This window comes from Pleurodeles waltl, chromosome 4_2 (genome assembly GCF_031143425.1).
Source record: "Pleurodeles waltl isolate 20211129_DDA chromosome 4_2, aPleWal1.hap1.20221129, whole genome shotgun sequence".
In the NCBI taxonomy this organism is placed as follows: domain Eukaryota; kingdom Metazoa; phylum Chordata; class Amphibia; order Caudata; family Salamandridae; genus Pleurodeles; species Pleurodeles waltl.
Genome location: NC_090443.1, coordinates 537,094,443 through 537,238,621, shown reverse-complemented (window position 1 = coordinate 537,238,621; position 144,179 = coordinate 537,094,443). Strand labels below are relative to the sequence as shown.

Here is a 144,179-nt window from a genome sequence, read left to right as displayed (position 1 = left end):
TCTGCCACACAAACTATAAGAATATGCTGGGATCCACAAAATTCCTAACACCCAGTATTTCCCCACCTGTCCTGATAAAAACTCTACCCGCCTTGAGTGCCTGTACCTAGTGCCCGCATTAGGAATGGATGACCCCAGGGTCAACAGTTGTCCTCATGTAAGAACTAACATTGACTGTTGTGTGATGCATTCCTGACACGGGCATTAGGCCTACCCACACAAGTGAGGTGCCATTTGTATCGGGAGACTTGGGGGATTGCTGGGTAGAACGAAATTTGTGGCTCCTCTTAGATTCCAAAACTTTCTATCACTGAAATGTGAGGAAAATGTGTTTTTTGCCAAATTATGAGGTTTGCAAAGGTTTCTGGGTAACAGAAACTGGTGAAAGCCCCACAAGTCACTCCATTCTGAAAGCACTAGGCCTACCCACACAAGTGAGGTACCATTTTTATCAGAAGACTTGGGGGAACACAGAATAGAAGAACAAGTTTTATTGCCCCTTGTCTTTCTCTACATTTTTTCCTTCCAAATATAAAACAGTGTGTAAAAAAGAAGTCTATTTGAGAAATACCCTGTAATTCACAGGCTAGTATGGCAACCCCGGAATTCAGATATGTGCAAATAACCACTGCTTCACAACACCTTATCTTGTGCCCATTTTGGAAATACAAAGGTTTCCTTGATACCTATTTTTCACTCTTTAATATTTCACCAAATTTCACTGAATTGCTGCATGCCCGAATTGCTGTATGCCCGGTATATAATGAAAGCCCAGTGCAAGGTGCAGCTCATTTATTGGCTCTGGGTACCTAGGGTTCTTGATGAACCTACAAGCCCCATATATCCCCGCAATCAGAAGAGTCCAGCAGACGTAACGGTATGTTGCTTTAAAAAATCTGCCATAGCTGGAAAAAGTTATAGAAGAAAACGTGGACAGAAACTGCTCTTTTTCTCACCTCAATTTCAATAATTTTTTTATTTCAAGCTGTTACTTTCTGCAGGAAAACATTGAAGAAGCTACACAAATGACCCATTACTGAATTCAGAATTATGTCTACTTTTCAGAAATGTTTAGCTGTCCTCGATCCAGCATTGGTTTCACTCCCATTTCTGTCACTAACTGGAAGGAGGCTGAAAGCACAAAAAATAGTACAAATGGGGTTTGTCCCAGTAAAATGCCAAAATTGTGTTGAAAAATGTGGTTTTCGTATTAAAGTCTGCCTGTTCCTGAAAGCTGGGAAGATGGTGATTTTAGCACCCCAACCCCTTTGTTGATGCCATTTTCAGGGGGAAAAAACACATGCTTTCTTCTGCAGCCCTTTTTTCCAATTTTTCAGAAAAAAAAAATGTAGCTGTATTTTGGCAAATTTCTTGGCCTCCTCCAGGGGAACCCACAAACCTTGGGTACCGTTAGAATCTCTAGGATGTTGGAGAAAAAGGACGCAAATGTGTTGTGGATAGCTTATGTGGACAAAATGTTATGAAGGCCTAAGGGCAAACTACCACAAATAGCCAAAAAAGGGCTCACCACTGTGGAGGCTCAGCAGCTAAGGGGTTTAAAAATGTGTGTTTATTGTCTAAGTTTATTTGTAATTTTTTTTTTTACTAAGGGCCGGATTTAGAAGTTAGCGAGGGGTTACTCCATAAACATGAGGGATATCCTGTCTGCCTTATTACCAGTGCATTATATCCTATGACAATTCTAACATGGTGGGTGGGATATCTGTCACGTTTGTGACGGAACTGCCCTTTGCAAACTCTAAATCAATTGCTAAGTGTTATGTATACATCTCAAACGTAGGCATCTCTAAAGTGAAAGTGCTTTTGGAACTACTTTTGACATGCTTTGCTGCATTTTCGAAAATGCACCATTGTTTGCTTGAATAAATCTCAGTACTGGGGTTTTTTCAGGATAAAATGGCCCACTGTAATGTAAGTGCGTATCACTGGCTTTGCATATACTCAAACCCTCCCAGACAGATAAATCCCTACAGTTCTCAATTTACCCAAGCTACATTACAGGATTCAAGAGTTGAATTCTATAATTTGGGAGGAGAGAGGGGAGTGTAGGTAACCATAACGGTATCTATTTATTTTTTTAAATGTTTATATTTTTATTCATACAAACTTATAATGCTACAGTAACATAAATATTCGTTCAGATATCCTTGCATTAATGCAGTCAAGTTTTCTTTATCATATATGTTGCTTTAGTTTTCCAAGTCATTTCCAGTCAAAAAGCAACATTTCATTCATTCCATGATACCTTTGTCTTCCAAAATGGCTATGTGATCTGAAAACTTCAGCCAACATGTATTTTGTAGTACACATTTCGATAAATGCTTCTTCAGGAAATGGAATTGAAAATAATGATTAAAAATGTAGTAACCTCATTTGTGAATATTGTGAATGGCGGCTTCTACTAATGTGTCCTATTTAATCTTATTGGGAACGTCTGTTCATCACATAGATTTTTGATTCTATAACAGGGACAAGCATCCAGTAACAATTACTCTCAATCACTCCATAATGAGTGCTCCATTTCTCTAGTCTTCATACCCAGTATGTTTCCAGATATAGCATGAGGTGGCTTAACTAGTCATGGGCATCACTCTAATCATATCCCATTATTGACAGAGACCGCCCGAAATAAAAAAATCAGCATGCGGTGTGATTGAGTTTTCAATGTTTTCAAACCCTCTCTTCTTGTTACAAATTTAATCTGATTCCCTACCACTCGAAGGTCCTTTATGTTCATCAATTTGATCGAATCTAAATTAATGATATCTCAAGGCCTAGGCTTCCCTCAGTCTCACCTCTGAGTATGTGTTCTGTGCACGTTGTGTGTGTTTTTATGTCCATTGTTTGTAAAAACTTAAAATTGTGTGCAGTGTTTAAAAACTCTGACTTCCAGTGATGTCTTGTTTGTGTCAGGGAATATATAATTATGATCTATCAAAGTATGGGAATTGCCGACCCTTGCCTAAAATTTTGCTTTGAGTTCCATTGTGTGTTGTTTCTCCATTGTCGTGTAAAGCAAAAATGGTGCAAAATGAAACTCCACGTGTCCCTGTGAGCTCTTGTGTATGCCAGGGGAAGAATGGCTATAGTCCTCCAAGCTGTGGCCTTCACCCAGACAAACCATGTGGTGTGTGGTGTGTGCCGCCTGTGTATGTTGTTTGTCTGTTTTTCACCAACACCGAAAGTAATACATAGGGGGTCATTACAACATTGGCGGTATAAGGCGCTTACCGCCGTGCAGAAGACCGCCAATACACCGCCGCGGCCGCGGTAGACCGCCACAGCTATTATGACACACATCACAGAATCCGCCGAAATTCAGACACCCACGCAATACCGCCACACCAAAGGTCAGCGATAAACATGCGGAAACAAATCCTCCACCTCCACGCCAACAGAAACACGCCCATGCTATTACGACCCACGAATCCACACAGCGGTCTTTCAACCGCGGTATTCCATTGGCGGAACACACCGCCACGCTCAAAATACACACACTTCTACAAAACACCGCCACATTGGACAATTCCAAATACACACACCTGATACACATACAAACACCACTCCCACACACCCAACACAATATAACACACACACCCACATCACCCACAAACTCCTACAACCAGAATTTCTGAGAGAAGGCCAGAGAGACAGCACATAATAGACAACCCCATCACACAGAGGCACACAACACCATCACCCACGCAACATCCAAGCACAAAACACCACATACCACTACACTCACCTCACTCATCAACACATACACCACCCCACACATCACACACACCACCCCATGGCACGCCAAAGACACCCCAGCTTCTCCGAGGAGGAGCTCAGGGTCATGGTGGAGGAAATCATCTGGGTAGAGCCACAGCTATTTGGCTCACAGGTACAGCACACATCCATAGCCAGGAAGATAGAGCTATGGCAAAGAATAGTGGACAGGGTCAACGCAGTGGGACAGCACCCAAGAAATAGGGAGGACATCAGGAAGAGGTGGAACGACCTACGGGGGAAGGTGCGTTCAACGGTATCCAGGCACCACATCGCGGTACAGCGGTCTGGCGGCGGTCCCCCACCTCCTCCCCCACAACTAACAACATGGGAGGAGCAAGTCTTGACCATCTTGCATCCTGAGGGCCTCTGAGGAGTCGTTGGAGGAACGGACACTGGTAAGTCTAATCTTAACCATCATAACCTCCACCCTACCTGCATGCTATCACACACCCCCACCATCACACCCTCCCCTATCACTCCAAATCCTCACCAATCTACCCATGACACCAACCACCCATCCCAACCCCAAGACCTGCATGACATAACTAAGCATGGACACCCATCACCAAAGCATGCCCACTGCACAGACCCAGAACACCCCCCAACCATCAGCACACAAGCCCCCACACAGGAATGCCTGCACTGGGGTTCACGCACACCCAACCATTGCACACCATGAAACACACACATGCAATAATCATGTACTTATACCCCCGCAGGAACCCGAAGGAACGTCACCACACCAGAGGATCCAGACAACACCACTCCACCCCCAGAAGAGGCCCACAGTGACGACAGCAGCTCTGCCCTACTGGATCTTGATGACCAGCCCGGACCATCGTGGGCCTCAGGACAGTCGGTTCCCCTTGCCCAGCCACAGCCCAACACCGAGCTTACACCCTCTGGTAACACCAGCACAGCACCCACCCAGCGGGCCCAAACCTCCTTACCCAGGACAGGTCAATCAGCGGTGTGTCCACCACTACAGGGCACCCAGGGTAACCCACCACCCCAACAACAACAGGGACCTGGGGGCAGTGGTAGTGGGCACACGGTCCAGGGGACGGAGGCACAGGAACACAGGGGAACTGGGAGGGCTGCTGTGCGACAGAGGGAGGACAGGCCAAGGGAACCAACTCTCAACGAGGCCCTCTCCTCCATCATGGGAGCATACCACCACTCCCAGGAGACGATGGCCACGGTCCTGGACAAGTTGCAGGAGACCCTGCGTCTGCAGGAGGAACAATATTTGGGGTTCAGGGAGGAGCTCAGGACCATTGGTTCCGCCCTGGGCACCATCGTAGGGGTGCTGACGGACATTCAAAAGACCTTGAGGGACACCGTGGCACTCCAAGGGGCCCCTGACACTAGCCAGGACGATGAAATGCCCACCACCTCCGCCGGCGCTAGTGGACAGGACGCCCCGCCACAGGACCAACACACCAGCACCCCATCCCCTGCAGACGGACAACCACCACGCAAGCGGGCCCTGAGATCCAGGAACAGGACAGAGCAAGATGGCAAGACCCCCGCCAGGAAATAAGACCACCGTGATTGTCCCCCCACTGTCCCACTTTGTTACCCTGTCCATACTTAAACTGCCCCAGCTCCACTTCCTATGCCCAGATGTGCAATGTACCTGTGAGACTAATATACTGGACTCTGCAATGGACATTCCTCCATCATCACTCATCACCATTTTACAACCCCACTTAATTTTTTAGCACTTAAATAAAAACCCTTGAACACAAAAAAAAATGGAGTCAGTCTATGATTTGTAAATCTGTATTATCAATTACAGTTTCATAATGGGTTACCCATTGGAAGGCTAACATACCTATGTCACACATCACAAGCCCTTCAAGGATGCAAACAGTTGACACGTAGGTTACCACATTTGTGAAACTGAAATGGAAGGGGACAACTCAGTTAACAAATAGTGAGTGAAATGTCGGTACAGGATAGAGGTAGATGTGTGAAAGTTAATGTAATGGTAAAAATGAAAATGTTCTCACCTGTGTGTCACTGGAAATATTGCTGTATGACTGACTCCCTGTTGTCGTTTTCGTCTTCCTCAGCTTCATCCTCATCACTGTCCACGGGCTCCACAGGCTCCACAGGCTCCACAGGCTCCACAGCTGCCACAACACCGTCATCTGGATCATCCTGAAAAGGCACCTGACGTCGCAAAGCCAAATTCTGGAGCGTGGAGCAGGCGATGATGATGTCGCACGTCTTCTTCGGTGAGTAGCATAGGGATCCACCTGTCATATGGAGGCACCTGAACCTGGCCTTCAGGAGGCCGAAGGTGCGCTCGATAACCCTCCTAGTCCGCCCATGGGCCTCATTGTACCGTTCCTCTGCCCTGGTCCTGGGATTCCTCACTGGGGTCAGTAGCCATGACAGGTTGGGGTAACCAGAGTCCCCCAATAGCCATACACGGTGCCTATGGAGTTGACCCATCATATCAAGGATGCTGCTATTCCGCAGGATGTAGGCGTCATGCACACAGCCAGGGAACATAGCATTTACCTGCGAGATGTACTGGTCTGCCAAACAGACCATCTGGACATTTATCGAATGATAACTCTTCCTGTTCCTGTACACCTGTTCACTCCTGCGGGGGGACCAGAGCTACATGGGTCCCATCAATGGCACCTATGACGTTGGGGATATGTCCAAGGGCATAGAAGTCACCTTTCACTGTAGGCAAATCCTCCACCTCAGGGAAAATGATGTATCTCCTTACGTGTTTCAACAGGGCAGACAACACTCTGGACAAGACGTTGGAAAACATAGGCTGGGACATCCCTGATGCCATGGCCACTGTTGTCTGAAAAGACCCACTTGCAAGGAAATGGAGCACTGACAGCACCTGCACGTCAGGGGGGATTCCAGTCGGATGGCGGATTGGTGACATCAGGTCTGGCTCCAACTGGGTACATAGTTCCTGGATTGTGGCACGGTCAAACCTGTAGGTCACGATTAAATGTCTCTCTTCCATTGTCAACAGGTCCACCAGCGGTCGGTACACCAGAGGATTCCGCCATCTTCTCATATGTCCCAGCTGACGGTGTCTACAAAGGACAACAGCGAAGAAACAGTCACTATTCCTCCAGGTATGTACCCACAGTCACACACAAGACTACACCAGACAATAAACCCTTCCTGTATGTGTGTTGAGTGTAGGCCTCAGTATGTGTGACGCAGTTGAAAATGAATCCATGTGGGCCCCTGAAATGGCGGCTGCCTGACCTCTAAAGTGGGACAATGGGATTGTGGGGTAACAGCGCTGGCGTTGCACACCGTTGCGGTAGGCGGTCGTAGAGCGCGGCGCAATGATGCATTGGTTAACATTGGACCCTATGGGTCCCAGGAGCCAATGAACAGGTGTGCCGGCGGTGATGATGCGCCCGCCGCGGACGTCACCGCCATTTTCTATCTGTTCAATCACTAGATACCTGACCTTCGACGGGAGAGGACCTACACTGCTAGTGCTGCTGTGACCTCGGTTTGGAAGCGGCGATGGCTGCTGCGTCTGTGGAAAGGGCCCCTGCCTTCACTGCACAGGAGTTGGGGAAACTTGTGGATGGGGTCCTCCCCCAGTACATGCTACTCTACGGTCCTCCAGACCAACAGGTTAGTACAGAGGGAGCACGTTATATGGGCTAGGCCTGGGTGGAGAGGGCTGGGTGGAAGAAGGAAGGGGCCAGAGTTCATAGTACATTAATGCATGGGAATGAATGGGCCACATGGTCAGAGTAGGGAGGGGGCCACTCACATTGACGTTGCAGTTGGTAATGACTGTTCCTCTTCCCTTGTGCATGTCATGTAGGTCAGCGCCCACCAGAAGAGGGACATTTGGCGTGCCATCGCCAAGGAGGTCCAGACCCTGGGGACCCACCAGAGACAGGGCACCCACTGCCGAAAGAGATGGGAGGACATTCGCCGCTGCAGCAAGAAGACGGCGGAGGCTAAGCTGGGGCTGGCCTCCCAACGTGGGAGGGGTACCCGTCGTACCATGACCCCCCTGATGTTCCGGATCCTGGTGGTGGCCTACACGGAGTTGGATGGGCGCTTAAGGACATCACAGCAGACACAAGGGGGTGAGTACAACCTCATTCTGCAGACTTTGCGTGCAGTGGTGGTGTCTGGGTGGGGGAGGTGGGCTGTGGGTGTCCCTAGGCCAGGGCAAGTTAGGTAGGCAAGGCCCCTCCGTAATGTAGGCCATGTGGCACTCTACCCCACCTCAGAAAAGTAGCAAGTTGAGGTATAGTTGCCCCTGTGGCATCCATGTGCGCAGATTTCCACCATTGCCATGTAGGCCATATCCATGAAATTGCATGTGCAGAGGGCAGGAGCATGGCTTTGTGCATGGGGCTGCTGCGTCTGTCTTGTCCGCCAACGGTAGCGGTATGCCATGCACTAAAACTCTCTTTCTTCTGTCTCCCTCCCTTTTCCTGCTCTCCCTGTCCTTTTGTACATCAGCATCAACAGGCGGAGGTACAGTGGCACCGGAGCATGAGGGAGCTGCATCCCACATGGCCATGGAGGGCCACACCAGAGACTCTGAATGCACCAGTGGGACGGAGGGCGAGGGGAGCTTCACGTCGGCCACCGGATCACCAACCAGCGACACGGACTCGTCCGCCGATGTGAGCTCACCTGTGGTGGCAGCACCATCTGTGCGCCCCACTTCTACAGGTACAGCCACCACCCCCCCTACCAGCACCGCCCTCCCAGCAGCCCCTCAGCGTTCGCCCGTGCCCGCTCATCCAGGAGGGTGGGCATCACCTTCGCCCCAGGCACCTCAGGCCCTGCCCCAGTCACCCCTGCTGCCCTCAGTGAAGAGGCCATTGACCTCCTCAGGTCACTCACTGTTGGGCAGTCTACCATTGTGAATGCCATCCAGGGTGTAGAAAGGGAGTTGCAACACAGTAATGCATTCCTGGAGGGCATTCATTCTGGTCAGGCTGCCCTTCAGCGAACCCTGCAATCTCTGGCCTCAGCACTGATGGCAGCAATTGTCCCTGTGTCCAGCCTCCCCCCTCCAACTTCCTCCACCCAGACCCAATCTCCTGTACCCCAGCCCATCCCAAGCACACCGACAGACCAGCATGCACACAAGTCAACACACACAAGTAGCTCAAGCAAACATAGGCACCACACACACCACAGGCACTCACACAAGCATCACACCCATACAGACACAGCAACATCCAATGTCTCCACTGTGTCCCCCTCCTCCTCTTCTCCCTCCTCCCTCCCAGTCTCGTCTACACACACACCTGCATGCACCACATCTACAGGCACTAGGACTCGCACCAGGACACCCAGCACCACACGCCGCTCACCTGCACTCACCACCTCCACTGCCATTTACACATCCCCTGTGTCCTCTCCCAGTGTGTCTGTGACGCCCCCTCCCAAAGTACCCAGACGCCGGCAATCACTCACCCAACATCCATCCACCTCACGACAACCTCCAGTACCTGCACCTGCACCCAAAACAGCTAAAGTGACACCTCCTACAACCACCTCCTCTTCCTCCACTCACAGACCCCCTCCAGCTACCCATCCCAGTGTCCGTCAGAAACTCTCCCTATGTCAAATTGACCTTTTTGCCCCCACCCGCCTCTCCAATTCATCAGTCCCGTCGTAGCGCCTCAGCCAAAAAGCCTCCAGTACCAGTGGTGCGTGTTCCAGGTTTCTGGAGTGCACCGTCCATCAGGGCAGGCAGTAGGACCCGGAGCCAAGGCACTGGCAGCCCACCCCCTGTAAAGGCTCTGCAATTGGAGAGTGGACGACGGGACCGTGTCAAGACTCCTGGTGGGTCAACAAGTGAAATGGGATCGAAGGCGATTGGTGAGTCAGCTGTAACTCCAAAAAAGGTGGGGAAGGTCCAGAGGAAGTCTGCCCAGCCTGTTGTGAGTGTCACGGCAGAGAAGTGCGCCATCATTTCCGGCGGTCCAGACACAACCGCCAGCACCGTCGTCACTGGTCCAGAGACCACCGCCAGAGTCACAGCCCAGGAGGGTCCAAGTATCGTCACTGGTCCAGAGACAACCGCCGGAGTCACAGCCCAGGAGAGACCAAGTATCGTCACTGGTCAGGGGACCACCGCCGGAGTCACAGCCCAGGAGGGCCCAAGTATCATCACTGGTCCAGAGACCACCACCAGAGTCACAGCCCAGGAGGGCCCAAGTATTGTCACTGGTCCGGAGACCACAGCCGGAGTCACAGCCCAGGAGGGCCCAAGTATCGTCACTGGTCAGGAGACCACCGCCGGAGTCACAGCCCAGGAGGGCCCAAGTATCATCACTGGTCAGGAGACCACAGCCGGAGTCACAGCCCAGGAGGGCCCAAGTATCGTCACTGGTCCAGAGACCACCGCCGTAGTCACAGCCCAGCGGGGCCAGGATGCCACAGCCCCGCTGGGCAATAATGAAACGTCATGCCACACACCAATGTCCAGTATGGAAATCGTCATGCCACACACCAATGTCCAGTGTGGAAATCGTCATGCCACACACCAATGTCCAGTGTGGAAATCGTCTTTCCACACACCAATGTCCGTATCAGAACCACCATATCAAAGCACCGCTGAACAGTCCTGAACCACCATGGCAAAGCACCGCTGAACAGGGCAAAGACCGCCATGGCAAAGCACCGCTGAACAGGGCAAAGACCGCCATGGCAAAGCACCTCTGAACAGGGCAAAGACCGCCATGTCAAAGCACCGCTGAACAGTCCTGAACCACCATGGCAAAGCACCGCTGAACAGTCCTGAACCACCATGGCAAAGCACCGCTGAACAGGGCAAAGACCGCCATGTCAAAGCACCGCTGAACAGGGCAAAGACCGCCATGGCAAAGCACAGCTGAACAGGGCAAAGACCGCCATGGCAAAGCACCGCTGAACAGGGCAAAGACCGCCATGTCAAAGCACCGCTGAACAGTCCTGAACCACCATGGCAAAGCACCGCTGAACAGTCCTGAACCACCATGGCAAAGCACCGCTGAACAGGGCAAAGACCGCCATGTCAAAGCACCGCTGAACAGGGCAAAGACCGCCATGGCAAAGCACCGCTGAACAGGGCAAAGACCGCCATGACAAAGCACCGCTGAACAGGGCAAAGACCGCCATGTCAAAGCACCGCTGAACAGTCCTGAACCACCATGGCAAAGCACCGCTGAACAGTCCTGAACCACCATAGCAAAACACCGCTGAACAGGGCAAAGACCGCCATGTCAAAGCACCGCTGAACAGGGCAAAGACCGCCATGGCAAAGCACCGCTGAACATGGCAATGCACCAGGTAGGAATGAATGGCCGCCACATCAGGCATCCTTATCCCATGTGCAGCTGGGACAGTGACAGGACACTACCTTTCACGGGGAGACTCATCCAGTCTGGGCACCAGTCACCCCCCAGTACCAGTAGGGACCTGTATCAACTTGAGAGACTGTGGCTTTGCACTCCCCAGGATGGCACAGTGGGCAACCCACCCACTGTAGAGACTTGAGAGACTGTGGCTTTGCACTCCCCAGGATGGTACAGTTTTCGTCTTCCTCAGCTTCATCCTCATCACTGTCCACGGGCTCCACAGGCTCCACAGGCTCCACAGGCTCCACAGCTGCCACAACACCGTCATCTGGATCATCCTGAAAAGGCACCTGACGTCGCAAAGCCAAATTCTGGAGCGTGGAGCAGGCGATGATGATGTCGCACGTCTTCTTCGGTGAGTAGCATAGGGATCCACCTGTCATATGGAGGCACCTGAACCTGGCCTTCAGGAGGCCGAAGGTGCGCTCGATAACCCTCCTAGTCCGCCCATGGGCCTCATTGTACCGTTCCTCTGCCCTGGTCCTGGGATTCCTCACTGGGGTCAGTAGCCATGACAGGTTGGGGTAACCAGAGTCCCCCAATAGCCATACACGGTGCCTATGGAGTTGACCCATCATATCAAGGATGCTGCTATTCCGCAGGATGTAGGCGTCATGCACACAGCCAGGGAACATAGCATTTACCTGCGAGATGTACTGGTCTGCCAAACAGACCATCTGGACATTTATCGAATGATAACTCTTCCTGTTCCTGTACACCTGTTCACTCCTGCGGGGGGACCAGAGCTACATGGGTCCCATCAATGGCACCTATGACGTTGGGGATATGTCCAAGGGCATAGAAGTCACCTTTCACTGTAGGCAAATCCTCCACCTCAGGGAAAATGATGTATCTCCTTACGTGTTTCAACAGGGCAGACAACACTCTGGACAAGACGTTGGAAAACATAGGCTGGGACATCCCTGATGCCATGGCCACTGTTGTCTGAAAAGACCCACTTGCAAGGAAATGGAGCACTGACAGCACCTGCACGTCAGGGGGGATTCCAGTCGGATGGCGGATTGGTGACATCAGGTCTGGCTCCAACTGGGTACATAGTTCCTGGATTGTGGCACGGTCAAACCTGTAGGTCACGATTAAATGTCTCTCTTCCATTGTCAACAGGTCCACCAGCGGTCGGTACACCAGAGGATTCCGCCATCTTCTCATATGTCCCAGCTGACGGTGTCTACAAAGGACAACAGCGAAGAAACAGTCACTATTCCTCCAGGTATGTACCCACAGTCACACACAAGACTACACCAGACAATAAACCCTTCCTGTATGTGTGTTGAGTGTAGGCCTCAGTATGTGTGACGCAGTTGAAAATGAATCCATGTGGGCCCCTGAAATGGCGGCTGCCTGACCTCTAAAGTGGGACAATGGGATTGTGGGGTAACAGCGCTGGCGTTGCACACCGTTGCGGTAGGCGGTCGTAGAGCGCGGCGCAATGATGCATTGGTTAACATTGGACCCTATGGGTCCCAGGAGCCAATGAACAGGTGTGCCGGCGGTGATGATGCGCCCGCCGCGGACGTCACCGCCATTTTCTATCTGTTCAATCACTAGATACCTGACCTTCGACGGGAGAGGACCTACACTGCTAGTGCTGCTGTGACCTCGGTTTGGAAGCGGCGATGGCTGCTGCGTCTGTGGAAAGGGCCCCTGCCTTCACTGCACAGGAGTTGGGGAAACTTGTGGATGGGGTCCTCCCCCAGTACATGCTACTCTACGGTCCTCCAGACCAACAGGTTAGTACAGAGGGAGCACGTTATATGGGCTAGGCCTGGGTGGAGAGGGCTGGGTGGAAGAAGGAAGGGGCCAGAGTTCATAGTACATTAATGCATGGGAATGAATGGGCCACATGGTCAGAGTAGGGAGGGGGCCACTCACATTGACGTTGCAGTTGGTAATGACTGTTCCTCTTCCCTTGTGCATGTCATGTAGGTCAGCGCCCACCAGAAGAGGGACATTTGGCGTGCCATCGCCAAGGAGGTCCAGACCCTGGGGACCCACCAGAGACAGGGCACCCACTGCCGAAAGAGATGGGAGGACATTCGCCGCTGCAGCAAGAAGACGGCGGAGGCTAAGCTGGGGCTGGCCTCCCAACGTGGGAGGGGTACCCGTCGTACCATGACCCCCCTGATGTTCCGGATCCTGGTGGTGGCCTACACGGAGTTGGATGGGCGCTTAAGGACATCACAGCAGACACAAGGGGGTGAGTACAACCTCATTCTGCAGACTTTGCGTGCAGTGGTGGTGTCTGGGTGGGGGAGGTGGGCTGTGGGTGTCCCTAGGCCAGGGCAAGTTAGGTAGGCAAGGCCCCTCCGTAATGTAGGCCATGTGGCACTCTACCCCACCTCAGAAAAGTAGCAAGTTGAGGTATAGTTGCCCCTGTGGCATCCATGTGCGCAGATTTCCACCATTGCCATGTAGGCCATATCCATGAAATTGCATGTGCAGAGGGCAGGAGCATGGCTTTGTGCATGGGGCTGCTGCGTCTGTCTTGTCCGCCAACGGTAGCGGTATGCCATGCACTAAAACTCTCTTTCTTCTGTCTCCCTCCCTTTTCCTGCTCTCCCTGTCCTTTTGTACATCAGCATCAACAGGCGGAGGTACAGTGGCACCGGAGCATGAGGGAGCTGCATCCCACATGGCCATGGAGGGCCACACCAGAGACTCTGAATGCACCAGTGGGACGGAGGGCGAGGGGAGCTTCACGTCGGCCACCGGATCACCAACCAGCGACACGGACTCGTCCGCCGATGTGAGCTCACCTGTGGTGGCAGCACCATCTGTGCGCCCCACTTCTACAGGTACAGCCACCACCCCCCCTACCAGCACCGCCCTCCCAGCAGCCCCTCAGCGTTCGCCCGTGCCCGCTCATCCAGGAGGGTGGGCATCACCTTCGCCCCAGGCACCTCAGGCCCTGCCCCAGTCACCCCTGCTGCCCTCAGTGAAGAGGCCATTGACCTCCTCAGGTCACTCACTGTTGGGCAGTCTACCATTGTGAATGCCATCCAGGGTGTAGAAAGGGAGTTGCAACACAGTAATGCATTCCTGGAGGGCATTCATTCTGGTCAGGCTGCCCTTCAGCGAACCCTGCAATCTCTGGCCTCAGCACTGATGGCAGCAATTGTCCCTGTGTCCAGCCTCCCCCCTCCAACTTCCTCCACCCAGACCCAATCCCCTGTACCCCAGCCCATCCCAAGCACACCGACAGACCAGCATGCACACAAGTCAACACACACAAGTAGCTCAAGCAAACATAGGCACCACACACACCACAGGCACTCACACAAGCATCACACCCATACAGACACAGCAACATCCAATGTCTCCACTGTGTCCCCCTCCTCCTCTTCTCCCTCCTCCCTCCCAGTCTCGTCTACACACACACCTGCATGCACCACATCTACAGGCACTAGGACTCGCACCAGGACACCCAGCACCACACGCCGCTCACCTGCACTCACCACCTCCACTGCCATTTACACATCCCCTGTGTCCTCTCCCAGTGTGTCTGTGACGCCCCCTCCCAAAGTACCCAGACGCCGGCAATCACTCACCCAACATCCATCCACCTCACGACAACCTCCAGTACCTGCACCTGCACCCAAAACAGCTAAAGTGACACCTCCTACAACCACCTCCTCTTCCTCCACTCACAGACCCCCTCCAGCTACCCATCCCAGTGTCCGTCAGAAACTCTCCCTATGTCAAATTGACCTTTTTGCCCCCACCCGCCTCTCCAATTCATCAGTCCCGTCGTAGCGCCTCAGCCAAAAAGCCTCCAGTACCAGTGGTGCGTGTTCCAGGTTTCTGGAGTGCACCGTCCATCAGGGCAGGCAGTAGGACCCGGAGCCAAGGCACTGGCAGCCCACCCCCTGTAAAGGCTCTGCAATTGGAGAGTGGACGACGGGACCGTGTCAAGACTCCTGGTGGGTCAACAAGTGAAATGGGATCGAAGGCGATTGGTGAGTCAGCTGTAACTCCAAAAAAGGTGGGGAAGGTCCAGAGGAAGTCTGCCCAGCCTGTTGTGAGTGTCACGGCAGAGAAGTGCGCCATCATTTCCGGCGGTCCAGACACAACCGCCAGCACCGTCGTCACTGGTCCAGAGACCACCGCCAGAGTCACAGCCCAGGAGGGTCCAAGTATCGTCACTGGTCCAGAGACAACCGCCGGAGTCACAGCCCAGGAGAGACCAAGTATCGTCACTGGTCAGGGGACCACCGCCGGAGTCACAGCCCAGGAGGGCCCAAGTATCATCACTGGTCCAGAGACCACCACCAGAGTCACAGCCCAGGAGGGCCCAAGTATTGTCACTGGTCCGGAGACCACCGCCGGAGTCACAGCCCAGGAGGGCCCAAGTATCGTCACTGGTCAGGAGACCACCGCCGGAGTCACAGCCCAGGAGGGCCCAAGTATCATCACTGGTCAGGAGACCACAGCCGGAGTCACAGCCCAGGAGGGCCCAAGTATCGTCACTGGTCCAGAGACCACCGCCGTAGTCACAGCCCAGCGGGGCCAGGATGCCACAGCCCCGCTGGGCAATAATGAAACGTCATGCCACACACCAATGTCCAGTATGGAAATCGTCATGCCACACACCAATGTCCAGTGTGGAAATCGTCATGCCACACACCAATGTCCAGTGTGGAAATCGTCTTTCCACACACCAATGTCCGTATCAGAACCACCATATCAAAGCACCGCTGAACAGTCCTGAACCACCATGGCAAAGCACCGCTGAACAGGGCAAAGACCGCCATGGCAAAGCACCGCTGAACAGGGCAAAGACCGCCATGGCAAAGCACCTCTGAACAGGGCAAAGACCGCCATGTCAAAGCACCGCTGAACAGTCCTGAACCACCATGGCAAAGCACCGCTGAACAGTCCTGAACCACCATGGCAAAGCACCGCTGAACAGGGCAAAGACCGCCATGTCAAAGCACCGCTGAACAGGGCAAAGACCGCCATGGCAAAGCACAGCTGAACAGGGCAAAGACCGCCATGGCAAAGCACCGCTGAACAGGGCAAAGACCGCCATGTCAAAGCACCGCTGAACAGTCCTGAACCACCATGGCAAAGCACCGCTGAACAGTCCTGAACCACCATGGCAAAGCACCGCTGAACAGGGCAAAGACCGCCATGTCAAAGCACCGCTGAACAGGGCAAAGACCGCCATGGCAAAGCACCGCTGAACAGGGCAAAGACCGCCATGACAAAGCACCGCTGAACAGGGCAAAGACCGCCATGTCAAAGCACCGCTGAACAGTCCTGAACCACCATGGCAAAGCACCGCTGAACAGTCCTGAACCACCATAGCAAAACACCGCTGAACAGGGCAAAGACCGCCATGTCAAAGCACCGCTGAACAGGGCAAAGACCGCCATGGCAAAGCACCGCTGAACATGGCAATGCACCAGGTAGGAATGAATGGCCGCCACATCAGGCATCCTTATCCCATGTGCAGCTGGGACAGTGACAGGACACTACCTTTCACGGGGAGACTCATCCAGTCTGGGCACCAGTCACCCCCCAGTACCAGTAGGGACCTGTATCAACTTGAGAGACTGTGGCTTTGCACTCCCCAGGATGGCACAGTGGGCAACCCACCCACTGTAGAGACTTGAGAGACTGTGGCTTTGCACTCCCCAGGATGGTACAGTGGGCAAAACACCCACTGTAGAGACTTGAGAGACTGTGGCTTTGCACTCCCCAGGATTGAACAGTGGGCAACCCACCCACTGTAGAGACTTGAGAGACTGTGGCTTTGCGCTCCCCAGGATACATCAATGGGCATGGAGCTCCGTCGTGGATCTGGCTTTGCATTCATCTGGCTGAGTTGCCCCCCCTTCCCTTCCCCCTGAGGTGCCTGTAGTGTTTCTATCTGATGCCCCGGCAGTGTTCTCTACGATTTTGGTCAGGTATCTTTTGTGGGCCTCACCCATGCATTTTTGGACTGTTTGTGCATGGACATTGTTGTGTACATATCTGCACTACTTCTTGTATTGTATATATAATTATGAGTGATTTAGAGATATATATCTGTATATTTTTGTATGACCTGTATATTGGCCCATTACAATGTTTGACCGAAATTCGCATTGTCTTTGCATTCTTCCGGGGGGATTGTGGGTTGTTAATGTGATATTTTTGACAGCATTGGTGTGTATGTTGTATAATGCGAGGGTGGGGGTGGGGGTGTTTGGTGGGTGTCCCCCTAACTTTTGCCTCCCCCCTCCCCTGTGTCGTAGATGCAGTACTCACCGGTATCTTCTGCGCCTACGTCGCTGTTGGTCGGGAAGGAGCAGAAAGACAAGGGCAGGTAGTATTTGGAGTTCCGGGTCCATGGAGTCGTCATTCCTTGTGGGATGTGTAGAAGGTGAGCGTTTTCCCATAGCTAAAGCTGTTTCTGCCGTGTTTTTATCCACGGTGAATCCGCCCCGGAAAAGGTGGCGGATTGGCGGGTTGTAATGCATTGTCTTCCACCTGTCTGTTGGCGGTGACCGCCGCGCTGCTTGTCTGTACCGCCGTGGCGGGCGGTGTGTTAAAGTGGCTGTCTTTGTTGGCGGTTTCCGCCAGGGTCATAATTCCCTTTTTTTGTCCGTCTGACTGTTTGCGGTATTACCGCACCTTTTACACCGTCCGCCAGGGTTGTAATGACCACCATAGTGTTTGGTGCAAAATAAATTGGCATGACTGAGTGTGGTGATGTGTACATCAGGGAACAAGTGATTATGGTTCTTCAAAGAGTAAGCTTTTCTCATGCCGGCCTTGATGTTGTTCATGAACCCGAAAGTCTACATATCTCAAGGTGTAGTGTCTGTCAGAGGACTTCTCGTTTTACACAGCAAAGGTGTTGGCAGTGCTAACCTGAGGCCATGCAAATTGCAGTTGGACATTTCCTTAATGTTTGTCTTTATGTAGTCTTTATAAAATTACACTGTTACCTATTCTACTGCACGCATGTGCAAACTGCTTCTCATATGCAGCCATATTTTTGCAAACCTTATAAAAAATATATACTTATATTGACACATACACTGGAATCTCACATTTTACCTAATATCTTTAAAATGGCTGAGCAGATTACACCAAACCAAGAAAAGCCAAGGAATTACAGAATGACCTGTCGACCATTAATATTTGGCAACTATCCGTTCAGTGGTTTTGGAGTCAACAGTGCAGAACAATGTTATGGGAAAATACAATTTTACTGGATTGTGAAAATTTATTTTGTGACCCCCCCCTTTGAAACTTTTGAATTATTTGCCCAATTTGCAGCAAATATTTGAAAACGCATGGTTACCATCTTTTTAATTTTTTCTCCAAATTTGGTGCAGATTGAACAAATTGTTCTAGAGTTATTACGGAAAGAACTATTGGATACTTTATCGAGTGTGGTGTCCACCTTAACTTCAGAGGCATAACTGGGCCTCTACATTTGCAGGAATCTACTTTTCTAGGGTTCAGGGTAGCCCTTAAATACTAAATTTAAGGGCGTGTTTAGGTCTGGGGGGTTAGTAGCCAATGGCTACTAGCCCTGAGGGTGGGTACACCCTCTTTGTGCCTCCTCCCAAGGGGAGGGGGTCACAATCCTAACCCTATTGGGGGAATCCTCCATCTGCAAGATGGAGGATTTCTAAAAGTTAGAGTCACTTCAGCTCAGGACACCTTAGGGGCTGTCCTGACTGGTCAGTGACTCCTCCTTGTTTTTCTCATTATCTTCTCCGGCCTTGCCGCCAAAAGTGGGGCCTGGCCGGAGGGGGCGGGCAACTCCACTAGCTGGAGTGTCCTGCTGGGTTGGCACAAAGGAGGTGAGCCTTTGAGGCTCACCGCCAGGTGTGACAATTCCTGCATGGGGGAGGTGTTAGCATCTCCACCCAGTGCAGGCTTTGTTACTGGCCTCAGAGTGACAAAGGCACTCTCCCCATGGGGCCAGCAACATGTCTCGGTTTGTGGCAGGCTGCTAAAACTAGTCAGCCTACACAGATAGTCGGTTAAGTTTCAAGGGGCACCTCTAAGGTGCCCTCTGTGGTGTATTTTACAATAAAATGTACACTGGCATCAGTGTGCATTTATTGTGCTGAGAAGTTTGATACCAAACTTCCCAGTTTTCAGTGTAGCCATTATGGTGCTGTGGAGTTCGTGTTTGACAGACTCCCAGACCATATACTCTTATGGCTACCCTGCACTTACAATGTCTAAGGTTTTGTTTAGACACTGTAGGGGTACCATGCTCATGCACTGGTACCCTGACCTATGGTATAGTGCACCCTGCCTTAGGGCTGTAAGGCCTGCTAGAGGGGTGGCTTACCTATACTGCATAGGCAGTGAGAGGCTGGCATGGCACCCTGAGGGGAGTGCCATGTCGACTTACTCGTTTTGTCCTCACTAGCACACACAAGCTGGCAAGCAGTGTGTCTGTGCTGAGTGAGAGGTCTCCAGGGTGGCATAAGACATGCTGCAGCCCTTAGAGACCTTCCTTGGCATCAGGGCCCTTGGTACTAGAAGTACCAGTTACAAGGGACTTATCTGGATGCCAGGGTCTGCCAATTGTGGATACAAAAGTACAGGTTAGGGAAAGAACACTGGTGCTGGGGCCTGGTTAGCAGGCCTCAGCACACTTTCAATTGTAAACATAGCATCAGCAAAGGCAAAAAGTCAGGGGGCAACCATGCCAAGGAGGCATTTCCTTACACAACCCCCCCCCAAACGAAAGAGGATGAGACTAACCTTTCCCAAGAGAGTCTTCATTTTCTAAGTGGAAGAACCTGGAAAGGCCATCTGCATTGGCATGGGCAGTCCCAGGTCTGTGTTCCACTATAAAGTCCATTCCCTGTAGGGAGATGGACCACCTCAACAGTTTAGGATTTTCACCTTTCATTTGCATCAGCCATTTGAGAGGTCTGTGGTCAGTTTGAACTAGGAAGTGAGTCCCAAAGAGGTATGGTCTCAGCTTCTTCAGGGACCAAACCACAGCAAAGGCCTCCCTCTCAATGGCACTCCAACGCTGCTCCCTGGGGACTAACCTCCTGCTAATGAAAGCAACAGGCTGGTCAAGGCCATCATCATTTGTTTGGGACAAAACTGCCCCTATCCCATGTTCAGAGGCATCAGTCTGCACAATGAACTGCTTAGAATAATCTGGAGCTTTTAGAACTGGTGCTGAGCACATTGCTTGTTTCAGGGTGTCAAAGGCCTGTTGGCATTCTACAGTCCAGTTCACTTTCTTGGGCATTTTCTTGGAGGTGAGTTCAGTGAGGGCTGTCACAATGGATCCATATCCCTTCACAAACCTCCTGTAATACCCAGTCAAGCCAAGGAATGCCCTGACTTGAGTCTGGGTTTTTGGAGCTACCCAGTCCAGAATAGTCTGGATCTTGGGTTGGAGTGGCTGAACTTGGCCTCCACCTACAAGGTGTCCCAAGTAAACCACAGTTCCCTGCCCTATCTGGCATTTGGATGCCTTGATAGAGAGGCCTGCAGATTGCAGAGCCTTCAAAACCTTCTTCAGGTGGACCAGGTGATCCTGCCAGGTGGAGCTAAAGACAGCAATATCATCAAGATAAGCTGTGCTAAAGGACTCCAAGCCAGCAAGGACTTGATTCACCAACCTTTGGAAGGTGGCAGGGGCATTCTTTAAACCAAAGGGCATAACAGTAAACTGATAATGCCCATCAGGTGTGGAGAATGCTGTTTTCTCTTTTGCTCCAGGTGCCATTTTTATTTGCCAGTACCCTGCTGTCAAGTCAAAGGTACTTAAGAATTTGGCAGCACCTAATTTGTCTATGAGCTCATCAGCTCTTGGAATTGGATGAGCATCTGTCTTGGTGACAGAATTGAGCCCTCTGTAGTCCACACAAAACCTCATCTCTTTCTTTCCATCTTTGGTGTGAGGTTTGGGGACTAAGACCACTGGGCTAGCCCAGGGGCTGTCAGAGCGCTCAATTACTCCCAATTCCAGCATCTTGTGGACTTCCACCTTGATGCTTTCCTTAACATGGTCAGATTGTCTAAAGATTTTGTTCTTGACAGGCATGCTGTCTCCTGTGTCCACATCATGGGTACACAGGTGTGTCTGACCAGGGGTTAAGGAGAAGAGTTCAGGAAACTGTTGTAGGACTCTCCTACAATCAGCTTGCTGTTGGCCAGAGAGGGTGTCTGAGTAGATCACTCCATCTACTGTGCCATCTTTTGGGTCTGATGACAGAAGATCAGGGAGAGGTTCACTCTCTGCCTCCTGATCCTCATCTGTTACCATCAACAGATTGACATCAGCCCTGTCGTGGAAGAGCTTAAGGCGGTTTACATGGATCACTCTCTTGGGGCTCCTGCTTGTGCCCAGGTCCACCAGGTAGGTGACCTGACTCTTCCTTTCTAGTACTGGGTAAGGGCCACTCCATTTGTCCTGGAGTGCCCTGGGAGCCACAGGCTCCAGAACCCAGACTTTCTGCCCTGGTTGGAACTCAACCAGTGCAGCCTTTTGGTCATACCAAAACTTCTGGAGCTGTTGGCTGGCCTCAAGGTTTTTGGTTGCCTTTTCCATGTACTCTGCCATTCTAGAGCGAAGGCCAAGTACATAGTCCACTATGTCCTGTTTAGGCTCATGGAGAGGTCTCTCCCAGCCTTCTTTAACAAGGGCAAGTGGTCCCCTTACAGGATGACCAAACAGAAGTTCAAAGGGTGAGAATCCTACTCCCTTCTGTGGCACCTCTCTGTAAGCGAAAAGCAGACATGGCAAGAGGACATCCCATCTCCTTTTGAGCTTTTCTGGGAGCCCCATGATCATGCCTTTTAATGTCTTGTTGAATCTCTCAACCAAGCCATTAGTTTGTGGATGGTATGGTGTAGTGAATTTATAAGTCACTCCACACTCATTCCACATGTGCTTTAGGTATGCTGACATGAAGTTGGTACCTCTGTCAGACACCACCTCCTTAGGGAAACCCACTCTGGTAAAGATACCAATGAGGGCCTTGGCTACTGCAGGGGCAGTAGTCGACCTAAGGGGAATAGCTTCAGGATACCTGGTAGCATGATCCACTACTACCAGGATTTACATATTTCCTGAGGCTGTGGGAGGTTCCAGTGGACCAACTATGTCCACACCCACTCTTTCAAAGGGAACCCCCACCACTGGAAGTGGAATGAGGGGGGCCTTTGGATGCCCACCTGTCTTACCACTGGCTTGACAGGTGGGGCAGGAGAGGCAAAACTCCTTAACCATGTTGGACATATTGGGCCAGTAGAAGTGGTTGACTAACCTCTCCCACGTCTTGGTTTGTCCCAAATGTCCAGCAAGGGGAATGTCATGGGCCAATGTTAGGATGAACTTCCTGAACAGCTGAGGCACTACCACTCTCCTAGTGGCACCAGGTTTGGGGTCTCTGGCCTCAGTGTACAGGAGTCCATCTTCCCAATAGACCCTATGCGTTCCATTTTTCTTGCCTTTGGACTCTTCAGCAGCTTGCTGCCTAAGGCCTTCAAGAGAGGGACAGGTTTCTTGTCCCTTACACAGCTCCTCCCTTGAGGGTCCCCCTGGGCCTAAGAGCTCAACCTGATAAGGTTCAAGCTCCAAAGGCTCAGTTCCCTCAGAGGGCAGAACTTCTTCCTGAGAAGAGAGGTTCCCTTTCTTTTGCTGTGTTGTAGTTGGTTTCCCAACTGACTTTCCTGTTCTCTTGGTAGGCTGGGCCATTCTTCCAGACTCCAGCTCTACTTGTTCACCCTGTGCCTTGCACTGTGCTCTTGTTTTCACACACACCAGTTCAGGGATACCCAGCATTGCTGCATGGGTTTTTAGTTCTACCTCAGCCCATGCTGAGGACTCCAGGTCATTTCCAAGCAGACAGTCCACTGGGATATTTGAGGAGACCACCACCTGTTTCAGGCCATTGACCCCTCCCCATTCTAAAGTAACCATTGCCATGGGATGTACTTTTCTCTGATTGTCAGCGTTGGTGACTGTGTAAGTTTTTCCAGTCAGGTATTGGCCAGGGGAAACCAGTTTCTCTGTCACCATGGTGACACTGGCACCTGTATCCCTCAGGCCCTCTATTCTAGTCCCATTAATTAAGAGTTGCTGTCTGTATTTTTGCATGTTAGGCGGCCAGACAGCTAGTGTGGCCAAATCCACCCCACCCTCAGAAACTAGAATAGCTTCAGTGTGGACCCTGATTTGCTCTGGGCACACTGTTGATCCCACTTGGAGACTAGCCATACCAGTGTTACTTGGATGGGAGTTTGGAGTGGAACCTTTCTTGGGACAGGCCTTGTCTCCAGTTTGGTGTCCATGCTGTTTACAGCTATGACACCAGGCCTTTTTGGGATCAAAGTTTTTACCCTTGTACCCATTGTTTTGTGAAGAGGCTCTGGGCCCACCCTCCTGTGCAGGTTTTTGGGGGCCTGTAGAAGACTCTTTACTATTTTTAGTTTTGGCTGTCTCATCACTCTTCCCCTGGGGAGTCTTTGTGACCCCTTTCTTTTGGTCACCCCCTGTTGAAGTCTTGGACACCCTTGTCTTGACCCAATGGTCCGCCTTCTTTCCCAATTCTTGGGGAGAAATTGGTCCTAGGTCTACCAGATGCTGATGCAGTTTATCATTGAAACAATTACTCAATAGGTGTTCTTTCACAAATAAATTGTACAGCCCATCATAATTACTTACACCACTGCCTTGAATCCAACCATCTAGTGTTTTCACTGAGTAGTCAACAAAGTCAACCCAGGTCTGGCTCGAGGATTTTTGAGCCCCCCTGAACCTAATCCTGTACTCCTCAGTGGAGAATCCAAAGCCCTCAATCAGGGTACCCTTCATGAGGTCATAAGATTCTGCATCTTTTCCAGAGAGTGTGAGGAGTCTATCCCTACACTTTCCAGTGAACATTTCCCAAAGGAGAGCACCCCAGTGAGATCTGTTCACTTTTCTGGTTACACAAGCCCTCTCAAAAGCTGTGAACCATTTGGTGATGTCATCACCATCTTCATATTTTGTCACAATCCCTTTGGGGATTTTTAACATGTCAGGAGAATCTCTGACCCTATTTATATTGCTGCCACCATTGATGGGTCCTAGGCCCATCTCTTGTCTTTCCCTTTCTATGGCTAGGAGCTGTCTCTCTAAAGCCAATCTTTTGGCCATCCTGGCTAACAGGAGGTCATCTTCACTGAGAGCATCCTCAGTGATTTCAGAAATGTGGGACCCTCCTGTGAGGGACTCACTATTTCTGACTAACACAGTTGGAGACAGGACTTGAGGGGTCCTGTTCTCCCTATTTAGGACTGGAGGAGGGACATTGGCCTCCAAGTCACTAATTTCTTCCTCTGTGAGGTCATCATCAGAGGGGTTGGCTTTTTCAAACTCTGCCAACAGCTCCTGGAGCTGAATTTTGGTAGGTCTGGAGCCAATGGTTATTTTCTTTATATTACAGAGAGACCTTAGCTCCCTCATCTTAAGATGGAGGTAAGGTGTGGTGTCGAGTTCCACCACCTGCATCTCTGTATCTGACATTATTCTGCTAAGAGTTGGAATACTTTTTTAAGAATCTAAAACTGTTAGAATCTAATTCAAACTTTTAACAAACTTTTAAACTCTAAAAAGACAATGCTAAACAGGGACTTAACACACAAGGCCCTAGCAGGACTTTTAAGAATTTAGAAAACTTTCAAATTGCAAAAATGAATTTCTAATGACAATTTTGGAATTTGTCGTGTGATCAGGTATTGGCTGAGTAGTCCAGCAAATGCAAAGTCTTGTACCCCACCGCTGATCCACCAATGTAGGAAGTTGGCTCTGTATGTGCTATTTCAAAGTAAGGAATAGCATGCACAGAGTCCAAGGGTTCCCCTTAGAGGTAAGATAGTGGCAAAAAGAGATAATACTAATGCTCTATTTTGTGGTAGTGTGGTCGAGCAGTAGGCTTATCCAAGGAGTAGTGTTAAGCATTTGTTGTACATACACATAGACAATAAATGAGGTACACACACTCAGAGACAAATCCAGCCAATAGGTTTTTATATAGAAAAATATCTTTTCTTAGTTTATTTTAAGAACCACAGGTTCAAATTCTACATGTAATATCTCCTTCGAAAGGTATTGCAGGTAAGTACTTTAGGAACTTCAAATCATCAAAATTGCGTGTATACTTTTCAAGTTATTCACAAATAGCTGTTTTAAAAGTGGACACAGTGCAATTTTCACAGTTCCTAGGGGAGGTAAGTATTTGTTAGGTTAACCAGGTAAGTAAGACACTTACAGGGCTTAGTTCTTGGTCCAAGGTAGCCCACCGTTGGGGGTTCAGAGCAACCCCAAAGTCACCACACCAGCAGCTCAGGGCCGGTCAGGTGCAGAGTTCAAAGTGGTGCCCAAAACACATAGGCTAGAATGGAGAGAAGGGGGTGCCCCGGTTCCGGTCTGCTTGCAGGTAAGTACCCGCGTCTTCGGAGGGCAGACCAGGGGGGTTTTGTAGGGCACCGGGGGGGACACAAGTCCACACAGAAATTTCACCCTCAGCAGCGCGGGGCGGCCGGGTGCAGTGTAGAAACAAGCGTCGGGTTTTCAATGTTAGTCTATGAGAGATCTCGGGATCTCTTCAGCGCTGCAGGCAGGCAAGGGGGGGATTCCTCGGGGAAACCTCCACTTGGGCAAGGGAGAGGGACTCCTGGGGGTCACTTCTCCAGTGAAAGTCCGGTCCTTCAGGTCCTGGGGGCTGCGGGTGCAGGGTCTCTCCCAGGCGTCGGGACTTTAGGTTCAAAGAGTCGCGGTCAGGGGAAGCCTCGGGATTCCCTCTGCAGGCGGCGCTGTGGGGGCTCAGGGGGGACAGGTTTTGGTACTCACAGTATCAGAGTCGTCCTGGGGTCCCTCCTGAGGTGTTGGATCGCCACCAGCCGAGTCGGGGTCGCCGGGTGCAGTGTTGCAAGTCTCACGCTTCTGGCGGGGAGCTTGCAGGGTTCTTTAAAGTTGCTGGAAACAAAGTTGCAGCTTTTCTTGGAGCAGGTCCGCTGTCCTCGGGAGTTTCTTGTCTTTTCGAAGCAGGGGCAGTCCTCAGAGGATGTCGAGGTCGCTGGTCCCTTTGGAAGGCGTCGCTGGAGCAGGGTCTTTGGAAGGCAGGAGACAGGCCGGTGAGTTTCTGGAGCCAAGGCAGTTGTCGTCTTCTGGTCTTCCGCTGCAGGGGTTTTCAGCTGGGCAGTCCTTCTTCTTGTAGTTGCAGGAATCTACTTTTCTAGGGTTCAGGGTAGCCCTTAAATTTAAGGGCGTGTTTAGGTCTGGGGGGTTAGTAGCCAATGGCTACTAGCCCTGAGGGTGGGAACACCCTCTTTGTGCCTCCTCCCAAGGGGAGGGGGTCACAATCCTAACCCTATTGGGGGAATCCTCCATCTGCAAGATGGAGGATTTCTAAAAGTTAGAGTCACTTCAGCTCAGGACACCTTAGGGGCTGTCCTGACTGGTCAGTGACTCCTCCTTGTTTTTCTCATTATCTTCTCCGGCCTTGCCGCCAAAAGTGGGGCCTGGCCGGAGGGGGCGGGCAACTCCACTAGCTGGAGTGTCCTGCTGGGTTGGCACAAAGGAGGTGAGCCTTTGAGGCTCACCGCCAGGTGTGACAATTCCTGCCTGGGGGAGGTGTTAGCATCTCCACCCAGTGCAGGCGTTGTTACTGGCCTCAGAGTGACAAAGGCACTCTCCCCATGGGGCCAGCAACATGTCTCGGTTTGTGGCAGGCTGCTAAAACTAGTCAGCCTACACAGATAGTCGGTTAAGTTTCAGGGGGCACCTCTAAGGTGCCCTCTGTGGTGTATTTTACAATAAAATGTACACTGGCATCAGTGTGCATTTATTGTGCTGAGAAGTTTGATACCAAACTTCCCAGTTTTCAGTGTAGCCATTATGGTGCTGTGGAGTTCGTGTTTGACAGACTCCCAGACCATATACTCTTATGGCTACCCTGCACTTACAATGTCTAAGGTTTTGTTTAGACACTGTAGGGGTACCATGCTCATGCACTGGTACCCTCACCTATGGTATAGTGCACCCTGCCTTAGGGCTGTAAGGCCTGCTAGAGGGGTGGCTTACCTATACTGCATAGGCAGTGAGAGGCTGGCATGGCACCCTGAGGGGAGTGCCATGTCGACTTACTCGTTTTGTCCTCACTAGCACACACAAGCTGGCAAGCAGTGTGTCTGTGCTGAGTGAGAGGTCTCCAGGGTGGCATAAGACATGCTGCAGCCCTTAGAGACCTTCCTTGGCATCAGGGCCCTTGGTACTAGAAGTACCAGTTACAAGGGACTTATCTGGATGCCAGGGTCTGCCAATTGTGGATACAAAAGTACAGGTTAGGGAAAGAACACTGGTGCTGGGGCCTGGTTAGCAGGCCTCAGCACACTTTCAATTGTAAACATAGCATCAGCAAAGGCAAAAAGTCAGGGGGCAACCATGCCAAGGAGGCATTTCCTTACACTAATCATTCATAATCCATACAGTGGTTGAGAGAGAGGGACTTGTGTTTACCCACTAATTTGAGTAGGCTCTCTCACGTATGCCTGCAACCTGTAAAAGCATCACTTGGACAAAAGACGAGGGCAAGGGATTTGCCACATGCTGTCATGAGAGACAAATAACACCCCATGTGTCCATTCTCTCTATTCAGTTTTCAGCTCTAGAAGGAGGTGAAAAGAAACTGTTGTTGAGTGGCGGAGGCCTGTGTCTTCCATCAACATGGACTCTCGAGCTCCTCAACTAACATGGAATACATACAACCTGTGGCACTGAACTAAGACCGCAGAAGGGCGTGCCTGTATTTGATTGTCTCCCTTACAATTTTTTAATGCTGAATATCATCTCAATAGCACCAAATGCCACAATGTCCGGATACAAGCCTGTCCTCTGAAAACTCTTTGCACCAACAAAGAGGAAGATCTAGTTACTGGTAAAGCTCACCAAATCAACTCTGGAAGTGATGTATTACTTTTTATGTGCATGTGCTCAACAAATACTGTGGTGAGAGGAAGACAAATGTGAATGACAACTGAATAGACTAATGGATAAAGAGGGATGGCTGGAAACTCCTATGTGAATATACATACATATTTCTATGATTACATTTTTGGAAGGCAAGAGCTGGAGAGACTAGGTCGGACTCATAAGCATTAGCAAAACCAAAATATCTAGTCTTTCACAAAGCTGCAGCACCTCAAGGTGTTACTAGATGTTCCTCTTGAGTCAGATGCAGGTGCTTGCAGCAGTCGCATAGTCCATTATTAGATCCATTATTAGAGGTTCATCATTGGCCCCTCAGTCTTACAATACGAGCGATCAGAGCCCATTGAATTTCTCCTTTTGTTGACAGTTGATAATAATAATGGCTACAAGCTCAAGTTTTTTTGTTTTCAGCACTGCAACCAAGAAGAGACCTGACTTCCACATATAACTTTGCATTTTCACTTTTGTAACTGATTTGTGCTAGATTTCTATAGACTAAATAATTATGTCAGTGCAGTTGTATCATGATAACGATGATGATGATGATTATGAATAGTCATTAATGAGGAGGTTGGGTATCTCTTGTATATTATGGAACAAGGTGACTACAGCTTAACACACAAATACATTTTCTGTCACTGGTAAAGAGAAAATGCCTTTATTAACCACAACAAACTGTTCTTCGGCTTCTGGCTTGCAAATGATAAAGAGGGACGAAATAGTAAGAAATGAAGACGTGAAAAGCACAAATGTGAAACAAGTCATTATTGCTACTTTTAGTGAATGTAATTCATTTCTATGGAAGTCACCCTAATATACACAGACATTACCAGTCACTGGTAAGTACAAAGTGGCTTCAGGCAACTCAGGCCTTGTGACCATAAGATAAGGGTGTACATGGTGTGCAAGCAAAATGCAGCCACTCAGTTAACTGCTTCCATGCTAGACCTAAAAATGGCCCAGCTGCTTGGAGTCCTTCTTAGAGGACCTGAAAGTGGAGTCTGCCTGAGTTTAGATTCTTTGTTTTCACTGTATAACAGTGGTGACTACTCTGATCCTGAGAACATCTCCTGTCCAAGAGAGGTACTTCTCCATCATTGTGAGATGAGACTGAAGAATGAGAGAAGTGCTTGAGAACCTCCAAGGCAAAACACTAGATTTTTGTGGGCTGCCTATGATTTTTTTTTACTCTTCTGAAACCTGATTCCATTGTTCTCACAAGATCACGTGGCTGCTGTAGAACCCCTGCGGAGCACCAGTTGACAGGCCACTGTGCAGACTGACCATAAAGGCTGCACCACACGCATCAGCTTCTAGCGACCCACTGTCCTCGTTGACCTACTTGGAACGCTTGAACACCACATTGTGCCACCTGTTAAAGTCCCCTGAAGGTCACACGTGTGGCCTCTAACCCCCTCAGTGCTCATCACAGCCTGTGGCCCCAACCCTTTTACAATAAAACGATAATAAATGTAGTTTATTATAATTTTTTTGTAAAGGTTTGGCAGCTGCTGCTGCTGGCGGGGAGTGATGCTCCTCCGCCTTAGTGGAGGAGCAGCGCCTAGCAGTAAGGCCATTGAAATTGAAGGTATAGATTTAGTGTAAAATGAGAGTATGATGATCTTAGTAGGAGGAATGAAAGGGAGTCATCCTAGATCTTGGTTTCTTAAAGCAGGGGCAAAACACGAGGAGTATTTCTGGCCTAGAGTTTTCCCGTTGAGAGGAATGGAGATATCCCTTTGCACAAATATTTCACAGATTTAGGGAAGCGAGTCCAGGCTCTACCTAGAGTATAGAATATGGGATCAGACAGCCTCATAACATGTGGATAAATTACCTTTTCTTATAATGCTTGTTCAAAGAAGGAATTTGATGCATGATTATTTAATGAGAATCAAAATGTTTCCCAAATAATGCAGTGCTTCCAATGGGAGTATATGGTAATATGCAGATATTATGATGAGTTATATTTAAACTAAGCCTAGTCATCTTTGGTGTGTCTCCTAACATAAATGGATTTGCCTTGTTTCATATATCGTGGCAGTACTTGGTCATTTATATATGAAAGTTACCTCAGTGCCTTGCAACTTATCCATGGGCACGAGGTTAGAGAGGTTCAGGGAGCCCTGGCCGCCACCAAATATTTAGGTGGCTGAAAGCAGAGGAGGGGATCTGACAAACATCGGAGGACAGTCTCAGCTCTTGTACTTGGATACTGCTTCCTGAAAGACTAGGGGTTAGAGTGATTTACATATGTAAAGGCTGCCGGGGGTGTCAGAGCTATACAGCTATTTTAAGCAATTGGGAGTATTAGCAGAAAAAGCGGAGCACCCTTGTTTTGTTGTACCGAAAAGGGCCATATAAGTATTCTCTCTTCAATGAACCCGCTGATATGACCATAATAATTTATTGAACCTAGTGCCCAAGCCTATCAATAACAGAAATCAGAAATGGAGGCGCTAGAAACATAATTATGGGGATGGTATATATATCTCACTGCAGCCCACCCACCCTCATACAGGTGAATCATACAGGTGAGTCAGACCATCATCTCCATGCACTGGAGCATTGAAACATACAGAAAACAGAATGGGTGAATGAGCTATATAACAGAATGCTCTTTCATCTTATGAATGTATAAGAATAATCAAATTGTACTAGAAACGCAGCTTTCCTGAAGCATGTTGAGTACATGCTAACAACCTTCCACTTCTGCACCTTGCTAACTTCCACATGGACCCTTCGATGCACACGCTGACAGACTGTATCCTTTGCGCCTGGATGTGCACACCATCCTTCTCCCAATGCTCATTTCTGTGAAATTACTTAAAAGGGGAGGGGTTCTTTTGCCCCCAACCACCCAAAGCCCTGAAAAACCCCAGAGACCCTATCCCTCAGGGCCCCTATTTTAGAAGGGGAGGGGGCATGCAGCCTCACTCTATCCTAGCCTTGAAATGCCTGAAAGACTCATCCCCCAGGTCCGGCTCAATTGTTGTGTCCCAGGAAGCCCACCCCTGCAACACTGTCTTATATGACATGGATGCTCCCTCTCGATGGAAGCTGCAAAAATGCTCATGCTGGGTGATGCACACATTTTTTTTTAGCTGCGTTCTTGTAACTCTGTAGTTATAGTTAGGGTTTCTAGAGAATGAATTCATCTGAACTTTGATCGCTAATAACTTTGAACCTGTTTGACAAATTTCAACACAGCTTTCCAGACATATTCCTTTTTCTAAATTGGGGGATGATAAAAAGTTTCACACAGAGTCTTCAAGGGAGTGCAAAGAAAAAGGGTGTCCCAAAACGTGTCTGGCACCAATTAACTTTCCATAGACTTTCTACTCACACGTAGCGCAAATACGGCTGAGCGGATTTTAATTTAATTATTGCAGGAAAACAGATTATGGAATGTAGATGATCATTTTCAGCAGTACAGGTAACTAGGGTAAGTGTTTTTTGACTTATAAGGTATTTTAACTCAGTGATAGCTGGTGTTGCAGTAATTTTCCAGTATTTCGCGAATATACCGCAATACACAATGCCAAGGCATTATGTTGTTGGCTAATGACTGCCTTACAAAAGTTAAAGGCAGCTATGTTGTTACTAGGGCCACTTTCCCTGTTTTCTGGATTAGGGCCTTTGATATAGGTAAGTATTAGATTTTATCATTTTCTCATACCTATAACCATTTAATTAAAGTGGAATAGGTAAAGAGAAATTATATGCAATTTCTATATATTTTTTAAAATGTCACAGAGTACTGCGGTGAAGGCAGCCATAAGCCAATTATATACTTCCTTGCCATCAGCATGTACTGCGGTATACTGCGAAGTTACTGCGGTATACCATGGCACAATATATTACTAAGATCTTGATGTATTATTGTATTACATTAGCCTTTCGTCATGCATGATCTTGCACGGGCAATGCAACACTTAAGTCACATTTAAAAAGCAATATAAAGCAACCAGGTTTGGCCCAGTGCTGCTTGGTAAATCTGAAGAAATGCAAGTCAGCAATTGCTAGGTCACCTCAATTTTGCATGCCAGGTGGTGAGAGTCCGGTAAGGGTTTTTGTTGTCTTGGCTTTGCTATGGCAGGCATAAAATTACCCCACTACAGGATAAGAGTTTTAACAGCAATATGTGAAGACTTGGAAGTTTGGCTTATGTTTCAGGAACATTTTAACAGAGTGATGCTGTGGTCTCTGCATGTTGTTTTTGTTTAGTTGGTTCAGATCTTTTCAGATGCTGCAGGTTCAGGCGGTTTTGGTCTGTTTTGGGAAGACAGATAGTGTGTAGAAAAATAGCACACTAAGTGGATGACAGAGAGTAAAATCATTGCCTTCTTTAATTGTTTTCTGTTGCTGGTGGCACTTGCTGTGGAGGGGTAAGGAGTTAGCCAACAAAACAGTGACGTTCCACGTGGACAACAGAACGGTGGCAGATTTGGTGAATCATCAGAAGGTGAAAGACAGACATGTTCTGAGATTATTGCAAAGGTTTATGCTAGGGTGTTTAATAGATAAGATCATATTTAGAGCCAAAAATGTGCCAGGTGTGGACAATAACATTGCAAGCGCATTGTCTCATTCACAGTGGCAGAGATTCCGTGGTTCAGCCCCTGGGGAAGACCTGCAGAAAACTCAGGTACCAGAAGAAGTTTGGGACCTAGGAGAACAAGAGTTTTGGAACTGATAGAGAAGCCTATCACATTGAGCACTACAGCTTCTTACAGGCAGGCGTGGGAGGAAATTTTGAGCAGCAGTGAGGTTTGAAGAGGACAGGATGAGGGACTAGCAGCCAGGAGGGACAATGTAGTTTGTTTCACCATGAATAACATTGACAGAGGCATTTCTGCTGAAAACTGGCTGGCATATCAGGGGTGATGAATCTTATAAAATATCTAGTTGTCCATGGGACAGGTTGCTTCATAAATCTACTTGTCCTGTAAAACAATCACTTGTCCCATGTACTGCAGCAACAAATTATGGCAGCAATCTCAGTATATAAGAGCTCTGATAATAGACTCTGATCATGCCGGGCTAATACTATTGTAGGACTTGAACACTAGCAATTTCCTTATTTTGGCACATTTCAGCAGAGCTACATCCTGAGGCTGGAGATAGGGGTAAGCAATACTTCTAGGGTTGGAATGCCCTTTTGAGTCTGTGCAAACCTACTAACTTGCATGTTTTAGGGGTTTACACCAGCTCTTCTCTAATCTTTTTCCATACAGAGAAAGGTTGGAAATGTACTCCTGACAAGGGCAGAAGAAACACTTCCTCTAGGGTTGGGAAAAAGTGATTGGAGAGAAAGTGAACTTGTAAATACTCAACAGATTTTCGCATGAGCAAATTTAAACATGCATACTTGGTCATGCCAAAATACCGTCCACCAGTATTTTCTAGGAATACGATTTCCTGGTCTACTTCTGTAAATTAGTGTGAATTATTGGAAGCCATAAATCTGCACTAATGCAAGGACATATACTATGTGTGCATTTTTGTGATTCTAGATAGGGGCCCCTAATTGGTTATCCAAAACCTTTTGTTTGTATTAAAATTCTCTCTGTCTATCTATTGGTTGGCTTCACTGTGAGGGACAGCGTTCTACTCTTTCACAAGGAGCATATTGGCGCATAAAGTATCTTTGTTCAGTGCTCTGAGTTATAGTGGCTAGGTGTTATAGTGGCTAGGTGTGCTTTTTGAGACCAAAAATATTTCCCTTTTTTCCAATGTTTGTTATGATTGTGAAAGTCTAGCAACTTCCTCAACAATGAAGTTTTATAAAAATCATGTCAAAACAAGACACACACTGAAAAAAAACTAAATGCTGACCATCAATGTCAGAACTATTGGCTTTGTCAATGCTTGTTTATCTTTATGTTTTCAATACTTGTGTTGGAACTGGTTACACAGATTTATCCATCAGCAAAACGTATTTCCATATTTGCATTTTTTTGTACATTTTATTCTGAAAGCAAAGGATCACCAAACTTTCTTTCAAGCCTCTACAACTTTTTTGCATCAAACCAGAGCATACTCGGAGCATTAAACCTAGCATATTGTTAAACTTTGCAAATGTGTGTACTCATTTTTATACTGAAACCACTGTCAGCAGTGCAGTCCAAGCTTACAATTTTTTTTGGGAGTGCTCGTCCTCATAATAAATACTTTGCATTAATGAAGCATAAATACAAGTTCGAACAGCATTAACATATGGACATGAATGTTACATTAACAGCAGACAATGCTCTTCCCTGATCCATAATGTGGTGCTGTAAACTGTCAGCGAAATGGTTTGTGCTGTAGGGAGTTGGGCCTGCTTGTCCCAGGGACAAAATAAACATTGAAACGTGTTGCCCTTGGCCCCAAACAATAGGTCCTGGGTGTCAGGCTAGAGGACTGCCACACCCCTGCATATGATTCTATGGAAAATAATATCTGGTATGTGGTTATGAACCCACAGCAGGTGAGATGGGCAGGAAAATGATACATGGGTGGGCGAAAGAAAATAAGAGAGAGAGATTTCAGAGGGAAACAGTGATGATGGAGAAGCTGGTGTTAAGTCTTTCCGAGGTTTGTTTTTCCTTGTTTAAAAGGTTACTGTTCGCATTATGCATGTTGTGATTATTATTTGGGTTTTTTCGAGTATCAGAGTTGTTGCACAGGGACAAAGACGGAGGTCTAAAGGTAAAGAACTTCCTAGAATAGTCTGATAATACATTCCGATTACACCTAGCAAGTTTAAAAATGTATCAGTCAGGTAAAGGGGTGCGGAATCTGTTCAACAAAATTGGGAGGTTGGTATGCCCAGTGGAGGCTTGGCAGGATATCAGGACAGCAGAGGGAATTCTGCCTGGACTGGTTTTTTGCCATGTAGATGGGTCTAGGCTACTGGCAGTACAGGTTTTAGGGGTAATGAGGAAGGTTCTATCTAGGATGGGGTAGAGTCCCCATCTTTTTGGCACACATTCTATCAGGATTGGTGCTGTGAATGAGGTGGCCAGACTAGGGTTTTCCATGAGAGAGGTTATGAAACTGGGCAGATGGTCCTCTGTCTGTTGTTTACGCCACATCACACAATTCAAAGAGCTTTAAGGCTTTGCTACTGTGTTAATGTTTGCTCTTTCATAGCAGGTTACTAGGCGTGACTATCCATGGTGATGTTTACTATTTGGATTGTGGGCCACTCTTTCATTAGATGGGTGGAAAAGAAGCAGAGAAGCGTCCTTTTGGGAAGAATTTGGGTTTTTTATCTGATGAAATAAAGAAACAGAAAAAGAGGCCACATGTACAAAGGTTTTACACAGTCGCAAATGGCGAATTGGGCCGTTTGTGACGACTAAATAGCCTTTAGACATTTACCAACCTTATTGTTGCGGGTCACTCTGGGAGGTCTTTAGCACCACCAGGGAGGCCTTTTCCTTAGGTGTGAGAACTCAAGAACCAGATAAACTCATGTGAGTTTGTCCACAAAACTGTATTTATTCCTGTTTGTCCACTTTTTACACTCCTTAATAGCGGTCTTCTAATAGTCCTTTTTATGTTCTTATATTAGTCTCTCTCTTTATTCTGTCTCTTCTTTGATGGTCTTTTACATTATTCTCCTTCTTGTCTCTTTCAGGTGTGGCTCACAGTCACGCCACCACCATACAGGAGCATGAGAAAAGAACAGAAGACAGAGTGGCAAAAGCTAAGTGTATTATTCTGGGGATAGGTATATTTTACGCTGTCCATAATGGGGAAGTTAAGTGAGGGTCTAGTGCCAAACGTGATCACTCCGTGAGGATTCACTTAAGTTTGTGCTCATGTATAGTGTGGTTGTGAATGTGCTTCAAACATCATGGTTTTCCTTAGGAATTCAGTTCATCTCATAGTTGCCCCTTTTCCCCCTTTAACTTTTATTGTAGAGCCCCTTCCTCCCCCTCTTTTATTGTTATTCCTCACTTCCTTTTTCCCTTTTTAAACAGTGCAGTAGCAGAGCCCTAAATACGGGCACATACCTGGGCTAGCCACGTCCCTCCTGGGACGTGGCGGGCTGCTAGGTCCCGAAACTGGAGCTTGCCAATTTTGTTGGCGCTTTGTTTTCCGTCGATGCCCTCCTTGCACCTGTGTTCCACGTCCCCGTAGGCTTGGTCTGCGTCTCCTCCTCCTTCCAGGTGTTCGTGCCTCTTGGCCGACTTCTCGGCATCGTGTCCGTCTTCCACATATGCGTGCGCCTTCTCTGTACTTCTCGGCATGCCTTCTTCCGGGTTCTTGTTAGGGATGTGCTGACGTTGGCATGGGATTCCCTCTACGGCCCGATCCATTGTGTGTGCCGGCAGGGCAGATTACCCTGTTACACTGATTTTACGATTCAGTAACCAATTACCGGATCAACAAATAGGATTTGCAAGGCAGTATTAGGAAGGGGCATGTCAAGGGCATCCCATATATTGGCGAGTGCAGGGGCGTGTAGGAATGTTTTGTGAGTGCAGTTTCAAAACATTCATCTTTTACCAACCCCGTAAAGGTGGTGGTAACCCATTTGCAAATGGGAAGGGGTCCCCAAGGGAACCGTTCCTCTTTGTGAATGTGAGCACCAACATTTTTTAAGGGCAGCCAGTGGTCCCACGGACCAGTGCCTGCCCTTAAAAATTGAAAAAAAACACTCTTAATGTTTAATTTTGAAATGCAGCCTGTTTTCCTCTAAAGAAAATGGGCTGCATTTAAAAAAATGCTTTATTTAAAAAGAAATATCCCTCTGAGTGCTTGTCATTCCCAAAGGGTCGCAAATTGCAACCTGCCTCATGCATATTGATGAGGTAGGTCCCTTGTGACCCATTTGGGAATCGCGAACAGTGTCTGAGACACTGTTGTATGTCGCATTTTGTGAGTTTCTAATTGTGAGTCACGAAAAAAAGTCACAATTAGGAAGTCGCAAAACGTAGCGTTAGTACATGTGGCACAAGGACTCGATCATATACTACAACAAGAGATGCTGGTCACAGTGATGGACATGAAGCAGCCACATTAGGCACAGAGGCTTGACATGAAATTGAACATCACAACACCACGACCTATAATGACAAGAGGACAGAGATACATTTATTTATTTATTTTTGCAATTTTATATACCACGGACATTGCCCGTAGGCATTAGAGCACTTTACAACACACAGAATACAGAGTTACATTGGGTTACATTAATAGTAATTGAACTCGACGTTTATGTCAATAGATGTATACAGGAATTACCACAAGAGACAGGTACAATAATAGTGCGGAGGACGTGAATAGATAAACGAAACAGATCAGGGCACATTGGAGAAAGTAAATAAATCTGGTAAAGGGTGAATTAACCAATATGTCTGTCAAATAGGAGGAGCTTGCGGTCCTTTTTAAAGTTGCTAGGCAGATGGTTAGACGGAGTGAGTGTAGGAGGCTGGCCTGGCTTGTAGTGGGTACCAGAGGTACTTACACCTTGTGCCAGGTCCAGTTATCCCTTATTAGTGTAGAAGAGGTGTTTCTAGCAGTTTAGGCTGATAGAAGGTAGCTATGTCAAAGCAGCTTAGGTTGAACTAGGAGACATGAAAAGCTCCTACTATACCACTGGTGTCATATGCACAATATCATAAGAAAACACACTACACAGAAGTGAATATGACAATATGCCAAAAGTATGTCAGTGAGTACCCTCAGTATGAGGATAAGTTATATACACAAGATATATGTACACAAACCAAAATTATGCAGGTAATAGCAAGAAAAGTAATGCAAGCAGTGTAAAATTACAGTAGATTGAAATAGGAGCACATAGGTATTGGGGCAACACAAACCATAAACTCCAAAAGTGGAATGCAAACCACGAATGGACCCCAAACCAATGTGAGCTTGTAGAGGGTCGCTGGGACTGTAAGAAAACAGTGAGGGTTAGAAAAATAGCCCACCCCAAGTCCCTGAAAGGTAGGTGTAAAGTGCACCTACTACCCCCAGAGAGCACAGAAGTCGTGATAGGGGGATTCTGCAGGAAGAACAAACACCAGCAATGCAACAATAGTGGATTTCCGGACCTGAGTACCTGTAAGACAAGGGGACCAAGTCCAATAGTCGCGACAGTGTCGAGAGTGGGCAGGAGCTCAGGAAATGCCAGCTGAGGATGCAAGGAAGCTGCCACCTGTTGGAAGAACCATGGAGTTCTGCAAGAAAGAAGAGAGCTAGGAACTTCTTCTTTGGAGGATGGATGTCCCACGTCGCGATGAAGCTTGCAGAGGTGTTCCCACGCAGAAAGACTGTAAATAAGCCTTGCTAGCTGCAAGGGTTGCGGTAGAGGTTTTTGGGTGCTGCTGTGGCCCAGGAGGGACCAGGATGTCGCCACTTGGAAGAGGAGACAGAGGGGGCGCCCAGCAACTCAGGGAGACCTCACAGAAGCAGGCAGCACCCGCAGAAGTACCTGGACAGGCACTTGGAAGGAAAGCGAACCGGAGTCCACGCAAAGTCACAAAAGGGAGTCCCACGACGCCAGAGGACAACTCAGAAGATTGTGCACTGCAGGAAGGAGTGTCAGGGACCCAGGCTTGGGTGTGCACAAAGGAAATCCTGGAAGAGTGCGCAGGAGCCGTAGCAGCTGCACATCACGCGGTACCCAGCAATGCAGTATAGCGTGGGGAGGCAAGGACTGACCTCCAGCAAACTTGGACTGAAGAGTCACTGGACTGTGCGAGTCACTTGGACAGATTTGCTGAGTTCCAGGGACCACGCTCGTTGTGCTGAGAGGGGACCCAGAGGACCAGTGATGCAGTCTTTTGGTGCCTGCGGTTGCAGGGGGAAGATTCCATCGACCCACAGGAGATTTCTTCAGAGCTCCTGGTGCAGAGAGGAGGCAGGCTACCCCCAGAGCATGCACCACCTGGAAACAGTCGAGAAAGCCGGCAGGATGAGGCGATACAAGGTTGCTAGTAGTCATCTTGCTACTTTGTTGCGGTTTTGCAGGCGTATTGAGCAGTCAGTGGTCGATCCTTTTGTAGAAGGTGAAGAGGGAGATGCAGAGGAAATCTGGTGAGCTCTTGCATTCGTTATCTGAAGAATTCCCCAAAGCAGAGACCCTAAATAGCCAGAAAAGGAGGTTTGACTACCAAGGAAGGAGGATTGGCTACCAAGAGAGGTAAGAGCCTATCAGAAGGAACCTCTGACGTCACCTGCTGGCACTGGCCACTCAGAGCAGTCCAGTGTGCCACAAACACCTCTGTTTCCAAGATGGCAGAGGTCTGGGACACACTGGAGGAGCTCTGGGCACCTCCCCTGGGAGGTGCAGGTCAGGGGAGTGTTCACTCCCCTTTCCTTTGTCCAGTTTCGTGCCAGAGCAGGGCTGGGGGATCCCTGAACCGGTGTAGACTGGCTTATGCAGAGATGGGCACCATCTGTGCCCATCTAAGCATTTCCAGGGGCTGCGGGAGGCTACTCCTCCCCAGCCCCCACACCTATTTCCAAAGGGAGAGGGTGTTACACTCTCACTCACAGGAAGTCCTTTGTTCTGCCTTCCTTGGCCAGGGCTGCCTGGACCCCAGGAGGGCAGAAACCTGCCTGAGGGGTTGGCAGCAGCAGCAGCTGCAGTGGAGACCCCGGAAAGGCAGTTTTGCAGTACCCGGGTACTATGCTAGAGACACGGGGGATCATGGAATTGTCCCCCCAATGCCAGAATGGCATTGGGGGGACAATTCCATGATCTTAGACATGTTACATGGCCATGTTCGGAGTTACCATTGTGATGCTGTACATCCTATGTACAGTGCACGCGTGTAATGGTGTCCCCGCACTCACAAAGTCAGGGGAATTTGCCCTGAACGATGTGGGGGCACCTTGGCTATTGCCAGGGTGCCCACACACTAAGTAACTTTGCACCCAACCTTCACCAGGTGAAGGTTAGACATATAGGTGACTTATATGTTACTTAAGTGCAGTGGTAAATGGCTGTGAAATAACATGGACGTTATTTCACGCAGGCTGCAGTGGCAGGCCTGTGTAAGAATTGTCAGAGTTCCCTATGGGTGGGAAAAGAAATGCTGCAGCCCATAGGGATCTCCTGGAACCCCAATACCCTGGGTACCTCAGTACCATATACTATGGAATGATATGGGTGTACCAGTATGCCAATGTGAATTGGTTAATTTAGTCACTAGCCTGTTAGTGACAAATTTGGAAAGCAGAGAGAGCATAACCACTGAGGTTCTGGTTAGCAGAACCTCAGTGAGACAGTTAGGCATCACAGAGGGAACACATATAGGCCACAAACTTATGAGCACTGGGGTCCTGGCTCGCAGGGTCCCAGTGACACATAACAAACATACTGACAACATAGGGTTTTCACTATGAGCACTGGGCCCTGACTAGCAGGATCCCAGTGAGACAGTGAAAACACCCGGACATATACTCACAAACAGGCCAAAAGTGGGGGTAACAAGGCTAGAAAGAGGCTACTTTCTCACACAACCCCCCCCCCCAAACGAAGGACAATAAGGCTAACCTTGGCCAGTTGAGTCTTTATTGTCTAACTGGTGATAAGTGGAGAGTAGCTCTGCAATGGACTGGTTACTCCCTTTATCATCCACTATATGGTTACTTCCTAGTGGGGATGTAAACCACCCTGTTTGAAGTTTTTTAGCTAACCAACAATGTGAAGATATATTCTCAGAGTTCCTATTGTGGGTTCCAATCCCACCGCTGTCACCAATGTAGGAGGCCGGCCTGGCTTGTAGTGGGTACCAGAGGTACTCACACCTTGTGCCAGGTCCAGTTATCCCTTATTAGTGTAGAAGAGGTGTTTCTAGCAGTTTAGGCTGATAGAAGGTAGCTATGGCAAAGCAGCTTAGGCTGAACTAGGAGACATGTAAAGCTCCTAGTATACTACTGGTGTCATATGCACAATATCATAAGAAAACACAATACACAGAAGTACTAAAAATAAAGGTAGTTTATTTTTATGACAATATGCCAAAAGTATCTCAGTGAGTACCCTCAGTATGAGGATAAGTTATATACACAAGATATATGTACACAAACCAAAATTATGCACGTAATAGCAAGAAAAGTAATGCAAGCAGTGTAAAATTACAGTAGATTGCAATAGGAGCACATAGGTATAGGGGCAACATAAACCATATACTCCAAAAGTGGAATGCAAACCACAAATGGACACCAGACCTTGAGCTTGTAGAGGGTCACTGGGACTGTAAGAGAACAGTGAGGGTTAGAAAAATAGCCCACCCCAAGACCCTGGAAGGTAGGTGTAAAGTGCACCTATTACCCCCAGAGAGCACAGAAGTCGTGATAGGGGGATTCTGAGGGAAGAACAAACACCAGCAATGCAACAACAGTAGATTTCCGGACCTGAGTACCTGTAAGACAAGGGGACCAAGTCCAACAGTCGCGACAGTGTCGAGAGTGGGCAGGAGCCCATGAAATGCCGGCTGAGGGTGCAAGGAAGCTGCCACCTGTTGGAAGAAGAATGGAGTTCTGCAAGAAAGAAGAGAGCTAGGAACTTATCCTTTGGAGGATGGATGTCCCACATCGCAATGAAGCTTGCAGAGGTGTTCCCACGCAGAAAGACCACAAACAAGCCTTGCTAGCTGCAAGGGTCGCGGTAGAGGTTTTTGGGTGCTGCTGTGGCCCAGGAGGGACCAGGATGTCACCACTTGGAGGAGGAGACAGAGGGGGCGCCCAGCAACTCAGAGGACCAGAGGACAACTCAGAAGGTTTTGCACTGCAGGAAGGAGTGTCGGGGACCCAGGCTTGGCTGTGCATGAAGGAAATCCTGGAAGAGTGCACAGGAGCTGGAGCAGCTGCAAATCACGTGGTACCCAGGAATGCAGTCTAGCGTGGGGAGGCAAGGACTTACCTCCAACAAACTTGGACTGAAGAGTCACTGGACTGTGGTAGTCACTTGGACAGAGTTGCTGAGTTGAATGTGAATTGGTAAATTTAGTCACTAGCCTGTTAGTGACAAATTTGTAAAGCAGAGAGAGCATAACCACTGAGGTTCTGGTTAGCAGAACCTCAGTGAGACAGTTAGGCATCACACAGGGAACACATATAGGCCACAAACTTATGAGCACTGGGGTCCTGGCTAGCAGGGTCCCAGTGACACATAACAAACATACTGACAACATAGGGTTTTCACTATGAGCACTGGGTCCTGGCTAGCAGGATCCCATTGAGACAGTGAAAACACCCTGACATATACTCACAAACAGGCCAAAAGTGGGGGTAACAATGCTAGAAAGAGGCTACTTTCTCACAGTGAGGGAGGAAGACAATTCCAGATTCTAGTGGTGCTGCCAGGGAAGGACTGATTCATGTATAGTTCTTGCCTGAAGGTTGCGCTTCCAGGAGCAGTGATTGGATATTTCTGAAACACCTAATCTCTCCAGAGATTTTCAGGTTCTCGTTTAGATAGGAGGGTAAGGAGGAGTGCAGCGCTATGTGGGTGATGCAAGCGATTTTTAATTGGGCCCATAATTCAATGGGGAATGTTGGAGGGTTAGCAAGACAGGGTAAATGTGGTAAAATGTATTTAGACCTAAGACGAAGCGTGCTGCAGCATGTAGTGTTGCTCTCAGTGGGCCTACGTGAACTTTGGTAATGCCCGAGAGAAGGGTAATTCCATATTCTGGTCTAGAGAGAATGAGAGACTGAACCATTGTTTTGAGATCTTGTGCCAGAATCATTTGTCTGATGTCCCAAAGCTGCCTAAGTTGGTGTTGTGTGCAGTTGGCCATGGCTGCTATGTGGCTGTGGAGATTAAGACGATTGTTCAGGGTGATTTTGCAAGATCTGGCACTTGTGACAATGGCAGGGCAGCCTACGAAGGCAGGAAGGTTGCCATCCACTCTTGTACAAGAATTTTTGCTTTCAGAAGTGAGATCAAAAGGAATTCTGTTGTAGTTGGGTTGAGTTTTAATGAGTTTTAAATGGTGGTTAGACATCCAGTTTTGAATCTTTAAGAGTGTATATGAAAGCAGGGCAACATCCTCTGGGGATAACATTTTCAAGCATATATTGGGTATCGTTGGTATAGAGATGAAAGAGAATTCCAGAGTTTCTAAGAATCACACATAGAGGTTCTAGGTAGAGGTTGAAGAGGGTTGGGGAGAGGATTGAACCTTGGGGGACACCTTAGTGAACACTGTCTGGTCTTGAGAATGAGTTGCTCATTTTCACAATTTGGGAAAGGTTGAATAAATAAGAGGAAAACCAGTTGATGACCGTTCCTCCATATCCCTGTAGTTCAAGAATACAAATGAGGTCATGATGGTTGACAGTTTTGAATGTGGCAGATAAATCCAGGAGGACCAGAAGGCAGGATTTAAAGGAGTTGAGGATTCTAAGGGAATTACCAACTATTTGGGGGATTGCAGTTTTTGTACTGTGACCCTGGTGGAAACCTGACTAGAGAGCGCCTAGGAGATTGTTTGTTTGGATGTGTGAGGCTAGTTGGGACACTACACAGCTTTCAATTACTTTGCCTAAAAATGGGAGTGTGGTAGTTGTTCAGGTTCTCTGCATCGAGAGGTTGTTTTTTTAAGAGCAAAGTGATTTAACCCATTTTTAGTCTTCGGAGGAATTGACCAAGGTGATCCATATGGGGGGGTATGTGAGTGTAAAGAAATTTGCTGATAGATCCTGGAATACCATCCTGATGATGGTTTGAGGGTTTTAATTTCGAGATAGTTCATAGTAGGTCCTGCTCGGGTAAAGGAGAGAAATATGACCATGGTTGTATTGATTTGAAGAGATTTAACTGTTTCAAGGGAGTTGTTGATGGGAAGAGAAATATGTATGTAGACGGGTCTTGGAGACCGCGTCTTGCCTACCTCGGATCCGCCTCATTCCGCCGGTTCCCTCGATACGGCGTTGCGTTCCCCTAGCAACGAGGGGACTCTACGCCGCGGCAGCAGTGTCAACTTCCTGGTTACGGAAGTTGAAAAGACGACGGACGACGCTTCTAGGGGCCAGAACACCACAGAGAAGACGCCGACCGTAGGAGCAATCGCACCGGAGACAGCAAACCCGAAGACACAGGAGCCCTTCAACGGAGTGGGTGATCAGACGTTGGCGGCTGCAGCCGGAGAGACACAGAAGACGCAAGATTCCAGCCACGACCCCGGAAGGTACGGTCCTAGGGACAAGAGGGTCACGGGGAACCGCGGGTACTGGGGAAGGGAACCAGGGAGGCGGGAGAAAGGGAAAAGAGGGTCACTGAGTCACAGAAAGGGAGGGAAAAGATCAAGGAATTGTACAGACACCAAAAACCCCCACCCTTTTCACTGTGACACATCCTCACCGACCCACCCTGCTTGCTCCCTTTCCCCGTTTGAGCACAATAACAACACCCCGATCCCACAGAAGGACTTACCCGTTTCTTTCTTTCCTCCATGCTCCCGGAATCCGTATGAGAGGTCCGCACTTCCCACCGTCAGGACAGACCGAAGAAAGAACCTAAAGAAGAAAGAAGAAAATAATTAGAACGAGTAACAGGAAGAACCGAGTATAACCAGAAAATTATAAATACCGAACAAAGTGAATTCCCTGTGAAAACGAAACAGAGAATAAAAACTATACTATAAGACCCGTATACCACTTCTCCGACTGTTTCTATATACACTCGTATACACCAGCCTACCACAATGTATGTCTCTAACTTTTTTATCAAAGAAATCCACAAAGTCATTGCAACGGGCCACGGATTGCTTGGTAGCCAAAGTGATAGCAGGGTTACTAGACTGTGCAATAACCTTGAACAGGTGCTTTGGTCTATTCTTTGCGGAATTCATGAGGGCTCTAATATGGGAGGATTTAGCTCTGAGGATCAAGGGCGTCATTCTGACCTTGGCGGTAAAAGTCGCATACCGCCGGCCAGAAGACCGCCATAACACCGCCGCGGCCGCGGTAAACCGCCACGGTCATTCTGACCTGCAACTGGCAAACCGCCAAAAACCCAACATCCACAAAAGTCCGCCACACCAAAGGTCAGCGGGAAACTGGCGATGACCAAACCTCCACCGTCACGCCAACAGAAATATGCCCATACCATTCCGACCCACAAATCCCTGCAGCGGTCTTTCAACCGCGGTATTCCATTGGCGATACACACCGCCGCGGTCAAAATACACACACCTTTACAAAACACTACCACATTGGATAATTCAAAATACACACACCTGAGACACATACACACACCACTCCCACACACCCAATTAAATATAAAACACACACCCACATCACCCACAAACCCCTACGACCACAATTGCGACTGAAGGACAGAGAGAGAGAGCACAGCATAGAGTACACCATCACACAGAGGCAAATCACAACATCACCCACACAATTTCCACGCACAAAACACCATACACCACCACACTCACCACACTCTACAACACATACACCACCCCTCACCTCATCCACACCACCCCATGGCACCCCAAAGACACCCCAGGTTCTCTGACGCAGAACTCAGGTTCATGGTGAAGGAAATAGTTAGTGTAGAGCCCCAGCTCTTCGGGGCACAGGTGCAGCACACCACCATTGCCAGGAAGATGGAGCTATGGCAAACAATAGTGGACAGGGTCAACGCTGTGGGACAGCATCCACGCAATCCGGACGACATCGTTCCATGGTATCAAGGCACAACATTGCGGTGCAGAAGACTGGCGGCGGACCCCCACCTACTCCCCCAGAATTCACAGCATGGGAGGAGGAAGTCTTGCACATCCTGCATCCTGAGGGCCTCGCAGGAGTAGGCGGAGGAATGGATTCTGGTAAGTCAAATCTTCACTACTTCATTCCCCCCACCCCACCTGCATGCCAAATCATACCCCCACCCTCACCCCCACCCCCAATCATACCAACTCCTTGCAAATGGCTCACCATCACATCCCACCCATCCCAAAACCTAGCCCTGCGTGCGTCCCCAAAGCATGGACACCCATCCCCAAAGCATGCCCACTGCACACACCCATCACCCCCACAAGCCACCGTCACAAAAGCCCCCACAAGGGAATGCCAGCACTGGGTGACGCGTCCACCCACCCATTACACGAAATGCCACACACAGAAGCAATAACCATACTCTTATACCCCTGCAGGACCCGAACGCCACCACACCGCCACAGAGGGTCCAGAGATGTCCATCCCACCCCCAGAAGAGGCCCCCAGTGATGACAGCAGCTCTGTCTCCCTGGACCCTGATGACCAGCCCGGCCCATCGGGGACCTCGGGACAGTCGGTTCCCCACAGTCAGCCACAGGCTACACCAGACCTAACCCCCTCTGGGAACACCAGCACAGCTCCCACCCAGCGGGCCCATGCCTCTGTCCCCAGGACACGTCAATCAGCGGTGTGTCCACCACTACAGGGCACCCAGGTTGACCCACCACCCCAACAACAACAGGGACCTGGGGGCAGTGGTAGTGGGCACACCGTCCAGGGGACAGAGGCCCAGGGAAACAGGGCAACTGGGAGGGCTGCTGTGCGACAGGGGGGGGACAGGCCCAGGGAACAGACTCTCCAAGAGGCCCTCTCCTCCATCATGGGAGCATACCACCACTCCCAGGAGACGATGGCTACGGTACTGGCCAGGTTCCAGGAGATCCAGGTCATGCAGGAGCAACAGTACATGGGGTTCAGAGAGGAACTGAGGAACATTAGTTCCGCAATGGGGACCATCGTCGTGGCCCTAACCCAGATAGTCACCACATTGCGGGACCATGTGGCACCACAAAGGGCCCCTGTCACTAGCCTGGACCAGGAACAGCCTACCACCTCCGCCGGCGCTAGTGGACAGGAGGCCCCCACACAACGACGGGCCACCAGAACCCCACCTCCTGCAGAAGAACCACCCCGCAAGCGGAACCTGAGATCTCACAAGAAGACAGAGTAGGATTGCAAGACCCCCGCCAGCAAACGATACCCCCTGATGTCATCCCACTGTCCCACATTGTCACCCTGTCCAACCTTTAACTGCCCCTGCTCCATCCTTCCACAGTCATATGGACAATGCACCTGTGCGACTGAGAACTGGACTCTGCCATGGACATTACTCCACCATCACCCATCCCCGTTTTACAATCATGTTCCTTAAATTTAGCACTTGAATTAAATCACTTCTTGCACAAAAAAAATCTGGAGTCTGCTTGTATTTTGAACAAATGTATTAGACATAACGGTGCCAAAATGTTCAGTTACATTGTGATGACAACATACCACTGTCACACAGCTGTAGTCCATGGGCAAACAAAGCAGAGGTCACGCAGTGGGGCCCATAGCTCTTAAAACGGAAGGGAAAGTCACAACTCAGTTAACAGGAACTGGGGGGGAACTCAGACAGTAGAAAGGCAGGAGACTTTAAGTAAATGTAAAATGGCGTGGTTGATTCGTACCTGTGTGCTACTGAAAATACTGTTGTATCACTGTGTCCCTGTTGTCTGTGTCGTCCCCGTCGTCCTCCTCCTCTTCACTCTCCACAGGCTCCACAGCTGCTACAACACCACCATCTGGACCATCCTCCTGCAGGAAAGGCACCTGGCGTCGCAAAGCCAGGTTGTGAAGCACACAGCAGGCCACGATGATATGGCACACCTTATTTGGTGAGTACATTAGGGATCCCCCTGTCATATGCAGGCACCTAAACCTGGCCTTCAGGAGGCCGAAGGTTCTTTCTATAATCCTCCTAGTCCGCCCATGGGCCTCATTGTATCGTTCCTCTGCCCTTGTCCTGGGATTCCTCACTGGGGTAAGTAGCCACGACAGGTTGGGGTAACCAGAGTCACCTATTAGCCACACACGGTGTCTCTGTAGCTGTTCCATCACATAAGGGATGCTGCTATTTCGCATGATGTACGCGTCATGCACTGACCCAGGGAACTTGGCATTTACATGGGAGATGTACTGGTCAGCCAAACAGACCACCTGGACATTCATAGAATGATAACTTTTTCTGTTCCTGTACACCTGCTCACTTCCACTGGGGGGAACCAAGGCCACATGGGTCCCATCAATGGCACCAATGATGTTGGGGATATGTCCAAGGGCATAGAAATCACCCTTCACTGTAGGCAAATCGGCCACCTCAGGGAAAACAATGTAGCTCCGCATGTATTTCATCAGGGCAGACAACACTCTGGACAAAACCTTAGAAAACATAGGCTGAGACATCCCTGATGATATGGCCACTGTTGTTTGGAATGATCCACTTGCCAAAAAATGGAGTACTGACAGAACCTGCACCAGAGGGGGAATCCCTGTGGGTTGGCGAATGGGGGACATCAGGTCTGGCTCCAGCTGGGCACACAGTTCCTGTATAGTGGCTCGGTCCAGTCTGTATGTCAGTATGACATGTCGTTATTCCATTGTCGACAGGTCCACCAGCGGACTGTACACAGGAGGATTCCTCCATCTCCTCGCAAGTCCCAGCGGACGGTGCCTAGGAAGGACAACATGGAGCACAGAGTCAAGAAACCCACAGGTACGTAACCACAGCTTGCACAGTACACGATTCGCTATGCATTGAATGGCTTGTATGAGTGGCAATGCAAGGCCTAGGCCTGTGTGACGCAGTACAAATTAAGCCATGTGGGCCCTTGAAATGGTGGCTGCCTGACCTGTGAAGTGTGACAATGGGATGTGAGGTCAATGCGCTGGCGTGGCACACCGTGGCGGTAGGCGGTCGAAGACCGCGGCGCAAAGCAGCATTGGTTAACATTGAACCCTATGGGTCTCAGGAGCCAATGACGATGTGCGCCGGCGGTCGCGGTACGCACCATCGCGGGCGTGACCGCCATTTTCTACTTGCTTAATCACTCGAGACCTGATCATCCACAGGAGAGGACCTATAATGCAAGTGCTGCTGTGAACTCGGTCTGGAAGAGACAATGGCTGCTGCGACTGGGGAAAGGGCCCCTGCCTTCACATCTGAGGAATTGGATAAACTTGTTGATGGGGTCCTCCCCCAGTATGCGCTACTCTACGGTCCTCCAGACCAACAGGTAAGTACACTGGGAGCACGTAGTATGGGCTATGCCTGTGTTGAGTCGGGTGGATGTAAGATGGTGGGGAGGGGAGTGAATGAGGAGTGCAACGCACGACAGATGAGAGCATGTGCCACATGGCAAGGTTGGGGAGGGGGGGCCACGCACATCGACCATGCAGAAAAGTGATGATATTTATTTTTCAACCCTGTACATGTCACATAGGTCAGCGCCCATCAGAAGATCGACATTTGGCGTGCCATCGCCAAGGACGTCCGGGCCCTGGGGGGCCACAACAGACGGGGCACCCACTGCCGCAAGAGGTGGGAGGACATCCGCCGCGGGAGCAGGAAGACCGCGGAGGCTCTGCTGGGGATGGCCTCCCAACGTAGGAGGGGTGCCAGTCGTCAATTGACCCCCCTGATGTCCCGGATCCTGGCGGTGGCCTACCCCGATTTGGATGGGCGCGTGAGGACATCACAGCAGACACAAGGGGGTGAGTCTCAGCACATTCCGCTATATTAGCGCACAGTGGAGGCGTCTGGGTGGGGGAGGAGGCCTGTGGCTATCTCTAGGCCAGGGCAGTTTCTGTAGGCTAGGCCCCTCCATTAGACATGGCCCTGTGCCCCCGCCCCCCACCTCTGTAGGGTGCTAAGTACAGCTATCCATGGCCCGGGCTCACCTATGTGTGCATTTGTCGTCCAAAGACTTGTAGGCAGAGTCACTATAATTGAGTAGTGTACCCCGAGTGCGCGGCGTAGTGCAGGGGGCTTCTGTGTCTGTCCTTTCCGCCAACGGTGCGGCCAATGCATGCACTCAACATGTCTTTCTTTCTTCTCCCCCCCTTTTTTTGGTTTTCCTGTTCATGTGTGCATTAGCATCATCAGGCGGAGGAGAAGTGGCATCGGCGCACGAGGGAGCTGCATCTCACATGGCCCCGGAGGGCCCTGCAACCGACTCGGAGTTAACCAGTGAGACGGAGGGCGAGGGGGGCTCCACAACGGGGACCCGTGGAGACGTCAGCGACACCGACACGTCCTCGGAAGGGAGCTCCCTTGTGGTGGCGGCAACATCCGTGCCCACCGCAACAACAGGTACAGCCGCCACCCAGCGCACCAGCTCTGCCCTCCCAGCAGCCCCTCAGCTTCCACCCGTGCCCGCTCGGGCAGGAAGCCGGCCATCTCCTTCACACCTGGCACCTCAGATCCTGCCCCAGTTACCCCTGCTGCCCTCAGTGCGGAGATCATTGACCTCCTCCAGACGCTCATTGTTGGGCAGTCTACCCTTTTGAATGCCATCCAGGGGGTATAAAGGGAGGTGCATCAGAGCAATGCATACCTGGAGGGCATTCATTCGGGTCAGGCTGCCCATCAGCGATCGTTCAACGCTCTGGCCTCAGCACTGACGGCAGCAATTGTCCCTGTCTCTAGCCTCCCCCCTTTAACTTCCTCAACCCAGTCCCACTCCCCTGTTCCTCTGCCTATCCCAGACACACCTACAGACCAGCCTGCACACACCTCAACACCCAAGGGCAGCTCATCCAGACATAAGCACCACAGATCACACATTCGCCCAAGCAACATCCAGATGCAGACAAGCCAACAGCCACTGCCTCCTCTGTGTCCCCCTCCTCCTCGTCTCCCTCCTCCCTCCCTGTGACGTCTCCACTCACACCTGCATGCACACCACCATCAGCCACTACGTCCATCACCACCACACCCACCAGAACAGTCCACACACGTGCATCACCACCCCCACTGCCATTTACACGTCCCCTATGTCCTCTCCCAGTGTGTCTGTCACTCCCTCTTCCAAGCCACACAAACGCCGGCAGCCACCCACCCAACAGCCATCCACCTCACCACAGCCTCCAGCACAAGCACCTGCACCCAAAGACAGCACACTTGACTCTCCTACAACCACATCCTCTCCCTCCACTCCCAGACCCACTGCACCTACCCTTCCCATTGCTCCTAAAAAGTTGTTCCTCTCCAAAATTAACCTCTTTGCATCACCTGACCCACCCCCTCCATCTCGTAAGAGTCCAAACAGCACCTCAGCCACCACAAGCCCTGCACCTACTAAGACCATCGTTCAGGGCTATTGGAGTCCACCAGCTCCTAGGGCAGGAACATCAGCCAGCAGCAAGGGGACAGCCAGCTCACCCCCTGGGAAAAGAACCAAAAAAGGGAAGGGCCGGCGCAACAGGCCTGAGACGGCTGGCCCCAAGGACACCACCCTTGCACCGTCACCTGGCCCATCCACAAAGGGAGGCAAGGGCCCCAGAGATTCCGCCAAGGGGGACAAGGGCAGCAGGGCGGACAAGTCCGGCAGCAGGCGAGCTGCCCAGGGGGACCCACCAGCCCCATTTGGGGTGTGACGGAGGACACCCACGGGCCCAGGAGTCCTGCAAAGGAGGGCCCCGCAAGCGATAGGTCGGATGGCGACTGAGCGGGAATGATTGCCCAGATCTGGTTCCCTAGGAACACAAAACAAGCACCGCTGAACAGGGCCCCGCCGTAAGAAGCACCGCTGAACAGGGCCCCGCCGTGAGAAGCACCGCTGAACAGGGCCCCGCCGTGAGAAGCACCGCTGAACAGGGCCCTTCCTGTCAAACACCGCTCCGCTGGGCCCTTCATCTCAAGCACCGCTCCGCTGGGCCCTTCATCTCAAGCACCGCTTCGCTGGGCCCTTCCGCTGGGCCCTTTCTGTCAAGCACCGCTCCGCTGGGCCCTTCATCTCAAGCACCGCTCCGCTGGGCCCCGCCGTCTCTGCACCGCTCCGCTGGGCCCTTCCTGTCAAGCACCGCTCCGCTGGGCCCTTCATCTCAAGCACCGCTCCGCTGGGCCCTTCCTGTCAAGCACCGCTCCGCTGGGCCCTTCATCTCAAGCACCTCTCCGCTGGGCCCTTCATCTCAAGTACCGCTCTGCTGGGCCCCGCCGTCTCTGCACCGCTCCGCTGGGCCCTTCATCTCAAGCACCGCTGGCCCATTGGCAGGGCCGGATCTGTGTCGGGCACGGCTTCACGAAGCACTCTGGGCACCATGCCTCCTCCATAACCAGTGGAGTCTGTAATCCACCAGAAGGACTGTGGCTTTGCACTCCCCAGGATGGTACAGTGGGCAACCCACCCACTGTAGAGACTTGAGAGACTGTGGCTTTCCACTCCCCAGGATGGTACAGTGGGCAACCCACCCACTGTAGAGACTTGAGAGACTGTGGCTTTGCACTCCCCAGGATGGTACAGTGGGCATGGAGGCCCCTCGTGGATCTGGCGTCGTGGACTCTTGTGGCTGAGGTGCCCCCCTTCCCTTCCCCCTGAGGTGCCTGTGGTTTTATTATCTGATGCCCCAGCAGTGTTCTCTCCAATGGAATCGGGTCTCGTGTGTGGGCTTTGCCCATGTGTTAATGCACATTGGCCCACGAACAATGGCATGTAGCCAATATGTGCCGGACTTTTGGACTATGTATACATTGTTCATGTTGTGATTTATTTATTTTAAAAATCTCATATTTCACTTCAGTTCAAATATGCTTTAATATACTTCTATTTTAATGATCATTTTATTTTGTCTTTGAATTATTCCGGGGGGTTTGGGGGGTGTAAATCTGACTTGTTGCTCTGCATTGGTGTGTGGGGATTTGGGGGGGGGGGGGCGGGTGTCGCGTATGTGTGTGCCCGTAATCTTTTCTCCTCCCCCCTCCCCTGTGTCGTAGGTGCAGTACTAACCGTTGTCTCCTGCGGCGGCGTTCGTGCTCCTGGTAGAGGAGCAGGTAGACAATCGTTGGTAGGATGTTTAATTCGGGTTCCATGCTGTCCAGATTCCTCGGGGAGTGTATAAAGGTGAGCGTTTTACCGTTCGCGGTCTGTTTCCGCCGTGTTTTTATCGGCGGGGCTCCCGCCCCGGAAAAGGTGGCGGATTGGTGGGTCGTGATAGGGTGGGCGGTACATTGTCTGCCGTCTGTCCGTTGGCGGTGACCGCCGCGCTGTTTGTTTCCCCCCCCCCGTGGCGCTCGGAGTGTTAAAGTGGCGGCCTGTGTTGGCGGTTCCCGCCAGGGTCAGAATTCCATTTTTTTTACCGCCTGCCTGTTGGCGGGTTGGCCGCCGCTTTAACACCGACCGCCAGGGTTGGAATGACCCCCTAAGTCTTTTTATTGTTTTCTTGCTATGCGAAGCTTAGTCATACTCAGGAAGGATGGTGCTTTTGTCTATCCTTTTTCATATTTTCTGATAAACTTTTGTTTCTCATATAGCTCTTTAGAGAACCAGGGCCTAGAGGGTTCTGGTCTCGATAATTTGAACTTCAGTGGTGCACATTTGTCAATAAGGGATTCCATGCAGGAGGTGAACTTGTTGGTGGCCTTGTTGATTTCAAGATGGAGTGTGATCGCAATTAGGGTGGGAAGGACTGTGATGACCATGGCTTCTGTGTCAAGGCTGGATGGGTTTCTAAACCATATTTTCTCTTTCTTGGGTTTCCCATAAGTTTTGGTTTAAGAGCCGATTTAGAGAACATGATCTGCATATGATCAGACCAGTTGACTGGAATTGGGTTGGATGTCTTTAGGTAGAGCAAATTGGGGGTCATCAGATCCAGAATGGCGTCTTTGTAGTGCGTAGGTTTATGGCAGCATTGTTGGAGATTGACATTGAGAAAGGAAGTAAAACTGTCCACATCACTATTGCCCACGTCTCCCTAGTGGATGCTGAAACCACCAAGGAAGATATTGTTGTCAGAACTGATACGTTGAGAGGTTAAGAAATCTATGCATTCCTCAATTAAGGTGTTGTTTTGACCGGGCGGATGGTAAATCACATTCAATCTGAGGTTGGAGGTAGTGGATTTGAACAGTTTCACCGACAAGCTTTCAAAGGACTGAAAGTGAGTGGTTGGGAAATTTGGCATCTGAGAGTTTCGGTGAATGAGTGCGAGACCTCCACCATATCTATATTCCCAGTCGTGCTGCAAAAAGGTGTAGTTTGCAGGCAGAAGAAGGTCAAGAGCATGGTTAGATGAGGTGTTGTACCACAGTTTTGTGAGGATCAGTATGTCAAGGTTATGCGTCAGGAACAAGTCTAATAGCTCAAGACAATACTTGACTGCAGAATGACAATTGTGTAGCACGCAGTTCAGGGAGAAGCTGTTGTCTTTCTGATTTGGCTGATCCTGGAGGGTAGTTGGGATTTGTATCAAGTTATGAGGGAGTGATAAATGAAAAGAGAGTGAGAGAGTGCAATAAACGTGCAAACTTGACAGCATTAAAAGAGGAACACTCAAACAGAAACAAACACATTTAAGTGAAAACATGCACACTCAGTCCTCAGCACATGAGAAGTTTGTTAATAGGGGCACAGGGCTGTTGACCCCCTACGGCTGCTAGCCATTACCTCCCATGCTCATTTTGACAATTTAAATTAACCCCATAACTCCATTCATTGTATTTCCTTTTGGGGTGAACATGTCAGATTGGCTGGTATTTTTTTTTTCTGTGGCCAATATAACATGCACAGTTGACGCTTCCACACTGAAGGCTACAATGAAGCTGCGTCACAAAAAACACAGCCCTACCGGTCTTCAGCGGAGCATTGTGCTTGCATGCCCCAGCCAATCCTAGCACTGCTCTTATGCTGCTCAGTATTACATGCTTGGAACGGCTGTGGAGCTCGGGCTTAATTTTTCCCTGCGAGGAGTACTGAACCACCAGGAACAAGCCAACATGTGGAGGACTCCTCTCTTCCTGGCCCTGCCCTTGGCCTCTACTATCCCAGGGAAGAAGGTGCCTGTGACCTCTGGTGGGTGAAAAGGTAGCACCTTGACTTGCGTATCAGATAGTAAGTCCATGGTTCCTCCCATATAGTCAATTTGTGAAACTGGAAGCAGACGCTAAAAGGAGCTTCTCAAATGTTGAGTTATCTTGGTCCTTTTTATTAATCACTTATATATGCGTATAATGTTTGATAAAGGAGAACCTTTTCCACATTCTTAGCTGACACGATCACTAAGAAAGATCAAAATCAGCATGTTTGTGTCTGCTTCTGTGTATGTTTGTGAGTACGCAGGCATGCGTTTGTTTGTGCCTATCTGTCAACGTGTTTCCATGTGCGCAGGCATGTGTGTGTTCATGACTCTTCTATCCGGAGTCAGTGAATCATTTCCACAGCAGTACCCTCGTGAATCCAAGGGGGTGGCACCTTGCCTGTTGTTTTTCTGGCAGTTGGCACCACCCTACTGGTGTAGTGGTTGCTGACCTTTACTGGCTGGCATTCTGATGGGAAAAACTATGTTTTTACAATGTGTGCAGGGCCTGCTGCCAGGGAGTTGGGTTGGCACCTCCCAGGTCTCTGCAGTGCACCCCTCATGGCATGACTGAGAGGGTCTGGTCGGTGCAGGCAGGATATTTTAATTTCGACTATCCTACAGACCTAGCCCCCAGGAAAACAAATCTATCTCAAGAAGTAATGTGTGTGTATGGAGGGGTGAGAGGTGGCGGGTCAGATTTGCTTATTTGATCATAATAACAGCAGGGGCTAACCTTTAAAAGGAACAGGGCACAGCTCTGAAGGCAGCGTGCCACCCCATGATGGATAGCTCTCACTGTGACTTACAAAGCAGTGCACCGCATTAAACAAAAAGCACCACCTTTGTCAGCCTGACAGATGAGCTGCCCCTGAACCGACAAGTCAGAAAGGGGAGCCAACTGTAATCTTCGGACGGGTGCAGCAACAACTCACTCCAGCACATCACTAACTGTCTCAGCAGCAGAGCAGCTGTCAGCAGTGAGTCCGCAGTAAGTAAAGGGACACTTGGTTGGTAAGCAATCAGAGTGAGTGATGTGTAGTGCCAGCTTTTGAGCAATGCACCCAGTGGAGCTGGTGGGACTGTGTTTAGGAATGCCTATAATGGGAAACACCTGCTGCAGAGTTCCTCCGTCCTTGTGGTTGTATGTTTTTGTGTACCCTATCATTGGTATAACATTTCCTGTTGCTTTGTTTTTTTGGAACATGTGTCTCGAGGGACACGCTTTTGCTGGTCCCTTATCTTGTTTCTGGTCATGGGCAGGGGAAAGGTTCTCTCGCTTTTTTATATAAACGTGAGCCCTGCAGGAGAGTCAGAGTTAATTGCTTTGGTTTGATGAAGTTTGGTGGGTCAGCAATAGCTTTGTTTGACCTATATGCAGGGTCATTTGAATTATGCGGCAGGAGGGGGTCAGATTTTGTGGCATGATTGAGTACATTATGCAGAAAGAAAAGGCAAATTATGCAGCATTATGCGGCACATTTTGCAATAGTATTACTTCAAAATGTAATCATTTTTAAACTTGGTAACACTTTCTGGGCATTGGATACACCTCTTTAGCACCAGCTTAACACCCAAATATAGCTATAAGCAACAGAAAGGTGATCTGTCCAGCTTGCAAAGGGACTTTCACTGTGTGGCAACCCCTGTAGCTGCCTTTTTAGCAACTTTGAACCATATGAAATAGAAACGATTTTTAAAAAATATAATCTGCAGATTATGTGGCAGATTATATGGCAAAAGCGGCAAATCTATAATTATGTGAAAAATCGCAGCTGCCGCACAATTGCCCAATTCTAGACCCTGCCTATATGTTTGATCTTTCAAAGACAAGGGATTTTTCTCTATGCGCCTTTGATGATCCTTAGATGGGTGAAATGTTTTAAAACTCATTTGCAACCAAGTATTTATTCCCATTTTTTGATAACGATACTATCGATATTATTAAAAGATCAATTATTTTATTAGATTTATGTATTTGCACACAGACGTTTTTGGCACCTTAATTGTAAAAACAAATTGACCACCATAATTTCTTGTCAACAGAATTCATATTAAGCAAATAACTGGTAAAAATGAAAAACGACTCTGAATGGGGATGAAAACAGTTACCCTGTACGCACAATGCTTTAAGTGGAATGAAAGGGGTGTTCACTAAGGTGCAAAGCACTGTGATTTATGTTTTACTAAGGTCTGTGTAATTGATAATAGTCTTTGAAGTACCTCATTCACTCCCAGTTCTCCTATTCACACCACTTTTCTCTGCACGCTCTCTCTGTTGGAAATGTGCGCCCATTTCTCTCCACACATTTTTCTGGAATTATTCATATACATTTACCTCTTCAACAGTTTTCACTCTCTCCTTTTTGCTCATACTTCCTTTCAACCCCTCCACTTCTCTAGCTCCTGTACTCAGACAACATACCCATGCCACTCACTTGGGAGTACAGAATTTCTTTTTGTTTCCTGCAGTACATATTTTGACAGCTTTGTGACCTCCTTTATGTGCTCCCCCAAAACTGGCACGTTACCATTTTCAAGGTGCTCTGCAGAAAGGCCAGGGAGTAAATGTGCTTGTAGGGTGAACCTCTTTATGACACACTGAGCTCCAGAGTTCACAATACGGCTCTACCGTATCCAACCCTGACAACTTGAGCTCACTCGGGTAGACATGTTGAAGCAGATGTAGTGGGCCATTCTTTAAGGGTTTGACATATTTCAGGACCACACATTAAGAATTGCTTTATAAATCTTGCTTTTAACAAAATTCTTCATTGAAATTAGCTTTAAAATACGCAATTTGGCCCTCTTTATTTCAAAAGTTTCTCCATAGGAGCCCCCCTAACCTTCCATTTACGCCCCACCACTTTGAAATCTCAACAGCGGCCACTGCTCAGGCCCAGGAATAAACATAGAAGCTCATGATAATGTACTTTGACTTGAAAGCACCTTCCCCATTGCCGACATTTTAGAAAATTAAAGTGGAAAATATTCAAAACATAATCAGATGAATGCAATTCCCCCATTGAAGCAGAGGAAATTTCAGAAGGGACAGCAAGCTTCAAAACTCGGGAATTTCCCGCCTGAATGGGGTCTATAGACGAGGAGGATTCCGACCCACACGTCGCTTGAGCATGACAGAGATCCTCCCGTCTACACAACAGAGCCCTCAGCCGTGGTCACGAAAAGCCCCCACCCGTTAACCTCCGTCGCGCGCTCGTTCTGCAGGCAGGCAATCACCGAGGCAGCCGTGCAATCGGAAGCACTGAGCGACTGGGGTCCTGTCGAAGCCAAGCCCCTTCCTGGATGTACAGTAGAAATGTGTGTATGTGCAAGAGGAGGGCTTCCTGGCTGTCACCATCAGGGACACACCGAGGCGCGGGGACCTGGGGCTCCATGCATAGGGGCTGCAGTAAAGAGGTTTGTGCAACAGTGTGGGGAGTGGAAGGGGACACTGACCCTGACGCTGTGCAGCGACCAAGACTGGATGTACAGTACCCTTTGCATCCTCGGGGCCCATACCATAGAGAGGCTGTGTATTACCTGCAGGCAGATGTACTGGAGCCGCATCACTTGTACCGGTGACAGCTTCCGCGGATGGCCGATTAAAGCATTGGACTCACTGTGTCAGCATACTCTAGCATGTCTGTTACCCCCTATTTCTCGTAGTATGTTTGTGAACCAGATACCTGTCTGCAGTTGTGTGGTATGTAGGCGTGGCTTGTCGGCACGTCCTGTATTCATCATCTTTTGCATGTCTACGAGAACCCCATATAGTCAGAGTGTGTATCTCACTCCTGGTTTTAGTCTCTGTCCTTTGTGGGTCTCGCCCTGTCTGGATTAGCATGCCTGGTGTTCCAGTGTCTATGTTGTCATCCGTGGTGCCGACTGCACCTATGACGCTAATGAATTGGAACATCAGTATCCGTCATGTCTCAGATCCCCTGTGTGTCTCCTGCCTGAGACTCCTGGTATCAGCATGGCTGGGGTTGTATCTGCATTGGTCATGCGTTGGACCAGTTGTATATTCTATATATGACATGCTATGGTCCCCTGTATCTGTAACTTTTGTCTGATGCCCTCTGTAAATCAAATATACGACACCATCTCTCTGTCATGTCTGATGGTCCTTGCACCTAGATGTAGCATATACCTGGAACGCCCTGGGTCTTGCATGTGTGCAACTCTCCTTGTGCATCCGTGGTGCGTCTGTGTGTATAATGTCAGTAATACAACTGCTGCCAAGGAATCACATCGTATGTATGAGATATGCCACCTAGGCGCTGCAACTCTGTACTTTATGTCGCAGGAGCAGCATTTCTGGGATTCCTGGAATCTCTGTAGCAAGTCTGGGAGGAAGATTTCAGCCGTGTATACTCCTATTTGTATTTGGCATGTATGAGAGACCATGTTTCCAGTATGTCCTGACCACCGTGCCTATGGTGGCAGGGACAGAACACTGGACATGACTTGCTACCATGATCAGTGCCCTGTATCCATGCATGTAGAATCCTTACATACATGGCATGCATTGGAGATCAGTAAATGTGCTGTACTCCTTATATCGGTATGTACCACCCCTGGGGTACTGCGTACAGCCCTGTGCTTTCTGTATCCGTATATAACCTGTGTACACCAATGTTCAGGTTATCGCCATGTAGCAGTTCTGGACCACGTTATAGGCAATAGACTATATGTAGTGTGCTACGGAGGCCAATTTTAATTACAGTGGGTACTTGCGTTCAGCATGTGTGGGAAGCATATTTCACCCGTGTATTTGTTTATTTGTATTTATATTATTTAGCTTTGACCTGTACGGCACAAACCTATCCCATACGGTTTTCAGAGGGTTTTTCATTGCATGTTGACAAAGTATTTATAAATTAACAATGGTACCATGCAGGTACCATGCAGGCACAATTAACTGTCACAATTTCAGAAGAGTTACAGTAAGCTTATTGGCACCAAGGGTTCTTCAACCTTTCAATATTTAGTTTGCATGGTGCATTGTATATTGGTACAGCAAATAATCAAACATTTGCTATTGCAAATTTAAGACAGAGTGGTTGAAGGATTGGAGGTAATCACAGGGAGGAGGCTTAGCATTAATTGCAGAACAGGAGGACAAGGTTATTCTATCAGGTGATAAGTAAATGAGAAAGAACAGGGGCAAAAAATAATTGTTCTGACTCAGGTTTTAATCACAACCCTTGTCAGGGTGAACCCTTAAGGTTACTAAATAAACTTGAGCTCAGCCCTTTGGTAACTACGGCACAGAGCATACAGGCCTAAAGTAGTAAAGTATTTATGAGAGCCAAAACAGTAATAAAATCAAAATGTAAAATAATAACAAAACTAACCACGTTAGAAAAATAGAGTAAAATGTAATAAACAAAATGGCCCTAAAATGACAAAAATAGCAATAGAGCAGGACATATGATTTTTTAAAAAGTTTTAGTAGGAATAGCGCTAAATAGCATAAAGTGCCAATGATAGTCAATCGTCGTTGTAGACCGGAACCTAGGCACAATTTGATACTAGCTGCACTGCAGGACGTGTTGGATACAGTAACCAGATTCTTCCTGGTCAAATATTGCACCTAATCTATAACAGGAGTACACTTCAGATCCCCCAGGACCTCAGGAGAGGCAATTAAGAGACCCACAGGGTGTCAGACACAGGCCAACAGCAGGGCCCAGTTCAGGTCCCGTTGCCAATGGTCAACTGAATAGTTGCAGGAATAGCCTCTTTTACCACAGTGTATCCCTGTAGCTTCAACAGGAGGTCAGCCTTATGACCCTTTGAGTCCACTTCTTTCGCTTGTGTACAAGAAGGAGCAAGTCCAGACCTTCATGGCTCCTTTCAGGTCACACACAGAAGGTCCAGTCCACTACTGTCCTTTCGCAGGTCCATGAGGTTTTTTAAAGTGGATGCCTGAATGAGCTACATTTATGCAGCGCATGAGCTAGTGGGTGGGAGTAACTTGGGCACACCCTAACCGATGGGATAAACGTTCCTTAGTCCGACTGCATCTACTAAGGGCATTTCTAAGACTGCAAAAGTCTCAGGCCACATTGAACTTGGGCTGTAATGGCTAGGTGTGTGTGCGGAGTGTACTATGGTAATCCTAGCTTCCGCCCACATCTAACACTCAAATCTAGTTTGGGGCAGCCACTGTCCCCACAGTTAACCCAGAGAGAAACATTTTATAGAACAAAAGCAGGGTTTCTCAGCAACCAACCAGGAAATACACAAGAATTGTCTTCACATCCTGTTCTCTGCCTTTCAGTTGCACCCCAAAGTGTTATATGTAACCCCAGCACACCCAGCAAGCAGGATTTGACCTTCAAGCTGTATGCGACACTGGAATCTATAAAATGGTGCTCAAGGCCCCAAGCTGCGTATTGGGTGAGGTTCAGAGGAGTCATTTCTGCCCATACAGGTCAGTTTATTGTTTGCTCCTGGGAAGCATTTCACCCCATTTTCAGACCTACTCAAATGCTAATCCCTACCTGGAATACGTTTGAGAGCAAATGCAAATTAGCCTCAGGAAATTCAGGCAGAGATAAGGTAACTTTAAAAAAGTTACTACTCCTTAGTAGTTATTAGAAATCCAACTTCACCATTGAATTGGATGTTTAATAACTATTAAAAATAGTTGTTTAATTATTTTTCTAGCTTGTATAATTAATGAGATACAGTATTACGATTTTTAATCCATACTCTCATTTTCTACACAGGACGGGTAAACCCGCCACAGTGAAAAATAGTTTTTGAGTGCTAGTCACTGTAAGGAAATGTTAACATTAAAAATCTCATGTACTATTTTAAATCCCTTGCACCCCACCTTCTGGACTGGTGACATTAATATTTTAAAGGGAGGTTTGACCTGTAAAAATTGTTGATTTATTTTGACAGATCGAATGACAATTTTTACACCATTACATTCAGGCTACATATGGTAGGCCTGAAGCTATGTTTAAACTACCACTGTAGTGAATGGCAAAACAGGTGCTGCAGCCTGCTAATTGCATTTAACTTCCACCTCTTGGATACTGTTTGTACTATATAATAGGGACTTATAGGTACGTTAAATATACCAATTGGGAATTCAACCATGTTTAAAGGGGGAGCACAGGCACTGTACCACCGGTTAGCAGAGTTGAAGTGCACAGAGTTCTAAAGACAGCAAATATGAGGTCTAGCAAAAGGTGAACAATATGTGCTGACCACTCAAAAAAGGTGGATTTCCTGAAATTATGAATGCATCTGAAGTTAGAGATATTTGGTAAGAGAGCAGTAAATAATAAAGACATGAGAATACAAAGTAATATGAAGTTGTTTCTCTGGAATTTAAAGACTAGTTAGAAGGGGAATTCCTGATAGGAGGAGAGAGAGAGGGTGTTGCAACATCAATGCTTCACCCAATCAAGGCATCTCATAGAACCTCTAAAGACAGGTCATATGCTTCCACTTGTCATGAAGGCCTCACTAGACCCTTATGACCTTACCAGCTACAGGCCCGTCACTCACAAAGGCTTCATCACCAAGATCATTGAAAAACATTCAGCAATGAACTCCAAGATCACATCAACCAACTCATGCATAACTTACAATCTGTCTTCAGATCATGCTACTTCAGCACAAAGACAGCTGCCTTAGGTATCATAACCAATGTCCTCCTTGCCACACATGAAGAAGACTCTGAGCCACCTTTTCTACTGTCAGCTATTCCGCCCTCATTCATATCCTGAAATCTCAAATGGAATTCCCTGGTAACATCCTATGTATTGCCCGCATTCTCAAACTTTGGAAGGGACCAGACTATTACAACTTATCAAGGTCGTAGCTCTGTACTTTTTTTGAGCATATCATACGCTGCACATATACACGTCTGACATTGGACTCTCGGTATGTCCAGGACATAGGATATTTGCCAGAATCTGTGCAATTTGGTTCAGCCTTTTTACTTATGCCTTGAGGAAGTCTTTTTTGACGAAACACGTGTCAGCTGTTTTTCCTTTGGACTAACCGTTGCTTTGATTTGAATCTTATGCCAGCGGATAAATAAAATCCTCATGATGCACCATACCCGTATTATGCGCTAATTTACAAGCAGAGTAAAGATTGGACTTTTTGGACTTTTCAGTGTGCCCTGGTACATAATTTCTTCACATCCTTCACTGAGTCTCCTTCAGCCTACCCCCCTAACATCTGTTAGTTCACATGGGCACCTCCATAACCCAGAAGGTCTCTATCACCTGCGGAATCCCCTAGGGTTGCCCCTTGTGCTCCTCATCATCATCCTGTACATGAAGCCCAGAGGGACTCTACTCAACAATATCGACTACATAAAACGCTTCTTGAAAGTCTCATCTGCTTCAGACATCCAACACCTCAAACACTGCCTGCACCGCATCCAGACTTGGATGTTCTGCGCTTACAGGAAACTCATTTCAACCAAGTCAGAATTCCTGTTATTTGCCAGCAACAACAAGCAATAACTAGTGCAAACCTTGCCCATTGACATGAACCTTGATGGTTTCGCACCACAGTTTTCATCTATTGTCAAGCATCTTGGATTAACTTGGACACCAACCTTACCCTTAAGGAACACATTACTAGGAAAACAAAGGTGCCAGCTTTTTCTTCTAAAAAAATGAAAACGTTCCTCCCGAGAGTGACTTCAGAATTTCTGTTCAAGCCCTCGTACTGTTGCACCTGGAAGGTAACTACACCTTGCTGTGTGGCCTTCTAGACTTGCCTTTGCATCCTCAGTACAAAAGCACATCTCATCCAGGGCCTGAAGAAATATTATCACGTCGCTCCTTATCTGGTTGGTCATCAATGGCTTCCCTTGCCAGCTCACACCATTTTCAAAACCAGCTGCATCCTTTAAAGAGTAGTCAAATTGGCACCTTTTGCCTCTTTGGATAGCAAACACTCCCTCTCTAGTGGCTGTTGGCTCACCTGCAGCTTGAACTGCATCAAACTTGAGGCAAATATGTGTAAAAAAGAAAATCCAAGGTAACTGGCCTTTTCCATCTATATACCCAAGATTTGAAGCAACATCCTTGAATCCAACAGGATATGTTCAGCTCTGCTCCAGTTTGGGAAAGGGTTGAGGACACATCTCTAAAAACACTACATCCCAGTTTAGTAACATTACACTTCTGCTCTCAGAACTCAGGTACCTCTCTAATAACTCAGTTACTCAGAACTCAGGTACCTCTCTAATAACTCAGTTACCCTTTTTTTGCCTTTGGCCCTGGCCAGTGCGTCACTGCCTTTTTTCTACCAAGTACATACTTCCATACACGTATTACCCAAGATGGTGTGCCATAATATGTTTTTCTGAAAAGAGTAGTGGCAAGAGATTGGCATCACTATCTTCCATGTCTGTAAGGCCGGTCATAGCCACATATCTACCCATAGCTTGACTAAGAGGGTGTCCAGCCAGCTCTGTGCTCCCTACATCTCTGTGTAGTGACTCAGGGAGGCAGGTTATATATCTGAACTCCCTGTATGCGTATGTTTTATGTCTGGAGGGACTTAAGTAGAAAAACATCTGTAGCTCTGCAGTCCCTCTATCTCTGTGCAGTATTCCAGGGATGCCAGATAAAGCCCTAAATTATTGTATCTTCATGTGCATTTTATGAGAGACATGTTGCAGCCCAGGATTCCAGCCTCTGTTACATTAACCGCACTTGTTATAGAAAATGTGGCACTGGTGGTCAGTCTTAATTATTGGTTGGTTTTCCCCAGCCTTTGAGGTGACTACGTGTCTGTGCCAGGTATGCGGGCCATATTTGCCCTAAAATAGTGCCTTATGTACCTACCCCTTCCTCGTTTGTCAGCTTCCAATGTTTATTAGCTATCAAACCCAGGAGGTTTGATGTTTAGAAAAAATATCAGAGAAAAAATATTGTGTTAAGAATATCAAGGACAAAATATTGTGAAAGTAAGTTTTCTAGAAGAAATGAACGTTTTACTATATATAACTCCACATCTATGCACCTTGACAATATATATACATGGATGTCATTTAGGGGTCTCAGCTGCGACCCCCAACTTGTCCATTGCGACCTCTGGCAAAGCCTCTTCAACCCCTGGCTTCAGAGGTGGCAAAATCAGTGCCAGGAACACAGGAGCAGCTCGTCCTTATGAACTTTTATTGGAGCTCCACTTCCTTGTTTTCAATCAGTTTTTGTATTACCCTAATAGTAAATAATGTATTATTCACTATTAGGGTAATAAACAAAATTGAGTACAGTTAACTGGAATATGACCCTCCTTGGTAGGTGGGTATGTAAAACACACTTTTAAGTGTATTTTATGTGCCTGCTTGCAGGTGAAAATGTGCTTATATAAAAGAGAGTGTGTATAAGTGTGAATATGTGTTTGTGTAAGCATATGTTTGTGTGAGTAAAAGTAAAGATGAAATAGCATGTGATGTCAGTTCCACTACCCCTGGCATTTTGGTGAATTACCATCCATGCATATATATTGTCACAGTACGTAGATGTGGAGTTAAGAATAATAAATCTATACTTAACTATTTCCACTTACTGGCTCAAAAATGTGGTTCTCCATATTCTTGTCACAATATTCTGTCCACACACTATTTTTGTTTCCCATATTCTGTGAGTGATATCACCCAATGCATCTTCAAGGTAAGTGTATTATTTTAATTCTTTCTTCCCCAACACCCTGCTTAGACTTACTGTGTGATGTAGTGGTTAGTTTGATGTAGTGGATCCAGTATTATTGCCAATCAATGTAGCACACACAACATAGTAAGGATATTGATTTCCAAAATACTAAAACCTATTGTTCATATTGTATGCAGAGTGTGTGTGAGACAGTCCAGCGTGAGGGTCCCACAAGCAGTGCTGTTACCACACAACAAGCAGAAATGATGAGGTGGGTTTGGAAAAGGCCAGGTACATATGGATTTTCATACACAAGTTTTGTCTACCCAAGCATCAACCATAGGGACATTCAGTAAATAATACATAAAGATAGTTGCCATCTGGATGTAGGATTCATGGTATGTTGTATATGTCTTTTCTAGCCGGTGTGAAACTTAATTCTCCATTGAACCTTTATAAGTGACCTAACTGGGGGGCTGTTTGCAGCTCTTACTATTTTTAGGGTCGAGTGCGCAAAGCGCTCCGTCCCTGGTGTAATCTCTCTGTGGGCTTTTAGTTATGTAAGTGTCACGCCAATCAGTTTAGTTGGTTCGTGGGCTTGCCTTTTAAAATTTGCTTGATTTCATAAGTGAAAGGCGTGCACACGTCATGCCTTTTCCGGTGTTCAGTCCTCCTCGAGCGCACCGGCCAACTACTGAAAACATACGAGGCTAGATGTTTTCCGTATGGTTTCTGACTACTTTTTCTCTTTATTTCGTAGGCAGTGCGATCTTGCTGGGCAGTAATCGAATGTTTTGCATGACATCGACCCTGTTACATGGATAATTGTACTTTTGCCGGTTACATGGATAATTGCACTTTTGCTGATACGTTTCACTGCAAGCGAATTTCAGTTTCTTTTTGTGTGTCTGCTTCGTGCTCATGGCGGTCGTCTGCTCACTTATGTGAAACTGTTTTACTTTTAAGTTTATGTGGCAAGAAAAGTCCGGATAGGAGTATAAAACACTAATAGCTCTAACTCTTACTCGGAACCCATTGCATTGCAAATGCTTGTTATATATTTTTGCTTATACGGAAGCCTGTATATTTATGTAGCATGTCTTCTGCACGGTCAGTGACACTCCTGTGAGTACGTCTGTCATTCTAGATAGGAGGATAAAAGCCATGTATTTCAAACATCTGTGTTTAGCATAATGAGAAACCATGCTACAGGACTGTAGTCCCCGTGTTTACATGCATCATTTTACTAAGGCTGTGCCGTTTAATCACAACTTGGTTCATAATACAGTCTATGTCTTCACTTCTCTATCAGGGTCATAGGAAAGTGACTGAAAATGGCAATTTTTCATTCAGTTACACAATTCATTCAAAAACATAGAAACAAATTATAGTTGTTACTTAAGCTATATAATGACTAAAGCCCTCATTATGACCCTGGCGGTTTTCTATACCACCAGGATCACAGTCCCCAAAGCAGCAGTCCGACCGCGACATTACGACTGTGGCATTACCGCTACAGTTGGACTGCCGGCACTGCCACTTTTCAGCCGCCTGATGGCCTGGTGGTGCCGGCGGACGCAATCTACCAGCGCCCTGGGGATTACGACCCCTCTCTCTGCCAGCATTTACATTATGGTTTCCCAACCATGTAAAGGGTGGCAGAGACAGGGTGCCAGGAGCCCCCGCACTGCCAATGCACTTGGCTTGGCAGTGCGGAGGCCCCCCTGGCCAGCCCCGTCTTGCAAATCACTGTCTGCTTTGCAGATAGTGATTTGCGTGACGGGTGAGGGTGCACCTGACCTACAACAGGATTGCCACCAGCTCTATTATGAGCCGGCATCCATGTTGTGCGTTTCCTGCTAAGCCAGTGGGCAGAAACTGTGGGAAACTCATAATAGGGCTGGCAGGAAGGAGACCGGACTGGCGGTCTCCTGACCGCGGGAAATTGGGAGGCGGCCTTTTCTGCCCTCCACACTCGTACTTAGGGCCTAAGGGCCAGAAGTAGGAAGAAAGCAAATTGCGAGTTGCAATTTGCGAGTCCTTCCGATTCGCAAATTGCAACTCGCAATTTGCTATGCAGAAAGGTGTCTCAGACACCTTCTGCGACTCGCTATGGGGTCGCAAAGACCCACCTCATTATTATTAATGAGGTGGGTTGCAATTTGCGACCACATAGCGAGTCTGGGCACTCACGGGGATGGTGGCCTGCTGGAGACAGCAGACCACCATGTCCGTGACTGCTTTTAAATAAAGCAGTTTTTTTTTCTATCTGCAGCCCGTTTTCCTTAAAGGAAAACAAGCTGCACATAGAAAAAATACCGAAACCTTTTGTTTCGGTTTTTTTTCAGAGTAGGCTGTGGTCCATTGGACCACTGCCTGCTCTGAAAAAATACTTTTGTGATCATTCACAAAGGGGAAGGGGTCCCATGGGGACCCCTCCCCGTTTACAAATGAGTTACCATCCACTTCAAGTGGATGGTAACTGCGAGTTGATTTACGACCGCTTTCACGGTCGCAAATCAACTTACATCGCGGTGCGAGTCGCAAATAGGAAGGGAACACCCCTTCCTATTTGTGAGTCGGAAACGCATTTTGCGAGTCGGTTCCGACTCGAAAAATTTGTTTCTGCGTCGCGTGCGGGCATTAGCGCCTCGCAAACGGCGTTTTTCGCCATTTGCGAGGCGCTAATGCCTTGCTACATCTGGCCCTAAGTGCTCTTCATCAGATTCAAAGCTTTAGAGATGTGAAACCTTTGCCATGTATGTAAGGATTCTACATGCATGGCTACAGGGCACTGATCATGGTAGCAAGTCATGTCCAGTGTTCTGTCCCTGCCACCATAGGCACGGTGGTCAGGACATACTGGAAACATGGTTCTTTGCACAAGGCACTCCCTGTGAATACTGAGGGGAGTGGCCCATTTATATATTTACATGAGCTGAGAAATTCACTGGGGGATCTCCTGTTAAATCGACTTTATGTTTCTTTACCTAGAGCAGAAAATGACCCACGTTATTGAAACCAATACAAATTCCCTGAAAAAAAGCTGGAATTGACCTAATGTATGCAGTCTTAAGAATACAACACTGCAATTCACTAGCTGTAATTATCTGTGCAAACATAAAGTGTCCCATATATTTGGTACCACCTCACCGGTGTCATCGCAGATAACATAATACATGACATAACATGACACAAGGCGTTGCCTATTACATCATTAATGAGGCTGGCCAAGAGCAATGTGCTATGTAACCCTATGTGTAGTATATATAGCAAATGGTTGAAAGCCTGCATAATCAGGGTGGCATATAGCCATGTTTGTAGCGAGCACTGGGCATGCCTGAAAGTCATGTTGATGCTTATAACATGGTTAGTACCTTTGTATATGTCAGGCACAGATAGAAGGTGTCTAAACCTTTTATTACGTGTGTACTCTATACCCTTCAGCACTGCAAATAGACCTTACTGGCAGTACATGCTATGTATTCCCAAGCCCCATTGCATGTTGCAGGCATGTGCTAATAACATAAAACTACTAGCTTTTGCCAATTATGGATAGCTGAAAAACTAAAACACTTCACCAGTGTAGTGTCATCATTGATTACATCACAAATAGCAAAGTGTGTGCCTTCCTTGGTGAAATAACATTTTGCACCACCAATTACGTTATCAATGATAACCCGGAGGTGGCATCTTATATTATATACAGATGAAGAGATGCCGTTTCGTTGACAGCAAACGATCCTTTTCCTAGGCGTTGCATCGACAGCTAAGGCTGCAGTTCCTCTTGTAGCTAACAGATATGCTTATAGAGGCTATAGGTCAAAAAGCTACAGTTCATTGAAAGCCAACTAATGTACTTACAGAAAACAAATTGTGACTGTTGCTTTCATTATACTAACAGCTAACAGATATCCTCACTCAGATCGCAAAAGGATGCAATTACATTGACAGCAAACACAGAAAATGTATTTACTATATTTTGAGATGTTTTGCCAAGTGCTATGTGTCTCCTTTAGATTACATCAGAATGCTTGGAAGTTGGAGGAACAGGTTCACAGGACGTTAGAGTCCCGAAAAATGTCAGGAAGTCAAGTGTGAAGTTACTTAGTTGCTATCTCGTTTCTGGTGACAGTACATAATGTCCAACCGCTTCCCAGGTTCTGTATTGACATCAGGTGAATGCAAATTTGAAAAGTTAATTTTTCAAAACTTCTCTGAACCACATGTTGTTGGGTTCAGATCTCAGGTTCGGAAGAGGGAATTCTAGAGACTAGGCTCTTGTACACTCATTGATGCTTTGTGCTTGATACTCTTGAATGAACCTTAGTTGATGGGGTTGATGAACACTGAGTGAAAGGCCTTTTTTGGTAAATCATTCTTTAAAAGCTTCTGTGGTTTTATAGGTCCTTTGCTCCAGTATGATTTATGGGTGGTGTGTTGAGGACTTGATCTTGCCATCAACAGGTAACCAGTGAAGATTTTTGAGGGTGGGTTTATTGTGATGTCATGCATATATTTAAGCAGGGCCAGGCTGCTTGGCTATGAAGTCTTTGTTGTCTGGCATTTTTTTAGGGGTGGCCAAAGTAGATAATATTGCACTAGTCAAGATGTGCTATGGTGAGGGCTCACTTCAGCCCAACTCACTTGTGAAAGCAGAGGAGAGTAGGGTATTTCAAAGACGTGACAAGTGCAAGTTTACATTCCTTGCCAGCATGTTGATTTGGGGAGCAAAAGTGAAGTTGGCGTCAGAGAGGATTACCAGGTTCGTTAAGTATTGCAAGGTAGGGCATGTGTTCCAGAGCTTGAACTTTAAACAAATGCTAGAGTTTCGGGCACAGTGACTCCAGTCACTAGGATTGCACACTTGCCATTATTCATGCGAGGGTAGCTCTCTTTCATCCAATAAAAAATTTCATCCACTCAGGAAGCAATGTTGGTTGACTTCTCTGGCCCATTACCCAGTAGACAGTGGATTTATGTGACTTCAGTATACAGTTGGTGATTAACCTGGTACAGCTCGAGGTGATGAGTCGTGGGTGAATGTTCATGTTGTAGAGAAGGTACTGAATTTTGATACATGCTGAAAGAGACTAGACTCATGGAGGATACATATGACCCAATCCCTAAGTTTGTGTTGTGATTAGAGAAAAATGCATGAACCCATTAAAGTGTAAAACCAAATATTGCTGCCCATTGTTTGATTCTCTCAGCTAAGAATGTTTGGTCTACAGTGCTGCATTCAGCAGTCAGTCAGCATGAAGGCAGTTTATCATCCAAGGAAAGGAGTTGCTCTTCCTGTATGTTTTCCATGCAGTTCCTACACTCTTGGAGGCGCTGAATCCGAATTGTTGGATGTGGAGTAAGTGGTGAAGTTCTTAAAATTGTCTTTGCAGTGATTTTCTCATTAAATGGGGATTATTGGATCACTTCTGGGGAGCTGACTAAGAAATTGTAGATTTTGGCAATTTTGACCTTGAGAACTCTGTGGCACATTTTTGTATTCCTGCATCACAGGCAAAGAGCAGCAATGCACTGTATTTATCCAATATGGCACATTCCTGACCTTTCCTCCTGCGCTTGTGCCCTTTTGGCATCCTAGCGCCAGTACAGGCACCCTTGCACCATGGTCCAAGAGTGCCTGTGTTGCATGCAGGATTGCTTTTGTGCAGGAAGGGCCACCTATGCAGAATGCAGCATGCATAGAAAGAGGACTAAATGAGAAGAAATAAACATATTTCTTCTCATTACGCCTCTCCTGGGGAGCGTATCTTTTTGGCACATTCCCAGGTTTACAAGTTATTGTAAATCTGGGAATGCGTCAAAATCCATGGATGTTGCATGGGAACACCCACGCACCACCCATGGAAACACCTCCAATGATGGGGAAATCATATCGCCCGACGTCCGAGCCATACTGATTTTTACGACGGGCAATAAGATTTAGGCCCTCATTACGATCATGGTGGTTTGGCCCGCCATGCCGCCAGTGGCGGCTGAAGCCACCAGCCAGAATGGCGGGCCAAACCGCCTTATAACGGACATGTTGACGGCCGCCAGTGGCAGCCGTCATCCATCGTCAGGCTCCCGCCGTCAGGCAGCCTGGCGGTGGGTTGAAACACCATCCGCCAGGGTAGCTGCGCTACCCTGCGGATAATGTTTCATTTCGCACCAGCCTTTTCCTGGCAGAATATCCCGCCAGGAAAAGGCTGGCGGAGGGTGTGCGCCAGGGCACCCCTGGGGGCCCTTGCACTGCCCATGCACTTTGCATGGGCAGTGCAGGGGCCCGGTACAGAGCCCCGTCGCGCAGGTAGCAGTGATGAGCGACGGGTACAACTGCACCTGCCGCACAGAGGCATTGATGACAACTCCATGTGGAGCCGCCGCCAATGTCCTGGCCGAGCCTTTCTGTGAACTAGCGGGCGGAAACAAGGTTTCTGCCCGCCGGCTCACAGAAAAGTTAATTATCTACCCAGGGGGGTTCCAGGGTCTCTGGCAGTCAGTGTTTGGACTGCCAGCATGAATACGGCGGTTGTTTCCACCGTGTTCATAATGACCACCTTAATGTCTATTTTGTCCGACGGACAAGTAGATATTAAATCAGTAAATAGCTGTGAGCCTTTGGGCTTTGTCAGTCTGCGCTCTCCTCCCCCGCACGGACGCAATCGCATTACGAGGAACAATCTATGGCCTGCCCCCTCCAAACACTCTGTCTATGTGGTGGGTAAACAGGAATGGAGCAAGTGGCTGTCACGCTAGACCAACGCACCACAGGAGTATGAGGTAATGGCTGCAGAGTGGAAAAAAAGAATGCTGTTCGTGCTTTACTTGTCTGCCTGTGTGATGATTATTAGGCAGGGCCAGTGCTTAATTTGTAAATTAAAACGTGCCGGTGCTCAGAGCCATCCTCTTAAACCTGGGGCTGCTGCAATTATATGTGGGAACACGGAATACTGAGGCAGTGTAATCCTGAAGCCATCTCGGACGGCCACCTCTTCAATCCATTTAAAGCCACTCCCTGCCCTTCAGCTCACTTTTGCAGCTTTCTCCTTTCTCCCATTGTGATGTGTTTTTGTTTTTCTCTTCCTTCCTCTTTCCCATATGTGTCTTTTGCTTGCAGCAAATGCTCGGGGCAGAAGAATAAGTGCCGGCCCTCAAAAATAAGTGGCGGTGCTCAGCACCAGAAACAAAAACACAAATTAAGCACTGGGCAAGGCAGGTCATCATCATTACAAGTACATACATATGTGTAAAGATGATGGCCTGCTCTGCCTAATGATCACACGGGCAGCGAGGCTCTTGTTTAAACGTACGCAAAGGCGTACATATGTACGCCTTTGCGTATGTTTGAACAAGGGCCTTTCTGCCTGTGTGATCATTATCATCGTCATTACAAGTTCACACATATGTGTAATGACAATGGCCTGCTCTGCCTAATGATCACACGGGCAGCAATGCCCTTGTTTAAACATACGCAAATGCATACATATGCACTAATATTAATGACTATGGCCTTCCCTGCCTATTAATCACATGGGTAGCAAGCTCCATGTTTAACTGTAAATAAAGGGCCTTGCTCCCCATGTGATCATTAGGCAGGGAGGACCATTGTCATTACAAGTACATACATATGTTTGTGTAATGACGATGGCCTGTCCTGCGTAATGGCCTGGGAAGAGAAAGGGTGCGAAGCAGGGGTAGGAAACCATACGCCACTTGGATCATGTTCCTTTAAGCATCATACAGTCTCCTTTTCAAGGGGCGGGGAACTAGAACACTCTACGAAGGCAGCAGCTGCCTGTCTTATTAAAACAGAAAGCTGCAAACTATTTTCTACTTTAAACAGACTTTGATTTAATCTACTGTTGTGGTTTAATATTTAATAAACAACTCAGTCATTAGTGGCACCAGTACATTTGTAATTTGTGTACAACCCTCATAAAAAGACGTTAGGAGACACTATGGTTTTGCTCATTTCTTTTAAGCAGAAAAACAAAAGATGCTCCTGAATATACTGTGTTAGGCGGAGCTAGACAAAGCTGAACAAGCATCTGGCCCAAACACATGGAATTAGAGGGAAAAGAGGAGTTGAGGCGCTGGACTCTTTCCACTGGTACTTCTGTCCATTATGGTTATAATTGGTATTCCGGAAAAGGGATGTGGGGCATTCTGGGTTATACATCATTTAGCCAGCTTCTAAGCGCTCCCTATTTTTGCAGACAAGAGAACTATGGCTCACAGTCAGAGTTAACTTAAAGAGATGGCTCAGTGAGATGCCCCCTTGTCTCTGATTGGAAGTCACAATTTCAAATTCCTGCAAGGCCAACTCAGCCTTTCATTCTTGGACATAAAAAAGATGGTAAACAGATCCAACAAGTAGGTGCACAGAGAAGATTGCTTAGCATCGGTTTTATATTGCCTTTGCTTATATATTGAATAATTAACTCTATTTTTCTGCTTTGTAAAAATGTGTTTTCTTTAACATCACAGTGGGCTTTGCGCAAACATTCAAAATGACGACGGTCAGGAAATGTGAAAATCCGAGCAAAAAGTGCTGCTGGGATTTGCTCAATTTCATCCTTTTGACCGTGTCTGCACTGTTGTTGTTCATCCTGTGAAGTCAGCTCATGGTCAGCGTTAGCGCTGGCGGCACCCTGTGCGACAGACTTTTTTGGTGCCCCCCTCATCCCATGACCACCTCGGATTCCCTCACTACCACATGGCCCTTCATCTCTCCAGTGCCCCCTTTCACATGCATTCATTTGTTTTAAAACACTTGTAAAGGCTCTGACTTTACTTATCCACTCCGCTATGACATAACATACAAATCTGTTCTTTGCAGCCAACATATTTATTAACCCTCTATGCTAACTTTATGGCTGCCAATAGAGAAAGCTCCCATCTCTCTCCCTAGCAGGAACATTAATCATGAGAGGTATCATTCTTAAGCAGTCAATTATACATAATTTCTAATGGTTTTGTATTTTTTTAATATGGATGGTAGATTTGAATCCCATTTAGGAAAGCTTGTCCTTTTCCAAAGCCCACATCTTTGTTCTTAGTGTAAATCTTTTCTTGGCTTCTAAATCTGCTATGCAGCCAGTGTAGCACTAGACTCAGTGCGTTCACAACTTGACAGGAAACAGAATCACTACAAACCATAGCAGCCTAAAGCTTCATTGCAGCAGGCTGCCTCAACCCCTTGTTCTTACAGAGTCTGTAAAACTGTGTCTACATTTATTGGAGTCTCCTATATGAAGGGTTTGTTGCAACTAGTTCTACATTTCTGGACTGTGTGTATAAAACTGAATCAAGTATTCTCAGACTTGATCACTTTGTCCTGTTGACAGACAAATATGTCTCAGCAAAGTCTTTTCAACTTTGGATTCAAAAGAAGTAAAGACCCTAATAAAGAAAAGCCAGGAGAAGGAAACTGACAAGAACCAACTGAGGTTAGGTGTTGTATCACCCTACATCAGAAGTCTTCAATCTGGGGGTCGGGACCCCTAGGAGGGCCGTGGAGTCCTGGAAAGGGGGTCCCGCAGTCCCCCAGCCGATCCTCAAAATGCCTCAGCTGAACTTTGAGTCTCCTGTGCTGTGAAAGCCGCACAGACAGCTGAGGCCTTCCCAGGGCTTCTGCTTCCTGAATGAAATGCAAATGTGCTCTACGAGCTCATCTGCAAATGTAAAGGGTGCTTGGGAGCAGCTTTAAATGATGGAATCACTCAAAGCTTTGGGACGACAAATATTTATTCTTTTTGAGGGTAGTGCAAAGAGTTAACAACTGGGCTGTGAAGTGCCTGCGTTTAATTGTAATTGTATTTCCACAGTGCTTACTTCACCTGGAGGTGTTGAAGGGACAGCTATTAAAAAAAAAGGTATTGCATATGCTCTGATATTACTTAAATCTACATTTTGGAACCACAGTTTTGTCTTAAACCTTTTTGTAGTGGCCTATCTTATACTATGTGTAATGCAAGTATAAAATAATGCCTCACATATTCACAGTGCTTTCTGTCACAGTCTGTGACCTCATGGCACTAAAAATACACAAGTCACTATTCTCAACTGCACTAACCAAGATTTTGTTCTGTCGCTCTCTGGTTACACGCAGACCTCTGCAGTGCATTAACTAATAGAGGTTTCATAATGCACTACAGTGCATTTACCAATAAGTAACAACTTTCTTTTATTTATTTTTCATTTAAGTTGGATGTTATTTTACATGTATCTATCTGACAGTGAAAGACGTAAAAAAAACGTAGAGAATATTTTGGGTTTATTTATGAGAGGCTTGCGCTGCTGGAGCATCACCTTTTTTGATGCTCCAGCGGCACAGGTCTCTCAATCATACCTATGAGGTGAACCAAAGTCTTCCTGAGTGGCTTTGAATGGCCTTGTAGATATGGAGAAAGGCAAAGCAACGCAAGCTGCTGCATTGCCTTACTTTGCGTCGAGGAGGCGTTCCATGGGAGTAGTGGTGGGTGTTCCCATGCAACACGCATGGATTTTGACGCTGCCCCAGATTTACAAAATCACATAAACTGGAGCAGTGCCAAAACCTTACGCCTCCCCAGAGAGGCATAATGAGGAGAAATGTTTTCATTTCTCATTGTTTTTTCCTCTTTCCATGTGTGTTGCTATGTGCCGCACATATAGAAAGAGGTACAATGCCTCTCTGGATTGTTTTTGCTCCGGAAGGTGCCCCTTCCTGAACAAATACAATACTGCCTATATTGGCGCTAGGCAACAATTGTGCTCCAGCGCGGGGGAAAGGACAGGAATGCACTGTATTTCATAAATACGGTGCATTCCTGCCCTTTTGTATTGGCGTGGGGCAGTGTAGCAAGAAGACTTGTGGGTCTCTCCTATGCCAAATCCTCATAAATGATGACCTTTGTTTTTAGCCACACCCTTTACCACACCCCCACACTCACTGACCTTTGGTTTGCCAAACACTGTTTAATATTATTTCCTCACAGTAAAAATGATTTACTGCGGGAAATGGGGACGTTTATTATTGTTGATGAAGAGGTGTACCAGGTTCTAGAAATCTTTTTCAGAAGGGGGTCCTTACACCTAAATTTTTTTAAGAGGGGGTCCCGGCATCAAAAAGTTTGAAGACCTCTGCCCTACATGATCCTAAACTAAACAAGAACAAAAAGTGTGGTGCTGAAAACAAGTTTTTCAGTCTCACTGGGTGGAAGGAATCCTGGCCATGGCTAGTCATAAAGGAAAGCCAGGAAAGAGAAGGACCAAAAATGTACTGCAATATTTGCCATAAATATCCTACTGTAGCAGTCAGCTATTCAGGTTCAGGTAGAAATGCATTCTTAAGTGGATATGACCAGTTGGGCATTGAACCAATTAGAGCTCATGATCTAGTAAGGCACATATGACATTTGTTTCATAGTACCGCCAGGGAATGAAAGAAACGGCGTTGCAGCCTCAGACTCTTAGAGCGAGTACCTCAAATTCCAGTCCCCCTACAGAGCAGCCCCTCAACATGCAAGCACTGCAAAAGCTGAAGGAGAGAGAAAGAAACTGACCCTCTTGTTTAACAATGCCTACCTAATTGCAATACAAGGTAAGCCACTCTCACACATGGAAACCATATGTATGGCTATGAAGAAAGCTGGTCTGTATACAGGAGAAAATTATACAAACCGTGAAAAAGCCTCAGAGTTCATTAGATGTGAGGCAGATTTACATCAACAGGACCTCAAAAAATAGTTACAAATTCTCTCTTCATTTGCATTATTGCTATCGGAAACACAGATAGTATAATCATTAAACAGGAAACTCTGCTGGTAAGAGTAGTCAGTGATACGAAACCCTACACTCTATTTGCAGATCTTGTTCCACTTGAACATGCACATGCTCATGATGTTCTGGATGGTATAGCTAAAGGAATCTAAAGGTTATCTTTGGCTTTAGTAGGTATGAGGTCTACAGAATATCCAGGCCCATCACTAATTGCTGTAAATTTTGATGGTGCTGCAGTTATGATGGGATCTAAGGGAGGAGTTGCAGCACTTCTAAAGAAAGATATTCCCTTTCTTCTACCGTTCCACTGTGTAGCTCACAAACTTCAGCTTGGGATTCTAGACGCTGTAAAATCCAAACCCTCTATTTGTCAGTTTGAAGAAACTTTAAAATGGATTTTCAAAATTTACTGGTAAAGTCCTAAGAGGTGAAGAGATGCCAAAGAAATGTCAAGAATAATTTATGAAAACTTTGCACATTTCACTAATATTAAACAGATTAGATGGGTATCCAGCAAAACCAGGGTTTTGGCAGCCATGCAGCAAACCCTGCAGACAGTGGTTCTACACCTGGGACAGGTTGCATCTGGGAGTGATGATTCTGCTGCTAAGGCAAAAAAGAACCTCTCAGTTGTAACTAGCTTTACATTTATAAAAAAAAACCTTTACAACCTGGGAGATCTTCTAAAGCCAGTGTCTCAGCTTTCAGAATTCTTTCAGTCTAATGAACTGCTTTCATTGCATATTCCACCTGCTGTAGAGAGGTCTGCATTGACCCTAGTAGGCCTTAAGAGCGAGTTGGGTGAATACATGCAGCAGTTTAAAAATCTGTACCACCCTGAAGAAAAAATGTTTGGAAACATTTCTACTGATGGCTGGTAAATAAAGTTATCAGGCTGCTGTCCACCAGCAGCAACAATCCAAAGTGACAGTGAGCTCATTGACAGTGTAGGTAAGTACATTGATGAGAGTTTTGCACATTTTAATTTCATACCAGTTCAAGGATTTCAGGCATTTGATTATACACTATTGCCAGAGAGTAGAGAGGAACTGTATAAATATGGGCTCTCTGATATTGAGGCGATTGTTCAGCATTTTGAAGTACTTTTCACCACAGACGAGCGGTTGGCAATTGTAGAGGAGTTTTGTGGACTTAAAACCCATATGAAAAGCTTTGAGACCAAAGGCATTCCTGTATTGCCTGCATACTCCACCCTACTAGCAACAAAACTTTCTATGTTAACTAATATATTAAAGCTCGTGGAGATGATGTTCACATTTAGTGTGTCTACAGCAAAAGCTGAACATGTGTTTTCTGCAATGAATGTCATTAAGAACCCACTAAGAACACGGTTAAATCAAGATGTTCTCCAAGATCTAATGCTTCTTAAAATAGATAGGCCCAACTTTGAGGAATATACCCCAGCAGAGCTATTGATCTCTGGCTTACAACATGAGGCACAAATCATGTGTGAGGACATAAGAGGCCACATCTATCATAACTACTGAAGTATTGTCAATAATGAGTCTTGGAGCAGCTTGCCATGCAAGATCATTTCCTGCTGTATTCCTATACAATTTCTATACTTTTGGATAATAGGGATAATGTAGCTGCTTGTTAAGTTTTTCTTTAGCATTATTACAAAGCACTGAATAGTAATTGGTTTAATAAAACAAAATAAAAACATATTACATGTTTCTTTGTCAGCCCTTATAATTGATGTAGGAAGTAGGTGGGACAAGTGAATTTTTTGGGACATGTAGATCTTGTTAGCATTTTGTCCCTTGGCCAAGTAGATTATTAAACAAATTCCACACCCCTGACCACCCAGGTGCAGAGTAATGTAACACAGCAATCTGCACTGCGTTACACTACTCAAGATTTATGAAGCCATGCAGGGCCACTCAAGGGTGCCTTACGTGGCTTCATTAATCTCACCTAAGGTTTGCGTTTCTCTTGCCCCACGTTGTATGGTGCAAGAGTGAAACATACCAGGCCATAAATATATCCTTAGGTAAGTTTCTCAATGTTGTTGGGAGGAACTGGATTAAATATTGTAAGTCTGTAAATTTTTTCAGATCTTTGGTGCCGTTGTTACGATGTACTTGCAAGATGATAATGTGGTATTGGGAACGGTTTCTGAAGACGGTTCATTGTTGTATGCTAGCCCTATACCTATTGCTTCCTTTCTTTAATATTCAGTATGAATTTGTGACAAGTAACAAGGGCATAATAAGGGTTGGTGACTGTGTTGTATGCAAAATATCGTTAAAAAAGATAAGCACTTTGACAGTTGGATTTAGAAATGAGGTAATGAATATCAGGTGTGTACTTCTGGGCTGCGTGAGTGTTCTTTAGTCCAATTTCAAGGGATTGAGTTAAGGATTAGCTTAGAGACAGCCTTATTGATGAGATGTGTTGGGGATGGCATCTTGTTTTTGGGATTCTTTGATGGTGATGCGAAAGGGTAAGGGGGATTCTGAATATGTAATGTGTAGACATTGGGCCACGTATGGTGCCGGATAGATAGAGGATAAATAGTGCATGGCTACATGAGGGACTATGTCGTACAGTAGTGGTAGCTAATGTTAGTGCTATTAGTAGGGTCAGTGAAACTGATGAGGTAAAGGAAGTGCAGTAAGTGGTCTTGGAGATGCAATATTGGGTCAGAATGCAGAGGGTGACGTAATCTGCAATGTTCATTTTTGTGTCTTTGGGGCACTGGTAGATCAGTCCCTATTTTATTTGGGCCCATACCATGGCAATGCCATTAATGTACATGTTGACAGTGAGATTCCTCTGAGCACTCTGGGAAGGAATTGGGTCTAGTATATGGCCACTTTGGATTTATGAGAACTTGTCTGTGGTGAATCTCAATGGAAAGGTTTTTGGCCATTCTTTTAGGCTAGTCTCAAAGGAAAGGAGGTCCATTTTCTTGATGATGGTTTTCTGGACTTTAGCTCAGAATATCGTTTCTAAGTATATCCTAATATTTTTATAGAATGAAGTAGTAGGACACTGGATGTAAAAACACTTGGGTCGTGCACCTTCGAAGTTGTACCTTTTGCTTTCACTGGCATGTTTTGTATTTTCTGTAGTGGATGCAGAAAACTTCCCAATCTTTAGGTGGAGCAGAATTGCTGGTTTCCTCGGGCAGGCTTCATGAGGAGTCGCAGTAGGTATATGAGACAATGCTGGTGCCCCACTCTCAGCATACCGGTTACCTAAACAGCAGCTTCCATAGCTGAGTGGATTGTGACATGCATAGCGAGGCATAAGGCTGGGTGGATTCTGTGTGGACGTTACAGAGATTGTTGGCATGACCTGTTCATGGCAGTCTCTTGGTGTAGTTTTACTGGTGTGGAATACTCTGTGTGCTACATTGTGCGCTCTGTGGGGCAGAGTGGGAGACTCTAAAGTAGGTATAAATTAGGCTATAGCAATTATGCACAGATAGAGGGTGACGAGTGAATCTTTGAGTGCGCTGCATTATCTTGGTGAACCCCAGGTTCCAAGATGAGAGTCACAGTACAGTCAGGATGATGTATGGGCATCAAGCAGGTAGGTTGTAGGGCAGGCAAGCCTACGACGGATGCACTTAATCTTGTGAGGTTTCTTGTGAGAGATCAGTTCTATTTAGTGTAGTGCAGTATAGTCTTTAAAGTAAATTGTATTTCAAAATGGTCACCATTAGTGTATACCATGATGTGAGTACATGTAAACGAGTGGCGGCAATTCTACCGAAAGATGGCTCAAGTCCTCACAAGTAATACACAAATGCAAACTGTGGTGCACTTCCACTAATAGCTAACAGATATTCTCAGTGAGATTACATGGATATAACACATAATTGTGTTTGCAGAAAGTGCTGTCACTTACACAAAAATACTGTTGTTTACTATGTAAGTTTTGTCACATGCTACAATTGTGCAAGCATGTTCATTTCTACTGCTGTTGTGTTCCTCATTGCGCCACCAATAATTTTTGTCACATAAAATGTGGTGTTTTATTTTTTAAAAAAATTCACCGAATTCACTGAGGGGGTCATTCCGTCCCCGGCGGGCGGCGGGCACCGCCCGCCGGGCGGAAACCGCCCAAACACCACCCGCGGTCAAATGACCGCGGGGACCATTTTAACTTTCCCGCTGGGCCGGCGGGTGATCTTGAAAAGATCGCCCGCCGGCCCAGCGGGAAAGCCCCAGCAAAGATGAAGCCGGCTCCGAATGGAGCCGGCGGATTTGCTGGGGTGCGACGGGTGCAGTTGCACCCGTCGCGATTTTCAGTGTCTGCTATGCAGACACTGAAAATCTTTGTGGGGCCCTGTTAGGGGTCCCCTGCAATGCCCATGCCATTGGCATGGGCACTGCAGGGGCCCCCAGGGGCCCCAAGACACCCATTCCCGCCAGCCAGGTTCTGGCAGTTAAAACCGCCAGAAACAGGCTGGCGGGAAGGGGGTCTGAATCCCCATGGCGGCGCTGCTTGCAGCGCCGCCATGGAGGATTCTTTTGGGCAGGGGTAAACCGGCGGGAAACCGCCGGTTGCCCTTTTCTGACCGCGGCTTTCCCGCCGCGGTCAGAATTGCCCATGTAGCACCGCCAGCCTGTTGGCGGTGCTACCCCCGGCCTCCACCCTGGCGGTCATAGACCGCCAGGGTCAGAATCAGGCCCTGAATGTGCTATTTTATACCAGAAAGGTTCAGGCACATGCAGAGAAGGTTTTTCGAAAAGTGCAGTCTTATTATGTTGCATTTTGTATGTCTTATCATAAGCAGTATCATTAAAGCATAGTCTTTTGTGAGTCGGGTGTCAGATCCAATGCACCTCATGTATGACTGTGTAGCTAACCATGACCCGAAAATATGATTTTTAAGGTTTTGAATCTTAACCATAAAGTCCTTTCAAAAGTTTTTTAGGGATCTATTAAGGGTTTTATATACAGAATATTATGTGGTCTTAATGTAGAACATTAGCATCCCTTTATGGAAGTCATCTAGTGAATTTCTTGAGTTATGTAATGACATACTTGCAAACTGCTGTCTGTACCCACACAATTTGATTGCTGTCCCAGGCCCCTCCCCTCTTTATCTGCACGCCTATCTGCATGGCATGAGTTGTTGCTTCGCACTGCAAGCACTTGATAAAGGTCATCGCCAAATGCCGGCTATGCCCTACAGAAACTGCGCCCTTGGAATTTTCAGGGTGATGGTGCAGAGCTTGCAGAACCCAGTGCTAGGCACCCGTGCATGAAGTACATTAGGTTTCATGCCCCTATTACCAGAAAAATGTTCTTATCACACCCATCTAGTTGGATTTCTTGACTGGGTATCTTTCTAAGGGTGCTCCTGAATTTAGAAGACTTCACTACCAATACAGTGATAGTTCGAGGTCCACATAATTTTAGTCGAATAGTGAAAACAAAATTAAACCCCACATTGTGTGTTCCAAAATCAGATAATGTCCATGTAGACAGCATTTCTCTCCTCTCATTCTTTCTTTCCCTTTTCTTTCTTTTTGTCTAGCCTTCAGTTCTTTATTTCTTCCTTCCTTCATGCTATTCTGTTTCATCCTTTCCTTCTTTGATCCCTCTTTCATGTGTTCCTTCTTTCATACCCTCCTTTCCACATGAAATTCTTTCTCCTCCTTCCCTTGCAAATTCTATCTCAATTTCTCCATTCTCATACCTTTCCAAACGCTTTCCTAATCTATTCACTTCTATCAATTTTTCTTCTTCCTTTTTTATACCTTCCTTCAATAGATCTCTTTAGCTATCTGTTGTTCATGACATGCTGTCTCCTGTACATTAAAATGTATGCTTGGGGCTTTAGTCAGCCAACTGCTCTTGAAAGAATTACTTTCTCTTTTATCATGCCTCCCTGTTTCTTCGAAAGTGTCTTTCCTCCCTTTTCTCTATTTGTCCCACCTCAGGTGCATTTCTTCTTTACCATGTTCTGATTGGATGGCTAGTGTCTTTCCAGTACTTCAGGTTCAGAGAACTACTTTTTTCTTTTGCTTCCATCAGTCCAAGAAAGTGCATGTGTTTAATTTGCTGTCTCACCTTCTTCATTGTCTTGCTGCTTTTCCATTCATATTCCCACCCCCACAAGTGCATAGTGTTGGTCTCCCACCTCTTGCTTTGTTTTTTGCTTCCCCAACTCTTCTTGCATATCGTTTATAAATAAATGCACTACACCAGGCTCCTCCATTGCTCTCCATTGCTTCGGAGTTCGAAGTGGGCAGGATTGGAGGGGCACAACCTGCCCATACTTTTTAAATTCATGAAAGACCGTACAATTTTTTTTAAAAAGACAACTGTCCCAGCACAGTTAATTCCGACAGTTTTGAATGCTTCAGCTGAAGTGTCATTCTCTGAGTCTCCTGTGCTGTGAAACTGAAGCCATGCGGACAGCTAAACACCCTTTCCTGCAAGGGTGCCTGCTTGTCTGAAAGAAATACAAATGTGCACAAGGAGTTAATCTGCAAATGAAAGGGGTAATCTGCTAATGTGAAGGATGCTTGGGAGCCGGTACTGGTTTAATTGATCAAATCACTGGAAGCTTTGTGATGACAAAGATGTATTTCTTTTTGAGTGGTAGTACTAAGAGTTAACTGACTTGTGAAGTGTGTGCTTTGAAATGTAATTGTATTTTTTCAGCGCTTACTACTTCTGAGAAGGTGTTGAAGGAACAGTTATGTAAAAATAATTGGATTACGCAGACCTCTAAAAAACTGTCATATTTTATCAGGTTGAGCTATTTTCAGGACCTACGGTGAGTTGACAAAGAACAGGTGTTCTGTTCAGTCAGAAAGTAAAAGAGCAAAAAAATGCACCTTTAAGTCTTGTTATCTTGTCACATTGGCTCTCTGTTCTGAGACAGGTCAAAAGTCAGTTTGTCTTCTTACAATTATTGTATTGTCTGATTGCAGAGTTTCAGGATTTTGTAAGGTGGACTGTCTCACCTGCTGTACAAAGAGTGTGAAATGAAAGGCTGTAGGGTGTTGTGTTTTTACTAATACACAACATTTAAATAACTAAGTTAACTGAACAAACATTTAAAAATATATTTCAGTAGTTGTAAAAGCCCTTTTTTGTGATGAAAAAAATATTTTAATAGGATGAAAACAAATCAGAACAGTTTACTTGGTGATGTGCAAATGACAAATATGTAATCGGAAACACAGTCTTCACAGATTATTGTGAATACACTATATAGTTTTACCACTAAAGCTCCAAGTTAGTGTTAAGGTGTTTGAACATCTCTTATTGGATCATTACGAGTCTGTCGGTCACTTGACCATCAGACTTACGGTAGCGGTCTTCGGCAGTCCAAGTGCCACATGAGGGCCCATGCACATGTCATGGGCAGTGCAGGGGTCCCTCTGGCCAGCACTCTCACTTTGCAGACAGTGAACATTGCGAGGGTGCTGGTTTTCCCTGCGTCCTACAGCATTGCCGCTGGCTCAGTTACGAGCTGGAGACAATGCTGTAGGGTGTTTCCCGCTAGGCCAGCGAGTGGAAACTCAGTTTTCCACCTGCCGACCTAGTGGGAAACTCTTAATGGGCCCGGTCGGGAGGTAGCCACTGTGGCGGCAACCTCCCCGTCAGACGTTCGACAGATGGCCTAAACTGCCCGCCAAACTCGTAATCAGGCCCTTAGTGTCTAAATGGCAGTGCACTACCACATCATTCTTTAGTCATATATTTATTAAAAGTGAGTGTTTAAATAGAAACTTAAAAATACTCCAGCCCTGATGGCAGTTCTATTAGTACTAACTAAGAGGCAAGTCATGGATCATGTGTACCCTGTAAGTCAGCTAGATTCTTATCATACATGGAGCAAACATTGTCTATTTAATCAAACAAAAGAGATTTTTCTGTACAGCGGAAATGCTGTAAAATAAAATATTTGCCTATGATCTCACAATTTAAGACCCGTTTATGGGTCAAGTATATTAAAGTTAGGTTGAATAGATTATTCAAGTTACTCTACCTGCAGTTCTGGTAGCATTTTAATGATTTTTAAAGACCTGATTACAGCCTGGGTATTGCTAAAAACTATATTGTGGAAGCACTCTTTTATCTCGAAAACTTTTTCTGCATTTTTTAGCAGTCTATCTTATATTGTGTGTAATGCAAGTTTATATTAATGACAATATTCATTTATGGTGTTTTCTGTCACAAACTGTGACCTCCTAGTACTAAAAATATACTATTCTCCACTGCACCAACCAATATTTAATTATGTGGCTCTCCAGTTACACACAGACCTCTGCAGTGCATTAACTAATAGAGGTTTTAAAATGTCCTATAGTGATTTTCCCACTGACATTTTGTTTTTAAATGTATTTTTCTTTTAAGCTGCATGCTAATTTATATGTAACTACCTGACAGTAAAAGACCCAAAAACGTAAGAGTATTTGTTTTTTTTGTGCTACACCTTTGAACCCCTCCCCACACTCACTGACCCAGCCTCAATTGCTTTCAGCATCACAGTTCCCATGTTTTTTCTTTTTTTTAACTCTGTTTTTTGTTTTGATGAAAGTATCAACTGGGCAATATAATATGACAAGTTCGGCACAGGTGTCACTCTGCAGACAAATCATACAATAGTAGAAATTCCTGAACAACATGGGGTGAATCGGGTTCGATACACTGTACAGAATTGTATAAATGACAGCAAACTCTGACATAGTCAACATAATTGTGCTCATTCAGTTCTCAAATGGAGGAGGACATCTGCATGAGACTCACTATCCCAGTATGTCGTCACACGCTTGAGCTAGGGGGCATTTCTGTTTGACGACCCACCCTGCAACACATCACCAGCACAGTCATCAGCAGTCGGCCCTCAAGCAATCCAGGCTGTAGCATAGACCTCATATTATAAATCATCTATTACTTCATTTGCATCGCCGGCATTCCGGGCACGCACCAGGTATTCCTTATGTTGGCCCCAAACGTTTTTTTGGCGGCTACTTAGTGGCTTCTGGTCATGGTATGCATCCGTTTGTGTATTACAATATGTGACATCTATATGTCATTCTCTGCAACTGTAGGGAAAGCATTGGACTCAGGAGGGGTAAAATTGACTAATCTCACTCCAGTCGATGCAACAGTAGGGAAAGTGTTGGACACCGGAGTGGTAAAATTTACTGTTCCCACTCCAGTCAGTCCAACAATAGGGAAACCGTTGGAAATGTACTGGTCCCACTCCACTTGATGCAACAATAGGGAAAATGTTGGACACTGGAGGGGTAAAATGTGCTATTCCCACTCGAGTGTGTACAACAGTAGGAAAAGTGTTGGACCCAGGAGGGGTAAAATGTATTATTCCCACTCCAGTGTGCAACAGTAGGTAGCGCGTTGCACTAAGGAGGGGTAAAATTTAATATTCCCACTCCAGTGTGTGCAACAGTAGGGAAAGTGTTGAACTCAGGAGGAGCAAAATTTACTATTCCCACTACAATCGATGCAACAGTAGGGAAATGTTGGACCAAGGAGAGGTAAAATGTACTATACCCACTCCAGTGTGTGCAACAGTAGGGAAAGCGTTGGCCTCAGGAGGGGTAAAATTTACTATTCCCACTCCAGTGTGTGCAAGACTATGGAAAGCGTTGGCCTCAGGAGGGGTAAAATGTACTATGTCCACTCCAGAATATGCAACAGTAGGGGAAGCATTGGACTCAGGAGAGGTAAAATTTACTATTCCCACTCCATTCAGTGCACTAGTAGAGAGAGAGTAATTCACTTCGAACAAGTAACATATTTTAACAGCTCTATTAAATACCCAGAAATATAAAATTCTAAATATAAAAATTATGTCTACATTTTAACACAAATACAACAAATTACATTATTATTACAATTTTTTTATAATTATTATCAATTAAAACAAATATGATTACTATAATGTAATGGGAATTAACAAACGTACAACACAATTAACATTAAGTAATGAAAAATCAATTTTTAATATATGAGGAAATGTTTTTTATTTCAAAATTACTTAAATACCTTCCACCCTATTTCTTTACAAAGTAATCAACAAACAACTAAAATATGACTTAAGAAATATGATAATTTCTCAATTAACATAATTATACATTAAATGATTATCAATTGATTATTTCTTAATTAACTTCCCACCCTATACCCCTACAAACCTAACAACCCACAGCTGAAATATACCTTCACAGATATCTTAATTACAGAATTAATTATCAGTTAAAGAAATATTCATTAAAAACTCAATTATAATTAATTAACTTTCCACCTTTTACCCCTACAAACCCCACACCTTGCACCTAAAGTATAAATAAAAAAATGAATTACAGAATTTACATAATGTGACAACTACTTAATTCTTATTAATTAAAAATTCATTAATTAATTGTAATTAACTTCCCACCCCTTACCGAGCACCTAAGACATAACTTAAAAAATAAGTTAATTACACAATTTGCATAATTCACAATCAATAATTCAAATGATTTATTAAATATAATTAACTACCCACCCTTTACCCCTACAGACCCCACAACCCGCTCCTAAAACAAAACATAAAAAATACATGAATTAAACAATTTACCTAATTCTCAATTAAATAATTAATAATAATTCAAATTATTTATTGATTAATTTATTCCCCCCCCTGTACCCCCACAAATCATAAATCCCACTACGACATTAAAAATTACAAATAATAATGTAATTGAATTTTGAAAAGAACAAAAAAATTACAATACATATCACAAAAAACATTAACAATAATTATGCAATTTATAACTTATAAAGTTAAAAAACATATTAAAATACATAAAGATAGTTAAAAAAACGAAAATCTTTACAACTATATTTTTGTAAATAATATTAAGAACACAGATATCTTTAACATTGATATTTCTTACCTTAGGGGAATCAATATTTTTGTCAGAGATATTCCTGCATCGCGATATTAAGTACCACAATATTAAAAACTCAATATTTGTGTGCCTTTATATTTTTAACTCAGTATTTTGTCTGAATACCCAAGCAGCAGACACTTCAATAGGAAGAGTAAGAAATAAGTTATCTGCAGCAACCAGAAGTCAAATGTGGTCAGTATGCCGCCCAAAGTAGGGGAGCCAAGTATTTAGCAGTTCTCCACAATTTTATGATGTCCCCTGGAGTTCCCATGCTGCTCCAGCTCCCTTTACTGCCAAATGGAGAATATATTGCAGCTCCGAGGTCACCGCCGACACAACCATGCAACCATCCTACCATTTGTGGCGATGATCACTTCTCTCCTGGGGCCCGGGCCTCTCCCAATGCAGCTCAGCGTTTAGGGGGGCCTGAGGGCGGGCACTCTGCACAGGTGCCGTGTGGCACAGTAACTGCTGTGGTACAATCAAAAGCAGGAGGTGATTCGGGGATGTCAGGCTACAAAGCATATGCCGTGAGAGGCAGCAGGCCTTGTCACAGCAGCACGGTGGTCCAGGCACTCTGGTATGCTTGCTGCAGAGTCCCGGGCAGTCGCTCTCTGCCGGCTTGTTAGGCCACCAAACATCCCCAAGGCAGGCAGGTCTCTGTGGGCGGTGTGGACTGAAGGGTGCTCATCTCTCTCCCTGCACTGTTTGGAGCCCAGGCTTCACTTGCCCGCCTCAGTAACATCAGCAGCCCCCAGGCATTGAGGAACCGGGTACTGTGGATGCCACTTGGCTGTGATACAGGGCCCTTGTGGTTGGTAGGCAAAGGAGCTCCTAAGTATGCCCACAGGAAAGCAGCAACAAAGTGACTCTCAGGGCTAGGCCCTGCAGCTGAATCCGTCCCTCCACTGCACAGTGGGCCCAATATGTCCCCAGGAGCCATGCTCAGCGGGATCTCAAGGCTGCAGCTGGGATGTCCAGTCTTTAGGTGTGCATGGCGGTGTTGGAGTGTGCAAACAGCAGTGCGATAATGCAGGATTATTAAGTGTATTGCGTGTGGCCGAGAGAGCTTGCTTAATGTGCAACCATCTTTGGGCCCGGCTAGACCATCATTTTTAAAAAAACTTTGACTGCTGCATTGCTCTTCGGTGCCGTTTCCTCGCAAAACCCACCCCACCCCCCCTCCCTTGCTCCCCTGCATGAGATGTCCATTATATTTTGCAATTTTTTTTTGTTTTGTTTTTTTCAGTGGGTACGGCAGCTCCAATTTCAAGCTGACGGCCTGCATCGTTCCTTTTTTTACATTTCTTTTTTAATTTATTAAAAAAATACTTCAGTACAGTAACTACAAAAAAAAAACAGGAATGAATTAAAGCTGCAAACTACATGTGTCGAAACATGTGAGTCCCACAGTGACATAGTTATGGTTGGGGAGACACTGAATCACCCTGCCACTCACCGAAATATCATTGTATTACATAGCATTGCATAGTGGAGACATTCTAAGTTTACACCCAGCTCGTCAGGCAGCATCGGGGAATAAGAGACTGATGGCAGTCACTCCTGGGCTCATTGGATTGGTATGGTGGGATAACAGATATGCCTCATGGGCTCCAAATATCTTTAGTTAAGATTGTTTCGACTGGAGTGCAGCTTATGTTTAAAAACAGGAGCAGGGTCTTTTAACCATCAACATTGACATTTTTCACTTGGCTGTCATGCCTTTCGCCACTTGTTTTCCAAATGATTCAGGGATCTTACACACGTAGTAGAGGTAAGTTTAGTGATCTCTCCAGGAACACGTCTACCATTTTCCGCCATGTGTTAGATACATTCATCCAAGAAATGTACACTTATTGGCAACTGCATGCTATTTGCAGAAAGTCAGTATAATGTGCCTTAAACGTCTGACACATATCATGAGTTTCCAGGTACATCCTGTGCAGTCTTTCAGCAGTGTAATAAAGTAGATATAGGTATTTAAAATGTGTAAGCCCGTAGTTCATGGAGATCTTACAGTTTGTTCACAGCATCACAGCCAACCTTTCGCGGCCTACCACAATTTCCTGTTCCCTCCGACTACGTATTACTGCTCTGTTTCTCTCTTTGCAGCATATTGTATTGGGACATAATTCAGTGACAACCATTTAGTGTAAAAGGTCATTTATTTAGGACAGGATTGCAACAATAGCATAACCTTTAACTTTCAATTCGAAAACCCCAACTTTAATAATGCCCACCCTTTAACATTTCCTCGCTCATCCTTCCACTCCAGACCCGCATTTCGCTTCCATTCCCCTAAACACTCCCCTTTTCCTTTCATGCCCCACTTGGTTCGTGCATACCCCCACTCAGAGCCTTCACCTGCTTGTTTATTCCCTGGAAGGGTAGCCAAGCCCGCATCTGACTCACCACCCTACCCCATCTACTGCTTTGCAATTCCTCACAAACCTGCCCTAACTGACTGTCAGACCACCTACCCCTGCTTTCACTTATCCAAAACTTCAGCTCATCTCACATCCTTCATCATTTGCCGGTTGGGTGAGAGGCCAAAAACCTAACCGCGCGTTGAGCGGCGCGTAAAGAGGCCGGTCCCTCCCCCCACATCCCCTCTTATTTCCCACCCTGAGAACCTGCCCCACTTACCTTACGCCTATCCTGTCCCGCGTCGTCACTTCCCTCTCCCGAAAGAACGGCCAGGGAGTCAGTACTCAAATTCAATCAGTTTCTTTCTATAGAATGACTGTTCTCCGCAACATCAACTACAAGCCAAGGTTCTCTTCAGAAGGATACTACTAGACTCTAACTCAGAACTGAGCTAGATGATATCATTTGGATTGCAAAAAAGTCCCTTCTTGCTTGCCTCAAGGTAAACCTTAACACAGTGTTGTTGCAAATATACACATGTGGTTTCTCTGTCATTACATTTTTCAGATTCCCAGGGAATTTGGATAGAGCTTCGTTCACTAAGTTGTACCTTAGTAAAGATCTAGTGTCATGTAAACACGTCAGAAAAGTAAATGAGATGGATATTCTTCAACTATAATAGCATGCATTTTCTCGCAACATACTATTACCTAAAACCTAGAACTTTGCATTTTTTATCTGTGCCAGATCAAAGTTTTAATTGTTTATTTTAGTTTGCTACATTTTTAGGGCGCTCATTTCTTTACAAGGGTGACCAATAAATAAACATACAGATACACAGTTGTAACAACATATAACATCAACAGGACCAGGCAAGTGAACAATATTCTCTCCAGGTCCTTTTGAAACTTTGTTAGTGTCAAAACGGGCCTGATTTCAAATGGAATTGAGTTCAAAATGTCCCTTTGAACTCACTATCAATGAACATACTCCCGCCTTGTTCTCTTACACTTCGAATTTAAAACTGACAACAGAAACTGATCAGCAGGTTTGAGTCCATATGTCAAAATTTATTGGATGATTTTAACGGTTAGTAATTGGGTAATTGGGAGCCATGTCCTCCTTACAACCCTGGCGGTCGGTGTTAAAGCGGTGGTAATGCTGCCAACAGGCCAGCGGTTAAAAAAATGGGATCATGACCACGGCGTAAACAGCCACAACATACAGCCAAGTTAACACACCGACCGCCATGGCAGTAGCAACAAACACCGCAGCGGAAACTGCCAACAGGCAGGCGGAAGATAATGTACCGCCCACCCCATCACAACCCGCCCATCCGCCAGCGTTTCCAGGGCGGTACCAACGCATCAAACGCACAGAGGAAACAGTACGTGGAAGGGAAACCACTCACCTTTTGACACTCAACGAATAACCAAGATGCCATGGAGCCCGAACTGCACATCCTCCCCATGCTGGTCTACCTCCTCATCCACCAGGAGTACCAACGGCGGCGGCGGTGACGACAACGGTGAGCACTGCATCTAGGAGACAGGGGAGGGTGGGAGGGAAAAGAGAGTGACACACCTGCAACACACCACATCCCCACGCCCACCCTCACACACAACACCATACACACAAACACATGCAGCAACATTACATTTACACCCCATTACCCCTTGAAGAACGCAGGGACAAAAGATATAGGGGGTCATTCCGTCCCCGGCGGGCAGCGCCCGCCGGGCGGAAACTGCCCAAACACCGCAGGGACCATTTTAACTTTCCCGCTGGGCCGGCGGGCGATCTTCAAAAGATCGCCCGCTGGCCCAGCGGGAAAGCCCCAGCAAAGATGAAGCCGGCTCCGAATGGAGCCGGCGGATTTTTGGGGTGCGACGGGTGCAGTTGCACCCGTCGCGATTTTCAGTGTCTGCTATGCAGACACTGAAAATCTTTGTGGGGCCCTGTTAGGGGGCCCCTGCAGTGCCCATGCCATTGGCATGGGCACTGCAGGGGCCCCAAGACACCCATTCCCGCCAGCCAGGTTCTGGCGGTTAAAACCGCCAGAACCAGGCTGGCGGGAAGGGGGTCTTTTGGGCAGGGGTAAACCGGAGGGAAACCGCCGGTTGCCCTTTTCTGACCGCGGCTTTCCCGCCGCGGTCAGAATTGCCCATGTAGCACCGCCAGCCTGTTGGCGGTGCTACCCCCGGCCTCCACCCTGGCGGTCATAGACCGCCAGGGTCAGAATCAGGCCCATAGAGTCAAATCAGTGATATATTAGAAATAGTCAGATATACGTAAGAATTGCTAAAACAGTATTTACAAAAATATACAATATGTACATAACGCAGTCCATTGTCCACTCAAAATGTCTGTGGGCCACTGGGCCAAAACTCATAGGCCAAGCCCACACTTGACTCCTGCCTCAATACAGAGAGAACACTGCAGAGGCATCAGGTCGAAAACACACAGGCACCGCAGGGGGAGGGTGAAGGGGGTGCACCTCAGCCGGAAGATGGGACAACGCCGCTGCTCCTGGAGGGGGCTCCATGCCCACAGGGATATCCTGGGGAGTTCAAAGCCACAGTCTCTCTAGTGGGTGCTTTGTCCACTGCTTGGTCCTGGGGAGTGCAAGGCCAGTCTCTCAAGTGGGTGCTTTTCCCACTGCTTGGTCCTGGGTAGTGCACAGCCACAGTCTCTCAAGTGGGTGGGTTGCCCAATGCTTGGTCCTGGGGAGTGCAAAGCCACAGTCTCTCAAGTGGGTGCTTGGCCAAATGCTTGCTGCTGGTGAGTGCAAAGCCACAGTCACTCAAGTGGATACCTTTTTCCACTGGTTCTGGAGGGGGCTCTGTGCCCAGTGTGCTTCACCCTGCCAAGGATAGGGTGAGTGGATGCATTTCTCCACTGGTTCTGAAGGGGGCTCTGTGCCCAGTGTGCTTCATCTTGCCAAGGATAGGGTGAATGGATGCATTTCTCCACTAGTTCTGGAGGGGGCAGTGCGCTTCATCCTGCCAAGGATAGGATGAGTGGATGCATTTCTCCACTGGTTCCGGAGGGAGCTTTGTGCCCAGTGTGCTTCATCTTGCCAAGGATAGGGTGAGTGGATGCATTTCTTCACTGGTTCTGGAGGGGGCTCTGTGCCCAGTGATGCAACACTTGGGGTGTGGCAGTTCACAGTCCCTCACCTGGGTGTCTGAGGCACAAGATTTTCAGGGACCAGGTTGCATGCTAGTCCTTGGAGGCGGGGCTAGAGTCCACCCGGTGACAGCTACGGCTGCAAACTGGTGGTAGTGCCGGGGCTGGTGGGGGTGCTGCCAGGGGTAGAGGGAGGCTCCAACCCTTCTCCTGCAGCCTCGGACGGCTGCCCACTGGGGCTGCTGCTGCCAGTGGTGCTACTGTCAGCGGTGCACGTGGCGGTGCTAGCGGTGGTGCAGGTGGCTGTCCTGGCTGTGGTGCAGGTGCCGGTGCTGCCAGTGGTGGAGGGAGGCTCCAGACCTTCTCCTGTAGCCTCGGATGGCTGCCCACTGGGGCTGCTGTTGCTGACAGTAGTGGTGCTTGCGGCGGTGCAGGTGGTGGTGCAGGTGGCGGGGCTTGCGGCGGTGCTGGCGGCGGGGCTGCTAGCGGTGCTGGCCGCGCTGCAGGAGGCGGTGCTGGCGGTTGTGCTGGTACACACCAGGCCTTCACCTGCAGCCTCGGACGGCTAAAGTGCATTGGCTGTTTTTTTCGGCCCCTCCTCACCTTGGCAGATGGTGGTGTGACCTTCGGTCTGGGAGCTGGAGTCTTTGAGGTGGCCTTGCTGGGTGGTTGTGGCTCCTTCCCCTTGCTGGATCCTGTCCCCCTCTTCAACTTGCCAGGTGGCGGAATGGCTTTGGCCTTTGCAGGGGTTGGTGGCACACTGGCTGGGCTGATGGGTGCCCCCTTTGAGCCTTTGATAGCTGCAGAAACCGCAGCGGATGACAATTTGGTGGCTGAGGTGCTGGGCTGGGTTCTAGCCACCCTGGCCCGAGGGGAAGGATGGGGGAGGGGTAGGGAAGAGGTAAATGTTTGCCAGGAAAAGCTTCTTAGGGACACTGGGGCGGGAAGAGGGAGAGGGTTTGGGATTGGAGGAAGAGGCAGTGGTTGTAGGAGGTGCCTGTCTGCTGAGTTTGGGTGCAGGTGCATGGGCTGGATGCTGTTGTGAGGTGGATTGCTGTTGGTTGGGAGGATGCTTGCGTTTGTGTACTTTTTGAGGAGAGGTCACAGACACACTGGGAGAGGACACAGGACGTGTGCATGGATGTGGGGGTGGTGACTGCCAGTGAGAAGGGGTGTGTAGTGATGGGCGTGCTGGTGATGGAGGTAGTGGATGAGGATGTAGTGCATGCAGGTGTGAGTGGAGACACTACTGGGAGGGAGGTGGACGAGTAGGAGGAGGGGGACACATTGGAGGCAGTGGATATTGGTGTGTCTGCATCTGGATGGTGCTTGTGTGAGTGCCTGTGAGATGAAGTGTGGTGCTTGTGTTTGGCTGAGCCACTTTTGTGTGGTGATTTGGGTAAATGCTGGTCTGAAGGTGTGCTTGGGATAGGTTCAGGTTGAGGGGATTGGGACTGGGTAGAGGAAGTTGGAGGAGGGAGGCTAGAGACAGGGACAATGGCTGCAATCAGTGCTGAGGCCAGAGCCTGAAATGCTCTCTGTTGGGCCGCCACGCCAGAGTGAATGCCCTCCAGGTATGTATTTGTTTGTTGCACATGCCTCTCAACACCCTGGATGGCATTCAGTATGGTTGACTTCCGAACAGTGAGGGATCTCAGGAGGTCAATAGCCTCCTCACTGAGGGCAGCAGGGCTGACTGGGGCAGGGCCTGAGGTGCCTGGGGCGAAGGAGATGCCCACCCTCCTGGGTGAGCGGGCACGGGAAACACGCTGAGGGGTTGCTGGGAGGGCGGTGCTGGTGGGGGGGTGGAGGCTGTACCTGTTCTTGGGGTGGGCACAGAGGTGTCCGCCACCGCCAGGGAGCTTCCACCGGAGGTGGAGTTGCTGTCTGTGGTGTCCCCTCCTGTCCCTGTCGTGGTGCTCCCCTTGCCCTCTGACCCACTGTTCCCTCACAGTCGGTGGATTTGGCCTCTAGGCCAATATGGGATGCAGCTCCCTCCGTCACCGGTGCCTCTGCTCCTCCGCCAGTTGATGCTAATGTACACAAGGACAGGGTGACAAAACAAAAAGGGGGGGAGAGACAGAGGATACACTTGGTCAATGCCAGCAACAACACTACCGTTGGCGTACACACCTCACAGGGAGCAGCCCTATGCACTAGGCCATGCACTACCAGTTACTAAGATAGTCACCAGCCCATGGGGTACAATGCCTAACGTCATTAGCTGCACACCTGAAACCCACAGGGCCCTGCCCAGTAGTAGATGAACACTAACACTATTGGGGGTGGAGTGCTTCAGAGCCTGTCCAACAAGGGACCTATCCTGCCATGTTCACCCTGGCCTAGGGCACCCACATCCCCCACCCAGGTAAACCTTAACGCAAAGTTATGATTCTGAATCTGTACTCACCCCCTTGTGGCTGCTGTGATGCCTTCAAGCACCCATCCAATTCCGGCTAGGCCACCGCCAGGATGCGGGAAATCAGGAGGGTCAGGGTACGACGGGCACCCCTTCCTCGTTGGTAGGCCAGCCCCAGCTGGGCCTCTGTCGTCTTAATTGCCCAGCGGCGCAGGTCCTCCCACCGTTTTTGGCAGTGGGTGCTCCGCCCAGGGTCCACACATTCTTGGCGATGGCACGCCAAATACCCTTTTTCTGATGGGCGCTGACCTGAATGGAAAAGACAGCAGAAAAGGGCATTAGTTAACTGTCCAGACCGTCACACTCAAGGCCCATCAGATCCCTCCCATCCCCTGACGCACATACATTGACCACCTTACAAGCATCACCCTGGCCAGGACGCCTCCGCCCCCCGCATGTGGCTTACACACACAGCAATCCATACATTCATGGCCCATGCATCATGCTCACAGTGTACTCACCTGTTTGTCTGGAGGACCGTAGAGTAACGTGTACTGGGTAGGACCCCATCCACCAGTTTCTCCAACTCCTCCGCAGTAAAGGCAGGGGCTCTTTCCCCAGACACATGAGCCATTGTCGCTTCCAGACACAGGTCACAGCAGCACTTGCCCTGTAGCTCCACTCCTGTTGAAGGTCAGGTAGCAAGTGAGTGAACAGATAGAAAATGGCGGTCACGTGCACAGCGGTGCGTACCGTCACCACCGGCGTACATCGCCATTGGCTCCTGGAACCCATAGGGCCCAGTGATAACCAATGCGAAGTTGCGTGGCGGTCGTAGACCGCCTACCGCAATGGCGCACAATGGCAGTGGAATTACCTAATTTCCACTTGTCCCTCCTCACAGGTCAGGTGGCCGCCATTTCAGGGGGGCACAGGCCATGACACCTAACTGCATCACAGCAGACATTGGCACAGCAACTGACTCTCAGTTTCACATAAAGGTTCTGTAAAGTAAAAGATGCAACATTATTTCAATTGATGTGTGACTAAGACCCTCTGCTCACCATTTTCCTCCATGGGCTTCTGCCGCTGAGGATGAATATGAGATGGCGACATCCTCCGGTGTACAGACCTCTGGTGGACCTTGCGACAATGGAGGACAGACACATCATCCTAACCTACAGACTTTGATCAGGCCACAATCCAAGAACTGTGTGCCCAATTGGAGCCTGACCTGATGTCAGCTATCCGCCAGCCCACAGGTATCCCCCCCTCTAGTTCAGGTCCTGTCAGTGCTCCATTTGCTGGCAAGTGGCTCCTTCCAAACAACAGTGGCCATGGCATCCATCTGACAGGTGGATCCCTGTACTACTCACCCAAGAAGGTGTGCCAGATCATCGTTGCATGTTGCACAACCTGGCCTTGAGACGCCAGGTGCCTTTTTCTGCAGGAGGATGAGCCTGGAGATGGTCTTGTGGTAGCGGTGGAGCCTGTGGACAGATGAAGAAGAAGTGGAAAACAAAAGTAATATAATACAGCAGTACTTCCAGTGACACACAGGTAAGACACTGTAACTTCATTTTACATTTCAGTTTTCTATTGGACATTGTACATGGCAGCCTGTTTTCCCTATGTCTGTGGCCACATACTGTACCCTTTGGCATCTCTATTTTCAGATCTCTGTGGCCCACTCTGGCTCCTGGTATGTTTACTGCTGCCCACTAAAGTTCATACCAATGTATAAATGACTGTATATATGACTTGCAATGTTTTCAGAATGTTGTACTAATACATGCTTCAATCATTTGACAGACTCAAGATTAGTATTTGTTCCACGAGTGGTTATTTAAGTGCTCATACGTAGAGGGGGATGTGCAGTGGGCTGGGGTGATGGTGGAGGAATGTCCAGTTAGAGTCCAGTCTCTTTGTATCACAGGTGCATTGTCCAATGGGATATAGGAAAGGGGGTAATGGCAGTAAGGTGGACAGGGTGACAGAATGGGACAAAAGAGTGACAATCAGGAGAGTCTTATTTCCTGGTGGGGTATTGGCTATGTTCTCTGGCTTCTGCATGGATCGCATGGACCGTTTGCGGCGTGGTTCTCCTTTTGCAGGGGGTGGGGTGCTGGTGGCCTGTTGGTCCTGTGGCGGGGCCTCCTGTGCAATAGCGCCAGCGAGGTGGAGGGCTGTTCTTCGGTGTGGCTAATGTCAGGGGCCTGTTGGTGTGCCACTGCCTCCCTCATGGTCTTGCCCATGTCTGCCAGCACCCCTGCTATGGTGACCAGGATAGTGTAGATGTTTTTTAGGTCCTCCCTGATCCCCAGGTTCTGTCCCTACTGCAGCCGCTGGGTCTCCTGCAACTTGTACAGTATCTGGCCCATGATCTCCTCGGAATGGTGGTATGCTCCCAGGATGTTTGATAGTGCCTCCTGGAGAGTGGGTTCCCTGGGCATGTCGTCCCCCTGTCAAACAGCAGTCCTCCCAGTTTCCCTGTTGTCCTGTGCTTCTGTCCCCTGAACCGTATGCCCACTGCCACTGACCACATGCCCCTGATCGTCCTGTGTTTGTGGGTTTGCCTGGGGTCCCTGTAGTGGTGGACACACTGCTGATTGACGTGTCCTGGGGACAGTGGCAGGGGCCCACTGGGTGGGTGCTGTGCTGTTGTTTCCTGTGGGGGGAGGCTCTGTGGTGGGTTGGGACTGTGCCTGGGTACCCAACTGTCTGGAGGTCTCTGATGGGCCAGGTTGGTCATCGTGATCCAGGCGTGCAGAGCTGCTGTCATCACTGTGGGCCTCCTCTAGAGGGGGAACTGGATGTTGGTGACAACTCCTCTCCGGTGACGTTGAGTAGGGGTCCTGCGGGGATGAAAATGCAGTGTTATTGTATCTGCGGGTGCCATCTTGTGCATGGGTATGTTTCCCTCTATGGTAGTTATTAGCAAGGCAGCTTTGGCTTGTGTGAGTTGTGTTTGGTTTGGCCAAGTGATTGTCAGTAGTGTGCATGTTGTGGTGATGGGTGTCCATGCAGGTCTGTGATGGGGGTCCATGGATTGGTGTTGCATGAAGGGCTTGGTTTTGGGATGGGTGGGTTGTGATGGTGGGGTATATGTGAGGTGGTGGAGGGATGGGGGTGAGGGTAGGGGTAGGAGTTTGTGATGGCATGCAGGTAGGGTGGGGGATATAGTAGTAAGGATTTGACTTACCAGAGTCCAGTCCTCCTGCTACTCATGCGAGGCCCTCAGGATGCATTATTGCCAACACTTGCTCCTCCCGTGTTGTTAGTTGTGGGGGAGGAGGTGGGGGTCCACCGCCAGTCCTCTGTACGGCTACCTGGTGTCTTGCAACCACGGAACGCACCTTCCCCCGTAGATCGTTCCACCTCTTCCTGATGTCATTCCTTGTTCTTGGGTGCTGTCCCACGGCGTTGACCCTATCCAGGATCCTCCGCCATAACTCCATCTTCCTAGCAATGGACCTCTGCTGCACCTGTGATCCGAATACCTGTGGCTCTACCCGGATGATTTCCTCCACCATGACCCTTAACTCCTCTTCTGAAAACCTAGGGTCTCTTTGGGGTGCCATGAAATGTGGTGTGAGTGATATGTGTGAGAATGTGTGGGTGATATGTTGGGTGATGTGTTGCCAGGTGCGTGGATGGTGTATGGGTGATGGTGTTCTGTGGCTCAGATTGAGTGGGTGTTCCTGGCTTGTGTCTCTCTCTGTTGGCAATCTTTTTTTTTTGTGGAAAGGGTTGTGGGTAATGTGGGTGTGTGTTGTATATTGGATTGGGTGTGTGGGTGTGGTGTGTGTATCAGGTGTGTGTAGTTTGAATTGTTCAATGTGATGTAGTTTTGTAAGTGTGTGTGTGTATTTTGAGCGCGGCGGTGTGTACCGCCAATGGTTTACCGTGGTTGAAAAACCGCTGCGTTTATACGCTGGTCCTGATACTGTGGGCGTATTCCTGTTGGCGTAACGGTGTGGGTTTTGGTACCGACAATTTATCACTGACCTTTGGTCTGGCGGACTTGTGTGGGTGTCTCTATAGTGGCGGATTTCTCCGTGTGGGTCATAATACCTGTAGCGGAATACCATTGCAGTTACAGTATCTTGGCGGCCGTCAGCACGGCGGTAGGCGGCATTTACTGCCAGGGTTGTAATGAGGGCCTTATCCCTCTAGCATAAGATAATAATCGCCTTTTACTTTACTCCCAAAAGCCAGATGAGACTCAGCAGGAGAGTTATAGAATATCTCTTTGTTCTTCAAAGTTGTGTTGCAGTAAACATATACAAAAGTTAAATGGAAGGTTAACACAGCATTTCTTCATTTTTATTAATACTGGTTAAAAAACGATTCAGAATGGCAATGCTGCTCTTGGAGCATTAATCAGCACATATGAAAGGTTCTTTCTAGCAGGCCTGTCCTTGATGTAAGCATCTACCAATGAATTCTCCCCATTGTATGAAAATAAACATTGTAAACACAGAACCCCATTAGCAAAAAATGAAAGACGCAGTCCCATATTGCACTTTATTTTCTTTCTTTATGCATGTCTTGTTGAACTTACTCTTTAGTGTCAGTGTACTAAAAAGGAAAAGAACATTTTTGAAACATTTCTTAAGTTTCCTTACCACTGTGTTTTATATTTCAAATCTGACAGATAACAATAATAAATATTGCTGCATGGAAACTCATTTATTTAAAATATTAGCAAATGATCTCAAACAAAAACACATATTTCTCAAAACATTAACAGACTTTTATGCTGCCTCAGACAAACAATGAATACTAAGTGGCTAAATAGTACTAAAATCTATTAAAACATCATATAATATATAAAAAGGACCAACATGGCCCTATATTGCTACCTTGGGGTTCTGGTAACATTTATATGTCCCTCGATATTTGCATTCACGGTTCATGATGCCATCAGAACCTCTCAGTGGCAATGTATCAATCAATTAATTAGTACTTGGTAAGCGCCCTAATCACCCCGAAGGTATCAGGCGCTGAGGTGGAGCTACTCGAACAGCCATGCCTTAAGTCTGCTCCTGAAATCGGCAAGGGAGGTCGAGGTTTGGAGGTGAAAAGGGGGTTTATTCCAGGCTTTGGCTGCTAGGTGGAAGAAGGAGCTACCTCTGGCTCGAGTACGATGGATGCGGGGGATGGAGTAGAGAGCCGGGGAGGCAGACCGAAGGAGTCTGGTGGGCTGGTGAAAGGGGAGGCAGTTGGTCAGGTATATTGATCCCGGGTTGTGGAGGGCTTTGTAGGTGTGTGTGAGTAGCTTGAAGTGGCATCTCTTTTTGAAGTGAGCCAGTGCAGGCTATGGTGGTGTGGGGGGGTGATGTGGGATCGTCTGGCCAGGTCCAGGATGATTCTGGCTGCTGCGTTCTGGAATTATTTGGAGGTGTCTGAGGAGGAGGGTGGTAGTTCTGGTGTAGAGCGTGTTCTCGTAGTCCAGTCAACTGCTGATGAGTGCCTGGGTGACAGTCCTTCTGGTGTCCATTGGGATCCATCTGAAGACCTTACGGAGCATTCTGAGGGTGTTGAAGCAGGTGGAGGCAACTGAGTTGACCTGTCGTCTCATGGAGAGCTCACTTTCAGGGATGATTCAGAGGTTGCGGGTGGAGGGCCACCGGAGTCATCCAATGGTGTGGGGGGGTCTTCCTAAGAGGAGGACTTCGGTTTTGTCGGGTTGAGTTTGAGGCAGTTGGCTGTCATCCAATATAGGCCCATATTGCACAGTTACCCATTCTTTGTTTTTGTCTTTCTCTCAACTGTGTAATTATAGATAGGACATGGTTTCCATAAGGTTTGCTGATAATTTTGGGGCCAATCGACAAATCTTAACAAAACTTTCCAAATATAAGGTGTTTTCATCAACCTCTGCTTCTTTCTGGAAAGATTCAGAGTGATCCTTCAGCAGGGGTGAGTAAAGGGGTGGTCCCAAAAAAGTTTTTTTCTAATGCATCTTCTCATAGGAATTTTAGAAATAACTTCATGCAAAACAACTGAATGGAAATACAGCACATTTGCCAAAAAGCTAGATCTTTACCCACAAAGTGTGCTGTTTGTGATTTGGCATAAACCTGTTCATTAGTTCTTGAGAAATTAAGTTTAAAAATGTATAGATATTTCAGGCCGCGGTACCTCAGCAATAGTTTTGCAGAGTATCACTGTGCCAAGAGCTGAAAACATGAGCTCTCATTCTCTGCCTGCACATGAACAGAAAATTGTGGCTTCCATTTTATGACTCAGGGAAAAGGGTATAGAGTAGGTGTACCCTGACACCCTGGTCCTTGTGGGAGGAACCTAGAGAGACCTCCTATGGTCAAATAAAATATTAAAGGGCCATTATAATTGGATGAAAATGTCAATTAAACCATACCATTTTAAACCAGCAAAACCACTGAAATTCCCCAGTTGTAGTTATCTCAAGTAATTATACCTTGTGCCCCTTGAATCTAATTTCAGATGGTGCAGGCATGCTATCAATGATGTCACAAATAATGTCATAAGTGATGTAATATGTGAGGTAATTAGGGTTATAGATACCTCAGGGCGCAAGTTATAGTTACTTTAACTAACTATTACCGGTAAACTTCAGTGGTGTTCGTTTAAAATGGCATGTTTTAACTGGCAGTTTCACCTAACAATTACGTCCCTTTAACCTTTGTTCTTTGAGAGAATTTCCAAGTTTTTTTTTATGGAAAGTAAGATTTTATAACTATACCTAACTATAACATCACTTTAACCTTTGTTGTTTTTTCAGTGGATTTCTAGTTTTTTTTTTCATATGGAATATAACCTCACACAGGTCTTGTTTCTATCCAATTTCAGACAACCTGCCATTGGGTTGGCAACAGGGCCCAGTGCCTGTGTCCAACCCCTCACAAACAAGCAACCCCATGCTGCACAAGTCTGAGGAATTGCAAATTCCCCAGGGACCTACATGGGTGCCCTGGTGACCACCTGCAGCAACCATAAAATACTATGTTGAGGGACACTGGGAGGGCCCTAGGCCCACCTCAGCCATGCCAGTTTCTGCCAAGCACCCATCATGGGTTCAGTGGGAGGAGGCATTGGCTCCGCCTTGCGGGAGCAATTGTTTTTCACTGTTCCCACCATGCAGGAGCAATCTGAATTTCCCTGTCTGCAAGAGCGCACAGGGAAGCAAATAACTGCTCCTACCTGACAGGAGCATTTTTAAAGCTTCCTCCGGGTGGGAACAGGCATGTCTTCCCTGCCTGCGCTCCTGCGGGCAGGTAAAGCACTGCGTCCCGGGAGTGGGCTCTCCGGGCTTGGGGATGGGGGCTGCATACCCCCTTCCCTTTTGTTTACAAATTGGCCCCTGGAAATGAAGTCCCTGGGCCAGTTAATGGCCCCTTTCCCCTTACTTTGGCATTCGGTCCAAGGGATGTGGTCCCGGGCCCAACAGTGGTTCAAGGAGGGGGCCTCACACACGCCTCCACCAAACATTTAATAGCAGTGACCCTCGTGTCTTGGCCCACATCCAGTGGTTCAATAGAAAACGGCGGCCACCGTTTTTTTTTGTTTTATAATTACTCAGCATGGGAGTCTCACAGTATTGCCCACTAATCTGGGCCCCCCCTACAAGGGTTATGGGATCAGGGTTTTTTTTTTGCTTTAACAAACTCGGGACAGGGACCTAAGTCCTCAAGTCCTGTGATGGCTGCCTGCAAAAAAAAATTTCATGTTGCAGCCAGCTAATCAGAGCACTCTGTCCAGCAAGGAAGTCCAAATTTAAAAATAAATGCCCACTAGGCCAATCAGAATGCTCTTTTTTTTAAAGTTGGGGGTCGAGCAACTCTTGCAGGAGTCCCTTGTACCCAACCGTTCAATTGTACAAATATCTGTGTACCATAATTTCTACTGAACTGATTTACACCACAAAAAGCACACTTTCTGGACCAAGAACTAGATTCTTGCCAAATGTGGTGTAATTCTGTCAAACAGTTTTTGCGCTAGTGCTATCAAAAAAGTTTGTGGAAAATGCAAGGGGATTTTGCGTTTTGAGACACCGCCTCCCCTTTTTCACAGCCTCTGCTTGGAGGATCACCCTAAAACTTTTCATGACAAAAACTAGTAAAAAATAAAAAGCACTTTTTTGGAATGTTTGGTGACGATTTGTCTGACTGCCCTAAAGTTGTTAGCAAACCAAAAAAGGCATGTCCTATAGAAACACAGACTTAACTAGTGGCAAAAGGCTTTGTCACTTTCTAGCTTGGCATAAATGGCACTGTACTAATCATATGTTTAAAACCCCTACTAGAAGAAAATGACATTTGAGAGGAGCAGATTTGGATTATTGATGATGTCGTAGGAACTGCTCCCCACCTTAAATATGGCAACTACCCAGGGTTCCCTGCTTCCTTCTTGGGAAAATATCTATCTATCTATCTACCTATCTATCCACACACACATACATACATACATACATACATACAAACATATATATATGTGTATATATATGTAGCAAAACAAAACTTTCACACAGGGAAAGCTTGGAGTACTCTTCAGGTTTCACAAACTTTCAGTTTATTCAGGCAGACACATTTCAGCAATTAAGCTTTCTTCAGTGCCAGGTGTACACGAAATGACAACTCTCACATTTAAACATTCTGTGCTGTATCTCCATTGGACAGTGAAATGTGGTCAGAAAGAACAGAATCCTACTTCACAAAATTGAATTCATTTCTCTGTCCGCCATACCAACTTACATAGTTCCACATCCATTGCTCTCAGTGATTGTGCCTGCATACGTGTAATGTAATTATGGTTATGTTTATCTTATCGTAGAACCAAGTCCTGCAGCGCACCAATACTTCCCTTCACACATTGTTAGTTATTATCATTGCAGATTTCCTCTCACCAAATGCGGGTCAATTGAACAGTTTGTATCCCTTTTCCTGCAGCGCTTGTAACCATCTTTAGGCACATAGCCACAGGAGCTGGTTTAGTAACACCCATCCATCCATTTAGTAATGATTCAACTACATTCCGATTGGGCTTGCTGTTATTTTTGGTTAGTGGCAGTTTTGGCAGTCCTTAATTCACACCACATCCAATTGCCACTGCTTCACTGCTGGGGGTGGGCGGTGCCACCTTTGTGACTGTGGCCTTCACGGAACAAATAGCAAAACAAAACTTTCACATAGGGAAAGCTTGGAGCACTCTTCACCTTTCACAAGCTTTCAACTGATTCAGGCAGACGCATTTCAGCAACTAAGGGCCAGATGTAGCAAAGGTTTTTACCCATTCTGTGTCTATGGGAAAAAGTGTTCGTACATATGGCCCTAAGTTTCTTCAGTGCCAGTGGTACTCAAAATGATAACTCCCACATTGAAACATTACCTGCCATATCCCCATTGGACGGTGAAGTGCGGTCAGAGAAAACAGGCTTCTACGTCACAAGATTTAATTCACTTCTGTGTCCGCCAAACTAACGTGAATGGTTCCACATTCATTGCACTCAGTGATTGTGCCTGCATAGATATACATACATATACATACGTATATATATGTGTGTGTCTGTGTATATATATATATATATATATGTATGTATGTATGTATACATTCTCCCAAAAAACAATACAAAGGTTACAGGGATGTTATAGTGTTATAGTTAGGAAATCGAATGAAAAAAAACATCGAAATTCACTGAAGAAACCAAAGGTGACAGGTACATTCTAGTAGGCTCACATTTCACACGTGCAAAACCAGTGAAGTTCTGCAGTTATAGTTACCTCAGCTAACTATAACTTGTGCCCCTGTAATGCAATGCTTATGACCTCACATATTACATCACTCATGACATGGTCAGTGACATCACTGATGACATCAGTGATGATATCTCAAATGACTTCACTAATGGCATCACTGAGGACATCTTCCACTGAGTGTAAGTGGTTGTATAGATGTGTGAGTGGGAGTGCTGTACAGGTGACTTAGTACATGTTTGGTTGTATGGGTGACTGACAGAGCGTGTTTGTAACTGTGTCAGTGAGTGAGTGGGTGAGTCAGTGCCTGTACGGGTAAGTGAGTGGATGTGTCACTAGGTTTTTGCATAAGTGTGTGGATGAGTCAGTGCCTTTATGGGAGAGTGAACGGATGTGTGAGTAGCCATATAGTTTAGTCACTGGGTGTGTCATTGTGTGCATTGGTGAGTGAGTGGGTGTCTGAGTTACTACTTGGGTGTGTTAGTGGTTGTATGGATTAGTTAATGGATGTGTTAGTGACTGTATTGGTGAGTGAGTGGGTGAGTCAGTGACTGTATGGTGACTAAGTGGGTGTATGAATGGCTGTATACATAGGTGGCAGGCTGTTTCAGTGAATGTATGGGAGAGTAAGTGGATTTGTGAGTAGTTCTCAGAAGGGAGTTGGTGTGTTAGTGTCTGCATGGGTGACTGGATGTGTCATTGATTGTGCGGATGAGTGACTGAGTGTGGTAGTTGGTGTACAGGTGAGTTGTGTATAACTCTGTATTGGAGAGTGAGTGAGTGACTCTGGCTAGATAGCTGAGTGTGTGGGTCTATGACTGCTTGTATGGGTGAGAGTGGGTATATTATTGGCTGTGTGGGTAGGTTATTTGTTTTTGTGAGTGGTTCTACAGGTGTATGAGCTGGTGTCTGAATGGCTATAGGAGTATGTGAGTGAGTGTGTGAGTAGCTGTGTAAGTTTATCAATAGGTGTCTTAGTAATGTATGGTGAGTAAGCCGTTGTGTTAGTGGCAGTGTGACTGAGTGCGTGTCTGTCAGTAGTCTTTTGGGTATATAAATGAGTGTGAGTAGTTGTGTGTGTGGATGTACAATTGTTTGTGTGGCGGGATTAGCGGATGTTTGAGCTTTTTTGTGGATGATGTCATCAGTGATGTCACTGACCATGTCATGAGTGATGTAATATGTGAGATCATAAGCAGTGCATTATGGAGGCGAAAGTTATATTTTGCTGAGGTGACTATAACTGCTGAATTTCACTGGTTTTGTACGTATGAAATGTTGGTTGCCACGTCTGTCCCGCACCCCCCCCCCCCCCCTCCATGGCTGATCTCAGCCCCGGGGACCCCATCCCCCAGGCCCCAGCCTAAATATTTAATTTTCTTTGGGGGGGAGGCCATGTGGCCCACTTCCCTAGGCCAGTCTTGGCTCCGGGGACCCCATCCCTCAAGGCCCGATCTAATTATTTAATCTTTTTAGGGGACGGAGAGTCATGTGGCAGGGCCATACAGGTGGGCACTGGAGGGCGTTATGGGGTGGCACGCTGTCAAGCGGGACACCTTGCTGTACTACTGGTGGGGGTATATGGCCCCAATTACGGTGACCCGCACTTCTAGCACACACTGCCCAAAAGATTAGCTCGCTCTGGTGACTTATCTCAGATAAGGAGAGGCAATGTTGACAGTGTCCTATCACCTGACCTGGACCGCTCTCGGGGCCCCTCTCAGTGCCCCCCGGCGGCAGCCCGAACCATATTGGTGCTTGCTGAACACGGCGGCCTGGTGGAAGTGTGGCGACACCACTCAAAACAGGGAAGGGAATATATAAGCATAACTCTGTTCTATGGCTATCTTAGCCATGTTTCTAGACACGTTATTTTAGCAACTAGGCCTGCGGTTAGTGCACATCAGCCCAGTTACATTTTATTCAGCTTCAGTTTATTTTTCTAACATGGACCACATTTGCGGTGCTGTTTTTTTTTTTTTTATCTAGTTGTTCTTTCGCCTAGTATAGCATTGCATTTCTAGCAAGACATTCTTTTCACTTTGTGCTTTCCGAAAGGCTGCAGCCAAATAGAGTTGCCGGAAAAGTGGTATGCTGTGTCTCCAACATTTACAGAAACATACTCATCCTTATGTGGGGAAATTTTCTGTAAACATCAGCTGTTTTATTATAAAAACACTTCCCTGTCCTATACAAGTTAGAGGTGGATTCCAGTCAGATGGCCACGGCCGCATGCTGATTGCTGGTTGCCTTGGCTACAGCCAATTGCTTAGACTACCGGATCCTTGGACTAAATGGGGATGGTGTCTTTGTAGACAGCATGCTTCCTTAGTCAGGTATGGGGGATTATGTCTTTATCATACTGTGGTCTGACATAGCTTAGGTTGGAACCACATATATTACTGCTACTGACAGTATGGTGGGACTTTTTCTGTGTTTTACTCTTCTTGTCACCCATTTGCTTCTAGCATGTTTTATCATCCTAGATATTGCATTTCATGCCATTTTATTTAAGATGCAGCTAATTTAGTAAACCTTATTGAACCATTCTCTGCCTCTGTTTTTCTCTGTACTCATGAGACTAATGTAACTGAGAGAAAAGGATGAGATCTGATCGACCACGATTTCCATGAGGAGTCATTTCTGTCATGCGCCCGGTTGCCACAAACATCCCTGCTCATAGGCAGAGGTGAGGTGCTGCTAGTTAGCTGGAAACCAGGATTAGGCCGAGAGTTGTCACAGAGTGTGGGATTGGACTCAGTTCCCCACAATTCAGGTGATTCCCCCACCCGAATCCAGCAGCCTCATTAGGATAATGAGAGCGTATGCGACAATTTCACAGTACACAACACACATAGACGTATCAACTACTGGTGTGTCTCACATAGCCTCTTGCCCCGAGTACAACAGTGTAATGCTTTTGCCTGTCATTTCCCGCAGTATTCATTGATGGATGCTCTGTTTCTTGAGAAGCAGGGCCAGGTAATCAGTGAATGCTTTCATACTAATTTAAGTTCAGTAGACAAGTTTGCCACTATCTGGGAGGTCTTCAAGGCCTATTTCCATGGAGTCTCCATCTGCAAGCATGCCAGTGTCCTCCATTCGATATGGGGCAGGTTGGCGCAGTTAGAGGCAAATTTGGCTGAGCTAGAACATTCTCACATGGAGACAACAGAGCAGAAACTGCTGGGGGACATCAAGGCCAAACTAGAGGATCAGTATGAACTAACCCAAAGTGATGTTACCCATTTAGGTAAATATTCAATGACCAGAATTTACAGGTAGAGCGAGCGGTCAACTGCTGCTCTGGTAGCCCTAATCCAACCCAACAGCGAGGATAGTGGAATATTGTCTATTATTGATGAGCAGTGTACGCCCTTGCATAAGGTTGTTCAGGTATCTGTTTGGTTTTGCTCTGATCTCTCTAAATTACATCACCATGAAAAGGCTGACAAACACGCACAGAAAATGGCTCATGATTCCACTCCATCCCTCTGAAATCGGCGTTGTCCTAAAAAATATGCTGAGTGGGAAGGCCCGGGCACTGACAGTTTGACGGTAGCCTTCTGCAAGGCATACTAGGACAAGCTCGTACCCCATTTGGTCAGTGTATATGAGGACATGGTATGAGACGGACGTATGCCCCTGATATGCAAGAAGCACTACCGGTCACCCTGCTTAAATTGAGTAAGCCAGCAGACCAGTGCTCATCATACTGCTCACTGTCATAACAATATTAGCTAATCCCCTGGCACCCCTCCTGTCAAAACATCGTAGACCCAGAACAGCTTTAAACTGTGTCAATCTCTCATATACAACCTCTTTGGTGCAATCTCCCATATAAACCCAGAGGTGTGGGTGGCAGTGTTATTTTTAGATGCCAAAAATGCCTTCGACTCTGTTGAGTGGGGGTCTATGTTGGTGGTGCTCTGCCGCCTAGGAGTGGGAGATGTATTCTTGAAACTTGTGCATGCCCTCCATTCGGAACCGGCAGTGCAACCTCGCGTTAACGGCTGAATGACTTCCTCAATTGCCATTACCAGGTGCACTTGTCAGGGCTGCCAATTATCCCTGTTGTTCTGTGCGCTTGTGGCGGAGCCTTTGGCCTGTGCGCTAGAGGAATATCACGTGCACTGCAGAATTTGCTTTCCATATTATAATTTAATAATGTCTAAAAGTGTCCACCTAGGCGGATAACACACTCCTATACATTCGGGACTTGACCTCAACCTCTTCCTTGTCCACAGAGAGGTCGTTCTCTTTGGTGGCCCTTCCAGTTTCCGCATTAATTGTGACAGCTACCTCATATTTCCTCTCACCACTGCCACTGTGGTGATACAGATGGAGTTCTCACTTAAATGGACAACTGAACCAGTGCTCTACTTGGGTATTGAGATTCACACCGATCCAAAAGTGGTAATGCAGGAAAATTATGGAAAAGCAATACACTGTGTAACCAAAGCCATAGAACGCTGGGATCGCCTACTCCTCTCTCTTTGCACCCCTATAGCCATCATGAAGATGGTGATGCTATCTTGTTTCTTAATCTTCTTCGATAATATCCCAATACTACTACCAAACATGGTAACGTTGCAAGGTTTATTGGTGTGCCATGGAATACTCTCACCCTGCCTTACACAATGGGGGTAACTGAGAGAGAGACTCTCTACCTTAACGGTGTCTCAATTTTTATTCAGCACACCAGTCTGCTGTTGTCATGCCCTAAACCATATAGGCACTACGCAGTGCTAATAAAACAATGGTTTCGCATTCTAGCCCACTACTATACACACTGCAGTGTCCTCTAGAGAAGTGCATATGTTTTTCACTGGCACAGGAGAGAGCCACCGCAGCAGTCTTACGTGGGCTTGGGAAATACCGTATGAGTAATTTCTTCGAAAACATGTCTTACCAGAGTGGCCCCGGGGCAGCAGCCCACAATGCGACGCACCTTCTAAGCTCGCGCACTTTAACTACGTTTGCGTGTGTCACACAGCGTGGTCCTTACTGGATAGTACGTTGGCGGAGCACTTAGAACTACCACCTCTCACACACTTGTTATAGACGTCGTCGCCTACATAAGCATTTGCGACCTTGTATGTCTTTTCGCTGGAGGCCTGAGCATCCTGGCGATGTCCAAGTGCGCTGCGATTGGCATGAAGTTCTAGTAATGAATATCCCCACGATGCTAGTGCTGCTCTGCAAATCGGAGAATGTCACTGAAAGGACGCCATTGCATGTGCACTTTAAGTACCTCGACCTTGTATAGTGCACCTTGGCTCGATTATATCGTTACGGTCTACATGACGACTCCCGCTGCTCGCATTGCAGTACAGATGGAGCTGGTTTCACACACATAGCATAGTACTGCCCTGAAATACAGTACTTTGGGTTAGAGATGCACCAGACCGTGGACGAGATTACAGAGAAGGCAGTACCACACACACCATTAACAGCATTGATGGGATATGACCGAGATGTCCCGAAGGACTGCCGGCGACTTGTAGCGATAGGCCTCCTTATAGCGAGACTAAGGATAGCGATGCGCTGGATGAGAGGTCCTTTGCCTACTGTGAAAGACTGGCACACTGATATGACATATTGCAATACACAATCCCATTCTTATCATGACCTTATGCCACCTTGTGGTCGCCCCAATTATATCTGGGGCCCATGCCAAGACTATCTAGCGTATGCACAGAATACAGGGGATGCACACAGAGTGATGAACAGCGGCGTAGTAGGAGTCCTACTATATATAACCTTGCATGCCTGTAGGTTGATTGAGGGTGACGGTGAACAGAACATTTTGTTGTTAATAAGAAAAGGCTCCTGGTTCAGGTGCTAAGGGCCACATTAAGAAAGTATGTCCCATGTTGCTACCCCCTGGCAAATGTGTAACAAACATATGTTCATGTTGGAGGTGCCTAGGATTTATTTTCTATGTACACATTTACTGTTTGTGTGGTATCGGATCAAGTCATGTAGTTACAAAAAATCTGCACGTTTCTGAAAATGAAAATATAGTTTAAAAAAAAGAAATCAGGGCAACTGCTAAGTTTATGAGAGAACCTGAAAACTCCTTGGCAAATTTGGCTAATTTTTGGCCGGGCATTTAGAATCAGTTGGGCCCACGTGCCATTACTAGTAAATACGATTTTTAAATAATAATGTTGATCTTCATTTTGTTTAGCTTCCATGAAGTCACCAAATGAATCCATCAGTTTCCGCAGGTCAGCGTGTGTCCTTGATAACAAGACAACGTCGTCGGCGTACAACAGCAAAGGAGCCTGATGGCCTTGCAAAGGTAGGTGCGTCAGCCTGCAGCGCCTGATGGGCACCATCGACCCCAATAATAAAGAGTGAGAACATAAACGGTGTTAATACACATCCTGCCTAATTCTCCTCTTAATTCTTAATGGAAGGAAACATTCCCCATTAGGGCCATACATGACCTTTGCAGACAGATTTTCATACAGCCATGAGAGGAAACAGACTGGGTCCTCTGGGACACCAAAGCAAATAAAGATAGACCACAGGATCGAATAGTCTACCAAATCAAAAGCGCTGCATGGGTCCGCAAAACATAAATAAAGACTCGACCTTGGCTTTAGTTTACCTCCTGATAAACAAACCGAGATTCACAAATCGCTCCACTGCCCCCAGGCCTCTCCTAAACCCAAACTGTACTTCCTACAAGATAGAACTACCCACTGCCCACCCCATAGTCTATGTAAAATAAGCTTGCTCATCAGTTTGGCTGAGGAGTCCAAAATGGAGATAGGACTGTAACATTTCGGATTACATTTTTCTTGAAGATAGGTATTATAATTAGGGCTTCCGCTTTTATGGTATTAATTTTTTTAACATTTCTGTCTGTCTGTATTTATCCATATTTATTTTTTGGCCATCTTATTAGTATTTATCCATGTTTATTTTGTGGTTTGCGGATAAGTGGAGTAAAACATGGTACATTTGTGAATTTATTTAACTGATAGACATGCACTCATACTTTGATGCCTGTCGTGTTTTAGCAAATACAGCAACCAAATATAGCAAAACACTACACTGATAGGTAAATATAACAATGTACTAAAATATACTTTAACATATATCTGTATTTAAAAATATCAACCTGTTTTTTTTAACTCCCCTTGCTGTCTCTTTTCTCATCTGTTGTCCTGGAATTCACAACAGATAGCATGGGAATTCTCTTACTAGACGCACACTTTTCAGGATTCTTCCGCTTATAAAAATGAATACAGAATGGGAACAGATTGTTTTATGTCGGTATTTATCTGTAAAATTCAGTAAAACCGGGAAACTGGGAGCCTTAATTATAATTGATTTGATCCAAGAAGAGAGAATCGTACACCCAGCAGCTGCTTTTCGTACCCGGGTCAAAATGTGTCCCCATAAGTACCTGGGTCAAAATGGGGCACCACCTACGTCAAATGTGTAATTTACTTTGTGTTTCATTGTTTGTTCTATCACTTATCGTCTCTGACACCTACCTTTTACATATTTACTTAATGAATATTGAATTAGACCAAAATAGTGACTGCATGCTTCACATAAGAACAAATTAGCACGTAAATAAGAGCAAGTTTCCAGTTATTTATGAGTGAGAGAGAAGTACAAAATCTGATGCACTAAAATAGAGTGTCAGACATAAATATACATTACAGTTTACATGATGTAAAACGAAATAACTCACAGTAAACTTGTTACAAATTACCTGGGGGAAATACAGTTGTATATTTAGGGGTAATGCCATATGTGGGTATGTAGTTCTCACTTTTTCAATAAATGGCCTACAAATTGTAGTTTGAAGTCAGTAGCATATATGCTTGTCGAGTTATGGTTTTGAACCCCCATTGCCAAACCAGCTTTATTGAGTGGGGGTTCTATCAGGAAATATTTTCTGTTCTTGTCCTGTTAGAAGCAATGTTTTAAGAATCAATATTTTTAATATCAATTGCTCTGCCATGCCATCTTTTTATCCCTCTCGTACCTTACTTTCTTCATTTTTAGGTCAAGTGCGCAAGCGCTCTGGCCTATTGTAATCTAACTGTTGGATTTTGACCACGCCCACCGCACGCCCAGCACTATCTCTCGTTCATGGGCTTCCGTTTCAAAAATCCTTTGTTATCATTGGTAAATGCTGTACGTTTGTCCCTCCTTGGGGCGGTTTTGTTACCGCCTTGTGCATCGACCTTGTTACATGGATAATTGCACTTTTGCCCTTGACCTTCTTTTTCCTTTTGAGTCTCTCCTTCGCGCTCATACTCATGGCGGCCGTGGAGCTTTGAATCAACTTGCTTATGTCAACTATTTCTATTTATGTTTCTAGAAAAGTCCAGTTAGGAATTTACAACGCTAATAGGTCTAACTCGAGCAAACGTGAGATCCATTGCATTGCAAATGCTTGTTCTCTATATCATCTATTTGATTATGTTTACACTTTCTCCGCCCTCTCCTATTGCCCTCAACATCCTGTCTCCGTTCTGTCCCGCTCCCCTCTCCACCTTCTTTGTTCTATTATCTGTCCCTGCCCATACTTTCCTGTTTTCTCTTGCCCGTTGTTCTCTTGCAGCCTCTTTTACTCGCACATCAAACTGCGCCTTTAATATCCTACTTCTTTTCCCCAATTCTCATTTTTTTTCTTTCCCGTTCTTTCTCTTGATTTTTCTCATCCTTTCTGTAACCATATAACAACTTCATGTAAATAGAATCTTGCAGTAAATGTTACAGTCTGTTTACGACTCTAATAACTCCGTCCTTTTTCTTTCATTCTGCAGGATGAGGGTTTTGTCCCTCTTTCTCTATTTTGGTGAGAGACAGTCATGGCTATAGGTGTTTCCTGATCGCTCATTAGCGTGTTGAGCTTTTGATGTCAACAATGTCAGCAACTGACAATTTAAATCAAAATTATAATGAAAATGGAAGCATTATAAATCCAGCCTAAAAAGTATCATGGCTGTTATAAAAAACGAAAACCATACATATATTTTGCAAAAGGGAAGCTAAAAGTAAAACATTTGATATTTCAAACTGAAACAAAATTAGCGTTGTGTTCTTAAAACCTGTTATGTGACTGATTGAAATTTCTGCCAGTTACATCTCTGATCCAGGTGAGAACAAACATCTGGTAGTTACGGTGTGGGACCATCGAAGGATCACCTTAATTGGTCCTTGGCATTCCATTGCTCCCAGCATGGATTAAGGTGGAATTGCCTCTGCCTGGTGCAGTAAATTGGGGATTAGCTTTAGAAGTGATTCGTTCCGTTTTTATCCTAGACACGAGGAAAGGTATTATTCGAAAAGTGATAACCTACAGACAGCAAAGCCCCAGCAACTCCATATATTTTTCGAAGGCAGACATGCTCAGTCTAATGAGGTACAATTTGTCTTGTTCATAGAAGGTTTCCTTCCCATAAAACTTCAGGTCAACACCTTTACACCAGAAGACTATTCCTCAGAGTGAGATACCATCCTTCTTTCCAAATCATTTGTGGTTACTTGCACAGACATACAGCATTATAGCAATATTGAGGTACAATTTTTAATTATTTATTTGTAAGTGTTACTTTAAAGAGGTGGTAGGAAATCACCATGAAAGCATAAACAGAATGCTTAAAACAGGAATGTACTGCTAATGCCTATTGACATTTGTGTATTGTAAAAAGCATTAGATGTTCTTGAAGTAAAAATGCTTTACATTCTCATTAACCATTGTCCTCACGCTGTGATTGGGGAGGGAGAACTGATTCACATTCCTCTGTTTCTGAGGGGGGCTTGCAGAAGCCTTTTAACTTAATAACAAATTTTACTAAATGTTTCATCAAAGAAACAATACCTTGCATGTACATTTCTTATCACCCCACAATTCCAGCTCCTACTCCAAACATGGAGCTGTGCCCCCTCCCTTTCGACCTCCGTTCATCACGCATGTTGAGGCTTCCCCCCACCACACCTAAGGAATGTGCCCCAACCATTTCCCCCATACTTTATTATATTTTCAGGGGCATCCACTGGCCTCATAGACCGACTTCTCTTGCAGGGCGTACCAGTCTACTCTACAACACCATTGTGTAAGGGCAGTAGGGCTGGATGCCCGCTAGTGGGCCACAATATCTTTCTTAGCCACTGCGAGAGCCGTTCCTAAAAAGACCTATCAGCTCTTGTTCCCCAGACACCCTCCCAACACCCCCAACAGGATCATATTAGGGGAGTAGGGAACCTTCCATCTCAGAACCTCTGTAAGTTCAGCCACCACCATCGACCAGTAATTTTGGATTGAGAAACAAGCCTACACCATATGATAAAAGTCAGCCAGGCCATGACTACAGAGGGGGCAGTCAGTGGCCGTGTGTAGACCTGCTCAGTAGAGCCGTTGTGGGGAGAGGTATGCGACATGGAGGTAGTAGAGCTGGATTAACCGCAGATACAAAGAAGTAGTAATCATTCTAGGCGCCATTAAGGCATCACACTAGTCCTCTTCTTCAAGTGGTCCCACCCACTCCTCCCATCAGGACCCAAGGGTCTTGAGGTCTCCAGGAGTATTAAAGTTAAGTGTATGATATATGTGAGATATTTTTCCTTTTCCCATGGACCCCATAAGGAGTTTGGCTTCTAGGGGGTTGACCTCTGGCAGAGGGGTGCCTCTGGGTACCTGGGTATAAAGGGCATGGTGTAGTTACAGATAATTATAGAACTGTGTGTTTGTAAGTGCAAATTCAAGCTGCCTTTCCTGAAATGATTTCATTTGTGTACCTGACCAGACATTCCCCAGTCACGACAAACCAATGGTGCCCCACCATTTAAAGCCTTGTAACTGCGCTGCCCACCAGAGCCAAGTACTAAGGGGTTTGTTGTGTAAGTTTGTTCAGCCACTGGGTGTTGCACAGAGCTGTTCTCCAAGCCAGTAATGGCAGTTTGGTGTCTGAAGCAGTTTCTCAGGGAATCAGGGCACCATAAAGCATGGATAGGAGTCGGGGAAAGCCCATTACCAACAGCTCTTAGCGATAAGCAGGTCATCCCATCCTCCATTGAACCACTCATGGATCACCAGGAGGTGGGACAGCAGGTAATACAAATATAGGTTTGTGATATCCAAGCCCCCTTCATAAGTCATGCACTGACACGTCTGAAGTGCCAACCGGGAGTGTGCCCCTTTCCAAAGGAAGGAGATCACATATCATTCTTGGAGATGAAACCAGTTTCGTGGTATGTCAATTGAAGTGTTTTGAAATACATAGAGAAACCACGGTAAAACCATCATTTTAAACAGTGCCACCCAGCCCATAACATTTAAAGGTAAATGCTGCCCGTTAGCAAGATTTTGTTTGTTTTTCGTAACTAGGGGGCTCTAGGTTAAGACTCCACATGAGTTCCGGACACCCATATACCCATATATTTAATGCTCAGACGCCGGATAGGAATGCCGTTTTGCCAGGCAAAGCAATTCCGTGAAGGATCCATGGGCCCAAACAGACTCAGCCTAAGGCCTGAGGCTGCTCCGAAGCACTGAAGATGTCGGCAATGGGGCCCAGAGAGAGCAGGGTTAGCTAAATAGAAAAGGACATCATCTGTGTACAGGGCAATCTGATCTTCCCTTCCATCTCTCCATTTCCAGTCCTGAGTCAAAGGGTCAGTATGAATCAGATACACCAGGGGCTCAATCGCAAGTGCAAACAAAAGGGGAGGCAGACAGGACTTCATTGATTTGCACTCTCGCTGTGGGACATGAGTAGAGGGCCTGAACCATTCTACAGAATCGGGAACCCATCCCAGCATGGGCCAATACCGCCCCAGATAGCCCCAGTCCACCGTATCAAACGCCTTCTCAAAATCAAGAAATAACAATGCTAGTTGGGCTGGGAGGTGGTGTCTGCGGGCAAGGACCTCATGGAGGCGACGTAGACAGTGGCTCATACTCCACCCCGCATAAAGTCACTCTGATCTGGTTGGTCAGATTGGGGAGAACAGTTCTCAATCTAGAGGCCAACATGGTGGCAAATATCTTGACCTCACAGTTGATAAGAGAGGTGAGTCGGTAGGCTGCACACGACACTGCAGGAGATTGGGTCTTCGGGATTACCACAATTGGTGCATCCAGCTTAGATGGAAAAGAGCCAGTGTGATCTACCTCCTGATAAAGAGCTAGTAGTTTAGGAACTAAAATGTCACAAATGTGGTATAATATTCGAGAAGGCGTCTGGTACATGAGTTTTCGCAGATGCCATCTCTTCAAGAGTTGCGGTGACTTCATTAACTGTAAGGGGTTCACCCAGCAACTGGACCTCCTAGCTGGAAATGCTCAAGGATCTGCTTTGAATATTCTGCGCCATGCTGAGACGGTGTAGAGTTTACGGAAGTATTGCGCAAATGCTTGTGCTGTTTCAGTGGATGTATGTACTTTGTTACCCATGTCATACATAATTCCGGGTATGATCCTAGACGACTGTTGATGAGAGACCAGCCAGTATAGAAGCTTACAAGTTTTGTCACCCCAGCCATATATATTTGATTGCATAGCTCTCCATATGTGGTCGGCAGGATTGAGAGAAAGCTTACGTAGCTCGTCTAGTATCAGACCCAATGTCCAGTCTGAGTGCACTCCATCGCTCTAGCTGAATAGCCCAGGTATCCAATCAAAATATTTGGAGCAGGCTGGCTTTTTCCCACACTCTGAAGTCAACCTTAGCGCAGCCACGCAGTGTCACGTTGCCTGCGGCCCAAATGGTGCCGGGGCAGAGACCGAGACTTCATTGTCCTTAAAGTAATTCTGAATCTTCCTCTCCAGGGCTTGAACACCTTCCCTGGGGGATCCATGGTGAAGCAGGATAGGTGCATGATCCGAGATGCCTCTTGTCAAGATTTGGATTTGAGTGATGCTGCCGCAGTCCTGCGCCAGCATGAATATCATGTCTATGCATGAGTGAGTATGGTTGGTCGCAGACGTACGAGTGAACTGTCGCTGTCTTGGGTGCCATGTCTGCAACGCATCGCGTAAGCTTAGTGAAGTGACCTAGTCCTACAAGTGACAGGGGCTTGTGTGTTGGGACGTGGAAGAAGGGCCCGAAGTACCTAGCTTTGGAGCCTCTACTGTGTTGAAGTTGCCCCCTATCAGCGTCAATCCCTGTGGGAGATCGAGTAAATGGGATGACAAGTCCCATGGAAAGACATGAAGTGTCACTGGTTAGGGCATATACACTCGTCAAATTAGTGATGGAGCCCTCGTGTATGCCCATAAGAGTTACAAAATGGCCTCGAGGATCCCCTGCTGCACGGGAAACCACTATAGGGAAGGATCTGTGGAGCACTATGGCTACCCCTCTGGAGCCCCTAGTATGCCCTGCATGGTACATCCAATCAAATCCACTACGGGCCAGGAAGGGACAGTGGCTGCCCAGAAGATGAGACTTTTGCAGGCAGCAGCAATACATATGGAGAATGGCGGTGTGCAAATGTGAAAACTGCTGCTCGCTTTATCCAACAGGCCATTAACATTCCATGATAGGACATGTATATATATCATACTCCTGGCTGTACAAAGTGGTCACAAGGGGTGGAGAAGGAGGGCCCCCATAATCATCACCTAGCTCCCAGCTGGAGGTGTTTTTAAGTGGGTCAGTAGAGGCCAGGTAGAGTGTCTCTTGAAGCCAAAGTGGAGAAACGAACCAGTTTGTGGAGATGGACCCTTAGAGGCCTCAAGTGTCATACAAGGCAAAAGACACAACATATCAAACAGTGAAGCATTACGGAATCCCATCCCCCTAATTCCCACCCTTCCCCATACTTTCCTTCCAGAAGCATCTGTCGCCCCCTAACTGTTAAAAACATTACAAGAAATCACAACAAAATGACAAATAAAGGTGAACGGTACCAACTGAACCCCAAAAAGAAAAGGAGCGTGACGGTGAACCCCTCCTTCATAAGGATAAATGTTAGCCATCTGTACAACAATTTGTCTCTATTATGTACAAAACATCATTGCTGTGGTCACAATCAAGGGTTGCGCTCAGTTAGCAACATGGCCGGGCTGTGAGATAGATCAGAGTCAGGATCGTTGGGAAGCGAGGTGTGGAGGAGTCCCCTGAGATCGCCTGAAGTGGGCGGAGTTTCCTCATCTGTCCCTGCTGTCTTATGTGCCCTCGATGCCTGCAGAGGGTCACCCCAAGCTCTGGGGGGATCCTGAGCAGGAGTCTGGTGCATGTCCTCGGCGTCGCTGATTCAAACTGGTCCTGTGGCATTGCGTCTTGGGTCTTGCTCCCGTGTACACTGGGCCAGGTCCAGCTGACTGCTGCCATGGCCTTCCAAGGGGTGTTGGCCATGGTATTTTTCTGTAGGCCACCGCCACGTCATTTCCGCTATGTCGAAGAAATGTGCTTCGTTCTCATGGATTACTCGTAACCTGGCTGAAAAAAGGTGGCGATACTGGAGACCCATTGCCCTCATTTTCTGTTTGACTTCAATATATGAGTGCCTCTGCTGTTGGACCTCCCTCATATGATCCAAGAAGATAAGGACCTTAGCCTCTGTTCAGAGAAGGTTTGAGCATGCACAGGCCTCCCTGAGAACCACATCTCTGTCGCGAAAATTCAGGATTCGTGGTATAAGTGGCCTGAGTGGCGCCCCTGAGGATGGCCTCGGCATCAGCACACGGTGGGCACCTTCAATCGCAGACCATGGTGAGAGGAGGTCCGCAGGCATCCATGCCTTGATACATGTTTCTAGGAAATCATCTGTTTGTTGGAGCTCCACCCACTCCAGCACTCCCACCACCTGTAGGTTGTTGCGCTGAGATCTATTTTCGGCATCCTTAGAGCGACGATGAAGTTCTGATGTGCGTGTAAGCAGCTTTGTCATTTGTTTTTTAACGGTGCCCACCTCATTCTTCACTGTGGAGATCCTGGATTCCGCTTCAGTGATGCATACTGTCACATTGCGCTTGTCCTGTCTAAGTAAGGTGACATCTTCGTGGACCTCCCCAAATTTTTTTTTTACTGCTGATTTAGATGTTTGAATGGCCTGAAGGATAGTCTCTAGGTCGGAATTTGTGTGTTGTAATTTCTGGCCCACTGCTTTCCCAGCGGTGCCAGTGGTGGGGCTAGCAATATAATGGTCTATGCGAGCCTGGACCAACGTGGAGCGTGTTGATTTGTCTTTCCCCATGTCCCTCAGTCTCTGTAATGGGGGGCTCAGCCAACTCGTCACTACTGCTCCACAGCACCACTTGAGATGTGGCAGAGTGTTCACAAGCCGTTAGTTCACCAGCGGATCTTAGCAGAGAGGCACCCAGCCCGGGAGGGGGAGCAGGCACCTGAACCTCCCTCACTTACTTCATACAGATTTAAAGGGCCACACCCAGCCCACGGGAGGCAGCCTTCGTGGGGGGTAAGGCGGCGTCCAGTATGGAAGGGCGTGCAAGGACCGTCTTGCAAATGTATGAGACCTCCAGTGCCGCTCCCCCCCCTTTTTTTTCCTTTGCACCAATTGGGCCAACCGGAATCGGGGCCTGATCGTCTACCTCCTCTGGAGAGTCTGCTCCTGCAGCCGCTTTGTGTTGGAGGGCCATCCATGATAGCCCACGGCTCAGCTGACTGAACAGGTGCGCTCCTGCTCTAGCACCAACCCCCAGGCCTCAGGGTAGGCTGCTTCTGCGTCCCCCCCAGCAGGCACCAGTGGCGTCCCACTCACCACTCCTCTGACTTCATCCCCATCCGGAAGCTAGGTGGACCGCAGGTCAGTTTCAGTCCATCAGCTGTGGGTACCCCAATAAGGGGCTCTCCCCGCTGTACCTCCTGCCTCCACAGTTCAAGTCGCAAGTTCTTGTAGCCTCCTCACGGCCCTTGCGGTCCTTCCCCTCAGTTCTCGTCCCTTATTCCAAGAAATAGGGTCCACCACTCCGTGACCAAACCGTAGGTATGTCGCGAAAACATGCCTGGAGGCACAGGATTCCTCTCTATGGCAAATCCTTAGGACAGATGACAGAGGGGTCCAGTACTACTCTTAGATTGCGACCGTTATCTTGACGTCCTTAGCTACGCCCCTCTCTGAAGCCTTTTATGAGGCCCAGGTCACTAATGTCCTTAAGGCTCCACTCTTGTGCCTCAGTCAGCTATTGGAAAGAAGAGAAATGTTCTTGGTCATATTTTGAAGAAGGCCCAGGGCCTGGTGCCACTTTGTAGTGACTGAGGTTACCTGCCTCTCAATGAATATATCACATACATTTAGCAGTGGCAGCACAGAGTCCTGAATAGAGGCGTGGGGAAAACTTCCTGGCTGCTTTCTTCTTGTGAGGGTCCTGTATCTATGTAGGGAAACAGTACCACATGTGAGATTTAGATAAGCCATATGCCGGGGAAAGGACTTCCATACAGCTGTACCCTGTGTGGAATTTGACAAATGTAGTCCAAAAACTCACTTGATATGGCTATTCCACAACCAAACCTTGTGGTGTCTATTGTTAGAGTAATTTCTTGTTGGTGTTTGATTTTCCTGCAGATTTATAGGGGTTTTGTAGAGGTAGAAAGACAAACACAAGATTTGCCAAGATGGTATTTCATTGACTATTGGCAGACTTTAGGAGGTCCAAAAGGGATCTGACCCTCACCACAATCCCTAGCTTTCTTTGCGATATGTATTAGTATCTACAATATTTATATATTCGTGTCATCCTTCATCCTTCAACATCAATTAAAGATGCTACCCCTACCTTACCTTTGGTACCCCAAGCTCTACCCCTAATATTCCAGGTCTTTTGGGTCATGAAGGCAGTAACAGGAACGAAAAAGTAAATCGGTCTGTTGAAGTAGCAGTCACTTTTCCTAATTCTTTATCATCAACAGCAATTAGGAAACTTTTGAATCTCTAAGGGATGGAATGGCAGTCAAAACGACGATACCATTGCAGATGAAGGAATGCATGATGTCTCTTCTGCTACCCCTGTATGTTACGATAAAAATCAGCCCTGCAATTAAAGCTAGCCCAGCATTTAAAATAAATTTTTGTTTGACTGACTGAAGGCGTATCACCCTTCTGTCTTTCTGATGTGTATACAGAGTAAATGTGCATTAAGGCAAATGTTGTAGTTAGCCCAAACTATAAAATCCTTTTAAAAACGAAGTAGCAATAAAATATATAATATGTTATTTTTTTTCTTTTAGGCTGCTCAGAAGATAAAAGGCCCTTTGCTCAATCTATTCTGGGGCTGGCGATGACTCAGAGGAAGGGACCATTTATGTCTCGGATAAAGCAGGAAAAGTTTGAAACTGTGAAAAATAAATATGGTTTAGAAGATCATGAAGGTTACCAATGTAGCATCATTCTAGAATGCAGCTCTGTTAGAAGGACTCTTCGGTCAACTCAGGAAGCCCTTGTGAAACCCGAGGATGTGGTAGAAGATTCCGAGGTAGGGAGTATGTCTTCAAACCAGAATACTGTCAAGGAAGAAACCAGTAGAGTTTCTTCACTATCTGCTGTCCCACGTTTAGTAGAGAAGAGAGGACTGAATCCTGATATAAATTCAATTGCCAGTACAACAGAGGAGAAAGAACTGACTAAAGGTGTGATCCTTGTATGTAGTGAATGTGGGAAGACTTTCACAAGGAAGTGCGATTTTGCAGAGCACCAGCGGATGCATTCTGGCGAGAGGCCATACGAATGCTCCTACTGTGGTAAGAACTTTTGCCTGGCCTCCACGTTGCGCCGCCATGAGAGAACACACACTGGGCAGAAGCCCCACCAGTGCACGGCTTGTGACAAATCCTTTGCACTCTCCATTTCACTATTGAAGCACAAAATGACACATGCAAAGGAGTCACAGTCCAAACCAGTTTCTGGCATGCAGACTGACCCAAAGACAGAAAAGCAGAAGGTTGCAGCATCTTCTTCAGACATTGAGCACCGCATAGACCAGCCTTTTACTTGCCCTGATTGTGAGAAGGTTTTCAAATCTTCTTCAGCATTGGAAAAACATGAGCGGAGCCACATTGCGAAGGTCTTCCCTTGCAATGAATGTGGAAAGATTTTTGACAGACGATCTAACTATAATATACATTATATGGGGCATGTGGGCAGTAAGCCTTACCGCTGCACAGAATGTGACCGATGCTTCACCAGAGAAAGTTTGCTGCAGATTCATCAGAATGTACACACTGGAAGCCGCCCTTATTCCTGTTCACAGTGTAAGAAAAGCTTTACTACCCCAGCCTTGCTTCGTCAGCACCAAAAAAGGCACATAAGAATAAAGCCTGTTCACAACAGCCAGCCCCCTGGTGAGCCACCTTTCAACTGCAAAGACTGTGGAAAGAGCTTTGCCTACTGCTCCCGTCTGCAGAGGCACCAGAAAATTCATGAGCTGACCTCTATGATATGTGGTGAGTGCGGGAAGAGCTTTGTGAGGAAATCTGACTTCACAGTGCACCAGCGGATCCACACTGGTGAAAGGCCTTACAAGTGTTCCTTCTGTAGTAAAGGTTTTTACCAGGCCTCCATGGTGCGCCGCCATGAACGCATCCACACAGGGGAAAAGCCCTACCAGTGCCCAGATTGTGACAAGACCTTTGCACGTTCTTTTTCACTGATAAGCCACAAGAAAACTCATATAACTGGGCGAAAGTACAGACGTCATTCCCATGATGTGACCTACTCCATATTGCCAGGTGAGCCAGAGAAAGTTGTTACAGAAATAGCACCAAGTGTCACAGAAGCAGTAACTGAAGAGAAGCCCTTCTATTCTGAAAGCACTTCGACTAATAGTTCCTTGTCGGTACCAATACATCTCCAGCAGAGCGACATTGACTTAGTCATACCATGCAACAAGTGTGGTGAGACCTTCCACTCAAAATCAGAATACGACCTACACTACCGTACTCATGGAGCATTCAGACCCTTCCGCTGTGGTGCTTGTGACCAGCGCTTCTCTCGCCATTCATTATTGCTAATTCACCATAACACCCACACTGGGAATCGGCCTTACACATGTCCCTTTTGTGAAGACACTTTCTCAGACCCTTCTACCCTTCGCCAGCACCAGAAGAGGCACTTTGGGTTGAAGCGTTCAGACAGAGTAAGCATTATCTACGATAATGACTCTTTGGGTACCTCCTGTAGCAGAGCAGTCACCAGTGATGCAAGTGATGCCTGCACAGATTCTAAAGCCCCTCCTTCTATGCTTACCTCCAACAGGCCAACGTCCAAGGATAATATAAAAAATAACAGCTTAGACTTAATGGTGAATCCTTCTTCACATTCTTCTAACAGCACATCGCCGAACAGTAATGCAAATTCTGCCTGTGCGGATTCTAATGCCTATCCTTTGATGCTCTCTGCCAACCGTATAGACCAGACCATTGGTGAAAATGATCGCTGCACAGATATTAAAGACTCTCCTGTAGCCCTCGTGTCCAGTAACTCAAAGCTCTCTGTTGATGCAGATTTTATTTATGAGAATTCTTCAATCAGTCCTGCTGTACTCAAGTCTAACATCTCCGCATCTAATAATGCAAATTATATATCTGAAGAGTCTAAAATTCACCCTTATCTGCTAACCTCCAAGAGTACAGTCAACACCGTTGACACCCAGGATGCCTGCACAGACTCCAATGCCCTCACATCTGTGGAGGATTCCAGATGCATAGACCACGCTGACAACTCGCCTTTTTCCATTGCAGAATCTGCGAACTCACCATCTAGGTGCAACTCCAATAGAAAAGCACACATCAGTGACCCAACGTTTACCTACACAAAGTCTGAATGTCAACCCTCTGTTTGCCCCTCTGACAACAAGATACCTATCAGTGATGCAGCGTTTGTCTCCATAAAATCAGAGTGGCAGCCTTCGTACTGCACCTTAAAGAGCAAAACATTCATCAGCGACCAGGCTTGTGACAGTGTAAAATCAGAGGATCAGGCTTTTCTGGCCATATCAGCGAGCAACATACTTGTGAGTCGCTCACCTTGCAGCTCCAAACAAACAGAAAACAAATCGTCTGTATGGACTTCATATGGCAAACTGGAGAGCCAGTACACTGTTTGTAGTAAGAAGCATAAACCCCTTATCAGAGATCCAAATTTTATCTACATAAAGTCTGAGAATGATCCCTCTATTGACACATCCGGAACTAAATCTTTCATTAGTAATGCCACTGTTTCACACCTAAAATCTGAAGACCAACGCATCATGTGCACCTCCAAAAATAAAACACTGATCGACAGTCCAGTCTTTGCCTGCGCTGTGTGCAGCAGGGAATTTTCTCACTCTTCCCAGTTAGCGCAGCACCAAAGGAGCCATGAGAAAGGGTCCTTGGTGTGCGGTGAATGTGGAAAGATCTTTGTAAGGAAGTCAGATTTCACAGTTCATCAGCGGGTTCACACTGGTGAGAGGCCTTATCAGTGCTCTTTCTGTGACAAGAGTTTCTGTCAGGCCTCTATGGTGCGCCGTCACGAGCGTATCCACACAGGTGAGAAGCCGTATTCATGCCCTGATTGTAAAAGGACTTTTTCACGCTCCACCTCGCTAATGGCCCACAGTAAGATGCACCTAAGTAGTAGCTTTGTGAATATCATTCCTCAGTCATGGCCCTCACAGACTCAGTCAAGCTGAGGAACCACAACAGGATCAAGTGCAGCTGGTAACAAGCATTTCTACTTACAAAACAAACTGACTCACTCGCAGTGAACAAGCATACCTACATGAAGAGCCACCACAAGTATCAAAATTCTGAAATGCGTTGTATGATTAAATATAATTGCCAAACTTGTGTATTGTCTTTTAGTGACCATGACTTGTAACATTTTGTCATTTGGGAGTGGTGATCTTAGTGTTGGAAATATAATTTAAAACATTTTCACAATGTAATTAAAACCATATATTGGGAGGAAAGGGCATAGCAACTTAGCGACCTTCCTAGCATAAAACAGCCAAGTATAAAGTAAGCATGGAGGAAAAATGATTTCCCCGCACACCTAGGGAAAGGATCAGTCTGTATGGAGGATGAATGTTCCTCTTGGGGCCAGAGAGAAACTCTATGGAGATAGCCCAAGAACCTTTGCTTACCTAGTTCTGCCTTTCCATCTGGTATGCAGCATTTTTGCAGCATTTTTGCAGTTTTTCAGTCTTAGCTAGATAATGTTCCTTTGGTTTAGCATCCATTTCCTAACTTTGATAAGATCTGATAATTTTTTGCCTTTGTGGATACATTTGTCACCACTGTTACCTGGAGTTTGGCCCACAGAAATTGTCTGAGTTATGCATTTACCATCACTGGGTTTTTAAGTGCTGTTCTCTCTCTTCTATTTGGAAGATCACAGCCATTTCTGCTTTACAAAACCGGGCACAGCACAATGAAGAACAAATTGAAGAGCAGGCAAGACGTCTTTTGTCTTCAGGTTAGCATTATACGTATCTCCTACAGAGGTGAGCATGCACAGCAAATGTTGTGGTATGGTTCTAAAATATTCATGAACATAGTATAAGCTTGCAGAGAGGAATATTTAAATGTACATATCTGTGACCATCAGCTGAATTTGTAAACTTCAAACCAAACAGCCGTATTGGCAGCAGCTGCCTCCATTTTATGTTTCTCATGTACCTTGTTGGGTAAAGATTTCTAATCAGCGAATGTATTAAGTTCTTCTCAAATGAGCCTTTTTTGTCTCCAGTCAACGCTTTAACAGCACAATCCTACAAAATCATCTGGAAATATGTAGCGAAATCATGCAACCAAGATGCAGAGGAACAACACAATGGCAAAAAAAGAGGTGAACTTTGTCCAAGTTCTCCACCTGATATTCGCACCTCAAGGCATTCATGATTAAGAATATGTGTGAGGTATTTTAGGTCTGATCATGGACAGTATAAGGCTTAATGGAGCGCTTTGGTTTAAATCTATCCAAAGGGCTGAAAAGCTCTCAATCAAAGCACATTATCAGAAGCCTGACATGTAATGTACAGAGGAAAAAAAATGTAAGTGGACCTCCCAAGCCCATTATAAGGTGTGAAAGGCAACTTTGGTAGGGAAGACAACACTTTGCTTAAGAACAAGGGTAATGTCCAGAGACATCTCATATTTGTAGGTCAGCAGAAATCCTTGGCATCCACAAAAACACATTTAAGGTAGCTATGACTAAAACTCATGGATATATACAAAACCGTCAGAGCCTGGGAGCAGGCCAAGATAACTGAGAGCTAGCACAGTGACATGGAAGAAATATAGCTGCCAGAACTGAAGCACAAAGAACAAAAAAATATTCAAATCAAACTTTGCACTTGATTTCGCAGAGAGGGTCCTGGGAATGAAAACTGGCTTCCACCCATGAAGTTGTCCCCGACACATTCTAGCTGCACATACACATAGCCCTCAAGTTTTTTATTGATTTTGTGCTGGCATAAACGATGTCTTTGGGATACTTGCATTTCACAACTTTGAAGGGCGGGTAGCTTTCAGTGCTACCACTTAACTAGAAGAACAGAAAACACAATGTAAGCATGGTGGAGGTTATAAAAACCAGTGGTCTCAAAAAAACAAACAGAAAGTGCGCAAGAGTTTGGGGCAGATTAAACTGGCCACATGTTGGTCTGCCACAACAGAAACCTAAAAATAAGAAACAAATAGTCCTATGATAAGTAGGAACATTTTTGAGAGTCCCAAGGAAAACAGGGGTGACTGGACTTAAATTGTATCAAGAGCCTCTCACTACTGGGAGTAACCATAATATTAACCCAAAAAGCTGAGCAACAAGTAAACCTGTGACCACTTGACCCTCATGGTAGCAAAGTCATGCAGTTCAAGGCGTATTCAGGGAAGTGGTGTGGAGTTGAAACTCAAAACTTTCATAACAATCAATATGTCATCCATCCATTACTTTATGATATCAAAGTACTTTATTCTCACACACTAAACACTACACAAGAACCCAGATTCTCAAAGCATCTTAGGATGAAACAATAGGGCATAATACTGTTGAGTCACTATAAAGCTGATAGGCACAATCTCCCTCTTATTTCCCCTTGCTGCAGTTCGGATATTGCTAAGGCAATGGAGGTGTAGTCACCTTCTTACTAACCCTGTATAACTTTCACAGTATTAACCATAGTTATCGTGTTCCTTAGCAACCTTGTTGCACACAGAACCTTGGGAATGTAGAGTAGAGGCACTTTGCTGCTAACAGCTGGCTGTGGGAGAGGCACCACTCGACCTGTATATGCATTTGCTCTTAAGCTCATGGAAGCAGTCGTACTGACTCGGTCAAAGCCCCACAGGCTTCCATGCCAGTCCTCATGGTCACTGTTAATGCATAGGTGTGTGTTTATTTCATGAAGAGGTGAGGCTGAATGGGAACAGCTAAGCTGTCACAGATGCTCCTGCTTCTTTGGATGGATCCACAAAAGCAGTTGCAAGTTTCCTTAGAACCAAGCTGCAAGAGGTGTCTCTTCTTCTTTGGTGGGACCAACTCATTGTGATGCTTGCAAATTTCATTAGCACCGTAACGTCACAGATGCTTCTTTGCACCACTAAATGTGGTCTCAGATTTCCTTAGCACCAAACTGTCACAAGGCTCACCACACAACCTGGCTTTGCACATCCTTCCCAGGCCTACAGCAGGCCAATGTTCTACTCATCCTGCTAGCTCCCTGAATCCCTCTGCTTCTAGCTGTCTTTCCTGCAGTAAAACATGATTACCTGGTACATTTTGGGGACTTAGAATGCTCTATTCAGTTAAGGGCAACAAGAAACATAGCCCAAAAAAGCTTCCCTTTCTCTTAAACCTCTTTCAGGGTCACTGATAAGACACCCACAATGCCACCAGTATAACATATGAAGAGGGCTCCTGAGGGGGTCTTTTATTGCTCCTAGCAACCACAAGAACCCTTATAAAACTTTAGGCGATGACTGTGGCCTTCTGGGGTACCACAACAAAGAGTAGATAAATTCCAGGCCACCGCAAGGTCTTACATGACTTGGATTTAGCCTTGAGGACTTATCCTTTGAAGTGATCTCAAGGTCATGACATTGTGTTTCTCTGCTGTTGTTTATTGAATCAGTGTGCTGTATGGCACTGCTGTCCTCAGTTCTATTTGGCACTTATGATGGAGACCAGCTTCACCCGCTCGCTTTTGGCTGCACTCAGATATGGGAATGGGGAATTGAATATGGGAGCACCCACAGGCCTACTCTGTGCAGGCAGTGGGTCTCCCTTAGCTAGAAGATTCATTCAACTCTAATGAAGGAAATGTATAAAAAAGAGGAAAGCCCCGGGGGGGTCCACCATCTCAGACATGCTCAGAATTTAATAATATAGTTAGTGACTGCCCTCCCAGGCATCTGCTGAAGCTTCAAAGGGTTTTTGTTGTTTTCATCCTTGGGTTGGGCTCCAATTACCAGAGACCATCTGCGGACACCTACTTCCCAGAATATATTGTTCCTTGTCCTTCCTCCTCACTTTGGCTCTTATTTTCTAGACCGCAACTGCGGGGCATCTTTGCAATACCTCTTTTCACAGCAAATGGCCTCTTCCAGTTCATCTTCCCCAGTAGGGTCTGGACCAGGCCTTTACACAGCTCTTTAGTCAACAGGCAGCTGGGATGACAACTTCTCAAGGTAGACTGCTTCTATAGACACTACACAGTCCTGCTATCCTCTCCAATAGGCAATTCCTCCTTTTCTTCCAGCAGTTTATAGACCTCCGAGCATAGATTTGATACGGATGTGCAAACTAGAAGGAAGCCTGCTGTCAGTGATCTTGGTTTTGTCACTGAAGGAAATCCCATCCAACTGCAGTCTGGATCTTGTTAAGATAACAGCTCACCGACCTGGAATTCTACCCAGCATTTATTTGACATTTACAGACAACAATGTGTATTCCACTGGTAAACGTCTGGGGCCAGTATCGAGTGGTTTCTGAATTTTGTTTAGCCCCTCAGACCGATCAAGCCACAGTCTTTGTCCTCAGGTGTGAGCAGGAAAGAAGGGTGAGTCCTGTAGCTCTGTCAAGAAGAACCATAACTAAATATACAAAAGGGGGAGCGGTTTCCTCTCTCAACTACGTCAACTCATTTTTTTAACAACTTTAATAAAGATTTTTTTCCTTCACATGCTTAAGGTCCATACATTTAGGGCCAGATGTAGCAAAGTGTTTGTGCCTCTGTTTGCGAGGCGCAAAAGCCTCTTTGCTATGCAGAAATGCATTTCCCACTCGCAAATAGGAAGGGGTGTTCCCTTCCTATTTGCGACTCGCAATGCTATTCAATTTCATTTGCGACCGCGAAAGCGGTCGCAAATGAAATCGCAGTTACCATCCACTTGAAGTGGATGGTAACCCATTCGCAAACGGGAAGGGGTCCCCATGGGACCCCTTCCCTTTTGTGAATGGAAATAAAAATAATTTTTCAGAGCAGGTAGTGGTCCTATGGACCACTGCCTGCTCTGAAAAATACCGAAACAAAAGGTTTAGTTTTTTTTTCTAAGTGCAGCTCGTTTTCCTTTAAGGAAAACAGGCTGCAGATAGAAAACAAAGACTGCTTTATTAAAAAGCAGTCACGGACATGGTGGTCTGCTGACTCCAGCAGGCCACCATCCCCGTGAGTGCCCATACTCGCAATGGGGTCGCAAACTGCGACCCACCTCATTAATATTAATGAGGTGGGTCTTTGCGACCCCATTGCAAGTTGCAGAAGGCGTCTGAGACACCTTTCTGCATACCAAATTGCGACTTGCAATTTGCGAGTCGCACGGACTCGCAAATTGCAAGTCGCAATTTGGTTTCTTCCTACATCTGGCCCTTAATTATCTAAAATTTGCAATTATGACATCGGTTGTGGAAAGTTTCATCATAATTGTTCATAGGTGATTGCCAATTTTATCATAGATATTAAAGAGGCATAAATTATTCAAAGGGCATCTTGATTATGAATCTTGAGTCTGTGTAGGAGGTTCTTCCTGTGCTGTGTTTTTGATGTTCTTCCTGTGATCTGTGTTTATGTCGAACAGCGCAACACATATGACATGGTCGTAGGATCCCCACCAACCATCATAACTCTTTTTATGTGAGTCTTATGCGGTAACCATACCATTTCAGATCTACTTTGCTGTTAACTAACACTGATAATCTTTCCATAGCGCATATGTTCTTAATCTTACCCCACCAAAGAAGTATCAGAGGGCCATTAGGAGTCTCCAAAAGTGTGCTGTTGTTAAAAGTGTGGCAAGCCACAGGTGTATGATCAATATTCCCATTGGAATTGTAAGAAAATATGTACTAGCATCCTCTTCATTCCTTAACAAAATTTTGGAATGTAGTGTGAGAATTGTCCCTGTAATGGTTTTAATGTAGGACACAATTTCTTTCTAATAAAGCTGAATGGGTGTGCATGACTGCCACTTGTGGACTAAGGTGCCTGTCTCTCCACAACCCATCCAAATTATGGGCCTGATTACAATCTTGGCGGAAGGGATTACTCCGTCACAAACGTGACGGATATCCCATCCGCCATATTGCAAGTTCCATAGGATATAATGGAACTTGTAATACATTGGGCGGGATATATCCGACTCGTTTATGACGGAGTAATCCCCTCCGACAAGGTCGTAATGAGTCCCTATGTCTATTCCATCTCTCAGGTTTGGGGTAGGTACCATATTTTTATCTTTGTGTTTCCCTCCTATCCTACCTTGGCTGCAGAAGCCCAAATGTTAGTCTATGTCTCACCTGGAATCTCAGTATTGAGATCTTTTTCCTAGTTCAGCACATAATTATGTTGTCATGAGCGTTTCCAGTTATTACTATGGCCGTGGAGACAAGATGTACCTTTGTACCTTTGTAAAATAATATTAATTTTGTCTTGGTTTTTGCCTCCATATGAGTTCCCTCACCTGTCTCGAGCCCGCCCAATGTAGAAGCTGGGTTATGCAAAAGTCATTTTTGCACATAAAATTGAATAACTCCCTGCATTTGTCTCTTGTAAGCAATTTATCTTCAGTAGGTAAACTGCCCAAGGAAGCTGAGAAGTGTAAGTTCTACCTCCTAAATCTTTCATCATGTGTTCCGACATAAAGTTTAGGTTGTGTATTGATGGAATTAACGTAATGGGGAATGTAGTTCCACTGTTTTTTTCCTGAAAATATGGTCTCAGTACTCCAGTAGACTGACATTGACATTAGGAGGCCCAGGCTAACATATTGATTTCTGGTAGAGAGTCACAGGAGATATTTTAGCAGGATGACATAAAATGTTTGTATAATAATGCCCATGGCTTTGTGTATGTTTCATAGCTCCACTCCAATACTGGGCATAGTTTTGCTGCATAGATATAATTTTTGATAGGGAAACCGAGGAAGCCACTATCAGATGCAGTGTGGTTTTTGCTACTCCAGGAGTGTGTCTTCTCTATACTTTTGCCTTATCTCATTCTGAATCTGTTTCAACAGTAGCCTCAGGGACCTGAGAGACAGTCCCTGCATATGAGGCATCGTAAGAAATTTATTTTTACGTTGTTAATTTTACCTACCCATGTGATTTCTAGTTTCCTCATCTATATAAATAGGTAAAAATTTGCCCAAAAATGTAAATTGGCCTTCCAACCAGGTGAAGCCATGGTTAGTTCTGAATTCAAGTTCTTTGGATTTAGTATAGTTTATCTTGAACCCCAACACTTCAGCAAAGAGCACTAGTTCTTCCAGTCAGAAAGCAAAGCACATTGATGAACAGTGCTAGTGCATATTCATTTCAGCTTTATACTATTTCCTTCATTTAGGGGTTGGTGTTGATTCTTTGGATAAGGGGTTCCATTGAAAAGGTGAAGAGTATTGAGGAGAGAGAACAGTCTTCCTCTTGCAGTAGTGTTTTTAGGAACAGTTTGCCATTCCCCATATCTTCATGGGTGGTGTTGAAAAGTTAGATAATGAATACTTCTTGATGAAGGGAACCATTCTAATTTTGGTCAAGACCTCCGCCACCAATTGCCAGTGTACTTTATCAATGGTCTTATCGGCTTCAAATCAGAGAAGGATAATTTTCCAACCCTGTGTCTCATCTTTTACAACTAATGTCTCTCTACTCTCACATTAAGTCTAGGGTCAGCATTCTCTCTTGAATAAAATTGCATCTCACATGTGAAGTGTCATTAAAACCAAAATGTAACATTAACATGTAAAAAAGAAAATGGAGTAAATACTTCTCTTGCATCAAAACATTGCATGGTTAGATTGTAGATAATCACCAGGTAGAAGGGCTGTTTCCTCCAGTGCTAATCCACAAGAGTGCAAAAAAGACAGGGGAATTCTCTGGATTATAAGCCAATAAATCTCTCAGTGAAAGGATTGCATCTCCAACACATGATAGTTACCCTTGTTTTGTAAATGGAGTCAGGAATGCAGGGTCAGTTTCTCATCAGAGTCAATGTGAGTGCTTGGGTATAAGCTCAACATTGATCAATAACTGAGTTCTTGTGTGGAAGTAGTGCTGTAGATTTTTTATTTGCTGTCTTTAGCTGTCATCAGACATCTCATGAAAATTGTCTTGTCAGCAGCAGGCTTGTCTGGCTGCACTTTTTATGCTTTTGTTTCTCTTCGTTTGCCAGTCTCCTCTGAATCTTTTGATTTGTTGCTTTTATGTAGCTCCTGATACACATGTGCAGTATTTCTTTCGCTTCATTCATGATCTCACAAAGTGCTGCTTTCCCTGAAAGAAGATCAATATTAATGAGAAAATCCATATACTTGGGACTTTCTCTTGGTGCAAAAGTGTGATTTCTCTGAAGTATCGCCTATTGGCCAAGGTTGCAGGTGATATATTGTGAAAGAGGATAATAGATCTCCTGATTTAGACATAGTCCTGTTTGTAGGACGCTTCCATTACTGAAAAGCAGAAAACACCCTGTGAGTCCGGTTTATATGAATGTCGCTTTCCTCAGTTAATTGAAGCAGGTGGAAGAAGAAATCTTGCACTATGGCCTCTAGTATTGAGTTTGAGATTTTTCTATCTTTGCCATATCTTCAGATATTCTTCTTCCTGGAATGATTCTCAAAATCTTCTTCATTTCAAAGGCATGTATTCTAGTGACTTGCTTAGAGCGATCATGTACCTGCTGTGCTAGACTGTTTTTAATGTGGTCTGTCTGGGAAGTGGTGTAGGTCTTTTAGGGTGTTAGCTTCTATGCATCTGCTGCACACTCTGCAGTGAATGCCCACTCACAGTGTGCAAGTCTAGCCTTCCTGATAGCAGAGGATGCAGCTTTTACTGCTGTGCAGAAGTAGAAAGAAGGCATGATGATCACTGTAGTAGCAGCAGTATTAGCTCAAATGGAATGAGCCCACAGTCCTTCATGTAGCTGCTTCTTAGTTCATGTGTAGCAGGTTTTAATGCAGAGGACTATCCTAGAGATGGTCCTTTAATGCATTGCCCTGCCTTTCTCTGCTACCAAGAAACCCACAAAGAGCTGATCATTCACCGTGTGATTTCTGGTACGATCAGTGTAGAAGCGGAGGGCTCTCTTGAGATCCAAACAATGGAGTCTCTCCTCTTTTGAGGGGTGAGACAGGGCAAAGAAGGTTGGAATTATGATAACCAAACCAGCATGGACCTACGTTGGGTAAGAATTAAGCCCATGTCCTTAACACCAGTTTGTCTGGAAAAAAGATTGTATAAAGAGTCTGGACTGAAAGTGCCTGCAGCTTACTCGCTCAACAAGCTGACATTACATTGACCAAAAAGACCAATTTTAGGGTCAAAATGTCTAGAAAGCAAAATGGATGCACGTTAAAAAGATGAGAACCAGAATCAAGCCCCACTATGGCATCACAAAGGGCTTTGGTGGAAACATATGTTTAAGAAACTTCATCACACTAGGTGATTTGAACAAAGAAACTTAAACTGGCAACTGCAAAAAAGTTGAAAAAGCCAACAAGTACCCTTTAAAAATGCCCAGCACAAGTTCTCACTGGGCCAAAAATAAAACAAACAAGAAAGTTTTCATCAATTTGGCATGTTAATGATCCATCTGTCAGTTGTCGTACCGAGCCACCAACTTGTCCCAGCCCCCAGTGTACACCAGCTATTTGGAAGGGCACATAGCTGTTAAAATAACATCAATGACCATGGAATAGAGATCATATGGAATCAACTGCAGCTTTTCAGACTCTACGCATGGAGATGCATTTTGTGCAGGCCGGGTGCAATCTACAACAGAAGATCCTCCCAAAGTGGCAGCTTAATCAGAGTACCAATGCTCATGCCCAGGTATTTTGAGTACCACCTTCATCTGGCCCAATCCAAAAATGTCTTTGGGCCGGATCAGACCTGATCTTTTTCAGAACCTGAGTCAGGGGGAGAAAGGCATACAGATGTCCTGAGCTCTACCCTTAGTGGAATACATCTGAGAGAGAGAGCTTTCTTGTGAACTCCATCTTGAAAAAGTGTTGACATTGCACATTCCAGTAGTCTCCACTTTGCTTCAAGACACCCTGCCTCACCTCTGGATGTAATTGCTATTCGTGATCTGCTAAGCATTGACGGATGGGTTTGTCCGCACTGGCATTTAGAGACCCCGCCAGGTGGTTCATGATAAGAGAAATGCCCTGGTGATTCAGCCACTTCCAGAGGTGCAGAGCTTCCTCGCCCAGGACCCAAGACCCTACACCAGCCTACTTAATGCAGTAGCACTTAGCGATGGTGTTGTCTATGGGATTCTAACCCAGCCTCACTTATACTGGAAAGCCTCCAACGCCAAGCACATAAACCATAACTGCAACAGATTGATGTGGAGTCAGGCTGCTGCCAGAGACCAAAGTCCTCTGATCTCCACCTCTCCCAAAATGCCTCCCTAACACAGCAGTGATGCATATATTTTGTGAGCCCAGCATTTTCCCTGTGCCCTAATAAATCCCAGTGATCAAGGATTCCTAAAAGACCTAGGTAAGGAGCCCCAGACTTTTCTGGGAGAAATCTTATTATTTGTTTAAAAGTGTTTCTGTTACTTCTACCCGTGCCTGTGTACTGTATATTCTCTGTGTTTCAGGCAGCCCGGCCTTTTAAAGTGCTTTGTTTTTAGTCGTGACTGTTTGCAATTTCCCTCCTAGTTTGTGGCACAAGACTGCATAAAGCCTCCCCCCCCTCTTTTCTAAGTAAAAAGGCTACATACATCTTGCAGAGTGTGTTTAGGAGACTGCTTAATCTGTTTCTGTGATTTAAATTGTGTTTAGAAACTGTATGCATCCGCTGTTTTTGCTTTAAAAAAAGCCACATTTCAGAGTGCGCAACAAGCAGTATTTCAGTGTTTTTTTTTTTTACAATCTCTCCCTTAGCTGGAAAGTAGACTCTGCTAGCTTGGAAGTGTGGATTCAGCCTGCCTGTATCCAAGGAGATTCTGAATAGAGCAGCATCTGCCTCCTTCCTTCCCAGAAGGACTGGGCTTCAGTTAACTTGGCCCTTATATATGTTTCTATTGATTGTTGCATATGGTGTTGTGATAGGCTTTTGGGGGCTGGTCTTTCTATTGGCTTAGGGATTTGAGTTGGGCTTGTGATTTGTAGTAGGGCTGAGATTCTGATTGGTTTCTGATTCTATGGCTGGGGTTGTGATTGGTAGTAGGGCTGAGATTCTGATTGGTTCCTGGTTCTAGGACTGGGGTTGTGATTGGTAGTAGGGCTGAGAATCTGATTGGTTCCTGCTTCTAGGGCTGGGTTTGTGGTTGGTAGTAACGCTGAGATTCTGATTGGTTCCTGGTTCCAGGGCCTGGGTTGTGATTGATAGTAGGGCTGGGAATCTGTTTGGTTCCTGGTTCTAGGGCTGAGGTTGATTGGTAGAAGGGCTGAGACTCTGATTGGTTCCTGGTTCTAGGGCTGAGGTTGATTGGTAGAAGGGCTGAGACTCTGATTGGTTCCTGGTTCTAGGGTTGGGGTTGTGGTTGGTTGTCAGGATTAGGGGTATGATTGGTGATTAGGGCTGGGTCTCACATTGGTTGTGCGATTTAAGGTTACAAATCTTACTCCCTACCCATCTATCAATATGCAAACACATTATCTACAAAGACATCCAACTCCTGCCTCACAAACTGACCGCATACAGATTGCAATGTCCCATCATCCAACACAATACCCATATACAACGCCTATACACATATCCACCACTACTACAACAGTAAAACACCTTAATTCTCACAGCAAACACTACTCTGTCCGCTCCCACTAACACAACCTGCCGTTACCCACACAACACAAAACAACACTATACATTACTTTCAGCCTTCCAGATGCACACTCCCTGTTCATACAAACCACAACATTATTCTCTATTTGCTCCACACAGACCACCCTTCATCATGACAATTCCTAAAGCCAGCCTTCCAACACACCATCTAGAAACACCCTTCCCCTCTCTTCACCAATTACACTCAACCATACAATCCTCACACTCCACTCCAATACACACATTACCTCTTCCCGTCATCACAACTAACACAAACTCACCTGACGCACATACACCCCCTCTTACACACCTCATACAGTCAGTTCCAAAACGCATCATCACCCCTGTAATACTCTAATTCCACTCACTAGCACTAACTCACATACAAATCCCTCACAGAAAACCACTACATCAAAATCCCCACTCACGATTCCACAAAAACAACAGACCACACATCAGCACATCAAATCAACACAAACTTTCATTATACTTATCGTCACACCCACTCCCACCCTCATGACTACACAAAGAATACAAATCCCCTCCAATCTTTACCCCTACATTCTCATTCTTCACAAACTTCTACCACAAGCACCCCAACACAGCAACATTCATTCACCCGCCTCTCATCCATTGCACAATTTAGAGCCTTACATCATGATCCACATGCTCCTCCACCACCCCTAACCCATATTCTATCCACACTAAACAGAGGCAAACAAAATAAACAACATGCCACTCTTAACAACTTTGCATCCCCTTGTCCATTACATAATAAGGCAACCCTACAAAAACAGTACACTCTTCATGTCTCTCTCAGCCACCAAGTCCACCACCCTCACTCACAGACCCAGCAAAATGTCTCCTAAACCTGTGGTAAAAGGAACACTATTGAAAAACAAGACTATTGTGACCCTCAAACAGTTATCACAACTAACACACCTGCTACAAGCTCAAAATATACTGCTCACCCTTCTCCTAAACAAAACAACACCGCCACTAACCCACTTTTTCCAAACTGGCAGCTCATAAATGTTCGGTCACTTTAAAAAAACAAGCACCACATCTACGACCTGCTCACAGACACACAACCTGACTTACTATTCATAACAGAATCATGGTTGGGAGATGACATGGCCCCAGTGTTGCATGAAGCCCTTCCTCCGGACTATCAAACCATCACACAAGACCGTATAGGCAAGACAGGAGGTGGACTAGCTCATATTGAAACAGGCAATACTTCTCAGTAAAACAGGCAACATTTCCGTACAAGGTTGTGAAGCTCTCCTCACCAGATGCCACCCTACTCCAACTTCCTCCTGTAACTTTCTCCTCCTTTACAGACCTCTACCTAACAGCTCAACATTCCAAGACGCTTTGCTAGATACAGTCTCAAACCTTAATACATTATACTCAAACCTATGCATTCTTGGGGACCTAAACATTTGGTTTGACAAACCCATTATGCCCCATCCAAAAGCTATCACCACTGGCCTAGTCGCATTGAACCTACATCAGATTGTACACAATCCCACACACATTGCAGGACACATCCAAGATGTCATTTTTGCTAAGCCTGATCTAGTTACCGTTCATAGCATCACGCCAATAATATGGTCAGACCACCATTTGATAACTTTCCAACATAAAACACCACAAATCAACACACCCCACAACTACTTACATACATGCACCTATCGACCTTGGAGCAAACTCAATTTTGATGACTTAGAAACACAACTAACAGCCAACACAGATCTAGATACAATTAATTCTGTTCCAAAACTTTATGAGTGGCTACAGGAAGCTTTTGATATCCTAATACCACTCAGAAAAACTAAACAAGACAAAAGAAAACCAACACCTTGGAGAAACACAGAACTTAAAAAGATAAAGCAACAAATCAGAAAGTTGCAGCGGACCTGGCTCAAAGCAAAAAATACTTAAAACAAACTGCAGCTACACAAACTTAACAGAATATACAAATCATCAATCAAAAAAGCTAAAAAAACTGTACTATTCAGACAGAATTCAAAATACAAAATCTGCAACCAAAGAATCTTATAAAATGTTCAATTAATTTTGAAAAACCTACATGCATGAAGGGAGTCATCCCACTACTCAAGATTTCACAAACAAACTGGCAACTCGTTACACAACCGAGGCAGGCACATTGGACTCATATTTAAAACAGAAAAAAAAAAACATCAGCACCAACCCCTTTCCTAAAATACCCTCTAAGAATAAATCAACACAGCCTATACAGTCCTTCAAACAAATATCACAAGGTGAATTTATGGATTTCGTCAAAGCAAGCAGACCTTCTGGTTGCCCTTCTGACCCTTGCCCACCACACATCTTCAAGAACATTCTTTTATCTACTTCTGCTGCCACACCTGTAAGAAGAAGAACCAACAACTCTTCCTGTAGACCTAAAAAAAGTATACATATGACTGTTATTAAATAAAACAAACCTAGACCCTCAAGACCCCAACAACTGCAGACCAATCACAAATGGACCTTTCCTGCGCAAACTGATAGAAAGAACAGCATTCACCCAGATGTTACAATTCATTGAAGACTATTCTATACTTTCAGACTTCCAAACTGGATTCTGCTCAGGAAGAGCCACTGAATCGGCACTCATAGTAATCTGGGCTGATCTTAAAAACACAATTGGCCGCAATGGAGTTGCTGCACTACTTCTCTTGGACCTCTTGGCTGCCTGTGATATGGTTGACCATGACACCCTAATTCAAAGACTCTACGAGGCCGCCATAGAAGGGACTGCTCTCAACTAGATTACATCCTACCTTCAAAAAAGAACTGTCGTCATCTATTCTCTCCCTTCTCGTCCAAATCCTACCTCACAAAAGCAGGGGTCCCCTAAGGATCAATCATCTCACCTTTGCTTTTCAACATCTACATGATATCATTACCAGAACTGATCAATGATTTTCATCTCACATGCTAAAACTATGCAGATGACACACAAATACTACTTAAATTAGAATGCCCCAAAAACATTGAAAACTCACTACTCTTCAGTTGCCTCGGAGCCATTGATCAGTGGTTGACTCTGAGCCATCTCAAACTAAATGCCTCCAAACCAGAAATACTCCTATGTGGTGACTGCAAAAATTATGACCCACTGTGCGCTTGGCCTGACGATCTCGGACCACCTCCTCAATTATCCAAGGAAGCTGAAAACCTTGGAATCACAATGGACTCCAAGTTAACTATGAATGCCAAAGTGGACAAATTAGCACAAACAAGCTTCATCACCTTGAAGACTCTACAACGCATCATCCCCCACCTCGCATTTCCACACAAGGTGCAAGCTACTATCTTGCTTGTACTATCCAAACTGGATTATGCCAATGGCCTCTACCATGGATCATCTCTGTCTATTATGAAAAAATGACAACATATTCAGAACTCCGCAGCCAGGCTGCTATTACATGTAAAGCCACAAGCCTACATCTCCCCTGCCTTGAGAGTACTACACTAGTTACCGATTGCCAGAAGATGCACCTTCAAACTGCTTTGTATCACCCACAATGCTATACGTGGAACAGGACCACTTTTTATCAGAAACAAAATAACCAAATACATTCAACAAAGAAACCTCCGCTCAAGATTGGCACCCTGCCTCAGAACACCACCATACAAGAAAAAGACTATAGGTGGTACATCCTTCTCCGTTCAAGCAACCAAACTATGGAATTCATTACCCCCAACTATAAGAGCCACAGATAACTATCTTGTCTTCAGAAAACTACTCAAGAGTTGGCTCTTTCCTTCATAACCACCATATTCAAACAGCTATGGACTGCATATGTCTATGTTGATACATATTTTTATCTGATTATGTGTATATTCTAGTTATATATAGTTCTATAGAAAATATGTATCTCTACAATGTCATAACAATAAACTACACACATACTCTTTAAACCTGTTTAACTAATGTATATTAACTCATGGTTTAAATACGTATATGTGTGTGTATTCATGTGTGTATGTATGTGTGTGTGTGTGTGTGTGTGTATATGTATATATATATATATATATATTTATATATATATATATGTATGTTATTCTATGCTTAACGTGTTCATAGGTAATTGCATAGCTCCTAGATAAGTTGTTATATTAGATACTTATGAATACATGCTCTCATTTTATATCACACTTTGGGGGTTATTCTAACTTTGGAGGAGGTGTTAATCCGTCCCAAAAGTGACGGAAAAGTGACGGATTTACCACCAGCCGTATTACGAGTCCATTATATCCTATGGAACTCGTAATACGCCTGGTGGTATATCCGTCACTTTACCGTCACTTTTGGGACGGATTAACACTCCTCCAAAGTTAGAATAACCCCCTTTGTCTACCCATCACCATATGTCATGTCTCTATCAGTCTATCCTCCATTCCCACTCTGACTCATCCCAAATCTATTCTACTACTTTCATCTCCCAAATAACCCTGCCTAAGCTCTTCCCTCCTCTTCCACATCAAAGTCACCTAACCCTCACTTTACTACCATGATCTTCCAAACAACCCTACTAAATTCTCCCTCATTTATCTCACCTTCAACTCATCCAAAACCCTTCCTGCTACTATGATCTCCCTAACCCTTTCCACAGACTCTTCCCTCCTCCATCACCACTTTACTCATCCCAAACCTAAATCCTATTACCATAAAATCACAATTAACACTTCTGGATTCTTCCCTCCTCCACCCCTCCATTACCCCAGTCAAACCAACTAACACTCACATATCCACGGCTCAAATTAACTCATAATAATACTAAAACTGTACTCATATTTCCCTATACTAATCCACCACTAATTCCTTTTGGGTTCCGGAGTAGCGTGCTACTCGCCAAAAAGCACTTTGGCACCTCGTCAGGGATAGTAAGAGCTATATAAATACAATTACAATACAATACAATACGATATGATGCCACCATGAGCTCTAGGTGGGTTAAGAAGAGGGGTTTGCCACTGCCCTGTTGCGGTCAAGGAGTCACAACGGAAGGTCTTTTGCAGTCTTCTCTGAAACACGGGTAGAATCTGACAGGTTTCCTTGCTGCAGTGCCCACCAGGACTTGGGATCCCACTGCTGAGCCTGCAAGTGCCATCGCCAATTTTCGACCAACAGGATGTATGAGACCAACAGTCCCAGAAACATCACTAAAATTCAGGACTGAGGCTGAAACAATCGATTCATAGCCAGAATGTCCTGAATTCTACACCAGAGGAAGGACATGAAATTGATGACCTGGCTCATCTGTTTAGGAGTTGGGTGTGACTTTGACATGCTGATAGTGAACCCTAACATTGCTAGTAGGTTCATTGTTGCCTGCAGGTGGTCTATAACTGCCTGGGGCAAGCTCACCTTCAACAGCCAGTCATCAAAGTAGGGAAAGAGCAGAATCCCCAAACTTCTTAGGTGTGCTGGGACCACCGCTATCATCTTTGTGAACACCCAAGGGGAATGCTTCTAGCCCATTGTGAACCACATAGAGTGCCTGTAGCCCTGCAGGATGGGAATATGGAAATATGCAACCTGCAGGTCCAGAACTACCATCTAGTCTCCAGAATCCAGGATAGACAGAAAGGCATTGATAGGGTAGAGATAAAAAAATAAGAGGGAGCCCCCATTTTTCTTCAGCACGAGGTAGCAGGAATAAAACCCAGTTTCTGCTTTCAAAGTTCTAACTCTGTGAGGCCCATTTTGGACAAGAGGGCCTGCAATTCCTGCTGCAAAAGAGTCGTCTGGTCATCCATTAACTGCCTTTATGGGGGTGGAAAGTGCAGCAGGGTAAAATGAAATGGGAAGGTGAAGTCCAGTGGACATGTGGAGAACCCATCTGTCAAGCGTAATGTCTTGCCACCCGAGGAGGAAATTAAAGATCCTGCCCCCTGCAGGGTGGCTGGGTATCAAAAAGTGTGCTGTAAAGCAGTTTTGAAATTGTGGTTGTAGAAGTGTGATGGAACTGAGCTGTACCTGATGTCCTAAAGGTTGTCTCTGGGAGTTGCGGTGTTGATCTCGAAAGAGCTAGGAAGTTTCCTGTTCTGGTTGCCGGATCTGGCACAGAAG

The 144,179-nt window shown here is 46.5% G+C and overlaps 1 protein-coding gene across 2 annotated transcripts; it reads left to right on the top strand.

The window, feature by feature from the left end:
- Nucleotides 1-58,260: 58,260 nt before the first annotated feature.
- Nucleotides 58,261-126,645, top strand: LOC138293070 (zinc finger protein 721-like). Of its 2 annotated transcripts, XM_069232066.1 has the most exons (3): nucleotides 58,261-58,383; nucleotides 112,068-112,181; nucleotides 123,049-126,645. In XM_069232066.1, the coding sequence occupies exon 3, from the start codon at nucleotides 123,099-123,101 to the stop codon at nucleotides 126,486-126,488; it is 3,390 nt and encodes a 1,129-aa protein (XP_069088167.1). In that variant the 5' UTR covers nucleotides 58,261-58,383; nucleotides 112,068-112,181; nucleotides 123,049-123,098; the 3' UTR covers nucleotides 126,489-126,645. The 2 variants fall into 2 exon arrangements, with proteins under 2 accessions (XP_069088167.1, XP_069088168.1); XM_069232067.1 differs by lacking the exon at nucleotides 112,068-112,181 and having other exon boundaries at nucleotides 58,272-58,383.
- Nucleotides 126,646-144,179: the final 17,534 nt, after the last annotated feature.

Bases quoted from the DNA above. Each gene is read 5' to 3' on its own strand.
- LOC138293070 (XM_069232066.1), top strand. From the start codon at position 123,099: ATGACTCAGAGGAAGGGACCATTTATGTCTCGGATAAAGCAGGAAAAG.